The 144,179-nt window shown below is 42.8% G+C and overlaps 5 protein-coding genes and 1 pseudogene across 9 annotated transcripts; 2 read left to right on the top strand and 4 right to left on the bottom strand.

Annotated features, from left to right (window-relative positions):
* Window positions 1–4,056: 4,056 nt before the first annotated feature.
* On the bottom strand, window positions 4,057–8,472 carry LOC115150582 (neurogenic differentiation factor 4). Of its 3 annotated transcripts, none has more exons than XM_029694028.1 (3): window positions 8,272–8,472; window positions 6,951–7,073; window positions 4,057–5,971 (listed from the first exon to the last, which is right to left on the bottom strand). In XM_029694028.1, the coding sequence occupies exon 3, from the start codon at window positions 5,963–5,965 to the stop codon at window positions 4,934–4,936; it is 1,032 nt and encodes a 343-aa protein (XP_029549888.1). In that variant the 5' UTR covers window positions 5,966–5,971; window positions 6,951–7,073; window positions 8,272–8,472; the 3' UTR covers window positions 4,057–4,933. The 3 variants fall into 3 exon arrangements, with proteins under 3 accessions (XP_029549888.1, XP_029549887.1, XP_029549886.1); XM_029694027.1 differs by having other exon boundaries at window positions 6,951–7,090; XM_029694026.1 differs by lacking the exon at window positions 6,951–7,073.
* A 5,901-nt stretch (window positions 8,473–14,373) lies between these two features.
* LOC115150583 (poly(U)-specific endoribonuclease) lies at window positions 14,374–20,263 on the bottom strand. Its single transcript, XM_029694029.1, has 9 exons — window positions 20,159–20,263; window positions 19,494–19,616; window positions 18,777–18,905; window positions 18,215–18,389; window positions 16,164–16,369; window positions 15,641–15,754; window positions 15,413–15,519; window positions 15,139–15,281; window positions 14,374–14,940 (listed from the first exon to the last, which is right to left on the bottom strand). The coding sequence occupies exons 1-9, from the start codon at window positions 20,214–20,216 to the stop codon at window positions 14,826–14,828; spliced, it is 1,170 nt and encodes a 389-aa protein (XP_029549889.1). The 5' UTR covers window positions 20,217–20,263; the 3' UTR covers window positions 14,374–14,825.
* Window positions 20,264–26,172: 5,909 nt separating this feature from the next.
* On the top strand, window positions 26,173–28,201 carry LOC115149868 (elongation factor Ts, mitochondrial-like; annotated as a pseudogene).
* A 362-nt stretch (window positions 28,202–28,563) lies between these two features.
* LOC115150584 (myosin light polypeptide 6) lies at window positions 28,564–42,044 on the top strand. Of its 3 annotated transcripts, XM_029694031.1 has the most exons (7): window positions 28,564–28,668; window positions 28,928–28,955; window positions 30,382–30,525; window positions 38,827–39,000; window positions 39,670–39,747; window positions 41,578–41,626; window positions 41,732–42,044. In XM_029694031.1, exons 1-6 carry the CDS (start codon window positions 28,666–28,668, stop codon window positions 41,604–41,606), a joined length of 456 nt encoding a protein of 151 aa, XP_029549891.1. In that variant the 5' UTR covers window positions 28,564–28,665; the 3' UTR covers window positions 41,607–41,626; window positions 41,732–42,044. The 3 variants fall into 3 exon arrangements, with proteins under 3 accessions (XP_029549891.1, XP_029549890.1, XP_029549892.1); XM_029694030.1 differs by having other exon boundaries at window positions 41,578–42,044; XM_029694032.1 differs by lacking the exons at window positions 41,578–41,626; window positions 41,732–42,044 and adding an exon at window positions 40,098–40,786.
* An 854-nt stretch (window positions 42,045–42,898) lies between these two features.
* On the bottom strand, window positions 42,899–63,696 carry LOC115150585 (SWI/SNF complex subunit SMARCC2). Its single transcript, XM_029694033.1, has 25 exons — window positions 63,577–63,696; window positions 62,610–62,729; window positions 62,130–62,215; window positions 61,830–61,911; window positions 61,631–61,723; window positions 59,997–60,066; window positions 59,673–59,742; window positions 59,294–59,369; window positions 54,646–54,893; window positions 54,168–54,292; window positions 53,934–53,993; window positions 53,525–53,693; window positions 52,971–53,042; window positions 52,704–52,817; window positions 51,993–52,146; window positions 51,711–51,830; window positions 51,541–51,603; window positions 51,075–51,333; window positions 50,693–50,854; window positions 50,468–50,529; window positions 49,840–49,966; window positions 49,563–49,726; window positions 47,124–47,258; window positions 46,511–46,886; window positions 42,899–46,367 (listed from the first exon to the last, which is right to left on the bottom strand). Exons 1-25 carry the CDS (start codon window positions 63,685–63,687, stop codon window positions 46,309–46,311), a joined length of 3,177 nt encoding a protein of 1,058 aa, XP_029549893.1. The 5' UTR covers window positions 63,688–63,696; the 3' UTR covers window positions 42,899–46,308.
* Window positions 63,697–72,826: 9,130 nt separating this feature from the next.
* Window positions 72,827–93,064, bottom strand: LOC115150587 (complement C1q-like protein 4). Its single transcript, XM_029694034.1, has 2 exons — window positions 91,755–93,064; window positions 72,827–73,372 (listed from the first exon to the last, which is right to left on the bottom strand). The coding sequence occupies exons 1-2, from the start codon at window positions 92,289–92,291 to the stop codon at window positions 73,193–73,195; spliced, it is 717 nt and encodes a 238-aa protein (XP_029549894.1). The 5' UTR covers window positions 92,292–93,064; the 3' UTR covers window positions 72,827–73,192.
* Between the last annotated feature and the right edge of the window lie 51,115 nt (window positions 93,065–144,179).

Genomic DNA, 144,179 nt, shown 5'->3' on the forward strand with positions numbered 1-144,179 from the left:
AGAAAATAAATATAAAATCATTTATCTTTCGTCTCTCTGTGTTTCATAATTTTCCTTAAATTTGCAAGAAGCTGAATGTATCTCATCGAAGAAAGTATCAGACCGAGTAATACAGCGCCCCTCTGTCTCTCTATGTGTAGGCCATCTATCTGATGCTGTCTGGTCAAAAAGAGTGACATTGTTACCACACACAGCTAGCATTGAATGCAAGGGAAGCCAGCGAGCATTTGGCCTAACTTGAAAATAAAAAGTATAAAATAATAGCCAGTCAGTGTTGAGCATTTTAGCCAGGTAGCCTATAGGACAACAAAAAATAAAAGAGTGTACTGTATGACAGAGTCATAGACCATTTTGTCAATATCAAAGAGAGGAAGATGGCATTGGTGTTTCTCTACAAGTAGGGTGAGTCAACATGTTTTCTACTTGCACGAATGCATGCACACACACACACACACACACACACACACACACACACACACACACACACACACACACACACACACACACACACACACACAGAAATCAGAACCATGGACATTCACATCATATTGAGCTTAGATTGGAATAATCATTTTGGGTATATTTTAGTGGTTCGGTATTCTGCAGAGGTGATTTGATGATGTTGAAATGTTAAAGTTGAAATGGTGCTGTAATAGTGGCGGCAGCATCTGTTTTCTTTGACTTGCGGTAGCCTAACTCTCCGTGGTTCTAAATTAATTGTTATTTAGTAGTCCGGAAATGTTGGAAACATTAACTTGCTTGACCATTCTGTAGGTCATGTAACTGTTTATTACACACAATATGCTTTGTGAACTTCACCAGACAGATGTTGCTCTCCGGTTGTGTGATGAAACACAGGTGTGGTTGAATTTATTCTACCAGTGTACCTTCTTATTGTCTCAGCCTTCGACTTATATATCACGGTGGCAAGGCATATGTACTAACAGGTAATAGAGCAAACAACGCAAATATCACAACACATAGTTTGTAATATGGCTTTTTTTGGGGTGGAGGGCTTGGCTTCCCCAGTGATTTTACCCACGCACCGCTACTGTAAATATATAGACTTTATCCACTCTTTCCCTATGTTCCATTCTTTCTTTCTCTTTCTCTCACTTTCTCTTTCACTTTCTCTCTCTTCTCTTTGTCTCTCTTCTATCTCCCTTTTACTCATCTCTCTCTTTCTCATCCCCACAGTGCTCATGTTAACTTGACCTCTCTCTTGGGTCTTCTCATGTCTCTCCATTGCTCTCCTCTAGTAAAAGAGCCCCTCTGTCCCTCCTCTCCTTTTCCATTTTCTGTCACTGCTACAGCGGAGGAACCGTGGGGTGGAGGGGGTTACCAGGGTCAGAGTCAACAAGGCCCGCTGCCACAACCCATCGCTAAAACCTCTCACCCCACATACACATCATCCCTCCCCTCTCCTGCCTCATCCCTGTGTTGTGTTGTCCCCACCCCTTCCCTTCATCCGCTTGTCTTTCCAAATAGCCTTGATCATCATCAGCCTCTGCTACATCACCCGCCCAGTGTGTGTGTGTGTGTGTGTGTGTGTGTGTGTGTGTGTGTGTGTGTGTGTGTGTGTGTGTGTGTGTGTGTGTGTGTGTGTGTGTGTGTGCATGCCTATGTTTCTGTGTGTGTGTGTGTGTGTGTGTGTGTGTGTGTGTGTGTGTGCATGCCTATGTTTCTGTGTGTGTGTGTGTGCGCGTGTGTGTGTGTGTGTGTGTGTGTGTGTGTGTGTGTGTGTGTGTGTGTGTGTGTGTGCATGCCTATGTTTCTGTGTGTGTGTGTGTGTGTGTGTGTGTGTGTGTGTGTGTGTGTGTGTGTGTGCATGCCTATGTTTCTGTGTGTGTGTGTGTGTGTGTGTGTGTGTGTGTGTGTGTGTGTGTGCATGCCTATGTTTCTGTGTGTGTGTGTGTGCGCGTGTGTGTGTGTGTGTGTGTGTGTGTGTGTGTGTGTGTGTGTGTGTGTGTGTGCATGCCTATGTTTCTGTGTGTGTGTGTGTGCGCGTGTGTGTGTGTGTGTGTGTGTGTGTGTGTGTGTGTGTGTGTGTGTGTGGGGGGAGGGGGGGGGGGGGGGGGGGGGGGGGGGGGGGGGGAACTGAGCCCAGTTCAATTGTACAGGATTATTACAACAGCGACTCAGTGAGGAAAGCCTGCCTGCCCTATGAGGCCAGCCACCTTAATCACCAACCTTTATCCTACTACAATCCAGCCTCCACACATCCACTCTTTCATTAAGAGCCAGCCGATGGATTAGTGTAGCTAAAACAAAAGATGGAGAAAGAGATGAGAGATGAAGTTGAGGGAGGAGGGTAGGAAGAGAGGATAGGGGGAGAGAGTGTTGAACAGGTGAAAGAAAATAAAGGAGGGCAACTTGGCTTGTCTGTTGATATTTCTCTGTAAAGTAACCATTCATAACCTTCACTCTGCCCATCAGTGAGACAAACAATAAAGGTATAGTATAATATATTTTGTCTGCTCTGTATAAAATATTTGCTCACTAGAGGTCTGTGATCTCTATACACTGAGTGTGAGGGCAGATGGACTCCACTGTTAGTGATAGTGACATCATGTCTCTCAGGGAAGAGTGAGCAGGGACTCTCTCTCTCTTTGTTTTTCTCTCTCTCTCTCTCTACCTCTCACCCTCTCTCCATCTCTCCATCTCTCCTGGGGAGTAGCTACAGGTCACACACCCTGAGGCTGAATCAGAGCACATGTGCCTCTACATGACAGTCCTGTGATAAAGCCTGGACATTATCATGGAATTAGACATACTCAGCTACTGTAAGCTAAAATAGAGTGCAATTCACAGGCTGCTGAGGGGAGAACAGCTCATTATAATGGCCAGAACAGAGCAAATGGAATGGCATCAAACACCAGTATTTAATACCATTCCACGTATTCCATTCCAGTCATGGTGGGTGTGATTAACTGGGGTATGATGCTAAACCTTCCCTGGCTGTATTCAACTATATACTGTATGTCTGGACGTAGTAAGTGACTCTTGGACTAGGCATGACTATTTATTTCCATCTTCTCTAATACTGTTGTCAGGTTTTAGTTCCATTCATCAGCTTACGGTTTTGAATGTTGAATGCAGCTAGAAAAGATAACCAACAGTGGAACCTCGATAACCTCTATTGTCTTCTTGAGAAACACACAGCTTTTTAGAGGTTTCAATTTTTTAAATGTCAGTCAGATTCTGAATAATGTATGCCCAGCAACACACCCCCAATAAATACACACAAACCCTTGTCAAATGAGAACAACACTTGCTGCATCACCATCTTCCACCAGTCTATGTTTTGTGTGTGTGTGTGTAAAGTTATGTGTCATTCCAATAATTAATGAAGAGGAATGGTATTGTTTGGAGGCGGGGATATGAGGGGGTATAGCTCACCCTACCCTGCATTTGGCTCCCTAGCTGCCTTTCAGAGAAATGTCCCTGTCCTCTGTTTCTCCCAGCTGTCTTTCCCTCCAGAGCCAGCAACCTCAGCATAATGCAGGGTCAGTGGTCAAGAGAAAGAACAGGCTGCGTTTACAATGGACCCACGGTGGCCATTTCACAACCAAACTCCCTTTCCCATGTTTCATGACTCTCTATGCCTAGAGGTGTGTGTGTGTGTGTGTGTGTGTGTGTGTGTGTGTGTGTGTGTGTGTGTGTGTGTGTGTGTGTGTGTGTGTGTGTGTGTGTGTGTGTGTGTGTGTGTGTGTGTGTGTGTGTGTGTGTGTGTGTGTGTGTGTGTGTGTGTGTCAGGGGGTGGTAGCATAATCACAGTGGTCACTGAAGTACTCTCATTAGAAATATACTCCCTTCCTGTCATCTTCTCTGCTCCCTCTCACCTCTCTCATTGTGTCTCACAACCTCTTACATATCACTTCCACCCACTACCCACAAACACCCTAATTGCAGCAGTTGGTCCTTGACTGTCTTTCGACATAGCAAGACTGATTCATTAAAGCAAACCCACTTTTAGAATTTCAAACAGAAAAACTTAGTTTAAATGGTTTAATGGATAACGTTTTTGTTCAAAAATTCAATCCAAAAGTATTCATCTTGAGGAACATTTTTGCATTTTTTTTAATATTTGGCAATGGAGAAAGTGTCTGAACAGAATGATATCTCTAATAACAAGTTACATCTTGATCAGATTTTGTAATTGATATTTGTTCTTGTCATTACAACAGCAGACATTTGTCACTTCCTCATGGACTGTTTTCTCTCTGGTCCTCAGCTACGCTAGCAATATACATGAGAATATTGTTCCACGTGAAACAGGGAACAACTGACCACAAAAGAGAAATGGACACAGAAGAGAGAAAATAGATACACTATCAGAGTCAGTCAATGATGTAACAGGGACAGCACAAGTAGAGAAGGCCAAGACCAAACACATATATAAAGGATAAACACAAAGATACTAACAGTAGTTCATATAAATATTAAATTAGAGAATAAATAAATGCATTATTATTCATTCAAGTGAATGATGTGTTTCATGTTCCGAGTGCTGGTCAGAAGTGCTCAAGCTGAGGTCTTTCTTCAAGTCAGCCTTTCCACCTATAGGACCCACTCCTCTTGTGAACCCATTGGAAATGGTCAAGTAGTGAAGTGCCTTTTAGCTTAATTGGTGTTCAGAAACAACCACAGCAAACAAGCGGTTTAAAGTCAATCGTGAGCTGATTTTGACAGTGTTGAGCACTAACCTTTACAGTACACAAATGTAAACAACAATCCACGTTCTACTTTTTACTAAGTAACTGCCCAATTGTTCACAACGATGGGCCGGTTTCACAGTGTTTAGTACTAAGATGGGTCTCTCATATCAAAGTCAGATTTCTCCCAACATCTCAGTCATTGGTCAAGATGGAGCCAGTTGGGGAAGTGTGTTGTTGGGGAGAGTATCATCTGCCTCATCTGTCCTCTCCACCCCTTAATCCCCATAGACGGTGCCCATCTGTGGGGGTGCCATGTGAGGAGGGCGGTATGAATCATAGGGCATCTCCAGAGGCACCTGGTAGCGGGCGCTCTGGTACAAGACCTGTCCCTGGGGGCCTGTCAGGCCGATGGAGGAGGGGGGGTAGTGGTGAGGGGGGAGATAGTGGGGCGAGGACTCCTGCTTGAGCACTAGGTTACTGCCAATGCTGAGCGGGGGCGTGGGGGGGCCATCGTAGGGAGGGGTGCCTACCCCACTGTTACAGTCGTTAGGGGAGTGGCTCTCGTAAGCCCCTCCCTTCATCCCTCTCAGGTGGAGTAGGTGGGCGGAGTCCAGTGTGCCGTAAGGCGGGCTGGGCAGACCGGGGGAGGAGTAGCTGATTGGTCCAACGGCCATCCCCACCCCTCCCAGGATTGTGGGCCCTCCTCTCCCCCCATGCCTGTCTTCAGGTCTCTCCTCGATAGGCCCCCCAGGCCCCAGCTGCAGACAGCCAGCCAGCAGGTTGCTGGTAGGCTGGGAGAGGTCTTTGCACAGGGTCTCCATAAAGGCCCTGCTCTCCGTGGACTGGTCCCCCTCCAGGGCTTCAGACAGGGCACATATGTAGTTGCGGGCCAGCCGCAGGGTCTCGATCTTAGACAGTTTCTGGGTCTTAGAGTGGCAGGGCATGATGCTGCGCAGGTTTTCCAGAGCGTCATTCAGCCCATGCATCCTCGAGCGCTCCCGGGCGTTAGCCTTCACACGCCGCGCCTTGAAGCGCTCCTGCCGGGCCTTGGTCATCCTCTTCCTCTTGGGCCCTCTGCGTTTGGGAGCATTCCCGTCTCCATGGCCCTCCTCTTCCCCTTCCTCTTCATCCTCCTCCATGTCCTCACTGCCCAACTCCCTGCCCAGGTGGCCCATTCCACCCGGTCTGTAGCGGTGTGCTGTGATTGGCTCGTCTCCATCTGGGGAGCTCACGTCATCATCCATCCACTCCAGAGAACTGACTAGCTCCGCCCCCTCGCTGGGCCTCCCATACGACTTGGCCATCATGGTCTCCTGGAAACGAAAACACGCTAACATTAGCAATAGTTCTGACCTTAACATATACCATTTTTTATGAAGATTTTGAGGCCAAATGAGGCTCATCACAACTTTACCCTTTTACATGTTTTGTCTATCCTTTCCAAAACTGAGTGAATTGAGAGTAGGTTTTCTCTGACTGTGTAGACCGACTGATGCTGGGACATTGACCCTAGCTGGTTTTGAGGACCAGACCAGGACCAGTCTATTTATAGCAGTCTTATCCCACAGCCTAATGAGTTCTACTGACCTTGTGTGGCCTACTGTAGTAGTCTCAAGATGAGAGCTAGGTCATGACTGATCTACGTTAACCCAGAACTAAAATCTTGGGTCATTTGGTTTTATGTTTACTAGTCTGTCCATGAGATTAGGTCAGGACTATAGCCTCAGCCTGCTTACTCTACAATCTACTTAAGACCGTGATCAATTATCTAAGCTAAGGCTTTAATTACCAGTTTGTAACAGTACTTTGGGGGTTCTTTGAATATTTTAGGGATTTTTAGTTTGATGATTCTCCTGAATCAAGCTGCTGTCATATGTAATACTTCAGATATACTACATATTCTATCCATATACTGTCCATATTGACTATACATCCCATCCCATCACATAATGTATATATATATATATATATATATATATATATATACTCCGGACTCCCACATTGCTCATCCTAATATTTCTATATTTCTTAATTCCATTCTTTTACTTTTTTTTACTTTTACAATTGATGTGTATTGTTGTGTATTGTTAAATATTACTGCACTGTTGGAGCTAGGAACACAAGCATTTCGCTACACCTGCAATAACATCTGCTAAATATATGTATGGACCAATAAAATTTGATTTGATTTGATTAGCCTACAAGGATTAGTGATTAATTTTTCTATTATTTCTCAATTTTCTTTCTCTATGCATTGTTGCCTTAAGTAAGCATTTCACTGTTAGCCCACACCTGTTGTTACGAAGCAAGTGACGAATAAAACAATTCAGCACCATGGTCACGTGGACAGCTCCTATAGTGCTACTCTCTCCCGCGCAGGTCCTGCCGCTCGCGTGCTTCAGGTGTCAATCACCGCTAATGAAGGGATTATACTGCACATGAGGATCAACATGTTACTGAATGGCTATAAACCTGTAGGATACACAGTTGCAGTCTGCCTATGAGTGTTTAAACCATTAAAAACAAATGTACCCCGAATCAAACCCGTACCCTCCCCCCTAAAACGGTTTTAGAGGGTTTTAATCCGAGGGGAGACTTGATCTCGGGGGACTTCTAAACTCTGTAATTCCAGGCTTTTAGGTCGCGACGGGCGCCGGGGTGGACTCTCAATCTGGGCCATTGCGGGATTTGCTCCCTCCGTGGATGAAGCGGCAACATGGGATTAACTCAAGGTTAGACTACATTCCCGGATCAGTGACAGGGAACGCAGAATAATTCATGTACAGTACAACTCTGCGACAAATTGTACTCGGCTGATTGTGTTCTGTGTTTATGGTAATGATAGGCTATTCATTAGGATTCAGGATTCCTCGTTCATTAGCAGTTTTCATTGTAGGTTTGACCATATTTTGAACCTTCTGGAAAATGAATTCTATTATTGAACCTATTAGATGCTCCCTATAGGCCTATTTGAAACTATTTATTGGTTTTAAGAAATGTGTCCACAACTGTGTGTGTCATAGATTTTTATTCCAGACCATAATTTAGCTTGCTGAATGATAACCTGTAGCATAATTTCGTACAGTTATTAGCCATTTTTCCATCTGTGTCAGCAATGATTTGGACCGTCTTTATAGCAACAATCTTATGACCAAAATGATTCTGAAGCATGATGAGCTGGTGGGGTAACTGTCTTTGTATAAATAATTACGGATTTAAGTATAGGTTTACACCTGATAAAATGTTCCTGTTAAGATTATGCCGGGCACATTTTAAGAGCAGTAAGCCTAGTGTCTAATAATCATGTCACAGTTTTTGGAATGCTAAATTAGATAATCGATTATAACAATGTATTCATGTCTGTAGCCTATAATGTCTTAATACAGTTGCAGCTGTATGCCTCATTCCTGTTATTTAGCATAACCTAACCCAACATTTCGAAAAATGTCAAATCATAACCAATTACCCTACCAATGTATAAACGGACAACTTCACATAAACATTAGCAAAATAATTGAATATTCAATAGGCCTATGCTATTCAAATCACACGATTATCCTATGAGAGTAAAACATTGACATGAATTCAAATGAGAAAGATGAGGTTGGCCTACCTGCTGTTTGAAATAACGCTCCTAAGGACCTCCTGTGAGTTATTGTTGGCTGTTGAGCAGGCGTAGTCTATAGGTTACTACTGTCTCACCTTTCTACAGGGAGTAAAACCGTCTATCCATCAACTAGCCTAAAGCACTCAGTCTTTATTTACTTTCTCCCCTGCGTCTCCTACACAGTTGTTGTCAGTGTTCCATCCCAGAGTTTCGCATCTCTGCGGGTCACCGGGAGGGGGTCCGGGGTTTAAGGCTCCGACCATACACAGGCTCCTCCTCCAACTCTCTTATCCTCTCGCATTCAATTCATCTGCGCTCGACAGTGCGCGTGGGCGACCCGTGGTCGTTAAAAAGTTAACCAGCTTTGTGTGTGTGATACAAACACGTTTTGATTAGATTGATAGCCTGTAGGCCTAAACTCATAGCTGGTGACACATCTAAATTAGACTATTTTCATAGTTGCAATCGTTTTTAGTTTTGTATTGTTTGTATCATCAGTCTGTTTCGACAAATAAGCAGCGCAACTTCTGCATAGAGAGATGGAGCGGCACGCTCCGTATTATGAGTTTAATCGATTATTAGAGTTTGCGGTTGCGCATGAGCAGGTGTTCGCGCCATTCCCCAGTCCATTCATACATCCGGGTGTCCGGCGTGCGCTCATTGCACCCAATTACGCTCATTAAATAGGGCTCTAGAGACACCCCTCACGAGACGGGACATGCGCTGTGCCTTAGTGAAGACCCTGAAGTGAAGGACAGCGCAAACTAACCGAACAGGCTATCTCGCTACAAGTGGGCTATTGTGCACATTGCTTAACTTGGACTGAAATAGGTGCCTACTTGTTTTGGGTGCCAGTGTTGTGCCAAAAATCTCCCACCTGACAGAACCCCCTACCCCCCTTCGAATTTCCTTAATTTTGTGGCTAGAGTCAAATACTTTCTGTGACACACATCAGAGTGAAATACTTTCCATAGAACAAACTTCACGTCAGGATAGGCAACCGAAATTAATAATTAATGGATGTGTGTTATATTAAACATAGAGGACGGAGTAAAATGTCGGCAAGCAATAAACATTTCAGCTATGGCTGAATTATTGTCCTTACACTTTCTAAAATACTAGTCGAATAAGACATGGGAGAGATGAATAATTTTGGGAAAGAGATTTATTTATAGACTAATGCAAAATCAGTAGCGGATTTAGGTACCGGCGACATGGGCACGGGGCGCCCCCGGGTGCGGACTGGGGAGGCAGTGGCGGTTCTAGACCATTTCAACTGGGGGGGCCAAGCTGGGGCCAGTTGTACTGTTAGAGGGGCCAGTTACATTAGACGTTATTGTTGTCATATCGTTTTCTTCACTGCATTGCAGGCATTAGCAGGCAAAATACCATGTTCATAATCATTAGTGTTCCGCTTTGCCACTGTCTAATAACAGCTGTAAAAAAAGAAAGATAGCAAAAATTAGTTATGTAAAAATGATTTCATACTCCACATTTAGGTGGGCCACAAGGGGGTCCAAAATTGTTGTCACAGGGGCACTGCCCCCCCCCCCCCCAGAACCGCTAGTGGGGGGAGGGCGCTGAAGGGGGGTTTCGCCCAGGCGCCATACAAGCTAGAACCGCCACATACACTTGAAACAAATAGCCAAACCGAAAACTGCAGACCAAAATGCTTTCTGCTATTAGGATCTGTGAAATGTAGGGTAAACTGACAATGGAGAGAAGAGCAGAAATCTCAACTAGCAAGCAAGTCGCAGCAATGAAGAACACAAAGGGGGGGATTCTGGCAGGGGGGAGATTTTCGGCACAACACTGATACTGTTTATATTTAGGTGCAGGAGCTCCATAATACGTTTGAGCTAATATTCTATAAGAGGAACTATGTGTTGTGATAATTGCGTTGTTTGCTCTGTAACCTGTTAGTTCATATGCCTTGGCACCATGATACAGTATTTAGGCAGGCCTAAGGCCGAGACAATAAGAAGACAAAGTGGCAGAATAAATTCAACAAACTTCCTGAAGTCCACAAAGCATATTGCATGTAACAAACAGTTACATGACCTACAGCATTGTCAAACAAGTTAATTTTTCCAATATTTTTGGACTGCTAAACTATTGATTTAAAACAAAGGAGAGTTAACACAAGTCACAAAGAAAACATGCGCTGCCTCCACTTATCCAGCACCATTTCAACTTCAACATCATCTAATCACCTCTGCTTAGTCTAATAAAGTGGCAACTAAAATATACCAAAAACTATTTAGTCCAGTCATCAATAGCTAAATAAGTTGTGCCTGTCCATGGTACTGATTTCTGTGTGTATGTGTGTGTGCTTACAAGTAGAACAAAAACATGCTGACTCACACTAGTTGTAGAGAAACGCCAGCAAATCCATACTCCCCTTTCATGTTGCCTAAATGGTCTATGATACTGTCATACAGTAGTACATACTTTTAGTTTTTAGTATCCTAGGCTACCTGGCAAAAATGCTTGCTTGCTAGCCTGACTTCCTTACATGGGCAACGATGCGCCAGGCCAGCTAGACTGGTGTTTTGCGTGTACTATTTAATGAAGCTGCCAGTTGAGGACTTGTGAGGCGTCTCTTTCTCAAACTAGACACTCTAATGTACTTGTCCTCTAGCTCAGTTGTGCACCGGGGCCTCCCACTCCTCTTTCTATTCTGGTTAGAGCCAGTTTGCACTGTTCTGTGAAGGGAGTAGTACACAGCATTGTACGAGATCTTCAGTTTCTTGGCAATTTCTCGCATGGAATAGCCTTCATTTCTCAGAACAAGAAAAGACCAACAAGTTTCAGAAGAAAGTTCTTTGTTTCTGGCCATTTTGAGCCTGTAATTGAACCCACAAATGCTGATGCTCCAGAAACTCAACTTGTCTAAAGAAGGCCAGTTTTATTGCTTCTTTAATCAACACAACAGTTTTCATCTGTGCTAACAGAATTGCAAAAGGGTTTTCTAATGATCAATTAGCCTTTTAAAATGATACACTTGGATTAGCTAACACAACGTGCCATTGGAACACAGGAGTGATAATGGGCCTCTGTACACCTTTGTAGATATTCCATTAAAAATGAGCCATTTCCAGCTACAATAGTCATTTACAAAATTAACAATGTCTACACTTTATTTTTGATCAATTTGATGTTACTTTAATGGACAAAAAAAAAGTTTTTCTTTAAAAAACAAAGACATTTCTAAGTGACACCAAACTTTTGAACAGTAGTGTACATTCAGCCTCTTGAGAATTGAAGGACATTTATGAAACACAGAGAGACAGACGAAAGATAAATTATTTAGTATGTCTTTTTTTTCGTTTTTCTTCATCCATTTTTTTGGGAGGCCTGGCTTCCCTTGGCATCCATGAATACACGCTACTGTCTCTGTATAGACTTTACATTCAATAGATACAGCGTGTGATTGTGTGAGGGACAGATAGAAAGACATTGAGGAAAGTGCTACCATCCCATGAGAAAAAGAATCACATGTGCTCGTGTTGGAGAGGTGGGGAGTGAGGGGTTGCATGGGGGGACTGTCTGTGCACCCAATGGATGTGTCGCACACTCCCAAGCCGACCCCCCCAATCTCCCTCACGTCCCCCTGGGTCCCGCCTGTCCTACTCCACACCTGCAGCCCAGAATGGGAATAATTTAGCCAGGCCTTGCTCTTCCCCAGAGTGGGAATAACCTGGAAATATCCTATCTGAGGCCTCACACTTCCAAATAGCCTCACTTTGGCAGACACCTGAGAAAACGATGGGTAACACAGATTAAGAGAAAATAAAGACATCATTTATCTGGAGCAGAATAAAGCTGGAGCAAAATAAAGCAGGATAAATATCCCTATGTCACAAGTGGTAAAAATGTAGCTATGATTGCTGTCATGTCCCCTGGTCCCCTTAGTGTTGGTCATGCACTATGAACTTCTCTGACAGATGGCTCATACTTCCTTCCTCTCCCCCCTTTTCTCTCATTAACTATCTGATAGTGGCTCAGCACTTCTCATCTGACCTAACGTTGATCCCTAAGGACCCTCCCTACTCACCTTGTGTAGGTATGTTTGTATGTTTGCTTGAGAGAGCAGGGGCTTCAGCTGCAGAAAGCAGAACACAATCCCCACTTTCTAACACACAAACACACACAAACACACACACATACACCCCCCTAGGCACACGACCTCTTCCTGAATCCCCAGCAGTCCTGTTTACAATTACAGTGGGGAGAGGGGGCTGTGTCCATCTGTCAGACTGGGAGTCCTATGAGAGATCCCAATACCCCAGTGAGGCAGGAGGAGAGAGCACGTTTGTGAGTGTGTGCGTGTGCGTGTGTGTGTGTGCGTGTGTGCGTGCGCGTGTGTTTGTTGGTGGAGGGTTGGTTATTGGGGGTCATGATTGGTCTGGAAAGACTGCATGTGTAATTATAATTAGGCCTAAGTTTTAAATGCTTTTATTCACAATATCACGTATCAGAAATTATGCTATTACAATTATGCTATGTGTAAAATTGATTTTCTTTTACATTTTATTTGACAATAACATATCACAATCACCACTTGACATAATACTTGTGGCCCTCATTGTCCCATCACCTAAATTCTCTTCAAACACTTTTAATGTTCTGAATAGGAACGACAATAGGCTCATCATATTGTTAATTATAGAGCATTCAGAAAGACAAACAGACCTCCAGAGAATGAAAGTTACTCTGAGTTTCATGGTCCCTGATCAGCTTGGAAGTTCCACTAAGCAACACTTGAACCTCTCTCCAACCCAAGCCCTAAACAGTCTGGTGATCTGGACCATGTGTCCTTATACCAACCATCCCATTGATGAGGCCGCTCCACAGGGCCACAAAAATAGATACCCCCCAGCTACACCCCAAACCCCCTTAACCCTTCCCTTAACCCTCCCTTGGCCCCCTGCAGTGCATGCTCATTGGCCGACCGCCTTCAGGCGTCCCTTTTCCACGGGCCCATTGTCTGGCCCAGTAAGCTGCTTTGTTTCTGCGTGGGCAGCTGGACCATCCCGCTCAGCCATTAGCCACGACACGCTAAAGAGAGCGGGATAATATAATTACAAAACAAAAGTCAGGTGGCTAGTAGTTCTGCCAGGGGGAGCCCATTTGGGGGTCTATGTGTGGAGGGGTTGGCGGGTGGCCAGCTATAATTAGATTATGAAGTTTTGAGAGCGACAAAAGAAACAATTGAATATTTTTCTCTCTCTTGCCCCAGTGTGGTTTAATTTGATTCCATCTTGGGTTCAAAAAGAGAGGACATTTACTCTTCTAATTTTCAGTCACCGGCCCAGAAAATGTAATATGGTCTGACAAAACTGACCTGGAGAAATTCCTCACAGAGCATATCTCTCTTGTCAAATTGATGTGAGACTGAGACTGTTTGTGGAGGCCCAAATCAGATGAATTCCTGAAAGGTGGTGTTTTTAGCATGAAGTCACTGGCCTTGTGTTCTCGCTTGGCACGGACGCTAACATACCGGGGGACAATGGGATCTAAAGCAGATCCATCTCCTCTAATACTTTCTTTAAACAGGGGTGCAAGCGTGTGTCCCTGTCCTGCCGGCAGACCCAGAGTTTATCCCGTTAGTCACCCTGGATGAGTGAAAGGGTAAACTCGATCTCCCCATCCCAGCTGGAAGCAGCCTTACACACAGGCAGATCCACACACCCAGCTGGGGTGGGACAGCTGATAGGAAAAGGTTTAGCTAGTGGGTACTGTTTGAGTAGGTCAAGCAGAATAGGATCTGCTAAACCTGTTTTTGTTTCTATTCGTTTACATTTTTTTGTTGGTGAGGGGTGCAGGAGACCGCATTTGGTTTTTGTTTGGGTAAGACAGTAAGCGATTGTGTCATATACACACATGCTTTAGTGGTGGGCTGTCACCATTGTGCCGGCTCTAGGGGCGTGTAAATGCCCATTTTCAGCCCCGTTGGGCATAGTTTGAGCATGCCCTCAGAAGTGCATAGGATTCTCATACCCTACACATGTTTTCATTGCTTGACTAACTGCTTGGTGTTGGACTATTCTTGATCATCTTGGACACGTTCTGGCAAATGTGATTGTAAAACATTACAACCTGAACTTGTTTTTGGGTTCACCTGATTTATTAGAATCTTCATTCTTTGAGAATAAAATAATCCCAATTGTACAAATAATCATGAGCAGAAATGTCAAGAGTCCCAATATTGAATGGTATGTCACCTTCGCTTTATTACTACAAAATGTATGCACTCACTACTGTAAGCTGCTCTTGATAAGAGCGTCTGCTAAATTACCAAATTGTAAATTGTAAAATTACAACATCTATGTTTTGCACCTACATTTATAGTGAGACAATACATTCATACTATATTAATTTAAATTAGGATTAATTGTCCCATTGACCAAAATGTGACTCTTTGACAAATACAAGTTCTGATTGAAATGCTCCTGCGTGTCAGGACTAAAAGTGGACTTTGTTTAGTTTGATGAGGGATGTGATGACAGACTGTTGGTAGCTTGTTGAATGCTGAGTGGCCACTGTGTGCTTCAGTTCTAGGGCGTGGCAGGGAAGGCGGAGCCGATGTACTTCTTCCCATTCCCATAGGAGGATTTATCCCAGGTGTAGGTCTGGATCACCAGTGACTTCCCTCCAAGGCTCAGTTTACACCTGCACACAGAAAACCAGATGAAAACACAACATACAATGGCAACAAGCACACACTCACATAATGAGCGATCACATGACACACGTTCCAAAATGGATGGAAGTGCAGAACAGCAATGGCTATGTATTGTGTGTGCATCATCTTTGGTAGATCATGAAAAAGGAATGAACCACACACACACACATGAATGGAGTACTCACTGTTTTCCTGGACGGGTGATGTAGCAGAGACTGTACACGGCCAAGTCGAACTCAGGACTGCAGCCAATGATGGAAGAACCAACCTGCTTGAAGTAGCCATCCCACATAAACTGCATCCCCAGAACATCAGGGTGGGAAGTCCACTGAGAGAGAGAGAGAATGACAGAGAGAGAGAGAGGTCTCAGTCAAATCTCCATTTTTGGAGACTTTGTGTTATGATTATGTTATGATTACAGAGTTGTGTTGTGAATGTGATGGTTTGTTTGGTGCTTACAGGTCCATCGAAGCTGTGGCTGTAGTAGTCAATTAGACCCTGTTTCTCCAGCCGGTAGAACTGAAGCCAGTTGTGGAAGCCAGATATCTTCCCACCTTTAATCTCACCTAGAATAACACAGATACACTTTATAAACACACACACACATGTTTGCACACTAACAAAACTAGATACGCACCACACTTTTACACATACACAAGCACAGACATACACACACACATATCATACCTGCAAAAATGTGCTCAAAGCCGCTGGAGTCCATCTTGCCAGCGTAGCGGGAGTAGAGGCCGAACCACATCATCTTCAGGTCATGGAGGAACTCCTCCTCTGAGCTGTAGCGTCCTGGGGAAGAGAGAACAGCAAACTGACACATTACACATGGAGATAGATCCAAACAACATTCCTTACTCCAGGAGTATGGAGTGTATTGGGGATTTTCAAGTCCCTCAGTCGAGCACCTGATTCACTTTTTTGTTCAAGCTGAGCTGAAGCGCAGTTGGGTACACCTTCTTTACATGGAGATAGATGTTTGGACATCATCAGAGATAGTGAGCAATATTGAGATAGAAATATGAAGGGGTGGTATCATAGATATACTGTAACATGAACTGTAGGTGTAAGCTAGGAAGGTACTGTATGTGATAAGTATGGCATATTAATGATAGATGGGCTCTTAGAGACGTGATGATGATATAAAGACTGGCTTATGCTATCTCAGTAGGCCACAGAGTGGATGTCTATACTACCATACCCTTGGTGAAGAGGAAGGCGTAGAGCTCTCTGCCCAGCTCGGTGTTGGACATGGCCTCCCTGAGGAAGGTATCCTGCTCAGCCAGCTGCTGGGGGGTGAAGTCCTCTGTGGTGCCTGTGTTTCTCTCGTAGTTGTCCAGCAGGGCCATGAAGGCAGCATACGATGGCTTGGAGAACAGAGACGCCTCGTCCAGGTACTTGAACAAACTGGATGGAAGAAAACACAGCCAGGACACACATTACCAGTCAAAAGTTTGGACACACCTACTCATTCAAGGGTTTTTCTTTATTTTTACTAGTTTCTACATTGTAGAATAATAGTGAAGACATCAAAACTATGAAATAACACATATGGAATCATGTAGTAACCAAAAGAGTGTTACACAAATATATTTTATATTTGAGATTCTTCAAAGTAGCCACCCTTTGCCTTGATGACTGCATTGCACACTCTTGGCATTCTCTCAACCAGCTTCATGAGGAATGCTTTTCCAACAGTCTTGAAGGAGTTTCCACATATGCTGAGCACCTGTTGCCTGCTTTTCCTTAACTCTGCGATCCAACTCATCCCAAACCATCTCAATTGGGTTGATGTCGGGTGATTGCGGAGGCCAGGTCATCTGATGCAGCGCTCCATCACTCTCCTTCTTGATCAAATAGCCCTTACACAGCCTGGAGGTGTGTTGGATCATTGTCCTGTTGAAAAACAAATTAAAGTCCCACTAAGCGCAAACCAGATGGGAAAGCGTATCGCTGCAGAATACTGTGGTAGCCATGCTGGTTAAGTATACCTTGAATGCTAAATAAATCACAGACAATGTCACCAGCAAAGCACCCCCACACCATCACACCTCCTCCTCCATGCTTCATGGTGGGAACCACACATGCAGAGATCATCCATTCACCTACTCTGCGTCTCACAAAGATACGGCAGTTGGAACCAAAAATGTCAAATTTGGACTCATCAGACCAAAGGACAGATTTCCACCGGTCTAGTGCCCATTGTTCATGTTTCTTGCCCAAGCAAGTCTCTTCTTCTTATTGGTGTCCTTTAGTAGTGGTTTCTTTGCAGCAATTCAACCATGAAAGCCTGATTCAAGCAGTCTCCCCTGAACAGTTGATGTTGACATGTGTCTGTTACTTGAACTCTGTGAAGCATTTATTTGGGCTGCAATCTGAGGTGCAGTTAACTCTAATGAACGTATCCTCTGCAGTAGAGGAATCTCTGGGTCTTCCTTTCCTGTGGCGGTCATCATGAGAGCTAGTTTCATCATAGCGATTGATGGTTTTTGCGACTGTACTTCAAGAAACTTTCAAAGACTGACCTTCATGTCTTAAATTAATGATGGACTGTGATTTCTCTTTGCTTATTTGAGCTGTTCTTGCCCTAATATGGACTTGGTCTTTGACCAAATAGGGCTATCTTCTGTATACCACCCCTACCTTGTCACAACACAACTGACTGTCTCAAATGCATTAAGAAGGAAAGAAATTACACAAATTAACATTTAACATTTAACAAGGCACACCTGTTATTTGAAATACATTCCAGGTGACTGCCTCATGAAGCTGGTTGAGAGAATGCCAAGAGTGTGCAAAGCTGTCATCAAGGCAAAGGGTGGCTACTTTGAAGAATCTCAAATATAAAATATATTTGTTTAACACTTTTTTGGTTACTACATGATTCCATATGTGTTATTTCATAGTTTTGATGTCTTCACTGTTATTCTACAATGTAGAAAATAGTAAAAATAAAGAAAAACCCTTGAATGAGTAGGTGTGTCCAAACTTTTGACTGGTACTGTATATCTATACTGTAGGTCAGAGAGAGAGAAAGAGATAGAGCAGGGGGCAGAGAGTAGGGAGAGGTTGGACAGTGACAGGGAAAGAGGGATGAAGATATAAGGAGGGAGAAAGAGAGAGAAAAATAATATAAGAGAGAGACAGAAGAGAGGAATAATAGAACAAAGAGGTGGTTGGAAATGGAGAAGTAGAGAATGAAAGAGAAAAGAGAAACAAAATATAACAGTTTTTTTCAGGCAAGTATCTCACGGGCGTGGGGACAGGTCATTCTGGGAGCTGGTCTCGGAGTTGGGCACTCTGGCCTGGGAGTCAATGATCAGCTCTGACGCAGAGGGCTTGTTGGAGTCCAGAGCATACAGAGTCTCAGACATAGACTTGATCTCAGCATCAGTGATGTCACTGCCTCCATCTCCACCACCAGAGCCTAACAGACACATGAAAGGAACACTTTATTTTAGGTACTGCCACCATAGAACCTATAGAACCTATAGGTTACCACCCATAGAACAAACAGTATCAGAGACATGGGGAACAGTTTACATTAATAATCATTGTACTGCTGTAACATAGAGAAGTAGTGGCATCGCTTTAATAATATATAGGGCATTTAGTGCTGTTGTGGCTCATAAACTTGTTATTTTGTACACTACCGTTCAAAAGTTTGGGGTCACTTAGAAATGTCCTTGTTTTTAAAAGAAAAGCAAAAAAAAAAAAAAAAATGTTGTCAAACTTTTGAACGGTAGTGTACGTCAGGACAAATACCAAGGATATAATACTTTTGGTGTAACAGTTTGAGTAACAGTTAACTCACTTCCACAGAGGGAGGTGTAGTCGCTGCAGCAGTTGTTGTGGTCTCCACACTTGGTGTTGCAGTGGCACTTGTTCTGAGAGTTGTATTTCTCCCCACAGCGGCCCTGGCAGGACAATCCTGGAGCGGGTGCTAAGTGGAGAAGTCATTATTATTATGTTTTAGCTTAAATTGACATTTTAACATTAATGTGTAAGCTAGGACTTCGAACTGGAGTACTGTGTTTCACATAAGGAGCCGATTGAAGATTGTTGTGCTGTGCTTGATGAGCAACACTTTACATTGCACACCAATGACCTCTACTGGCCAAGCACACCAATGCATTCTCAAGCTGTAAAAAGACTGAGGGCACCCTGATTCAAACACTGGTGGTGAGCCATCTTGCCACCGTGGCCATCAGAAAGGCCAATGACTGACTACTGTCTAATATTGAGCTACATGTAGTATGTTGATTTTTACTTAGTTCACAAAGGTTGTGTAGTGAAGACTCTTTCACGTATGATGCAGGAGTATCTGAATGGTGCACTGTGATTGACCTCGACCACTATGTGAATTTCACCAGGTGTTGTGGTTAATTTTCCGAGATGGAAAGAAGGGCAGCTCAAACAGATAACAGATGAATAACTAACTGTGCCTAGGTGTAGTAGACCGTGGGATATGTTTCAGGGACATGGTTTTGTTTGCATGCCTCCAGATCAGAATGACACAGGCCCCTCTCACCATTACAGAGGGCTTCGTAGTCACTGCAGCAGTTGTCATACTGGGAGCACTTGGAGTTGCAGTGGCACTTGTTCTGAGAGTTGTACTTCTCGTCACAGCGGCCCTGGCAGGATGTGGATCCAGCTGGAGAAAAGGAACAAAAGTGAAAAGTTCACACCCTGCTTCTGTTGACATGTAAAGACTAAGCTATGCTTTGTTTTGGCTATTTTGGTAAAGTTCATACACATTTTAACTAGGCATTGAGCCAATTAAGAAATCAATAATTTCCTAATGGATGATAAACTATTCTAACTATCTGACTTTCAAGGTGGAGCGCTTAGAATGCGGTTGGACACTAATTTATTGATCATTCTATGACACATATCTTTCAGGACAGCTTTGAAGGAGTTAACTCATAAAAAATAAAAATAAACTTACAGAGATGGTTGCTACTGTAACTGACATTTGCAGAGGCTTTCATAGTCAGACCAACAGTCTCCATAGCACTCACAGGCTGTGTTACACTGACAGGTTTTGTTAGGGTCTGCCCTACTCACAATGATAATATTATATTCTAACAGGTATATTACATTTAATTTCAAGTGATACTAATGAAGTTAACAAATAATAATTATCTAGTAGATTATCCTTTGCCCCATAACACCCCGAGGAGGGCTCATACTTACTGCTGTACCCCAGAAAGAACAGGGTCACAAGCAGAACAACAAGCAGAATGATCTTCATTATGGCCCAGCAAAGATCCAACAACTAGGTGCACTGTCCCAAAGATGGATTTCCTTATATAGCAAGCTAGCCGAGCCAAACAGAAGTTCCAGCATCCATGACAGCTCCTCCCTGTAGTCAGTCTTCCAATCATGTTAAGTACAGTAATCTGGGGTTAGCATTGGCAGCTACTACATATTGAGGATAGCATTTGTACTAGTTAGACCCAGTTTGAACATACTGTTCATAAATGTGTTTCCAATGTGTCCTCTTTTGTAACCCATTTGTTACGAAATATTTTTGTAAAACATATGACTATGACCTATTCAGTGGTTGATGTGGAAGGACGCTAGTGATGCATCCATACACAAAGGTTTGACATGGTGCAAATATGCTGAGGTGACATGGGAATAGGAGAACGGAGTTGTTTATAACGTTCCTAAAAAAATATAGAGTGGACTTGTATTAACTTGTAGGAGGGACGAAGTTAATGAATACTACAGGCACAGAGAAATTCCACACACTCACACCTGTTGAACACGTCTAGTTTTTAAAATAGCATCTTATCAGATTCTGTTGTGTTATAGAAACACCTGCCATGTTTTTTGTCTGCGTTCATGCATATTGCATATTAATAAACTGCATAAATGGATTACTGTATCATGATATAAATGTCTGAACCATTTCAAATGTGGTACTATGCCCATTAGGCATAATAATGCATAGATACTGACATATTGTGTGGATCTCTCACTTTCTACATATTTCTGCAAACAATGCTCTACTCCTTTTCCTGGACCTTTCCACTCAAAGTCTGAAATGGGCCAGTTATATTCGGTCGTTAGCCATCTGGTGTAGTTCACTTCCCATGGTTTCTGCAGTACAGCCTGTAGCACATCCAGAACACCTGCTGCCATTGTGCAATGTCATAGTGGAAAACTGTTTCAGCATTCAGCTCCATAGGCACGTGCCTTACAACAGGGGTCAATGTAAGTGCCCTTGGAAATACTGTGCAATGTAATGGTTGATGTTGTGATGTTGGGGCCTGTCACTGTGTAGAAGGAGCCCCACTGTATGTAAACAACTTGCCCCTCATAGCAGTATAGGCCAATGTGTGAAACAGTATCTCTCAAAATAAAAAACCTACAGTACAAGTAAAAAAATATGTAATAAAGAAAATAATAGACCAGATTCGTACCATCAAACTGTATCCCAAAGAAGTGCTGCCCTGTGTGCTAAGTGTGATATGCATTCCAGTACATTAGATGGCGCTAAACAAACACTATAGCTACATTTCCCAGCTCAACGAAAAATTTGTTTTCTAACAGTAAGTTTGGCCATGCCATGTTATATTTCACTATATTGTATCACCCCAATATATTGGTATCACTCGGAGGGATACATCCGAGGTGAGGATTTACAGATTTACTCCCGTGTACACCTGGTTCACGGCTCGGGTCCGCCCATATATATAGACCTCATGGCCGCGACACACGTTCTCTTTCATTTTCTCGGCGGACGTCCGTATGGTTTGAGGTACAAACTTTCATGGCCAGCCCCTCCTCTTGAGTGCTCCACTCGCTGCGCAGTTGATCTATGTCTTCCGCCCGTAGTTTGTCGTACTTGTGTTTCGTTAGCGTTACACTACGACTCTGTGTGCATCCATTAGTATGGTGGCTCTTGCTGCCACAAACTGTATTTACCTTACACAACTTGCCGACTGGCTTGTTCTATGTGTGTGTTGTGAATTGCTTTAACATGCTGCTCCCCGCGACGTAGGCACGGGTTCTCTGCTAATTACCCTGCAGGGTTTTTTTCTTGTTCTTTCCCTTGCAGAGTGTAAGAGTATCGTGGTGGGCTTTCACTACGTTGAGACATTAACTTTGGAGTTCCTTAATGGAGTAACTCCATCATATGGTGCTGTTTTTACTGCTTGGATATTAAACCGGCTAGGTAATATTGCAGTTGGCGTAAAACAAATAAATCAAATCCATTACCCAGTTGCTGTTTTTTTGTCTGCCTGCTTTTCCCACACGGGTCTTCCTCGTTTTTGCAGAGGTACTGGGTAATTTATCCCTCACCGGGTTCCTATTCCTCCAAGCGGGTCACGGCATAAGCTCTCCCAGGGCGTTGGACCCCTGCTCCGTGGCCTTGTTGGCTTGAGTGGGTCGGCCAGGCTCAGGCTGGGGACGTGCTCCCTGCCTCAGGAGTAGTGTGCCAGTGAGCTGTTAGTCCCTGTACTGGTCCCAGTACCCCTCCCAGGAAATGTGGCCGGAGCCACCGCAGGCAGAGCCCATCTGCTGCCAGTCCTGGACGGGGGCAGGAGATGGCTCTGCTGGGACCACCTTGAATGGAGGATGCATGCCCTGCGTCAGGAGGTTGATAGCTTCGATGGCGACGACAGCTGTTCCCTGTTGACCAGTGATAGGCTGTTCCTGGGGGACGATGCTGGCACTGTTCACCACCGTGAGCTGGGCTACCAGGCTGACAGGCCATCAGAAGCTGGCAGCGGGGCTTCATCGTCCCCAGTGGCTCGAGAGGCTATGAGTTGCCTACTCACTCAGGTAGCCACTGCACTGGACATCAAACTGGTGGACAGTGATGACTCTCCATCTGTCCCCATCTCTGCTGAGTTCCGCGAGGCCTTGCAGGAGAGCTGGGGGGACGACAGCGGGGAGGTGCACAGCATGCTGTGGAGGAACAACCTGTCAACCGTCACCGCCATAGGGATGTGCCTGGGAGACCCAGGCGCTCTGGGCACCAGAGGAGAGGCAGGCCCCGGCAAGATCCCTGACACACCCTTTCCCCGCCGCTTCACCCGGTCTCAAAGGGCAAAGTGGGAGGAGGGTGTGGAGTCCCCCTGGGTGTTGTCCACAATACTCGAGGGGTACCGAATCCAATTCTGGTGCTGGCCCCTGTCCTTCAGGGGCCTGAAGAAAAGTGAATTGGAAGAAAACCCTGCGGCTGGAGATCTCCTCACTCCTGGACAAGGGTGCCATCCACAGGATCGAGACATGAGAACAGCTAGGTGGGTTCTACTACACTTATTTTGTGGTCCCAAAAAGAGACGGAGGGTTTCAACCGGTTCTGGACCTCCACAACCTCAATGGGTATTTGAAGGTACTGAGGTTCCACATGCTGTCCCAAGCCTGCATGTTGCAGGCCATGTCCAGGGACCAGTGGTTTGTGGTGCTGGACCTGAGGGATGCGTACTTCCATGTTCCTGTTCACCCAGCTCATTGGCAGTACCTCCAATTCACTTTCGAAGGGACGGCTTATGAATTCATGGTTCTTCCCTTTGGCCTCTCCTTGGCACCCCACACTTTCACAAAGTGCATGGACACTGTCCTGGCACCTCTCACGTCCCAAGGATTGTTAATCCTCAATTACCTGGACGATTGGCTGATTTGTGCCCCAACCAGGACCCAGGTCCTGTCAAACAGAGACATGTTCCTGACCCACATCGGCAGGCTGGGCATTACTGTAAACGACAAGAAGAGTCATTGGCATGGAACTGGACTCAGTCCTCACAAGAGCACGCCTGCCCACCAGAAGGGTTCAGACGATCTTATCTTGCCTCGACCACTTTCGTCAGGTGCGGGTGGTATCCGCCCTGACCTGCCAACGCCTGTTGGGCTTGCTGATGGTGGCCTCATTGCTGATTCCCCTGGGCCTGCACCATCTCTGGCCTCTTCAACAGTGGTTCAACTCCCACCGGCTGCACCCGAAGTACCACCGTCACCGCCAGGTGCGGGTGAACGCTCAGTGCCTCAGGGCATTGTTGAGGTGGCGCTGTCGCTCTTTTCTCTCAGGTGGGGTGGAGATGCTGGGGATGTGCCGAAGGGATCTGGTCAACACAGACACCTCCCAGATTGGCTGGGGGGTGTGACCAAGGGCAGGTCAGCCAGCAGCTGTTGGCTACCCCCTTGGAGCGGCAGGCACATCACTACACTAGAGCTCTGAGCTGTACTGCTGGCCCTGCGGTCTTTCCTTCCATATCTGAAGGGAAGACATGTCCTGGTGAGAACGGACAACACCACAGTCGTGGCTTACATCAACCATCAGGGTGGACTGAGGTCCCACCGCCTCCATCTTATGGCATGGGAGCTCCTTCTCTGTGCTCAGGGACGTCTAGTGTCTCTAAGCGCAGCGCACGCACCTGGCATCCTGAATGTGGCAGCGGATATGCTGTCGAGGGACGGCCCACCACCTTTGGACTAGAGCCTACATCCCCAGGTGGTGCAGCAGTTCGGGAGGGCGCAGGTGGACCTGTTTGCCTCCCTGGACAATGCACACTGCCCCCAGTGGTACTCCATGTCGGAGCCACCAGGGCCTCTGGGCTTGGATGCTCTGGCTCACGATTGCTGACGCAGGCCGGGGGAACTCTGTGGCATCCGAGACCGCACCGCCTCAGTCTATGGGCTTGGCCGCTGAACGGCACCAATGGTCCATGTTAGGACAACAGGAGAATGTAATGAACACCATGCAGAGCGCAAGGGCACCGGCTACAACCTCAGCCTACCAGTTGCACTGGCGGTTGTTCTGCTCTTGTTGCACTGGTATTGAGGTTGTGCCCGAGTCATGTGGGGTGCAGTATGTCCTCCAATACCTGCAGTCTCGCATGGATGAGGGCTTGACAGCCTCTACACTGAGAGGGTATTTGGCAGCTATATCTGCCTGCCATGTGGGGTGGTTGGACAGGCCAGTGGGGCGCCATCCCTTGGTCTCCAGGTTTATGAGGGGGTTCGTCGCCTGCGTCCAGCTAGGACCCACTCAATGGAGAGCTGGGATCTGGATGTGGTCTTGGCAGCTTTGGAAAAGCCGCCTTTCGAACCGATGGAGTATGCCTCCCTGAAACACCTCTCGATGAAGGTGGCTTTTTTGGTAGCGATTACTTCCATGAAGAGGATGGGTGAGCTCCATGCTCTTTCGGTAAGTTCTGAGTGCTACTGGATGGACCCTGGTGGGAGGAGTATATTTCTCCGTCCCAACCCTTCATTCCTCCCGAAGGTTCTGTCAGACAAGCATGTGAACATCCCTTTTATCCTGTCTGCTTATGAACCCCCGGCAGTGGCGGGGGAGTCTGGGCCTCCCTCCGGCATGCTGTGCCCTGTGTGTGCACTGGCTGCCTATGTGGAGCGGACACGGTCAGTGAGAACGACAGACCAGCTCTTTGTCTACTATGGTGAGTCCTGGGGGATGGGCTATCAAAGCAGAGGCTCTCACTGGATTGTGGACACGATTACGACAGCATACCACCTGGCTGGCAGGCCAGTGCTTGCGATCTGTGGTGGCACATTCAACACGAGGTGTGGCTGTGTCCTGGGCTCTAATGGAGTGCCCCTCGCTGATATCTGTGCTGCAGTCAGCTAGGCTTCCTCTTGCACCTTTACGAGGGACTATCGGGTAAATGTGGCACCTCCGTCTGCGGTTGGTTCAGCGGTCCTGGATGTCACCTCCCCTTCTGGGGACTGTGCCGGGACTCCCCTTCCACATTGACGGCCTTTGCGTGTCGGTCCCGCACTGGAACTTTGCCACTGGCAAGCCAGGTCCCTCTAGCACCGACTAAATCTGGTATGGGTATACCAATATATTAGAGTGGTCCAATATAGTGAAACATAACGAAGATTACGTTTGTAACCACGGTTATGTGAGCTATATGGATCACGCCAATCCTCTACGGCGCTAGAGGCTCCTCAAATGATGTAGAGAACGTGTGTCGCGGTCATGGGGTCTACAGTATATATAGGGGCGGACCCCAGCCGTGACACAGGTGTACACAGGAGTAAATCTGTAAATCCTCACCTCGGATGTATTCCTCCATCACGGATTGATACCAATATATTGGAGTGATCCATATAGCTCACATAACCGTGGTTACATATGTAACCTTCGTTGTAGTACCCAGCGTGGTTCAATAACATTCCGTCTTTCATAAAGAGAAATGTTGAGCTTTGATTTGTAAAAATCTCCAAGAATGGCATTAACTTGTGTTTTCAGATCTACCAGAACAGTTCTCAAAGGTAGGCGAGAACAGCGTTCCCTGGCATCCCGACCCCAGCATCCTATTGATGGTTTTGCTTTCTGAACACAACCCCCCCCCCCCAAGATCTGCACCATTCAGCATGTACAGTCTTTACACACAGGATGTCCATTTCATGCTGCAGAGAAAGCTCTCCTTATGAAACTACGCAAAAGCACTGTTCATTAACTGCAAGAAATCATTGGAAAATGTGATAATGACATCACACAGGTAAACATGTCTTCTGTCTGCACAGTCTCACCGGCTAAGCATGGCAGGGATGGATGTCCAAAATTTGTCCTGGAGAGGTGGTGAATGTGCAAGATTTTGTTCCAGTCCAACAGTAATGAAAAATGTTGTTAGTAGTATGTTATGATTTAGTGCTAGGCTGGAGCAAAAGCCTGCCCTGCAGGGCCTGCACATACTGCCTGCCTCCTGGACCAGGAATGGGCAACCCCTGACTTAAATGTAATGTATATTTAGGATAGTGTGTGTAATGCCCCCTTTTTCTCCAACAAAGGCAGAGAGATGGTTACATGAGGAGGCAGGCCTGAGAGGGAAGGCCTGAGGGGGAAGGCCTGAGGGAGAAGCCAACAAGCTGGAGGGGAGGAGGGCCAAGGAGAGGCTGATCAGTCTGTTTGTAGGAGACAAAGCTGCTGTCATGGTGGAGGTAAGCAGATCTCATTCACTCAATAAGATCCTATCACTCATCCTCCTCAATGCTGTCTGCATGCAATTTAAGTTGAATGTTATGAAGTTTGACAGTCATCTTACTTTGTTTAGTTTGATAAAGGCTTTTGTGTAAACTTAAATATAGTAGTAGTTCCACTGTGATCAGAAGTATCTGTATCTCAATGTCCTCCATGTCTGTGTGTGCTGTAGGTGAACTGTGAAACAGACTTTGTTGCCCGTAATGAGAAGTTCCAGCAGCTGGTGAAGGATGTGGTGTTTGCCACCATGGCTCACCACCGCAGTAAAAACCAGAGTCAGACTGGATACGTGAAGGTATGACACATCACCACACCACCCCCACTCAGTAGCCACATCACCCTAGTATGCCTGTTGGAATATGTAAAATTGCATTTATCTTTGTTTGTTCCAGTGTCTCCTGGCAGCAGAAGACCTCTCTAAACTGAACTTGGGTGAAGGTGCTTCTCTGGCTGATCAGCTAGCTCTTACCGTAAGTGAGTGACTAATAAAAGTAGCCCAAACATTTTCAAATATGATTTGAAATGTATCAAAGAGGGTTTACTTGATTTGAACTTTGAGAGCCTCTATCTCCAGCATTATTTCTTGATTGAAAGTGCTTGGAAATGGAAGACTGCTCTGTTAGTGAAGTTGTGGTTTCCTGTCATTTCCTGCCCCGTCCCCTGTCAGGTTGTCTGGGTAAGAACATGTCAGTGAGGCGGGCGGTGATGGTGGGCTGCACATCAGCTACTACATCCACAGTGGCGTGGCAGGCCGGTCTGACATGGCCATGGGCGATACGGCGCCTTCGTGGTGTTCCAGGGGGGGCAAGGACGGGGCGCAGGACACCCTGGGGAGGAAGCTGGGGCAGCCTGTTGTGGGAGAGGCCCCCATATGCCTGGGCAGCACGGATGAGCTGCCCTGTCGGGACACGGGGACACGCCTGTTGCCCCAATCCTTCCTCCCTGACCCCAGTAGGACAGTTGCCCAGTACCTGACACAGCAGGGAGCCCGAGTTCTGGACTTTGTTCGCTTTCAGTGTTGGCAGGCGGGCAGTGATGGGGCATACTGAAAGGGAGAGGAGAGCATCTCAGAGACCTTACATGTTTTGTTATCTGCCTTTTTTGTTGTTTCTGAATTATGTCACAGAGCCGACGCTCAGTCGGTGTCATGCAAATGTACTCAACCAATTTCAGTGTCTCATGTTTAAATGCTGTATGTGAAGCCTAATATACATTGAGTATACAAAACATTAGGAACACCTTATCCCCCCAGCAATAAATATATTTGAAGCTCATTACCATGTCTGCTGTATATTTATTATGATCTTATCTCACTAATTTCTCACAAGATCATGTCTCCAGCTACAGTTAGCATTTTCATACCACACGATGGCGCACATGCTCAGTAATACATATGGCTCATAACAATCGTCTACATGAAAGCTTCAATGGAGGCAAAACTATTATCATTTCTGTTTTTCCCCCAGCACAGCATACATACACCGATATTCATTTATTCGCTTTTAAAGAATGGTCAAGATTCCAATCAATTAATGTTAAGACAGTGTTTTGCGCTTATCTTCCTGAATGACGGTAAATAATTCGAAGAGCCAACGCCTGCGAGATGTGATTGGCCTGTGCAGTGCATTAATTAAGAAGGATGACGTCATGAGCCTAGTCTTTCTTGTCAACGTTCGCCCCTGTCGGTTCACATTCGCCTGACCTCCGACCGCAAACGGGACTCCAACCAAGCCCAGAAATGGTAAATGCCTTTACTCTGTTCTGTTTGAAAGATATTTGTATGCGACGTGAAATGTAGAATGTTAGCCTAGCCAAATGTCATTTTAAATTCGTGTAGACTAAGCGAGTAAACTGATCCAACGAGTACATTGCAGTGCTGGATTTTCAAAACATGGCTGGGCAATGTTTGCTGGCTAACGTTACCTGTTTTCTTCATCTTCGATAATCATATTAATGGATGTGTTTTCTCTATTTTCATATTTGCCGTACTTCTCAACCAGTCTGACTTCTCAGAAGACCAGATCATCGGTGAGTTTTGTGACAGTAAAGCTATTTGAAGGCTAGCCAGTTAGCTACCTAGCTAAACTGTTAGCTACTAGACTATCCCTTGCTTCACTGTCGTCATTCTTTGAATGTGGAATAGCTGTATTTCTTCTCTCCTGTCCTCATGTTTGTCTTGTTGTGAGAAGCAGTTTCCCTACTGACAAGTTGATTTTAAAACTGGAGCCTATGGTGAGTTTGATGGTCCAGGTTTTGTTTTGGCTAACCATCTTGGGAAACATTATTACGTTTTACATTTGTGTCAATTAGCACAGCAGACGCTCTTATGCAGAGTGACTAACGTGTGAGTGCATACGTTTTCGTACCATGCATGAATGGTGGAATTGTCATCAGACAAACAACCAGCAACAAATAGTGATACATTTACTAAAATATTGATTCACGGGTGTCTATTGGCTTAGTCAAACCCATATGTGTTTGATCCCCCACAGCGGGTTTGATTGAATGGTGTTTAAACAGATTAAGGTTTTGTGTTGAATGGATGACCAACTAATTTTGCACTGCGTTCTGATTTAAAAAATAATCATGCATGCAGAAATGGAAGGGCCATATTTCAATATGTCATGACATAGTTAGTCATTAGTGTTTAAAAGCCTAGATACTTGGATAAAACATTGGTCGTTTGAGTTAACATTTAACGTTTTTGTGTTTGTTGCCAACACCAATTTTGGTATTAATCTGTTCCGTTTGTTGTGATGTCGCCTAGTTCAGCTAGCTACGTGGGTGCCAGAACTGTTTAAAATGTCTATATATTATAGCGGAAGTCAAGCCACTATTGTAATTTGTTTTCAGTCCTACACCGGTGTTGACTCATAGACATTGTATAGATAGCAAAGGGAAATGACTCAACCACTTTAGTTCTACATGTTGAAGGCGTGGCCCAACTAAACCTCAGACATACTTTATTTCAAAGACTTCGCTAAGCATATAGTAATGATATGTACCGACATGGCGTTACTGTGCTCGCCTATCGCATGTGGCTTTTCCCTCGCTCAATGGGCTGTTTTGAGTTTTGTTCCACGGTCGATTTAATTTGCTCGTTTGTTTGGTTGAAAGATTACTCGGCCAGCGCTTGCTGTCAATGCCATATATGGGTAAATGAGTGGCTGCTGTGTGGTTTTAGACGGACGGTCTCGGAATGCGCCGCATACCAGCGATGGGAGGCAAGCACCATAACAATGGCCCGTGGAAGTTACCCAATGTCAGAAAGCGTTCCATTAGAGGCCACCGAACTTACTGTAGATAACACATTGAATAGCTTATGTAATAACTTTAAGAAATTACTCAGACATTTTGCCCATTCTTTTCAACCTGTTTCTACATTTATAGCTCCCCTCACTCTCTCTCTCTCAATCCAACTCTGCTTTTTAACACCCTTCTCCCTGTCTGTCAGAGTTCAAGGAGGCCTTCCTGCTGTTTGACAGGACAGGCGATGGGAAGATCAGTTACAGCCAGTGTGGTGATGTCATGCGGGCCCTTGGCCAGAACCCTGTCAACGCTGAGGTCCTCAAGGTCCTGGGCAACCCCAAGTCAGAAGGTCAGCCCTGCTTCTAGATGCTTACTGAACATTGACATTAGTATCCACTGTCTGGCTCAAACCTATAGAAGTACTACATGCTTCAGTTAACAAATTAATACGATTTTATTCAGGCATAGAGTAGTTTTGTGTTAGGTTTGATTTAGGCATATCTTTCAACGCTTAGGGTTGGTGTTTTTGGGCCTGTTTACGGTTTGCCGTAAACATCACCAAATCAGTTTTGAGTTATTTGTAAGGTGTCAACTAATGTGATTTAAGCATCCAAGGATAAACTGAAACGATGTTCTTCTGGGTATGACATAACTATCCTATGGAGTGAACTTTTTGTAATCTGCAATTGTCAAGTACCACAGAGGCACACAGGCATTGTCCTAACCTATCAAGAGGGTGTTACTAGTGAAACTCAGTTTCTGTTGTGCTTGTGCTGCCTGTCCCTTATCAGTCAAGGAACTGAGGCATTGAATGTATGCATACAAGTGTTGATATTAAACTGATTATAACAGTAGGCAGATTATGCAATAGTCAAACACCTTACTCTGCTTATCTTATTTGGCATAAGATCAAAATCAAAGCATACGCTGATTAAAACGCATGTTTTTTTAGCAATCTTTCAAATTATTAGGACATGTAAACACCTTAATCGGTGTTCCAGCTGACCGAGTGAGCCTCCCTCTTTAGCGCGAGTGAAATGTGTTCGTACACAACTGAATTTTATGTCTGAACTCGGAATCAAATATGCTCCCCCAAAAGAACATGTTCACTGTTGTAGAACATTTATTTTGATCGCCGGTTTTCTGAATATTTAGTGCCATCAGGTAGTCTGATTTCAGATGTGTCTATGTAAACAGGATTATTAGGGAAATTGTTCTTCTTGCACAGCATGTACACGTTTTAATTGAACTATTATATTAATCTGACTATCCACCACAATCACATTGTGTACATGTAACAGCACTCATCGTGGTGGTTCACTCTCCAAACAATCCCTGTTCTTACATGTGTTAAAACCTCTTAGGGATCCCTTCACCCCCATTCCAGCTCGAATCCCGTTAACGGGATTGCTTTGACAACATCCAGTGAAATTGCAGTGCGCCAAATTCAGAAACAGAAATACTCATAAGAATTCATGAAACATACAAGTGTTAAACTGTATTTTGACGTATAACTTGTTAATCCAGCCGCAGTGTCAGATTTCAAAAAGGCTTTACGGCGAAAGCAGACCATGCGATTATCTGAGAACAGCACCCCGCATACAAACACATGAAAGTCATATTTCAACCAGCCAGGTGCGACACAAAAGTCAGAAATAACGATATAATTCATGCCTTACCTTTGAAGATCTTCTGTTGGCACTCAAATGTCCCAGAAACATCACAAATGGTCCTTTTTGTTTGATAAATTCCTTCATTATATCACCAAATGTCAATTTATTTGGCGCGTTTGATTCAGAAATACACCGGTTTCAACTCGCCCAACATGCCTACAAAGTATCTAAGTTACCTGTAAACTTGGTTCAAACAACTTTCCTAATCCAAACTTAGGTACCCTAAAACGTAAATAATCAAAAAAAATTAAGACGAGATATACTGTGTTCAATACAGGACGAAAACAAAGTGAAGCGTGTTCCTGGTCGCGCGCAACAGAAGACTTGAGTCACTGAGTAACACGTGGAAAGAACAGGACTACTTCGTCATTTCTCAAAAGAAAAACATCAACCAATTTCTAAAGACTGACATCTAGTGGAAGCCATAGGAACTGCAACCATATTCCTATGAAAAAGGGCTTCCCATAGAAAACTAATGGAAAACAGATTGACCTCAAATAAAAATTCCCTGGATGGATTGTGCTCGGTTTCGCCTGCCAAATCAGTTCTGTTATACTCGGACATTATTCAGTTTTAGAAACGTCAGTGTCTTCTATCCAAATCTACTAATGATATGCATATCCTAGCTTCTGGGCCTGAGTAGCAGGCAGTTTACTTTGGGCACACTTTTCATCCGGATGTCAAAATACTGCCTTCTAGCCTTAAGTTCTAAACAGAACACATGCATCTCAGATATGCAGCTCATGTCAACAAGATCTGATAATGTAAAGCTGATAATCAACTTAAAGAGAAACACAAGCATTCCTCTTGGAGGAATTTGTAAATATTCATTTTTTTGCGAAATGTGTAAGAGCAGCACGTACTTTGAATTTGCAAGGCTACACATACTGGGCGTGAGTACAGTAGTTTATGTATTTAGGAATGTGTATCAAATCTCTTTTGGTTTACGTCTTCTAAGACATTGGGGGGAGGTGCTAAGCTGACGTATGGAATTGTGTTAAGATGGTCATACTATGGATCATTTTGCTATTTGATTTTTGAATTTCAGGACCCCTTTAGGTATCCCCAAAAACATATACAAAAAATACAGTACCAGTGAAGTGTTTGGACACCTACTCATACCAGGGTTTTTCTTTATTTTTACTACTTTCTACATTCTAGAATTATAGTAAATAAATCAACTATGAAATAACACGTATGGAATGATGTAGTAACAGTGTTAAACAAATCAAAATATATTTGACTCTTAAAATAGCCACCCTTTGCCTTGACTATAGCTTTGCATCTGCTTGGCATTCTCTCAACCAGCTTCATGAGGTAGTCACCTGGAATGCATTTCAATTAACAGGTCTGCCTTAATTTGTGGAATTTCTATCCTTAATGTGTTTGAGCCAATCAGTTGTGTTGTGACAAGGCAGGGGGGTATACAGAAGAGCCCTATTTGGTAAAAGACCAAGTCCATATTATGGAAAGAACAGCTCAATTAAGCAAAGAGAAATCACAGTCCGTTATTAATTTAAGACATGAACGGCAGTCAATCCAGAAAATATCAAGAACTTTTAAAGTTTCTTCAAGTGCAGTTGCAAAAGCCATCATGCGCTATGATGAAACTGGCTCTCATGAGGATCGCCACAGGAAAGGAAGACCCAGAGTCACCGCTGCTGCAGAGGATAAGTTCATTACAGTTACCAGCCTCACAAATTGCAGCCCAAATAAATGCTTCAGAGTCAAGTAACGGACTCATCTCAACATCAAATGTTCAGAGGAGACTGCGTGAATCAGGCCTTTGTGGTCGAATGGCTGCAAAGAAACCACTACTAAAGGAAACCAATAATAAGAAGACTTGCTTGGGCCAAGAAACACAAGCAGTGGACATTAGACCTGTGGAAATCTGTCCTTTGGTCTGATTCCAAATTTGAGATATTAATTGCAACCGCTGCGTTTTTGAGACGCAGAGTAGGTGAACGGATGATCTCGGCATGTGTGGTTCCCATCGAGAAGCGTGGGGGTGCTTTGCTGGGGAGGCTGTCTGATTTAGTTTGAATTCAAGGCACGCTTAACCAGCATGGCTACCACAGCATTCTGCAGCGATACGCCATCCCATCTGATTTGCACTAAGTCCCACTATAATTACTTTTTCAACAGGACAATGACCCAAAACACACCTCCAGGCTGTGTAAGGTCTATTTGACAAAGGAGGGTGATGGAGTGCTGCATCAGATGACCAGGCCTCCACAATCACCTGACTTCAACCCTATTGTGATGGTTTTGGATGAGTTGGACTGTGGCGTGAAGGAAAAGCAGCAAACAAGTGCTTAGCATAAGTGGGAACTCCTAGAGTGTTGAAGAAGCATTCCAGGCGACTACCTCAGCTGGTTGAGAGAATGCTAGGAGTGTGCAATGCTGTCATCAAGGCAAAGGGTGGCTACTTTGAAGAATCTTACATTTATTTTTTATTTGTTTAGTAACCAAAAAAGGTGCTATGTGACTCCATGCGTTTCATAGTTTTGATGTCTTCACTATTCTACAATGTAGAAAATAGTAAAAAATAAGGTGTTAGGTGTGTCCAAACGAGTGTATAATATTTTTCTTACATAACCCCTGAGTTGGCACATAACTACGTTAGTTTTTCTAAACCTGTACTGCTTTCCTTCAGTGGAATCCCGTGACACTAATGGGGGTCGTAGAGGAAAACTGTTTGAGTCTCTTTCCATAGTGGTCATAATAGTTTGTAGGCCAACCAGTCAGACGCTACAGATGTTAACGAAGATTGTTTTTCAGGATGTCTCATGGTCTGACTAACACCGCTCTAGCTCTGCCACCTTTCACTGCAGATGCAGGAGTGCGACATGAATTGACTTGTCCAAAGCAACAACCAAAAAACGGACAGATTTTTACTACTTTTGTCAATTAACTCTTGGGAGAAATGCATTTCATGCCATGTTTACTTTCAGTATGCAGGTCTAGTTTTAAATGGAGCAGATGCAGTTATTTTGTGTACACTGAACAAAAAATATTAAACATGTTGGTTTCATGAACTGAAATAAAATGTTCCAAATGCACAAAAAGCTTATTTCTCAAATGTTGTGCACACATTTGGTTACATCTGGTGAGTGTTTTTCCTTTGCCAAGATATGCCACACCTGTCAGCCAGTTGGATTATCAAGAAGTTGTTTAAACGCATGATCATTACACAGGTGTGCCTTGTGCTGGGGACAAAAGGCCACTCTAAAATGTGCAGTTTCACATTGAGTTAAGGATGTCTCAAGTTGAGTGCGATTAGCGTTCTGACTGCAGGATTGTCCACCAGAGAATTGAATGTTAATTTCTCTACCATAAGCCGCCTTCAACGTCTTTGACAGATTTTGGCAGTAAGTCAAACCGGCCTCTCAACCTCAGACCACATGTATGGTGTTGCATGGGTGTGCGGTTTGCTGATATCAACATTGTGAACAGTGCCCCATGGTAGGGTTATGGTATGGGCAATCATAAGCTACGGACAACGAATACAATTGCATCATATCGATGGCAATTTGAAGTCAGAGATACCGTGAAGAGATTCTGAGTACCATTGAGCCATTCATCCACCACAATCACATGTTTCAGCATAATGCTCGGCCCCATGTCACAAGGGTCTGTACACAATTCCTGGAAGCTGAACATTTCCCAGTTCTGTGGCCTGCATACTTGTTGAGCATGTTTGGGATGCTCTGGATCAATGTGTATGATATCCAGCATCTTCGCACAGAATTAGAGGAGTGAGACATTTCACAGGCCACAATCAACAGCCTGATCAACTCTATGCAACGGAGATGTTGCGTGAGGCAAATGGTCACACCAGCTACTGACTGGCTTTATGATCCACTCCCCTAAACTTTATTTTTTATTTAAGGTATCTGTGACCAACGATACATATCTGTATTCTCAGCCATGTGAAATCCATTGATTTAATGAATTAATTTCAATTGACTGATTTCCTTAGGAACTGTAACTCAGTAAATTATTTGAAGTCGTTGCATTTTATATTTTTGTTTAGTTTAAGTTGTTTAACCTGTTTGGGGTAGGGGGCAGTATTGAGAATTTTGGAAAAAATATGTTCCCATTTTTAACTGCCTCCTACACCAACTCAGAAGCTAGAATATGCATATTATTGTTCAGGTTTGGATAGAAAACACTCTGAATTTTCTAAAACTGTTTGAATGGTGTCTGTGAGTATAACAGAACTCCTATGGCAGGCAAAAACCTGACAAGGTTTCAAGCAGGAAGTACCCTGTCTGACAAGGAGTCGTGCGTCTTGCATCTTTTTATTGAAAAGTAAGGATCTTAGCTGTAACGTGACAATTCCCAGGGCTCCGATAGGCTCTCAGAGCCCGGGAAATAATTGAAGGTTTACGAGGGAGCCTCAGGCTGAAACACATTATCACCTTTTGTAAGTGGCTGCTCCGAGGACCTTTGAATGAGGCGCGTGCATGAGTCGCTTCTGAGGAGAAATTTTATTCGGCTGTTTAGGCTCAATGCATACTCCTGGTCGGAATATTATCACTAATCTACGAGTTGAATGGCATAAAAATTGGTTTTAAACAGCGGTTGACATGCTTCGAAGTACGGTAATGGAATATTTAGACATTTTTGACACGCCATGCGCGAGACCGGGAAGAAGCATTCTAGAACTCACGAACAAAACGTCGCTGTTTGGATATAACGATGGATTATTTGGGACCAAACCTACATTTGTTATTGAAGTAGAAGTCCTGGCAGTGTATTCTGATGAAGAACAAGAAAGGTAAGAACATTTTTCTTATAGGAAATGTGATTTTGGTGGAGGCTGACCTGGGTGGGTATCTAAATAGCTAGCCCTGTAATGCCGGGCTATGTACTTAGATTATTGCAAAATGTGCTTCATCCGAAAAGCTATTTTAAAATCGGACATATCGAGTGCATAGAGGAGTAATGTATCTATAATTCTTAAAATAATTGTTATGCTTTTTGTGAACGTTTATCGTGAGTAATTTAGCAAACTGTTAGTAAATTCAACGGAAGTTTGCCGGGGGTTATGCGTTTTCTGAACGTCACATGCTAATGCAAAAAGCTGTTTTTTTGATATAAATATGAACTTGATTGAACAGACATGCATGTATTGTATAACACAATGTCCTAGGTGTGTCATCTGATGAAGATCATCAAAGGTTAGTGCTGCATTTAGCTGTGGTTTGGGTTTATGTGACATGATATGCTAGCTTGAAAAATGGCTGTCTGATTTTTTTCTGGCTGGGCACTCTGCTGACATAATCTAATGTTTTGCTTTCGTTGTAAAGCCTTTTTGAAATCGGACAGTGGGGTTAGATTAACGAGATTCTTGTCTTTAAATAGCTGTAAAATAGTCATATGTTTGAGAAATTGAAGTAATAGTATTTCTAACGATTCAAAAATCGCGCCACTGGAATTTCAGTAGCTGTTACGTAGGTGGTCCCACATACCCCAGAGAGGTTAACCTCTCTCTGGGACGCTAGCGTCCCACCCGCGGTACACACTATCAACAGCCAGTGAAATAGCAGGGCGGCAAATTCAAAACTCATAATTCAAATTTCTCAAACATACAAGTATTATACACCATTTTAAAGATAAGATTCTCCTTAATCTAACCACAGTGTCCGATTTTCAAAAAGGCTTTACGGCGAAAGCATAACATTAGGTTGTTAGGACAGCACCGAGACAAAACACACAGCCATTTTCCAAGCAAGGAGAGGCATCACAAAAAATAGAAATACAGCTAAAATTAATCACTAACCTTTAATCATCATCAGATGACACTCCCAGGACTCAATGTTACAAAATACATGTATGTTTTGTTCGATGAAGTTCATATTTATATCCATAAACCCCATTTTTACATTGGCGCGTGATGTTCAGAAAATATATTCCCTCAAACTTCCAGTGAATGAGCACATCAATTTACAAATACTCATAAACATTGATATACAATAGTTATTGAAAGAATTATAGATACACTTCTCCTTAATGCAACCGCTGTGTCAGATTTTAAAATAGCTTTACGGCGAAAGCACATTTTTCAATATTCTGAGTACAGAGCTCAGCCATCAAAGCAAGCTATACAGTTACCCGCCAAGTTCTGGAGTCAACTAAACTCGGAATTAGTATTATAGATCTTCCCTTACCTTTGCTGATCTTTGTCGGAATGGACTCCCACCTCCACAAATGTTTTTTTTTTTTTTTCTTTTTTTCGAGAAACTCCATATTTATGGCCAAATACCTCAGTTTTGTTCGCATTCAGATCACTTATCCAAAGGCATAACGCGAGAGCGCAAAACCAGAGACTAAGTCAGTTCCATTACCGCTCGTAGAAACATGTCAAACAATGTTTACAATCATTCCTTAGTCTTTTTAACAAAACTTTGATAATATTCCAACCGGACAATAGCGTATTCATTAGAGGAAAAAGGAGCGGTGCACCAGCGTGCCGCCGCAGTAAACAACTCACTGGTCCCAGGCAGTCCACTGATTGACTGAGCTCCTATTCTCTGCCCAGTAACAGTAGACGCATGAAACAAGTTTCTAAAGGCTGACAGCCAATGGAAGCTTTAGGAAGTGCAAAATGACCCCATAGACACTGTAGTTTAAATAGGGATTAGATAGAAAAACTACAAGTCACTTCCTGGTTGGATTTTTTTTCAGGTTTTTGCCTGCCATATGAGTTCTGTTATACTCAGACATCATTCAAACAATTTTAGAAACTTCAGTGTTTTCTATCCAAATCTACTAATAATATGCATATCCTACCTTCTGAGCCTGAGAAGCAGGCAGTTTAATTTGGGCACGTATTCATCTGAATACTGCCCTCTGTCACCAATAAGTTAAGTTATTTTGGCTGTCTTCTAGCAAAGTAACAGCTAGTGAGTTTTTAGCAGAGTGAGACGTGTTTAAATTTTTTTTTTTAAACTGTTTTCGTCCTTCCCCAGAGATGAACCACAAGATGCTAGACTTTGAGCAGTTCCTGCCCATGCTCCAGGCCATCGCTAAGAACAAGGACCAGGGTTCCTTTGAGGATTTTGTGGAGGGTCTGCGTGTCTTCGACAAGGAGGGCAATGGCACAGTGATGGGCGCTGAGCTGCGCCATGTCCTCACAACACTTGGTAATACCTCACAACCCCCCGATGACTGTTTACATCTCTCCTCATGAAGAGTTCATTTTCATGCAACTGCAGTCACTGTTTATTTCTTGTAGTAGTGAATGGTTAATATTACAGTATATTAGCCAACAATTTCTTTCTTGTGCTTGAGAGCTCTACTTCAGCTTAACATTCCAGACAAACAGTACTGGAACCTGCCTTGTGAAAATGTCGGCGACATAACTCATTGACATTCAGCGCTTGACGGTTTTACCTGAATTTTAATTTGGACCAAGAGAAAAGCTTAAACTGCATGGTCCTGATAGTTTACCTCTTTTCCTTGTCAACCTCACCTGACTGGGGAACGAAGGTCCTTTTTGTCACTAAACTGATTACATTCCTGATATCACCTCTTAAGCTAGTTATTCAATGCCCTACCTTACCCATATTGATCCTCTTCATTTGCATCCGGAACATCTGTCTTGTGAGACGATTGAGCAACTCAAAAGACATGGCTTTGATGGTCTCACTTGTTAACTGTATCAGTATGCCTCTGGGAATGTCTGCTTGGTAGTGGGGTTTAGCTTTTTTAGAATTGCACCTGTCTAAGGTATAGGAAAGATGGGATTCCCTTCCTATACAGTGTCTTGTCTATCTGTTATGAGAATGTAAGTGTTTCTTTTTTTGTTGCAGGTGAGAAAATGACAGAAGAGGAGGTGGAGACTCTCTTAGCGGGACACGAAGACACCAACGGCTGCATCAATTACGAAGGTAAAGCAGCATGGGGAACTGGATGCATATGGGTGTAAAGGGAGAACACTGGACTTCTACTTGTACAGTAGAATATATCACAATGCTTTAGGGATGACCATTTCACAGTGTTGGAATAATGGAAGAATCATGTGCATAAATGTGAATTGTAACAAAATAAAATGGCAATTGTCTTGACTGGGATGTACTCATGTATCATGTAAACACAAATTCCTGTGATTTGTGGTTACTAATAAGGATTGTTTGATTGGGTGGAGGTTGTGCGCATTTGATTTCAGATGGGTGTGTGGTGTCCCTTGTTTTTTTTTTCTTCCCCCCCTTTCACTGACCTCCCTGTTCCTCTCCCACAGTCTTTGTCCGCCACATCATGTCTGGCTGAGCGGCGGGTATGAGCAGACCCCCTAAAGCCCCCCTCTGTCAGCACCTACCCCAGCAGTGGGCTCTGGGAGATGTGGTGAGGGGGGGGGCCCCTCTCCAACCATCACTGCACAGAATGCACCTACTCCTAGCTACTGATACCACAGATATATATATTTAAGCAAGTAGTTAACAAGCAGGTTACTCTTGTTTCTGGTTGCGTGTAGGGGTGTTCTTGCTCAAACACACTCATTTAAAAGATGGCTCCTATTGAAGAGGTGTATTGAAAGCTATGATACTGATGGCGTATGTAGCGTAGGACATCTCTCTGTGCCGTGACGGTGTTCTGAGGCTACTGGATTCCTGTGGTGGAGTCTGGTTTGAATTTATGGTTTGATCTGTTATTTTATTTAACTTTCTCTCCTGCAGAGCACTTCTCCCTCTCCTGCCCTTCCCCCCTCATCTGGCTATAGTCTGCATGTAGCCTCTCTGCACGTGGCTCCTGAGTGACCCCCCCCCCCCCCATGGACAATGATTCTCCATCCTGATGAGGGCAGGACACTGATGGGGGGGAGGGGTCTGTTAGACTAGAGGAGTGACTCCTCAAATTTGAATGCGTAGGGGTGTGTTTAAGGGTGTTTTGGATGAAGTGCCGTAAAATAAAGCCTAAGTGTTAAACTATTGTCCTCTTTACTATAGTCACTTCCTGCTAATGCAGAATTGCATTTCCTTGGCTGTTAACATCTCTTCCCTCCATCCCCTCTCCCCATGGAAGCTGCTGCTGGTACTGTAGGTGTGCTAGTTTTTCCCTTCCCTTTCTGCCAGATCCCTCGCTCCTCCTTTTTCCACTGTTAGAACAGCCCAAATAAAGAGGTGGTTGCTAATCCTAACACATTCCAGGTTCTGAGGCCTGGCTGAGCAAACCCTTGGCTGTTCTGGCTTGCTAGGAGATGGATCTTCTGAGTTTCCCCCTTTAATCCCTCGCTCCTGCCTCTAATGTTCTCCTCTTTAATGCAGATTCTCTCTTCTGACTGACGTGTGGAGTCTCTGGATCAGGCTGCAGCTCCAGCAGAGCTGTGCTCATGTTGGTGATGAAAACACCTAGAGAACCATGTGGGAGCAAGTCACTAAGTGGACTTACCTCTCTGATTCATTGAATTTGTCTTAATGTGGTGTCTGGGCTGTGACGTCCTCTGAGTGTTTGTCAAAATGTATATTTTGGATGGAATATACCCCCATAACTGATTTTAGGCTATACAAGCCAATAATCTCAAACCAAGTCACAGTAATGAGTCAGTATAAATTCCTATAGACAAAAAGGCCCTCTAAATCTATACTTGATAGGGAGCACAAGGCTATTGGAGAGCGTGGAGGCTGTAGCACTGCTGGCTGGAGGTGGAGTTGCTCTAGACTTTTCTTCTCACTGATAACCAAGCATGCTGCTGATTTTTATTTATTTTTTTTCTCCCTCAGAACTCGTCCGGATGGTGATGAGTGGTTGAAGATTTCAAGAACCCAACCGGTTAATTTTATTCCCAAATATTTTTTTCTATCATATGTAACGTCTGTCTCGCCCCATCCAAGTCTTGTTTGCCCTCATTTTTGTACATGTTTTTTTTCTTCCCAGAAGTGCCTTTTCTGTGTCGAGTTGAAGAGCCCCTTTTTTCATTTCACTTCAAAATATCATCAAGCCAGAGGTGCATGCTATCATGCCTGGCTCGTTGACAGAACCGGCAATAACGTTCCCATCTCCCACCCTGTCACTCAACCCCCGTGTCGGCCCTGTCGCCCAACAGCTGTTTTTATACAGAGATGCATGTTCATTGGCTGAGACCAGCTGTAATGTGGATTTTACCAGGCCAATTATGAAATGGTAGATTTGTCTCATGTATATGTTGTATCAAATGATATTTAATAAAAATCCTCAGTTTCTGAAAAAATGGTGTTTATCTTTTTAATAACACAATGGTGGTGTTATGAAGAACCATCCTTCATTTAGTTTAACAGATGTCAGTGGAATTCCATTACAGTAATATAAAAATGGATACTTCACTTACTAGACCATTCTAAACCATTCTGGTGTTTGGGATGGTCCAAATACCTAGACATTCTGGCTATTAGAATGCATGTGTTTTGAGTTGACACCATGGAATCTAGGAAGTGGTATTCAAATGGAGAATATCCATTTGATGATTTCAGTGAACTATGCTGGCTTTCTCTCAAATGTAAAGGTTATTTGAATATTATTCAACAGGGCTGTAATGTAAGGCCTACTTGGCATTGTCAGTGTGTTTTTTTGCAGTAGTCCTATGGTAAGATGGGTATGTTTTATTGCAGTGGCCCTCTAAGGTATTTGCAGTACTTACACTAGCCCTTTTTATGGTAATGCTGGTATGAGCACTAGCTGCCCTGAGGTGGCAGGCCTTGTATGGTAAGGTGATTGCTTGGTCTCAGTAGTCTGCAGAGTGTCTGTTAGTACTAGGTGATAGTTCAGTGGAAAATAAGAAACCATAATGTTCAAGACGCAGTTGTCCCATGCATAGGGTAGGGGGACCCTGTACGGAAGACGACACGCACAGCCTGCCCTCTTGTGGTGCCTGCAGTGCAGACGAAGCGTTGGATTATTTCTGTAGGCCTAATGTAAAACAAACCGGTGATGTCTTCCTTCACGTAAGGGTTGTGTTTAGAGCCATAGTCATACTGCCAAAAATTCTTAGTGAACTACAGTCTGACTGAAGACAATTGTCATAGCTTGAAGTTTGCCATGGTACAGTCAAGATGGCAACAATGAACAAACCGTACACGTCACATTTATTACATATTTTTTTTTTAAACATTTTTTGTAAGTAAAACCTTAGCATCTTTTTGTATACGAACTGCAGAGCAACTGCCACTAATTGGCTAATGATTTGACTGAGGAAAGGTTCATTTCTACTGTAATCAATGCAATGAAAAACAAACATGTTTCATATCACGAAATCCACACAATGTAACAATGGAGACCAAAGCAGTCCATCCATGGTCACGACTAGTGAAGTGTTAACACTGGCTATCTGGACAAGTTTCATCAGAGTATATATGACACTTTCAGAATGTGTGTGATGTGCTGGTGCGTGATTGTTCTCATACAGACATACCAAACTGAGCATCACAATTCCTCAGCCCTTATAACAAATCAAAACAATGGGGGGGGGCGATGGAACTCTAGGGGAAAACAGATCTTCATGGCATACAGCCACACTGACTGACAGGTCATTGTGACCTATTAGGACCACGCACATGACAATGAGGGAGGTTACAAAAATACAGCAATTAAATGCAAACAGTAATATCAAAGAGACAAGATGGAAAACCTGACAGTCAAAAAATATAAAAATAGATAGGATACATGAAGAAATTGTTACAAATATTAATGGACAGAATTCTCTCTAAACTGAACTGACTTTCGAGATCCCTTGACTTGCACAGTTCCTTTGTAACATTAAAGCCGCTTCCATTACATAGTAATCACTTCATGTGAGTTGGACCTGTCATTGGAAAAACACAAACTATAAAAATCTGGATTTCTCATTATAAAAATCTGGATTTCTCAAACATCCACAACTCTGGCTTCACCTCACTGACTTATATGGAGAAAATGGCAAACATGATAAAAAAGGATGTTGGTTTATGAATGAAGGAAGAGCTGTGACGGTGATGTCTTATATCTGGAGTTGCTAACTGGTTTCTTCTGGAGCCTACATCCAGTCATTACTGTAGAGTATAATCTTACAATGGTATGATTCACTGATACTGACCAGACATACTGGACATACTGACAGAAACCAAATATGACCCTCCATGAATACAAATCATATCTGTATAGTTACTGCTTGTCTTATGATTACGATCTGCTCTATGAAAGCCCAACTGTTAAGTGTTTCAGATATGAATGTTCAAAAACAAAATAGAGTTGAAGAGCCAATGAAGATGCTTTTATCTCAATATCAAATCATTTCTGGATAACAATAAAGTACCTGATTATTTTAGACCATTTTAATTGAAAACAAACAAAAATAGCTTCTTAGCTAAAAGCAATTTCTCAAGCAAAAATTTTGCTCGGACTGTCGGAGTGGTCTGAGTGAGAGGACTAATTGGAGGAGCCTAATGGGAGGGACATGTAACCTGAAAACTAGCTATTGTTGGCAGAGAGGAGGGCAAACTCTCTTTGTTATTGGTCTATTAACTTAAACCGCCTGGTGATGTTACCATGTAGTCCAAAACCCCACCCTTGCGAAACAAGCTGAACTTTTCAAACAGCTCTTACACTAAAGGGCATTATCATAATTATCACAATTTTACAGTATTATTCCAACCTCATAGTTTCGAAACATATATAAAACACAGGGAAAATAAAGTTTTTGACTGCACTGTCTCTTTAAAATGAGGACTTTTAGGACATTGTGACCTGGGGGTCCTCGGGGGCACTGTCACTCTGGGAGTATGTTGCCCTTCATCTAAAGCTCAGTCATATAGGGATTTTGTCCCTTCAAATTGGAGTGAATCATTTGTCAACATTGTAACAGAAAATCCAGTTAACAGTACATAGTCTTACTAACTGAAATGGCAGTAGGGCAAGATGAGACAGTTTTCAAGTGGAATACATATTATTACAAAGAGTAATACCATTCGTTTTCATTGCCCTCACACATACTTTTTAGTTTAGGATACATCTAACCAACAGGCCAACCCCAAGCTCTATAACGCCACATTCACTAACATAGGACAACAAGCAAACAATCCAATGTAATACAGTGACTTGTTCAATTGATGATCTCATATTTGGAAACTATGACATCATAGTAAAAGTTAGAAACAAGAAAACAGTTATGTGCTTCAGGTCAATTTAGGCCTAGATTCAATCAGATCAAGCGTCAACCGGCAATAGCCAACAACCACATAGCTGATGTTTGGCAGTGTTGGAGGTGGAACTGTCAAATCGGTGAGCAGCTGCTCTTGATCATTGTCAGGCAGCCATATCCGTCTCACATTAGAAGTTCAGAACGAGAAAATGTAGGCTATATAGAAATAATGACGCTCAAAATGAAAATCATTCAACTAAATAATGAGGATTTCTATCGAGTTGTAGATTACATCGCACATTCCAGTATTCAAACTTGTAAACAAGACTGCATGGTATTCTCGTAGGGCTCTATTCAATCTGTAAAGCTGAAGTGTTACAGATTCCAGGATAGAAATGTAATGGTATTTTCCGATTGAGCCGACATATGCAGCGTTTACCGTGAACACAGTCTCTGCTAATGCGGGAACACTGCCTTTAAATTTCAATCATGGTGTAAAGCTGATCTTCCGCGATGCGGATTGAATAGAGCCCTTAATGCTACTTCATGCAGCCAATGGCAATGTACGCTTTAGGTATAATGCTAGGAGCCGCTTGTGGTATTTGACAGCTCTAACGCAGTTCCACCTCTGACACAGCCACAACAACAGCTTTGCGGATGTTAACTAAAGCAGATCTGATTGAATAGAGCCCTTAGTTAATAATGATTTGTCTTCAGATATGGCCGCCAGAGAAACATATTTTCAAAGTGCAAATCTTTTTTTGAATCTTCTTTAAATTCTAAGTACCTACTAGGGTACCTTGGGAGAATAGGTAGGTAGGTACATCTGGGAACATCTGACCCTCAGTACACTATAGAAGAAAACAAAAGCACCACTCTTCAGAGGACTGCTAAGACAAGAGTCCTTTAGCTCTCTTCATATCCTCAGGTCAGGTGGCGTATTTACATGACAATACTCTCTTGGTTTAACCTTGGGTCTGATGTGAAGGGTGAAAGTAATTAAGCAGCTTATGTCTGTAAAAATGACGAGGGGACTGTTCGTTTGAAAACTCTTCATTGGCATTTTCTTTTTAGTTGGGAGTAATTTTGAGGGGGTTGTTTCCACCTAATATTAATTCCGGTAGGGAATGTTTTTGTTTTTCTTTCTCATGTCAATCATCCAGTCCAAATGTTAAACATGATCAAAGTTTGTTGTATCTCCTTCAGTTTGACTTCTTCATTTTCAGATGATACAGGCAAAATTCATAGGTACAAAGTGGTCAATGTCATTCAGTTTGCCAAGACCTTTTTCCTGTCTCTCTCTCTCTTCTTCCCTCTCTCTTTTCCCTCCTCTCCCTACCTCTCTCCCTTTCTTTCTCTCTTTTCACTGTGGAGTGGGAGCAGGGGTTGAGGAGTGGAGTGTATCCCCAGGGGCGCTGGACTCTGGGTTCAAAAAGAGGAGAAGAATTTGAGATGTGTAACACAAACATGCAAACATAGTGCAAAAACATTCAACATGATCCCCTTCATACAGTATTAGGTCATTACTGAAAGTTCACAGTTGGTCAATACAAAGTGTGACTCACCGTGGAGTGTTGGGGTGGTGTTGGTGCTGGAGAGGCATGGCGGGCGGGGAGGTGAGGTGTGAGGACCACTGGGTGGCGGCTGGGGCTCAGTGGGCTGGGCCTGGGCAGAGGATGGGCCAGTCATGGGGACGGAGGAGGCAGAGGGTGCTGGGCTGGGAGCTGGCTGTGGTGCAGGGATACTGGGGGCCGGCTGGGACTGGATGGCTGAGGGGCCCTGGGGTGGGGGGCCCGTGGGGTGTGGGCCTCCAGTCTGGCTATGCTGCTGGTGCTGGATCTGTTGGAAGTGCTGCTGACGCGCCCTCATCTCTGCATACTTCAACTGCTCCATGTGGAACGACTGACGGTCTGCCAGCAGCTGCTGCCTCTGGTACTCCAACTACACACACACACACACACACACACACACACACACACACACACACACACACACACACACACACACACACACACACACACACACACACACACACACACACACACACACACACACACACACACACACACACACACACACGTAAATGCGCAGTCCAACCAACAATGCAAACCAACTAACAAAACTATCAAGTCCACTTAAACTACATCCCCCATAATGCTTCGCTACTGCCTGACTCACAGCCTCCCTCTCTCGGTCCATGATAGTCTCCAGCTCTTCAAAGTGTCTCAGTTTGATCTCCAGCTTCTTCATCTGAGTCTCCACCAGCAGAGCCACCAGAGACTTGATCTTCCTCTCCTCCACCGCAGCCAGGTGCTATGGAGAGAGAAAGACAGAGAGGAGGGAGGGAGAGGGGGATGGAGAGGAAGAAAGAGAGAAGAAGTATGGGGGAGAGAGAGGGTAGAGAAAAATCATCTTTAGTATGTGAAAATAGCACAGACATATACTGAACAATCCATGGTTGATCATCAGAATGAGTAACTGAGATAGTAGAAGTTGCCCCTAATCACTGATACAGGGCCTGATATGTTTTACAGACTGGCTGCGGATCCGACTACATAACAGAACTGAAGTGCATTCGGAAAGTATTTAGACCCCTTGACTAAGTTACAGCCTTACTCTAAAATGTATTAAATCAACATTTTTCCTCATCAATCTACACACAATACCCCATAATGACAAAGCGAAAACAGTTTTTTGTATTTTCTTGCACATTGAAAAAAATATACTAAACAGAAAAACCTTATTTACATAAGTATTCAGACCCTTTGATATGAAACGAAATTGAGCTCAGGTGCATCCTGTTTCCATTGATCATACTTGAGAAGTTTCTACAACTTGATTGGAGTCCACCTGTGGAATATTCAATTGATTGGACATGATTTAGAAAGGCACACACCTGTCTATATAAGGTCCCACAGTTGACAGTGCATGTCAGAGAAAAAACCAAGCCACGAGGTCGAAGGAATTGTCCGTAGAGCTCCAAGACAGGATTGTGTTGTGGCACAGATCTGGGGAAGGGTACCAAAACATGTCTGCAGCATTGAAGGTCCCCAAGAACACAGTGGCCTCCATCATTCTTAAATGGAAGAAGTTTGGAACCACCAAGACTCTTCCTAGAGCTCGCTGCCCGACCAAACTGAGCAGTCGGGGGAGAAGGGCCTTGGTCAGGGAGGTGATCAAGAACCCTTTGTTCACTCTGACAGAGCTCCAGAGTTCCTCTGTGGAGATGGGAGAACCTTCCAGAAGGCCAACCATCTGCAGCACTCCACCAATCAGGCCTTTATGGTAGAGTGGCCAGACGGAAGCCACTCCTCAGTAAAAGGCACATGACAGCCTGCTTGGAGTTTGCCAAAAGGCACCTAAAGGACTGGGGTGAAGGTTCACCTTCCAACTGAACAACGACCATAAGCACACAGCCAAGACAACGCAGGAGTGGCTTCGGGATAAGTCTTAATGTCCTTGAGTGGCCCAGCCAGAGCCCGGACTTGAACCCAATTGAACATCTCTGGAGTGACTTGAAAATAGCTGTGCAGCAACGCTCCCCATCCAACCTGACAGAGCTTGAGAGGATCTGAAGAGAAATGTAACCTTTATTTAACTAGGCAGGTCAGTTAAGAACACATTTTTATTTACAATTACGGCCTACCCCGGCCAAACTCAGACAACGCTGGGCCAATTGTGCGCCGCCCTATGGGACTCCCAATCACCGTCGGATGTGACACAGCCTGGATCCGAACCATAAAGGTGTGCCAAGCTTGTAGCGTCATACCTAAGAAGCCTCGAGGCTGTAATCGCTGCCAAAGGTGTTTCAACAAAGTATTGAGTAAAGGGTCTGAATACTTATGTAAATGTGAATATTATATTTCCTTAAAAACCTGTTTTTGCTTTGTCATTATGGGGTACTGTGTGTATATTGATGAAAAATACAACAATTTAATACATTTTTGAATAAGGCTGTAACATAACAAAATGTGGAAAAAGTCAAGGGGTCTGAATACTTTCCGAATGCACTGTATAATGTTACTGGAAAACAAAAAATACCACCTAATTTCTAATGAGATTTTAGGATGATTGTACGAATGGTCACATTTTTCTCTCATGTGGCCTCAACAGCGTGTTAGGCAAAATATGTGCTTTGATTGAAACTAAACACAAGTAAGCTATGCAGTTTAACACTATCTGCAAAAAAAATTGCTCCACTGTATATAATTCAGAACAGGCTACTTGTAGGCTACATGGAAACAACACTGTATAACTCAATAAGATCTAAATGCATATCCCATGAAACTGATTGAGATCAAATGATTGGTATGCAGACGCTGCATGGACGTTTCAGAATCAGAATGTGATTCAGATCTTCAGCTCTGGGGAAAAGGGATCCAGGTGGGCGGGACGGGGTGGTTACCTCTGGATCCGCAGTCTCTGCCTATTTCTGAATCCCTGTGGGTTGGCTAAGAGAGCTGATTTTGAATCAGGTGCCTCCTAATGTAATCGTATGAACTATAGCAAAACTGATCATAGATCAGCACTCCTACTCTGAGAAGCTTGATACATACAGCATCTGATCCTAGATCTGTGGTTAGGGGCATCATGCTAAACAAGGGTCAGAAGTCAGACCTTGGCTTTGACGGCAGCAGCAGCCAGGGCGGAGGCAGCAGCGGTAGCCAGGTTCCCCTCTCCCACATCCCGCTCCACCTTCGCCTTCCTCTCTCCCTCGCTCTCTCCTTCTCTCTGGCCCTCCTCCAAGGCCTCCTTCCCTTCCTTCTCCTTCTCTCTCTCACCTAATGCAGAGTGGGAAACATAGAAGGCACACTTAATTTAGTGTCTGAGCAAGAGAGACAGAATCCACTATTTTACAGAGACATTCAAATTCAGTCACAGACATAAACATTACCCATCTCTGTCTCTGTCTTCTCAGCCTCTCGGTCTCTCTCTCCTTCTCCCTCTCTCCCTCTCTCCTCCTCCTTCTTCCCATTTTCTCCTTGCTTCTCATCCTCCTCCATGGCTCTATCTTTATTCTCCTGTTATCACCATGGGGATAAGGACAACACGGTCAGCTCTTTACTGATACTTGATTTTTTTTACCCCTTTTTCCTGGTATCCAATTGGTAGTTACAGTCTTGTCTCATTGCTGCAAGTCACGTACAGACTCGGGAGAGACGAAGGTTGAGAGTCGTGCGTCCTCCGAAACACAACCCAGCCAAGCTGCACTGCTTCTTGACACAATGCCCGCTTAACCCGGAAGCCAGCCGCACCAATGTGTTGGAGGAAACACTGTGCACCTGGCAACCGAGTCAGCGTGCATTGCGTCCGGCCCACCACAAGAGTCGCAAGTGCGCGATGGGACAAGAACATCCCTGCCGGCCAAACCCTCCCCTAACCCAGACGACCGTGCCACTCGGGAGGCCGCCTTACTGATACTTGAGCATCAATCATCACAACATAGACAATTCAGAACTGGTTTGCCAGAAGACTGGACCACGCAAACACAGGTACAGTAGAAGTCCAAACAGACACCATACCTTGGTCTCCCTCTTCTCCTCACTGGATTGGCTGTCACTCTTACTCTCCTCACTGCTCTCTTCTGGAGGCAGAGAAAAGACAGATGAGTTGTCAGCAAGCCTTACGTCTACCCCACCTGCAACTCGTTTTTCAATTCAGATCGATAAACTATTGACATACATACTTATGTGTAAATATGACCAAATACAACTATAGTTTTAGATAATAGTAGATGGAAGCTGTACCAGGTTTGTCTCCTTCCTCCAGGCTGGTGCCTGCGATGCCGCTGCCCTCCAGGCCGTAGAGGGGGTCCTGTCTGCCACTGGCCCGCGCTGCCTCCTCCACCCTCCTCACATGGGCCTCCACCAGTGCTGCTGGGACCTCCTCCTTCATACGGGAAAACTCCTCTGAGAGAGAGAGAGAGAGAGAGAGAAAGAGAGAAACCGCTGAATGCTACGCCCAATACACAATCCACCTCTAAAATGTCTCTCTTGAGAGAAAAACATCCAAAACCTCAAGACACCTCCTGGTAAATAACGGTTAATTAAACAATTATCTGACACAAATCCGGCCAGTCTTTACTCTGTGTGATCCGATCGACGGTTAGTTAGTGAGTTGACCTCTCACCCAGGGCAGACTTGGCGGCTGCGGAGGCCACGCGGGGGTCCACCACGGAGGCCAGGAAGGCCACGGTGCTCATAACGGGGTTGCCTGCCTGGCTGAAGGGGACGGGCTGGTAGGCCAGGGGGCCCAGGGACGAGGACGTGTCCTCCAGGTATGGGTCCTCAATGGGCAGACGCAGGAAGTGCAGGATACACTCGTCCTGGGTACGTGAGCCCACGTGCTCTGACACCTTGTTCCAGTCATCCTTGTACATCTCCAGACCCTGAAAGGGGAGGGATGATATGATTGATATTAATAATCATAATGTTATATTAAGCCTTAGATTTTGTTTTCAGACAAGTGCTTTGTGTGTTTTTGTTGTTGTTCCTCTCAACACTTTTTCAATTTTAAGTTTATTTGGATTCAAAGGGCATTTTGTAGAACCATTCTGTTGAATGGTAATAAAGTGGAGGAGACAGTTGTTAGTTACCTCTAGCAGCAGTAGTGTCTCCTGTTCGGTCCAGTCTCGCATGGCGCTGGCAGCAGTCTTACTCTGCAGACAGGAAGAAGTAATATCACTGAAACACATCACTACTCTTTAATAATTAGCTATACAGTGCATTATGATCCTCAACAGTCCTGCAGTGTTGTGAGCTATACCTTAGGAGGCCCAGTCTTCTTGCTGTACATGTCTGTCCTCAGGCCAAAGTTCTGCAGGTCGGCTGGCTGCTTCTCCTTCACCTTGTCTGGGAATGACAGAATCTGCTGGGCTGCCGGAGTCTGGAGGGGACAGAGAGAAGTGGAGTGAAGCTACAGTCAAATAGAGACATCTAGAACCTAAATATAGATACAATTTGTGTGTGTGTGTGTGTGTGTGTGTGTGTGTGTGTGTGTGTGTGTGTGTGTGTGTGTGTGTGTGTGTGTGTATATATATATATATACCTGGGATGCCTTGGGCTGCAGGGGCACCAGGCTGGAAGGGGTGTCAGCCAGGACGTGGAAGTGGGAGGTGGGCGGGGGGCCCATGGGGGTGGGCCGGCTCTCTGAGTCCACCTGGTAGTTGATCAGACCCCACTGCTCCAGGAATGCATGCACCCTGAGGAGAGGAGGAGGTAAATATTACTGCAGGAAGTAGAAGACAAGAATACACAACAATGACAGTGTGTACACAATGTACTACATAGTAGGGGTGTCAAATCTGGCCTAAATGTGGTTTGAGTAAAAAAATTAAACTCAGTATACTTTAAAATGTCTAAAACCAAATGGAAACTGTGTAGAAATGATAATGGACCTACATTCATACAGTATCTTGACCGTGTCCATCTCTCTAATCACCCAAATGAAAGCTAGACAGCCAGGCAGCTTTGAAAATTCCAAAAACGATGGCCAGAGGACTACATTTTGCAAATTTTAACGGCGAGGAAATGTAATCAATTTTCAGTGTGGCCCTCCGGACCTCGTTGAAGACCGAATGCGGCCCCCGGGGCAAAATTAGTTTGGCACCCTTGTTCTACAGTGTTAAACCAGCCTGATCTGAGCGCAGCGGTCTGGTTTCACGAAGCTAGTGTTATACTCTTCTTATAAGAATTACAAAACGGAGTAAACTGTAATGCGACTGTTGTAAATGTCCTGTGTGCACCGAGTCCTCCTAACCTCATGATGGCGCACACGTCTCCAGCCAGGTTCCTACGACAGGCGGTGGAGGTGAGGTACTCCTGCGGGTTCAGCCTGTAAGTGTCAATCATGAAGTTCCTGTAGGCTAGGTAACTGTGAGGAAAGATAGAGATTTTTGTCAGTGAATATACAGTTAAGTCACTCCAAACCTGAAAGCTGTGTAAAAGCTGTTGTTTTATGCATAACACAGAGGAGTGCATAAGCTAGGCATGTGTAATAATAATATGTTAGCATGGGTTTACTCACATCTCAGGGGTTTTGGATTTGTTCTTGCCATTGAAAAACTCTGGGAGGGCTCTGCGCTCAATAGCATGGACACTGGGAAAGAGAGAACGAGGTTAACATACAGTAGACTAGCTATACCATTTAAGAACATCTCTTTAGAACAGGGATGGGCAACTGGCAGCTCGCACCCTCGGATCAAACCCCCCAGTCAGTGAATAGTAGAATACACAAGGTTCAATTTCATCCTCAGCTTTCTTCTTGTTATGTCAGTCACTGATCGTTAACCATGTCAGCTAACATTTCTTAGATTGCTAAGTTAGCTGGCCACTAAACTATCTAAACTTGTTATGGTCGAATTACCGCCCGGGGGACCACTCAGATATTATATTATAAACTGCAAACATTTCTCTCCACCCTATGGCAAAATGTGTAGAACTGTAGGAAATGTACTTTAAAACAGCTCATTGTCCTCTCTACTCCATGGCCAAATGTGTAGAATTGCACGAAACAAACTCTAAAACTTAAGACTATAAGGCTGATGATCCGGGGGTGGGGTGGGTGGGGGTGTAGCCTACCTGTTGTAGTCAAACCATGCAGCGTAGCTGGGAATAATGATGTGGTGGGTCTGCTCAGTCACGTTGTCCTCATGGAGGTCCGACCCTTTCACCGGCTCTCCTTTCACACTCGGAGAGCCCTCCTCCTCCTCCTTTTCTGCAGTTTCCATGGATTCATCCTCTTGCTCATCTGTTCAAGAGATAAAAGGGGAGATAATGAACATACAGATCAGGGGACAGAAAGGATAGATTAAGCTACAATATAGGGACCTCACCCTGCAGACAGTGTATACACTGAGATGTAAAGTTATGATGTGATGTGTGTGTTGTGCATCAGGTTGGATACTGTGACAGCAAAACATTGAAATAATCTGTGCATATGGACCAATACAGAAAGTATTGTATTGATGAAGTAGTTCAGGGAACTCACCCAGGTCTGTCATGGTACCTCCTTTCACTGGTGTCAACTCAGAGTCTTTCTTAGTGTTGGCTACAGAGAGACACAAGACTTTAGTTCAACCCCTGACCTTCAGTCACAATGATGATACTGATGTTTCAACCAGCGTAAATATCAGGAGGATAAGCCAATGGGCTGAGTCAAAATTAGAGTTAGAATGTTCACTAACAAAATGTCATATGTACTGTACGTGTGTGTGTTGTGTACCTGTCTTAGGTAGGGTGACCTCCTCCACTGCAGGTACAGGTGATGGTTCATCCAGATCTTTAGTCAGATCCTCCGGCTCCTCCTCTCTCTGGCCTCGCTTAGACTTAGTGTTCGGGGTGGTGGGCCTGCACACACACACACACACACACACACACACACACACACAGACCCACACACACACACACACACACACAGACCCACACACACACACACACAGACCCACACACACACACACACAGACACACACACACACACACACACACACACACACACACACACACACACACACACACACACACACACACACACACACAAACACAAAGTCAGTCATACTGTATAGCATCTAAAGGCTAGAATTTCTTAGTCATAGTGTGTGTCAGCAATCTACAGATCTCCCAATGACACCTCTACAAAGGGCATCATCCTGGGCTGGCCTATACAGTAGTAAACAAAGGGTAGTAGGGTAGCACACACATACCCTTTCTTGGTGTTCTTCTTCTTGCTCTCCTGGGGTGGTGGAGTGGGCGAAGGGGAGGGGGAGCGCTTCCTCTTCTTGGCGCTGCCGGGCTTCTTGTCCCGGCGCTCGTCCCCCGGGGTGGTCACCTCGTCCGTCAGGGTCTTGGCTGAGATCCTCTTCCTCTTGGGGCCCCCCTCTCCCACCTCATAGTCCTCCTCATTCATCCACTCATTAAACTGGTCCAGGTCCAGGATCCACTTGGCATGGACCTGAAGAAACACCGTTTTTAATATGATGTCATAAACAGAGTGTGAATTACAGGGGAGCCAGGAGGGGCTCAGCTCCTCTGAATGAGACATTAGCTCTCCTAAATGCAACAAAAGTCCAACTTTGGGGGGTCTCTAAATAATGCTAATTTAATATTATACTATTTGTTTAATATGCTGTGGTAAATGTGTTTTACAGTGGAAAATATGACAATAAAAGCGTCCAAATACCACTACATCACTGGCTCCAGGGTAGGCCTATTAGAAGTTCATGGTAACAGGCCTACAATTTGTAGCCTAGAGTAGTAAACTGAGCGTGTGTATGAGGGTGACCCTTCCCGTTTTCCCCGGAACAGTTTCAGCCCCATTTCACGTGTCCTAACTTTTCAGCCTACAGAAAAGTTACATTTATCAGCAAGATACATCAATTGTAGGTCTTATCAATGGCTGAATGTCATTAGGCACACTGTTTGGTGTTTTGTAATGGCGTAAGTGTACATGCAATGCACTGTTTCGATTGTTTTGGAGTGGTTGAACATGCATAGGTAGCCTACTTTTTTAAGTGATTTGTTTGACAAACAGATGAAAACACCGTGACTGGTTGTGCTCATGCCACATTGAAAGGTAATTCATTTTTACCATTAAATGATATCTTTATTATTAGGCCCATAAAACAAATTCATATAGAGACCCCCCCCCCCCCCGAATATCATGGTGTCACTGCTGCTCGATCATCCTATTTTTATAAGTTCTCGGACAACCCAAAGATTCCTAGTTGCCCTTCCAGACTCCCTCCGCCTACCCAAGGACGTCAGAGTACACAAATCAGTTAACCACCTAACTGAGGAACTCAATTTAACCTTGCGCAATACCCTAGATGCAGTCGCAACCCTAAAAACAAAAAACATTTGTCATAAGAAACTAGCTCCCTGGTATACAGAAAATACCCGAGCTCTGAAGCAAGCTTCTAGAAAATTGGAACGGAATGGCGCTACACCAAACTGGAAGTCTTCCGACTAGCTTGGAAAGACAGTACCGTGCAGTATCGAAGAGCCATCACTGCTGCTCGATCATCCTATTTTTCTAACTTAATTGAGGAAAATAAGAACAATCCGAAATTTATTTTTGATACTGTCGCAAAGCTAACTAAAAAGCAGCATTCCCCAACAGAGGATGGCTTTCACTTCAGCAGTAATAAATTCATTAACTTCTTTGAGGAAAAGATCATGATCATTAGAAAGCAAATTACGGACTCCTCTTTAAATCTGCGTATTCCTCCAAAGCGCCGTTGTCCTGAGTCTGCACAACTCTGCCAGGACCTAGGATCAAGGGAGACACTAAAGTGTTTTAGTACTATATCTCTTGACACAATGATGAAAATAATCATGGCCTCTAAACCTTCAAGCTGCATACTGGACCCTATTCCAACTAAACTACTGAAAGAGCTGCTTCCTGTGCTTGGCCCTCCTATGTTGAACATAATAAACGGCTCTCTATCCACCGGATGTGTACCAAACTCACTAAAAGTGGCAGTAATAAAGCCTCTCTTGAAAAAGCCGAATCTTGACCCAGAAATTATAAAAAACTATCGGCCTATATCGAATCTTCCATTCTTCTCAAAAAAAAATGAAAAAACTGTTGCGCAGCAACTCACTGCCTTCCTGAAGACAAACAATGTATACGAAACGCTTCAGTCTGGTTTTAGACCCCATCATAGCACTGAGACTGCACTTGTGAAGGTGGTAAATTACCTTTTAATGGCGTCAGACCGAGGCTCTGCATCTGTCCTCGTGCTCCTAGATCTTAGTGCTGCTTTTGATACCATCGATCACCACATTCTTTTGGAGAGATTGGAAACCCAAATTGGTCTACACGGACAAGTTCTGGCCTGGCTTAGATCTTATCTGTCGGAAAGATATCAGTTTGTCTCTGTGAATGGTTTGTCCTCTGACAAATCAACTGTAAATTTCGGTGTTCCTCAAGGTTCCGTTTTAGGACCACTATTGTTTTCACTATATATTTTACCTCTTGGGGATGTCATTCGAAAACATAATGTTAAATTTCACACTGCTATGCGGATGACACACAGCTGTACATTTCAATGAAACATGGTGAAGCCCCAAAATTGCCCTCGCTAGAAGCCTGTGTTTCAGACATAAGGAAGTGGATGGCTGCAAACTTTCTACTTTTAAACTCTGACAAAACAGAGATGCTTGTTCTAGGTCCCAAGAAACAAAGAGATCTTCTGTTGAATCTGACAATTAATCTTGATGGTTGTACAGTTGTCTCAAATAAAACTGTGAAGGACCTCGGCGTTACTCTGGACCCTGATCTCTCTTTTGACGAACATATCAAGACTGTTTCAAGGACAGCTTTTTTCCATCTACGTAACATTGCAAAAATCAGAAACTTTCTGTCCAAAAATTATGCAGAAAAATTAATCCATTCTTTAGTTGCTTCTAGGTTGGACTACTGCAATGCTCTACTTTCCGGCTACCCGGATAAAGCACTAAATAAACTTCAGTTAGTGCTAAATACGGCTGCTAGAATCCTGACGAGAACCAAAAAATGTGATCATATTACTCCAGTGCTAGCCTCCCTACACTGGCTTCCTGTTAAGGCAAGGGCTGATTTCAAGGTTTTACTGCTAACCTACAAAGCATTTTATGGGCTTGCTCCTACCTATCTTTCTGATCTGGTCCTGCCGTACATACCTACACGTACGCTACGGTCACAAGACGCAGGCCTCCTAATTGTCCCTAGAATTTCTAAGCAAACAGCTGGAGGCAGGGCTTTCTCCTATAGAGCTCCATTTTTATGGAATGGTCTGCCTACCCATGTGAGAGACGCAGACTCGGTCTCAACCTTTAAGTCTTTACTGAAGACTCATCTCTTCAGTAGGTCGTATGATTGAGTGTAGTCTGGCCCAGGAGTGTGAAGGTGAACGGAAAGGCTCTGGAGTAACGAACCGCCCTTGCTGTCTCTGCCTGGCCGGTTTCCCTCTCTCCACTGAGATTCTCTGCCTCTAACCCTATTACAGGGGCTGAGTCACTGGCTTATTGGTATTCTTCCATGCCGTCCATAGGAGGGGTGCGTCGCTTGAGTGGGTTGAGTCACTGACGTGGTCTTCCTGTCTGGGTTGGCGCCCCCCCTTGGGTTGTGCCGTGGCGGAGATCTTTGTGGGCTATACTCGGCCTTGTCTCAGGATGGTAAGTTGGTGGTTGAAGATATCCCTCTAGTGGTGTGGGGGCTGTGCTTTGGCAAAGTGGGTGGGGTTATATCCTGCCTGTTTGGTCCTGTCCGGGGGTATCATCTGATGGAGCCACAGTGTCTCCTGACCCCTCCTGTCTCAGCCTCCAGTATTTATGCTGCAGTAGTTTATGTGTCGGGGACTAGGGTCAGTCTGTTATATCTGGAGTATTTCTCCTGTCTTATCCGGTGTCCTGTGTGAATTTAAGTATGCTCTCTCTAATTCTCTCTTTTTTCTCTTTCTTTCTTTCTCTCTCTCGGAGGCCATGCCTCAGTTCACCTGGCCATGCTGCTGCTCCAGTTTCAACTGTTCTGCCTGCGGCTATGGAACCCTGACCTGTTCACCGGATGTGCTACCTGTCCCAGACCTGCTGTTTTCAACTCTCTAGAGACAGCAGGAGCGGTAGAGATACTCTCAATGATCGGCTATGAAAAGCCAACTGACATTTACTCTTGAGGTCCTGACTTGTTGCACCCTCGACAACTACTGTGATTATTATTATTTGACCATGCTGGTCATTTATGAACATTTGAACATCTTGGCCATGTTCTGTTATAATCTCCACCCGGCACAGCCAGAAGAGGACTGGCCACCCCTCATAGCCTGGTTCTTCTCTAGGTTTCTTCCTAGATTTTGGCCTTTTTAGGGAGTTTTTCCTAGCCACCGTGCTTCTACACCTGCATTGCTTGCTGTTTGGGGTTTTAGGCTGGGTTTCTGTACAGCACTTTGAGATATTAGCTGAGGTAAGAAGGGCTATATAAATACATTTGATTTGATGAGAGAGAGAGCCGTGTACGGATACTGGTACTTGCATAATAAATAGTACGCTGATTACAGTATATATGCGAAAATAGTAAGTTTTATGGTATATGAGATTTCAAAAATGTTGTATGCTTTAAATGTAAGGATGTCATATTCATTTCTGCTCTTCATCTAATACGAATTAGCAGCATGCTATTGAGGAAGAGAGTCGTCTATTTCAGACCCAAGTGTGCTTGACAAGGGGACGAGGTGAGCTGTCCAAAAGGAATGAATGGCGGGTACTATCAGTATGTTCTAAATAGTAGGCTACATAGTATGGTTAGTACATAGTATGGTTAGTACACAGCCCTTACACACACAGAAAGAGAGGAAGAAAGCTATGTGTGCTGACCTTCCTGGGTTTCTCTGGGCTGGGCGGATCTTCCACAGCTGCCTCCACCTCACTGGCTGAGATCCAGGTGTCATAGCTGAGCAGCAGGGGACAGAGGTCAGATGGAGGTCAGAGACTAGTGTCAGTCTAGTGCACTACATGTCACAACATGGTGCTATAACACAGGCTGAAAAAACAGTGTGGAACTGTTTGCTTTTGTGATGGTGTATGAATAGGTAAAGGAGATGTGGGTATGGGTTAGAGAGCATGTTAGTGTACATTCACTGTGTGACTTTACTCGATAGTGTCAGTGTCGCCGGTGTTAAAGCATGCTGTGCTGCTAAAGGCTAAGGTTGAGTTGACTGTGTCAGGCTGAGGCCCCAGTATGGACAGTACCTACCTGTCAGGAGAGTATCCCCAGTGGAGCAGCACCTGCTTGTCTCTCTTCATCACCGGACGCACCCACTCCTCTGAACCAACCAGGGGATTGGTGAGAGAGAGAGAGAGAGGGAGGGGGTCAGATCCACAGAATTAAATAGAACACAATGGATCTGGAATATAATGTATCTATCAGTCCATTGTCAGCTACTAGACCAATTCCCTTTCCAGGCATAAATTCAAGCCACTACATTTTTGTCATTTAGCAGATGATTTTATACAGAGCAATTAAGGTTAAGTGCCTTGCAAAAGGGCACGTTTGATCCATAATGTTAGACTGACTCACCCTCCTCCAGACTGGCAGGGATGGGGACCACCACATGGGAGCTGCATGTCTTGTCTTCAGTCACTGAGCCCTGCTGGCAGCAAACAAACTCTGCTTAACCTGTTACATCTAGGGGGCAGTATTTTCACGGCTGGATAAAAAACGTACCCGATTTAATCTGATTATTAGTCCTGCCCAGAAACTGGAATATGCATATAATTATTAGCTTTGGAGAGAAAACACTCCAAAGTTTCTGAAACTGTTTGAATGGTGTCTGTGAGTATAACAGAACTCCTATGGCAGGCAAAAACCTGAGATGCTTCTGTTCAGGAAGTACCCTGTCTGAACATTTCTTGCCCTTCTTGATTCTCTCTATCGTTTACAAAGGATCTCTGCTCTTACGTGACACTTCTCACGTCAACAATGGAGTCTCACAGCCCGGGAAAAACAGGAATGATGTCATTCAAAGCCCTGGCTGAAGCACACGAGAGCAAAAGCTGAGTGGTCAGTCAATGGACTAAGCCTTAGGCGCGTGACACGCCCCGCCCCCGGCTTTCGGTTTTTTCCTCAGTTTACAGACAGGCAGATTCCCGGTCGGAATATTATCGCTTCTCTACGAGATAAATTGCATAAATATTGGTTTTAAACAGCGGTTGACATGCTTCGAAGTACGGTAATGGAATATTTCGAAATTTTTTGTCATATTTTGCGTCATGCTCGTGGCCGAGATTTAGCGTTGGGATAGTGTCTAGAACGCACGAACAAAACGTCGCTGTTTGGATATAACGATGGATTATTTGGGACCAAACCTACATTTGTTATTGAAGTAGAAGTCCTGGCAGTGTATTCTGATGAAGAACAAGCAAGGTAAGAACATTTTTCTTATAGGAAATGTGATTTTGGTGAAGGCTACACTGGGTGGGTGTCTAAATAGCTAGCCCTGTAACGCCGGGCTATGTACTTACATTATTGCAAAATGTGCTTCATCCGAAAAGCTATTTTAAAATCGGACATATCGAGTGCATAGAGGAGTTCTGTATCTATAATTCTTAAAATAATTGTTATGCTTTTTGTGAACGTTTATCGTGAGTAATTTAGTAAAATCACCGGAAGTGTTCGGTGGGAATGCTAGTTCTGAACGTCACATGCTAATGTAAAAAGCTGGTTTTTGATATAAATATGAACTTGATTGAACAGACATGCATGTATTGTATAACACAATGTCCTAGGTGTGTCATCTGATGAAGATCATCAAAGGTTAGTGCTGCATTTAGATATGGTTTGGGTTTATGTGACATGATATGCTAGCTTGAAAAATGGCTGTGTGATTATTCCTGGCTGGGTACTCTGCTGACATAATCTAATGTTTTGCTTTCGCTGTAAAGCCTTTTTGAAATCGGACAGTTTGGTTAGATAAAGGAGAGTCTTGTCTTTAAATAGCTGTAACATAGTCATATGTTTGAAAAGTGTAAGTTTTCGGATTTAGAGGAGTTTGAATTTCGCGCCCCGCCCATCATTGGATATTGGAGCAGACGTTCCGCTAGCGGAACGTGTAGATGTAAGAGGACTGTGTTTGTATGTTGTGTTGTATTGTATTGCACTGTATGTGTACTCCATATACAGTTTCATCATTAGGTCAGTGAAGACAAGCCTACCTGGTGCCTCTTGATTATGTCCTTCAGTTTCCCCAGCAGCTTGGCCTCAATGTCAGAGCTCAGGTAGATCACTGGTCGACTCAGACAGTTGTTCTAATCGACAGATGGCAAGAAAGAGAGAGAGAGGGTGAATAAGAAAGAGGGACACAGATCAATAAATAAATCAAATATTTTCCAAAGAAGAACATGGAAGACTGACCTGTACTAGGGATTTCTCAATAGTCATGAACATCTCCACATTGCGGTCCATCCGAGAAGGATTCTGAAAGTCAAACCTGCGCCTGCCATGAAGACAGACAGGAGTAAAAAATCTCACAGAACCTCGTCAAATATTTCAATAAAAATACATCATTGTCAAAATGAAAACGTCTCAAGGATCAATCTATTTTGTTGAATCTTAAACAGAACTTTTCAACTATACAACTGGGTTCAATTAATTTGAGGGGAATGTAAGTGTAGTGAGCCAAACAAAATCTGATGGCTTTAATGAAACTCTTACCAGCCCTGATCACTCTTGAACTTGTAGGCTGCTGCCAGAATGTGACAGAGAGCCCCACCAGACTTAAAGTCCAGGAAACTCTTCATCTGAACAGAAAGACAGAGGGTTAGATACAGTATTCTTAAATATATATATATATATATATATATATATATATATATATATATATATATATATATATATATATATATATATATTAACCTTTATTTAACTAGGCAAGTCAGTTAAGAACAAATTCTTATTTACAATGACGGCCTACCCCGGCCAAACCCTAACCCGGACGACGCTAGGCCAATTGTGCGCTGCCCTATGGGACTCCCAATCACAGGCGGTTGTGATACAGCCTGGAATCAAACCAGGGTCTGTACTGATGCTTCTAGCACTGAGATGCAGTGCCTTAGACCGCTGAACCACTCGCGAGCCCTAGAATAGTGTAATAGGGGAAGCACAATACCAAATTGTGTGTGTGTATGTTTGTACCGGCAGCCTGGTGAGAGGTGGGTTGCTGACATGTCGTCCGAACACCTCCTCCTGAAACTGCAGTAGCTGGACCACCAGGCTGGACAGAGACTTGTTGGTGGGGGGCTCCGCCTGGATGTACTGAGAGAGAGAGAGAGGATTTACATGGAAATGTCAGAGTAGATAGGCATTGTAACTTAAGTTTAGTTTGTGTGTGCATGTGCGATAGTGAGAAAGAATAGGATTTTTTTATATATATATATCCATCATAGAACTTTGACAGTCTGAACACTACAATTAACAAACACAGAATTCATTTGATGGTAAAAGAAACTACAGGTTTCTTTACGTGAATCTTTGCATTCTTTCTGTCTGGGCCAGGTTGAGAATGGTAGGGCTGAGCGCATGCTCTGAGACAATAGACAGGGCTTTTTGGCAACACTATAATGAGAAATTCTTCACACCATCTGGGAGGGGGTAAAAGGGGGCGGATCATTAAAACTCAAGGCGCATATATTGCCCTAAAAGAACATGGCGTGCAATGGGGTGAAAGATAAAACCGAAAGCGCCGGTAAAAAGACAGCTCAACATCTGGATTTGTGCACTTGCGCTGCCGGTGCGGTGGCCGGAGTATAGACATCTGCAATCAATGAAATTACCGTTAGATAGCTAGTTAGGTTTCCTCCCCTTGAACAAAAACCTGCAACACAGGCCATTCATTCCCCTCTAACTAAAAGGGGGTAGAAACATGGATTTATGTTCAGAATTTGCCACGCGTCATTTCCCCAAAACGTTTTCTCAGCATCCTTTTGTTTCCGTCTCGTGAATGTGTGGATTAAACCGCTGAACTATCCTGCAACCCATCTCATCTCACACCCTCCTTCTCCTTTCTCTTTGCTCACTCGTTTTGCTGTTAAGATTACCCTCCTTCATTTATGATAATATGAATGCGTGTATTTATTACTTTAGCAAAAAAAACAGGCAGTACCTTTTTATAATTCTTGCCCAACCAAACGCGGACATTGTCGAATTGCGAGACGGTATCAGACGTTTCGAAATATTTTACGTTCGGGCCGCCGTCTTTCTTCCGCACCGCCATCTTTGTCTGCTGAATGACAGCGACCTGGTGGTGGAAAGAAGATACCGCAGTCGGTGGGCCCATTACTGCCAATGTAGTTGCAGTAAATATACAATAGGTGGCGTCATTGCATAAAGATAATGCAATGCGTAATAATGTCTGTGCATCGTTTTAAACACGAACACCAGAGAGCGCACATTGAATGTAATGTAGGCCTGCCTTTCTAAATTATGTTTTGACATGGGATGAGAGAAATCATTACCACATTATAAATATGTATTTTCTACATAAAAACAAGCATTATCTATGCCTGGTATTTATTGCTATTTGATTAGGTTCGTTAGGTTTCAGACATTCTGCTCTCATTACCCAAATGTGCTTGCTCACTATTATAGCAGTCCTGTCTCCGAGTTGTATTTCGCCAGGGCTCACTTGAAAAAGAGATGTCCATCTTGTGGTCTCCATGTTTTTTTAAATTTTATTTAACCTTTATTTAACTAGGCAAGTCAGTTATGAACAAATTCTTATTTACAATGACGGCCTACCAGGGAACAGTGGGTTAACTGCCTTCTTCAGGGGCAGAACGACAGATTTTTACCCTGTCAGCTTCGGTTACTGGCCCAACGTTCTAACCATTAGGCTACCTGCAGCCCCCTGGTAAAAAACTAAATTCTGCACAAATAAGCAAAGGATTAAAAGAATGAAGGGATACTTGGGATTTTGGCAATGAGGCCCTTTATTCACTTCCCCAGAGTTAGATTAACTTGTGGATACCATTGTTATGTCTCTGTCAGTGTGAAGGAAGTTAGGCTGCATTCTAAACACTTAAAAGACACACCATCTCCCTTCAGCCCTCAAATTAAGTGGACACTTCTGATGACATATCATGACCTCTGACGAGTTGACAATTGCAGAGCAAGGGGCGAAGGAAGAATACATTAATTTTACATTTTCTTGCCTGGAAATTTGTCACTCGTTCATCCCACGGTTGTGTTTTCAGTCATCATGAAACCACTGGTAGCTGTTGTGTGTGCATTATATGCGCTACAGTCAATTATAATTGCATTTCATATGTTGGCTAGAAGACAAAGCCTCCGCAGACGTCGAATGTTAGCCATCCGACTATATCAGGTAAATCGAAAATTACAATCTATAAGTGTGATGTCAGGGAAAGTTGTATACGCAAGCTAACCAAACAAAAACATAATTACTTTTATGATACGTGTTTGAGCTGTCATGTGCGTTAGTAGCACAATTTGTAACTTATTTACATTATTTTTTACTTACATTGTATGTTGATTTCTCTATATTAATATTGGTTTTAAGTTTTGACTGACTTTTCTTAGCAGATGTACAATCATCGCAAATTAAATTATGCAGCGTTTCAGGCACCGGAGTGAACATAATTGTACACTCGCAAACTCGATCAAAAACGAGGGCTGAGGGGCTTGTGTTGCCAACTTCCCATGCTTGGCTAATCATTTGGACCGTCTACAAAGATGGCCGCGGGGATTCCCCCAAGTGCATAAGGTGAGGCTAAGTGGAGGAGGGTGTGACTTTTATGTGTTTGAAACGCAGCCTTAGAGTTAGTTTTGCGAGCCAATGCTAACTAGCATTAGTGCAATGACTGGAAGTCTAGGGTATCTGCTAGCATAGAATTCCAGTCCTTGCGCATGCTAGCAGATACCCATATAAACTTCCAGTCATTGCGCTACTGCTAGTTAGCAATTGCGCTAGTTATTAACTTCCTTCAAACTGCACGCAGAAATGGTATCCACAAGTTCCTCTGACTCTCGGGAAGTAAATAAAGGTCTCATTGCCAAAATCTAAGCTATTCCTTTAATAATATATCCCAGAAACATCCATTTCACATTGTTCCAAAGACAGAAACGCGGCTGTCTGGTGAATTCTTCTCTTTGACCTTTTGCTCCTATTCTCCATCTCCACCAGTCTCCGCATACCCCTCATTAGCACTAAGATAGATGTATATGTTTGTGTGTGAGTGTGTGTGTGTGTGCGGAATCATTACTTTTGTGTGTATGGGTTCATACAAATCAGTGTTTATGCATGGAAATGTGTGAGTAATTGAAAGTCTACATGTGCCTGTATGTCTTGAGTGTACGGGGTGTGCATGTGACCAGGCAGAATGTATGTATTTCTGTCTCTGTGTGTGTGTGTGTGTGTGTGTGTGTGTGTGTGTGTGTGTGTGTGTGTGTGTGTGTGTGTGTGTGTGTGTGTGTGTGTGTGTGTGTGTGTGTGTGTGTGTGTGTGTGTGTGTGTGTGTGTGTGTGTGTGTGTGTGGTGCTGGAGAGGAGAGTGAAGCCTATTGATTATTTTAATCCTCCTATTTGTGAGTCTGTGATCCTCTCGGCTCAGCCTTCCACAGGGGGATTGCTAATGGGCACGAACGCTTCCCTCCTATGCCCTCGCTCCCTGTCCAATTAACTTTACACTGGAATCTGCCAGGATAGAGTGTGAGGAGGAGGGGAGACTGCCGAGGTATCCCCCCTCCCTTCCACCACCACTATCCCTCCAGTCTCCCGTAGGAAACAAATTCAGCATCCAGAATACTATTACCTCTCACCTTTAATTAAATATCTGTCTGCTTGTTTTCACTCTGACAAGATGAGACCACAGACTGGTTCACTGAGGGTGGGAGCAGGACATGGGTCTATTCTGTAATTCTAGAGTATTGCTTGTGGTTTCAGGGATTAAGAGATGGGATACTGCCATTTTATATGAGGAAGGGATTTCTCTATCACCTAACTAACTGTGGTAATAGTGAGATAAAAAATGTAAGAAGTTACAAACTCAGAAAGTATTCATACCTCTTGACTTATTCCACATTTTGTTTCGTTACAGCCTGAATTCAAAATTTATTCAATACGTTTTTTTTCCACCCATCTATGCACAGTACCCCATAATGACAAAGTGAAAACATGTTTTTAGAAACATGTATATCTAATTTACATAAGTATTCACACCCCTGAGTCAATACTTTGTAGAATCACCTTTGGCAGCAATTACAGCTATGAGTCTTTCTGGGTAAGTCTCTAAGAGCTTTCCACACCTGGATTGTGCAACATTTGCCCATGATTCTTTAAAAAATTCTTCATGCTCTGTCAGTTGGTTGTTGATCATTGCTAGACAACCATTTTCAGGTCTTGCCATAGATTTTCAAGTAGATTTACGTCAGAACTGTAACTCAGCCCCTCAGCCACTCAGGAACATTTACTGTCTTCTTGGTAAGCAACTCCAGCGTAGATTTGGCCTTGTGTTTTAGATTATTGTCCTGCTGAAATGTGAATTAATCCTCCTGTGTCTTGTGGAAAGCAGACCGAACCAGGTTCTCCTGTAGGATTTTGCCTGTGCTTAGCTCCATTCCATTTTTTTTATCCTGAAAAACTCCCCAGTCTTAATGATTACAAGCATACCCATAATATGATGCAGCCACCACTATGCTTGAAAATATGGAGAGTGGGACTCAGTAATGTGTTTTAGAGTTTCCATAAACATGACACTATTTTCTCAGGACAAAAAGTTAATTACTTTGCCACATTTTTTGTAGTATTACTTTATTGCCTTGTTGCAAACAGGATGCATGTTTTCCAATGCCTCACAAAGAAGGGCACCTATTGGTAGATGGGTAAAAAATTAAGAAAAGCCGACATTGAATATCCCTTTGAGCATGGTGAAGTTATTAATTACACTTTGGATGGTGTATCAATACACCCAGTCACTACAAAGACACAGGCGTCCTTCCTAAGTCAGTTGCCGGAGAGAAAGGAAATTGCTCAGGGATTTCACCATGAAGCAAAGCCGTTACACAGTTTAATGGCTGTGATAGGAGAAAACTGAGGATAGATCAACAACATTGTAGTTACTCCACAATACTAACCTAATTGACAGAGTGAAAAGAAGGAAGCCTGTACAGAATAAAACTATTTAAAATTGTTTTACCCATCTACCAGTGGTGGAAAAAGTACTCAATTGTCATACTTGAGTAAAAGTAAAGATACCTTAATAGAAAATGACTCAAGTAAAGGTGAAAGTCACCTAGTAAAATACTACTTGTGTAAAAGTCTAAAACTATTTGGTTTTAAATATACTTAAGTATCAAAGTGTAAATGGAATTGCTAAAATGTACTTAAGTATCATAAGTAAAAGTATAAACCGTTTCAAATTCCTTATATTAAGCAAACCAGACGGCACAATGTTCTTTTCTCTTTTGGATAGCCAGGGGCACACTCCAACACTCAGACATAATTTACAAACAAAGCATTTCTGTTTAGTGAGTCCGCCAGATCAGAGGCAGTAGGGATGACCAGGGATGTTCTCTTGATTAGTGTGTGAAGTGGACAATTTTCCTGTCAAAATGTAACGAGTACTGTTGGGTGTCAGGGAAAATGTATGGAGTAAAAAGTACATTATTTTCTTAAGGACTGTAGTGAAGTAAAAGTAAAAGTTGGAAACAATAGAAATAGTAATGTACAGATACCCCAAAAAACTACTTAAGTTGTACTTTAATGTATTTTTAATTAAGTACTTTACACCACTGCCATCTAGGTCCCCTTCTTTGCGAGGCATTGGAAAACCTCCCTGGTCTTTGTGGTTGAATCTGCGTTTGAAATTTACTGCTCGACTGAGGGACCTTACAGAAATTGTATGTGTGGGGTACAGAGATGAGGTAGTCATTCAACAATCATGTTAATCACTATTATTGCACACAGAGTGAGTCCATGCAACTTATGTGACTTGTTATGCACATTTTTACTCCTGAACTTATTTAGGCTTGCCTTAACAAATGGGTTGAATACGTATTGACTGTAAACATTTCAGCTTTTCATTTTGAATTAATTAGATTTTATATATAATTTACATAATTCCACTTTGACATTATGGGCTATTGTGTGTAGGCCAGTGACACATTTTTTTTTTTTTATCCATTTTAAATTTGGGCTGTAACACAACAAAATATGGAAAAGGTCAAGAGGTGTAAATACTTTCAGAAGGCACCTAAGGTTTATCCATTAAATAGTTGGGAGCATATATAGAGTGAGCGACTTTCTTTACTTATTTTTAGACAGTTTACTCTTTGTTAGTCAGCACCTCTACCAAAAAATGGTAGACTGAATGTAATGAACATCAGTGCTTGACTTGGCCTGACATAGCTGCCAGTGCTCATTTTGGGTGCCGGTACTGAAAAATGTAGAAGCCAGTATTCAGTTCCTGTTAGCTCCTGATGTACATACATGAATGCAGTATTAGTCCTTAAGTCTGTAACATTTAATTTGTTTTCTCAACCCACCGCATATCAACAAAAGAGAATACATTACTGCAGTAATAAATTGATCAAGTTTCTTGGGATTGTAAATAATGACAGCTTTAGTGTAAGTCAGACAGTGACTCAGAGGCGTCTTCACATTGTTTTATTGTAGGTCTTATATATTACCTTAGGGTAGATTAAATTGTTGTTTATAATATTATGCATAAGATATACACACAAGGTACAATGACAACAATCAATTCATACTGTTCATAAACAAAGATCAGGTTTCCTTTTCAACAGTAAGTTATTTAACATTATTTAGTGCCAGGGAACACAGTAGAATGCAGCATGACACAGAGAGAAGTCATGTACAGACAAACAAATCAGTACATTATGTTGGTTTAAATAAGATGGTAGGTGGTTACTGTAATACTGTCAGTTAAGATATAGTACAGGAATAATGTTTTCATCTGACTGATGCAGTTTGATAATAACTGGTGTTCTGTCTCTAGATCAAGCCCAAAGCTCTGTTCTGTAGTTGGACCTGAGATGTGACACACACACCGGCCATACTGTGTTGCAACAGTAATGCACACACATGGAGTAGCAGTATCATCCCTGCTGCAGCTGCATTTATTCAGTGGTTTTCCTAATACAACATGTTACAATAGAGGCCTCCTCTGAAGTCCTGTAACATGTACAACTACTTACATTAGGTACATGTATGATGCTATGAACTACAGGAGAAGGACCTGCTCTTCATGGTATTGTCTAGGCAGGGCATTCACATTGATGTAAAGATATATATATATATATATTAATGGCCTGACAAGGTAATAATGCCCCCACTCTAAAATGTCCATGAAATCCATTGTTGATCGATAACACAAGTGACACAATATAGTCTCATTGCCACCGTGTCAAGGGTTTGCATAACATATTTGACAGACAGCATCAACCTGAACCTGCATATTTGAATTGCATTTACACAATTAGTGATGTATGGTACATTCAATAACACACAAAGATGTACATTTCCATTGAAGACACTCAGTCCATTTCTAGTTCTACGGTAGCAGCGTACATTTGAAAATGTGAAACTAGTTCTGTACAGAGTACAATATTAATCCTCAATGTCTGTATCCACACTGTAAACAAACAGGCTGCTTTACCTTAGAAGAAAAGAAGACTCATCATTATACAAATAACCAACTGGCCATGATCTAAAGCATCATCTCTCCATGAACTAAAGCATCATCTCTCCATGATCTAAAGCTCCATGATCTAAAGCTCCATCTCTCCATGATCTAAAGCATCATCTCTCCATGATCTAAAGCATCATCTCTCTCTGATCTAAAGCATCATCTCTCCATGAACTAAAGCATCATCTCTCCATGATCTAAAGCTCCATGATCTAAAGCTCCATCTCTCCATGATCTAAAGCTCCATCTCTCCATGAACTAAAGCATCATCTCTCCATGATCTAAAGCTCCATGATCTAAAGCTCCATCTCTCCATGATCTAAAGCTCCATCTCTCCATGAACTAAAGCATCATCTCTCCATGATCTAAAGCTCCATGATCTAAAGCATCATCTTTCCATGATCTAAAGCTCCATGATCTAAAGCATCATCTCTCCATGATCTAAAGCATCATCTCTCCATGATCTAAAGCTCCATGATCTAAAGCATCATCTCTCCATGATCTAAAGCTCCATGATCTAAAGCATCATCTCTCCATGATCTAAAGCATCATCTCTCCATGATCTAAAGCATCATCTCTCCATGATCTAAAGCATCATCTCTCCATGAACTAAAGCATCATCTCTCCATGATCTAAAGCTCCATCTCTCCATGATCTAAAGCTCCATCTCTCCATGAACTAAAGCATCATCTCTCCATGATCTAAAGCATCATCTCTCCATGATCTAAAGCTCCATGATCTAAAGCATCATCTCTCCATGATCTAAAGCTCCATCTCTCCATGATCTAAAGCTCCATCTCTCCATGATCTAAAGCTCCATCTCTCCATGAACTAAAGCATCATCTCTCCATGATCTAAAGCATCATCTCTCCATGATCTAAAGCTCCATGATCTAAAGCATCATCTCTCCATGATCTAAAGCTCCATCTCTCCATGAACTAAAGCATCATCTCTCCATGAACTAAAGCATCATCTCTCCATGAACTAAAGCATCATCTCTCCATGAACTAAAGCATCATCTCTCCATGAACTAAAGCATCATCTCTCCATGAACTAAAGCATAATCTCTCCATAATCTAAAGCATCATCTCTCCATGAACTAAAGCTCCATCTCTCCATGATCGAAAGCATCATCTCTCCATGAACTAAAGCTCCATCTCTCCACGAACTAAAGCATCATCTCTCCATGAACTAAAGCATAATCTCTCCATAATCTAAAGCATCATCTCTCCATGAACTAAAGCTCCATCTCTCCATGATCTAAAGCATCATCTCTCCATGATCTAAAGCTCCATGATCTAAAGCATCATCTCTCCATGATCTAAAGCTCCATGATCTAAAGCATCATCTCTCCATGATCTAAAGCTCCATCTCTCCATGAACTAAAGCATCATCTCTCCATGATCTAAAGCATCATCTCTCCATGATCTAAAGCTCCATGATCTAAAGCATCATCTCTCCATGATCTAAAGCTCCATCTCTCCATGATCTAAAGCTCCATCTCTCCATGAACTAAAGCATCATCTCTCCATGATCTAAAGCTCCATGATCTAAAGCATCATCTCTCCATGATCTAAAGCTCCATCTCTCCATGAACTAAAGCATCATCTCTCCATGAACTAAAGCATCATCTCTCCATGAACTAAAGCATCATCTCTCCACGAACTAAAGCATCATCTCTCCATGAACTAAAGCATAATCTCTCCATAATCTAAAGCATCATCTCTCCATGAACTAAAGCTCCATCTCTCCATGATCGAAAGCATCATCTCTCCATGAACTAAAGCATCATCTCTCCATGAACTAAAGCTTCATCTCTCCATGATCGAAAGCATCATCTCTTCATGAACTAAAGCATCATCTCTCCACGATCTAAAGCTCCATTTCTGATTATGTCTGGTTTCGACTCCCAGTTTAAATTGCTCTGTTATCAATTGAATGTAAAGTGAATATAGGAATAGGGTTTGAGGGTTTAAACAAAGGATGGACTCATTAGTGGAACATGATGATGCTCTGTCATCCACCATAAGGTCTGGAAAAATACTGTATCTGTCTACCATAAGCCTCATCATTGATATCCTGTGTGTGAGGGGACTACCATCACCCCTCCCCACCCCCCTTAGCTATAGGCAGGGGCCATGTAGGTAAAACTAACAACATGATACTTATCTTACACACACCACACTGGATGATGTTCGTGGTGTTGGGTGTATTATCAGCTCCGATCAATATATTCATGACTTTTCTCATTTGGTGTCTTCAGCCGTATTGGAAATCCATCTTGGAGCGAAGAAGGGAGGCGGGAAGCCCCGCAACCAACCTCGAAGTCTTCCATTTACAGTCTGCAATCTGAGACCATTTTACTAAATTCCACATTGGTGGCCGAAATGGTCAGCTCGTGTCAATGCAACCCTAGATAGGGGAAGTTCAATGAATCACTGTGTGTGAAAGAGTTGTATGCGAGTCATGTAGGTATGCATCCACATACATGATCATACACACAGATGTGTGCGCATCAGAAGTGAATATATATGTAACTTTAAGAATACACACGATATCAAGATGATCTTTAAACAAGTTTTTGTCTTGACATAATTCTTGTTTGTCACCCCATACTTACATGTTAGTTTCATTTACATATATGTGATTCATTGATATCACGAGAATGACAAAACACATGACAAACAAATGGGTGTGTGGGTCTGTGTATTAAATAAAAATGTCTATATACACAGTCTATATGCACATTAGATGCCTTGCAACTACACTTGGTTTGGAATGTTATGGTATGACCATTATCTAGACATTAAAAACACAGAGCCATTATACATGTCCTTTTCCCATTGCATCGGTTTCTCTAAATACTGTGTGTTTTAGCAATGGAGTGAGAGGGAGAGAGAGAGGGAAAAAAAGAGAGAGAAGAGAGAGTGGTTGAGAGAATCAGGTTGGATGAGGATCCTGAAAAAGTTGCTGTATTTGTTTGCCTGGGAGAATGTGTGTGTGTGTAGTTGTGTGTGTATGGTTGTGTGTCTGTGTGTGTAACATGTGGCTGCCTTCAGTCAGGGTAGATGAGGAAGCCAGAGAAGGTGCTGTATTTGTTGGTGTTTCCTCCGTGAACTTTGCCCCCGTCGAGCTGCACGCACACCTCGTCCCCCACATCCAGGTGCAGGATGACGCTGTTGGAAGCATAGTCATAGTTCAGATCAGCATCCTGGGCAATGGCACTGGCCCTCACCTGAGAGAGAGAGAGAGAGAGAAACAGATAGCGTGAAAGAAAGACGGGGGGGTTGAAGAAAGTGAATAACATGCTGACCACATAATCATTTGTTTTTACACATACATGTTATTCAATCATTTCAGCCAAACTGCTCGCACGTGTTAACGAATGTCTGCGTAGCCAGGCGCTAAAATAGAACTTGCTTTTCCCACCTCCTCGTTGGTTTTTAGGAGTATACAGTACACCCACGTGGATGATTGAAAGCTGAACCTTTCAGTTACTGGCCCAATGCTCTTAACCACTAGGATACCTACTGCCCCATAGCCTGAGGTTGAGCCTTCATCATGGTCATCTAAATGTTAATTCCCAGGATGAGGAGGAAGTCACATGGGGGAATTATGGCTCATCCCTGTCTTAATTTACAACTACCTTTCCAAGATGGCATCATCTCCCCCAACACACATATACTATAAATCATAAATATTCACTGGTAATAGCCCAGAAGAAGGTATATCGGTATATACTGTAGATATCACCAAATCCTCTTGGTAATATTTTCCTGTATTTTCCTCTTTCCTTTATTTTCACCTCTCTCTCTCTCAGCTTCCCTCACCAATCTCCCCTTTCTATTAATCAGTAATCTCTCTATTCCTCTCGCTCTCCTCCAATCTCCCTCTCCCTCTCTCCTTCTCTATTCTTTCTCTCTGAGACGTTTAATATGATTTCCTCCTTCACTCAGGGGTCTTGGTATAACATCATAGGTACAAAGGCCTTCCTGTCCAATGGGCATGTATCGCTCCAAATAGATGAGCTGTGCATTGACCTTTGACCCAGAACCTCCATTGAGAACACAAACTTGCACTCTATCGATTTACTGGGATGTTCAGCAACCTGTTGCAGTGGGACAATTCTAGAGATCGCCTCCTAGATGGTTTAGTTGGGGTCAGGGAAGACATGCTTCACCAGTGTCAATCTCTGAAATTGTTGCATTTAGACAGTGCTCACGGTATAACATTTTTTGTGCACAAATGGATTGTAATGAGTTGCACTACATCTTAAGTTGTGCCATTTATTAATTGTATGTTTGTAGGCCTAATAACTAAAGCTGCTTATAATGAATAGTACCATCACCAGATAAATAGCCAACTGCTCAAGCATGGGATCTATTTAATCCTGGAAAAATAAAATACACTAGTGCATTCATATTAATGATTGCAAATCTGATACCCTCACTCCATCCTTGTCTCTCTCCCAGGGTTTAGGCCTGGCTGAGGATATGTTCCATCATCTCAACCTGTCAGACGAGACTAAACTAACCATTTCTTCACAAACTTGTTGGCAATAATGAGTTTTCTTTTGCACATATACAATTAACTCATTAGTTTCCTATAGTCTAATAGCCAGGCTATCTGTTTCCATGTACAGCTTGTTGCTTGGGTCTTTTTTTCTTCTTCCCGAAGACTCAAATTAATCAATACATTCCTGTTGTTTTTAATTCAGCTCACATTACTCCATTAATTGTTCTGTCTCTCCCTCTCCATCTAACATCTCCTCCATCATCCTTCCTCCATCCCCTCACTATCTCTTCATTCTGGACCCATCAATCCATCTTTTTTTCCTTCTTTCCCCAGAATGAGATGCAGGTCACGCTCACAGTTTCTTCCCCCGCCATGGCAGTGTTGGCGTGTCCCTGTCCGCTCTAAATCGGATTGATTAACAGCGCGTTGCTGTGGCAGGTCTCCCTGGACCCCCTCCACCAGCCCCCAGATGCGTTAGGCCAGGCTACAGGGTTCGGTAATTGGTAGTGGAACAGCCATGCCAGCTCCCTCCCTAATAGCTCCCACTCCTCAATAACTCCATACAATCACAATAAATGGGACACACAATAGGCTTCTGCGGTCAGATGGGCTCAAGAAACAGTGGTGGGAGGTCAGAATACAAATTCATTATTTTTGTCTATAAAAGCTGCTGGACTAGTAGTTTTTATTTTCCTTAGTAGTCTACATAGTTTATGTATCTCAGGTGGACTGTAGATATATACTGAACAAAGATATAAATGTAAAGTGTTGGTCCCATGGTTTCATGAGCTAAAATGTGATTTGATTTGAAAAATAAAAGACCCCAGAATCTTTCCATACACACAAAAAGCTTATTTCTCTAAAATGTTGTGCACAAATTTGTTTACATCTCTGTTAGTGAGCATTTCTCCTTTGCCAAGATAATCCATCCACCTGACAGGTGTGACATATCAAGAAGCTGATTAAACAGCATGATCATTACATATGTGCACCTTGTGCTTGGGCATTGTGTTGTGTGACAAAACTGTACCTTTTAGAGTGGCCTCAAGTTTTGAGGGAGTGTGCAGTTGACTGCAGGAATATCCACCAAAGCTGATGCAAAGCTGTCATCAAGGCAAAGGGTGGCTACTTTAAAAATATATTTTGATTTGTTTAACACTTTTTGTTGGTTACTACATGATTCCATATGCGTTATTTCATAGTTTTGATGACTTCACTATTATTCTACAATGTAGAATAAAATACAAGTGTATAAAATACAAGTGTATAAAATATAGTGTACACTATCTGTAACAACCACCACAGAACATTCCCCAAAAGTTCTCATTTGGTTTCCAGGTAAAGTAATAAAACACATTTCCAAGTAATGTTTTTAGAACATACTGCCACAACAAAATATCTTGCAACATCAGGTGAATGTTTTATACAAACATTGTATAATCATTAGCACAACTGGACAGTTTTTGTGTTATGAAAACATTTGCAGCAACCTAACAAATGCTCTGGGAACTTTCACAGAACCAATATTCAAACTTTCAGAGATATTGGCCAGTTTTTATTTAACCTGTGACACTGCACACTCTTGAATTCAAGGGCAAATGCCATGACCGTTCTGTCTATTTGAATAGCCCACATGTTAAAGGGTCATAACAAGAGCTATGACAGTGCTGGTGTTTACCCCTCCTCCCTGCAATTACCCTTTAAACATGTCATTCAGTTAATTATATTTGCTAAGGAGGCCTGGTTATTTATGACTCTTCTGGCATGGGTCCATAGGGGACATTACTTCACTAAGGCTCAGACAGCAGAAAATATATGCAGTCGCTGACATTTAATGTGTCATGTTTATGATTAATGTATGGTTGCATTGTACTTCCTATATAACCTAGTGGCTCAACAGCAATTCTTCCCAACAATGAACCTTCATTGTATTACATTTTAAAACTATGTTAGTGAAACCAATATATGAAAATGAGTACACGTGTATATATAGAGTGTTATTTATGATATTACCCTCAACTCTAAAGTAATTGCATGGTCAAACAGCAAAGAGTAATTTGTGTAATTGAACAGAGCATAGGCTACCAATTACAGATGAAAGATGGTTCTGTTTTTGAGTCCACAAGCTCAAATCAAATGACTATGTAGTGGCAAAAAAGTCAATATGAATCATAATTTCAAAGATTTCATTACCAAACACTGTATTTTGTCAAGCCAGGGGGGCGACAGGAACAGGCAGAGCAGTCTGATAGAACCAGAGCAGTGAGTCTCATTTTGGTCTCTCAGTAACTATCAAAATGAAACCTTGTTTCCTTTAAGAGGGGAGGAAGGGGGGTGCAGTGGGAATGTGAAAGAGAGGAAGGCAAATCAGGATTATTGTCAACTGCAGTGGAGATTGATATCGACAAGGGAGTAAATTTCTGTCTGTCGGCCAAATGCCGTGCCGACTTCAGCTGCTGCTGCTGCTGGGGAGAGCGAGAGCCCGCGGGACGACAGGGAGGATAACACTGCCTCCACTTTTCATTAGGGGCACCATTAAATAGGAGAGAGAGGGAGGGAGAGAGAGAGAGAGATGTATGGCGAGAGGGAGCTAAAAACACAGAGGCGAGAGAGAGGTGGTGCAAGGGCGCAAAAGACACAGAAAGGAGAGCGGGAGGTGGAGATGGAGGCAGAGAGGCTGTGGAGAACAGGAGGCAGAGAAGTAGAGGCAAGTACAGGGGAAAGAGGTCAAGAGAAGAGAGAGACTATGAAAAAGAGAGGAAGTGAGAGAGATTTAGAATGAGAGAACATGGGAGAGAGCAGCTGTGTGGCACTTTAACAGTCTAAGCACAAGACGGGGGTGAGGGGAGCCAAAATGGAGGGGGCCTGGGGGGATGGGGAGAGAGGGAGCCTGTTGGATAACAAACTGATCAAGTGAACCTATTTCTGGAAGGCAGGAATGAGACTTGGGGGTCTGTGTAGTCTCTGTTATTTTGGTGTTTTGCAGTGGTGCCTTGCTCCTCTAGTAATAAAAGTGACAGGATTCATTCACCGTGATGTACAGACCTCTCAGAGCGGAGCGAGACGATTGAGAGGGGTCTCTTAAACTCACCTGTGGGACCACTATATATATGGGTAGAGAGGCAGGGGTCGAGGAGGGGGTATGGAGGACTGATGGAAATATCCAGTTTATACAATGCTGTGGTTCTCTCTCTCCTCTCTCTCTCCGTGCTGTGTTAAGGTGTGCTCTTACCATTAGGGGGGAGGTTGTGGAAGCCTTTAGCAGCCGTGTGGGTCTGACCCCTAATTGGCATGCTAAATGCTAATATATTGCCATGACACTCTGGACCTATGGTGTCAAGACGTTGATTAGAAAGTCTCTAATTGGCTCTGGGCTGGAATGTTCCAATGGTGGAGACAGTTTAATTGGATAAAAAGGGGTTTCAGCTACAGACGGCTCTACCTGCAGAGCATCAACTATGAAGCAGCCAAAGGTTGTGCAATGACATTACGTAATGTGCCACTTAGTCAGTGACTGGTCATTTGCTGGCCCCTATTTACAATTTGGAAAATATTAATATTGGAATTCTTGGGATATTTACCAATACAAGCACGCAGGAAGGCAGACACACAAGCATGCATGCCCTCAGACACACATATTTTCTTGGGCCTTGCTAACCAGCGTTTTCTCCTCCATATCATCTGATTACAATGCCACCTATGTGTGTGGTCAGGTCATGCAAACATCTCGTGACTGATTTACTTCAAATGTTCAGCCAATTCTAAGACATCGCACACTGCTGACATTTTCACAAAGTGATCGAGCTGTCATGGTGGGGAGAAATTCTTAATTGGCTACCTTTAGTTCCCTCATTATATAATACCATGAGTCATGGGTAATGCCATACTATTAGCCTTTACTGTCTATTCTTGCAAATGTTATATTTCTAATGTCATATACATTTCTATGATCTCAAAGGGCTAAATGTTCTTTATCCCCCCTTACACAAAAAATGGTCTTTATCAAACCAATTCTGACATTTGAACACTACTCAATGAGAAAACCCAACCTTTGGGATGAACTTTTGAAGGACTGTGCAAGGCAAAATGAGAAGGAAAACATAGATGAAACAAAAGAAGGAAAAAGAAAGAGAAGGGAGGCCTAAGTCTGCACTGTATTAATGCCTCAGTGATAATTAAAGAAATGAATGTAAATACAGTATAATGCTGTGTGTGTGAGAGAGATGGCAAAACTGCATTTGTGGTGTACCGACTTAATAATATTAATAAGGTGGGTGCATATATTTGTCCTATTTCACAAATGTACAAGTGTGTATTAATACGCATGTGTGAACTGGAAATGAGACATTATCAACGGCGACCCTGGAGCAATTACAATTAAGTGCCTTGCTCAAGGGCACATCGACAGATTTTTCACCTCATCAGCTTGGGCATTCAATTACTAGCGCAACGCTCTAAGTTAGGGATGGGCAACTGGCGGTCCCCTTTTGCAGGCCCACGGGGTCTCAACTTATTGTTAAGAGTTACAATAGTAGAGGTGCAATTTCGAGATGTGGTTGTGCATCAGCAGTTTCTCTTGTTATGTCAGTCACTGACAGTCAATCAATTCGCCCATGTCAGCTAACATGTTTTAGATTGGTAAGTTAGCTGGCTAGACGATCTAAAAGTGTAGAAATCATTGTGGAATTACTGACCAGGGTGCCCCCATTGACTTTTAGTGACTCTCACTCACTCCCCTTTGATTTTGTTAGTCACTCTCACTCAGATATCATATTAAAAACGGCAAACATCACCATCCACCCTATGGCAAAACGTGTAGAATTGCAGGAAATGAGCTGTAAAACTGCAAATTTTTCTCACTGACACATGGCAAAACGAATATAATTGCAATTGCCTGATATTAGTTATACAATTGCAAAATCTTCTCTCTGCCCCATGGCAAAGTGTGTACATTTGGAGGAAATTAACTCTAAACCTTACTTTCTCTCTGCTGTCAAGAGGGAGGCTGCTAAAATGTTTTGCTCAGAAGGTGACCCCCAACAAAATTTCACTTAGGACCCCCAAAAGGCTAGAGCCAGCTCTGAATGCATGTGTGGGTATGGATGTGGATACACAGACCCGCGAGCCGCTGTGGCCCATCGTGATGAGTTCAGATATTGTGTGGCCCCCGCCCCCATCAAAGTTGCCCATCCATGCTCTAACCACTAAGCTCCCTGCCACCCTGACTTATGAAACAGTACATGATGAAAAAAACCATCGTTTGGAAAATGTGCCCTACTATATAACGTAGTGATGTAATGCAAAGTTGTGTTTTTTGTGGTTATACAATAAATCTACAGGAAGAGTAATGAATATGCAATTAAATATAAGCTTTGCTGTTACAGTTTCAAAGTCACCTGTATGTCTTACAAAAGCTGGATGACAAGTAACGGAAAGGCCAAACAAATGTAGTCATTAATTCCTGTGTAGCAGACAGTATCTGGAAGGCTGTTCTAAACTAACACCTCCACTGAAACCCAGTGATTAGTAGCTACTAATCCTGACAGCGGACACATCAAGCCCACTAAATAAGATATAGCGCTTCACACAATGTGTCACACAGTTGCCCAGAAATTAGCTACTAGCTACTAGCATCCTTAATTAATGAGCTAATTGAGTTGATGTTGGACCGGATCCCTTCTGAAGTGAACATGACTGTGTTTTCGTATCAAAAACACTGATACGAAAACACAGTCATGTTCACTTCAGAAGGGATCCGGTCCAACAGAGCAGAGGACATATTATGTCCTATATTGACACTGCACTATCCAACTGAATGGAAAATACACTAACTCTCCAGTTGTATGTCCTCTGTGAGAAGAAGTGCAAAGAGTTGAGCCATGTGAGCAGGAATCAGGGCAGCGGTTCCAATGTTGTGTTGGGCTTAATTAGTGCTCGGTCTGTCCTCCAGGTCTCTTTTTCCAATAGGTCAAATCAAACTAAATGCCACAGTCCTATAATGGGGACATGGTGTCACAAGTTGCACAAAGCTTCTGAGCAGACATGTTGGGTCTAAATCGGTTAGCAGCAGCTCTGCACTGGACTCATCATAAACTATTAGTCATAGAAGAAATATGCGGCCAACATGAGGGATGGGCCTAGACACTCCCAAAATGACCAATCCATGCACCGGCTATAAATATTCATGATAATCCCACTCCCAGCTCATCATCGCAAAAGGGCAAAATCTATATTGGTTGTAAATTATAAATTCATAGGAAAGGTCACTTGCTTTAACAAAAATCGTTTGGTGGCTTAAGAAACATGGAGAGTAGAGATCTGACGGCTCAGTAGGGTATGCAGGCTTGTCAGTTGTGAGGATCAGACGTAATTTCCCTCCTAATCATAGATGTCTAAAAGGTACACTGGACAAGATGTCAAGGAACACGTGAAGGATTCATCATCCATTTAGCAATATCAGATATTCAGAGATCTACGACTGTCAATAAGGTCTTTGATTCATTTAACTTCTTCCACCTTTCTGTCCTTACACTGGCCTTGTTCTCTTTCACTCCATCTCCCCTCTTTCGTTCATTCTATCCATCTGTCTTCTTTATGTTGATCTGATCCTACCCTCTCATGTTGGCCATGCTGTAGCTGTGTCTCTCATCCCCCTATGTCCGCTTTCCTCTGTTTATCCATCCATCTCTCTCCTCTCTTGATCTCTCTGTCGCCCCACTTCTCTGCAGCCTGCTTCCCTTTACAGTCATCTCTCCCCCGGCTGTGTCTTAATCCCACCTCCCTTTGACGTGCCGCGGATAAACTGCATCTCTGTGTCAATATGACACAATTTAAAACACACACCTAGATCTGCCCTCTGAGTTATAATCAATGTAAATCACACTTACAGTACATAGTTATTCTCCCCCACGATGAAAATCGGGGAGGGAACTGTATCTGTCTCCGTCCGTTAGTACATTCGTACGTTAGTCACATGCGATATCTCAGACAGCACTGGCCCGATTTTGATGAAACTTGGGTGAATGATGCATCTTGCCATAGAGATACGGCATTTAACACATTACACTGATTGGCCAGATGGTGGCGCTATAACAAGAGATTGAAAATGCTAACTTTGAAAGGCCAAGACCCTCACCCCGATTGACCTAAAGTCATGAAATTCGGTACATAGGTCCCTCTCCTCACAAGGAACCAATATGCCTCAGGGACTCATTAGCTCCGCCATGATGGATTTTCCACCATTTAGAATTTTGTGAAAAACACTTAAAACGCAACTCTTCTGGCATGGTAAGACCGATCTGCACGAAACTTAACATGTGGCATCTATGGACAAAGTTCTCTCAAGTCAATATTTTCCATACTAGTACCCAAAACAACACAACCGCTATTGACCAATAAGCAATTACATGGGTGTGGTCTGGCACATAAATGCATATAAATAAAGGATATTCGTATTGTAACACACATGTTGCAAACACTGTCAAGACTCAACATATGCAAGAACATTCATATCGACCACACTGTGGCGCTATAACGGTCACGTGTTTATATCTCTTCATCTGTTTGACTCTTACTGCTTTCACATAGGATTTACTGTATTTTGGCCTTAAAATGTATTGGGCCATGTTTATATGACCCCCTTACAAACAGGCCCATTGTTACCACATTCTTGCCTGTATATACATTTTCTACCTCCCGTGAACATGTCGGCAACGAGTGGTAGCAGTAGTAATATACACCATCAAAAAGACATTCATTATTAATTTGTTTAGGCAGGTCCTAAGAAATATTATAAGACTAATAACATGTATTTTCAAAACAATAGAATGGTATATTTTGGGTTTAATTATGTTATGTCCAAATTAATGACATCAATAGTTCATTATTTTGTTCATTAATACCCCAATCACAGTTAACACACATATATTTTGTAGTAAGAATATAATGGAATACAACAGAATAAAACACAAATAATATTTTTCCCACACAACTTGTGTCACTGGAATGTGTGGAACCGCTGTCTTATAAAAAAGTGATATTTTGAAAAAGAGCCACAATTAATCTCTTTCCTACCCTCACTCCACTTTGTTAGGGTGCAGGCATAGGGTCTTACATTTACAATATCTTCATCATGATACCCATAGAAAATAATAGCAATCCTATTTTCAAAAGCGAGTCTTGTGTTCATATTTCATAACCTCTGCGGACTTTTGGAGTTGCCTATATGTGATCGAGCAAAATAATAGGCCAACACTTGGTTTCTGGTACATTATAGCATGCTAAATGTTTCTGATCAGTGATAGATGAGCTATACCACCTCCACTTACTGGCCCAGCCAGAAACCAATTCACCAAATAGCCTACAGACGGAAATTCAGTGAAACAAAATCACATTAATTGAGACAAGTCAGTGAAGTCACAGGCTTTTGGTCAGGAGTAGGGCTAGGATACTAAGCAACTGGGAGTGAAGAGCAAAATAATCCACTTGTTAAACTCCATAACATGCTGGCAAAATGTTCTAATAAATGAGCCAACTAGACAAGATGGCCATGAGCAGCCCTCACCTCAACTTAGCTAACATTTCCCCAGCCTAATTGTAGCCTAACCAATATCCAAACAGAGAATCTGACATCGATTGATTTATCAAGACGAGTCCCCACGCTTGTCTCAAAGCAGGGCAATAGTGCTGTTCCAATAAAAACGATGCTGAAATTATAATCTAATTGACGACAGGCGGGTAGCCTATTGCTTCAAATGTATTACAATAATTGGATAACTTTGGGAGTTTCAGTAAGAAACAATTTGATACATGCCTTCAATTGCATTAGCCTATTTTCTTCCAATATTTTTGTAATTCAGTGATATTTATTCACACAGTAATTCTTCTGTGGTTAAGAAAATAGTGGGCTATGCGAAGAGATGGGAGAAGTGACATGCCTCGCAAAGTTAGGGAGCTGGCAGGAGGATGGTTAACTGGCACTGCCTCGCAACCATCAAGAGTTTAAGAGCGTAGTGTGTGCCAATGCTGCCACAGCATTACGGCTATGTTTCATACTAAGCCGTCGACAGAAATGTACCAAAATGATTACTAGGTCATTAGGCGGAAATAAATGTTTTAGCTTTGATACCGGCAATACCTTTCAGATACAAGAAAAGGGCCGGAAAAAAGTTGGTGGTATGGTAAAGTTGGCAGAAATAGTCAAGAGTATCAGAGTGATGAAATTTGGCACACAGGCTCAGGGATATGAGTCTAGCTAACCTACACGATATCTCAGACACCACTGGCCCGATTTTTCCGAAACATCTTGCCAAAGAGATCCGTTATTTTGAAAAATTATACTGATTGGCCAGATGATGGCGCTATAACAAGAGATGGAAAATACTAACTTTGAAACATCACGCCCCTCACCCCGATATACCTAAAGTCATGAAGGTACATTGCATTCGGAAAGTATTCAGACCCCTTGACTTTTTCCACATTTTGTTACGTCACAGCCTTGTTCTAAAATAGTTTTTTTCCCTCATCAATCTACACCCAATACCCCACAATGGCAAAGCAAAAACAGGTTGTTGGAATATTTTTGCAAATGTTACTAAAATAAAAAACAGAAATTACATTTACATAAGTATTCAGACCCTTTACTCAGTACTTTGTTGAAGCCCTTTTGGCAGCGAATACAGCCTCGAGTCTTCTTGGTTATGACGCTACTGTATTTGGGGAGTTTCTCCCATTCTTCTCTGCAGATCCTCTCAAGCTCTGTCAGGTTGGATGGGGAGCGTCACTGCACAGCTATTTTCAGGAGATGTTCGATCGGGTTAAAGTCTGGGCTCCGACTGGGCACTCAAGGACATTCAGAGACTTGTCCCGAAGCCACTTCTGCGTTGTCTTTGCTGTGTCCTGTTGGGAGGTGAACCTTCACCCCAGTCTGAGGACCTGAGCGCCCTGGAGCAGGTTTTCATCAAGGATAACTCTGTACTTTGCTCCGTTCATCTTTCCTTTGATCCTGACTAGTCTCCCAGTCCCTGTTGCTGAAAAACATCCCCACAACATGATGCTGCCACCAACATGCTTCACCGTAGGGATGGTGCTAGATTTCCTCTAGATGTGACGCTTGGCATTCAGGCCATAGAGTTCAATCTTGGTTTCATCAGACCAGAGAAACTTGTTTCTCATCGTCTGAGTCCATTAGGTGCCTTTTGGCAAACTCCAAGTGGGCTGTCATGTGCCTTTTACTGAGGAGTAGCTTCCGGCTGGCCACTCTACCATAAAGGCCTGATTGGTGGAGTGCTGCAGAGATGGTTGTCAATCTGGAAGGTTCTTCCATCTCCAAAGAGGAACTCTGGAGCTCTGTCAGAGTGACCATCGGGTTCTTGGTCACCTCCCTGACCAAGACCCTTCTCCCCCGATTGCGCAGTTTGGCTGGGCGGCCAGCTCTAAGAAGAGCCTTGGTGGTTCCAAACTTCTTCCATTTAAGAATAAAATAAAATCAAATTGTATTTGTCACATGCATCGAATACAACAGGTGTAGAATGCTTACTTACTTATCCAACAATGCAGATTTAAGAAAAATACCTACAAAAAAAATAAGAAATTTAAGTAACAAATAATTAAAGAGCAGCAGTAAAGTAACAATAGAGAGGCTATATACCGGGGGTACTGGTACAGAGTCAATGTGTGGGGGCACCAGTTATGTCGAGGTAATTGAGGAAATATGTACATGTACAGTAGGAAGAGTTATTAAAGTGACTATGCATAGATAATAACAGAGAGTAGCAGCAGCGTAAGGGGTGGGGGGGGGGGGGGCAGTGCAAATAGTCTGGATAGCCATTTGATTAGATGTCCAGGAGTCTTATGGCTTGGGGGCAGAAGCTGTTTAGAAGTCTCTTGGACCTAGACTTGGTGCTCCAGTACCGCTTCCTGTGCGGTAGCAGAGAGAACAGTCTATAAATAGGGTGGATGGAGTCTTTGACAATTTTTAGGGCCTTCCTCTGACACCTGGATGGGTGGAAGCATGGCCCCAGTGATGTACTGGGCCGTACGCACTACCCTCTGTAGTACCTTTCGGTCAGAGGCCGACCAGTTGCCATAACAGGCAGTGAAGCAACACATCAGGATGCTCTCGATGGGGCAGCTAAAGAACCTTTTGAGGATCTGAGGGCCCATGCCAAATCTTTTCAGTCTCCTGAGGGGGAATAGGTTATCTCGTGCCCTTTTCACGATTGTCTTGGTGTCCTTGGACCATGTTAGTTTGTTGGTGATGTGGAAGCCAAGGAACTTGCTCTCAACCTACTCCACTACAGCCCCGTCAATGAGAATGGGGGCATGCTCGGTCCTCCTTTTCCTGTAGTTCACAATCATCTCCTTTGTCTTGATAACATTGAGGGAGAGGTTGCTGTCCTTGCACCACACAGTAATTTCTCTGACCTCCTCCCTATAGGCTGTTTCATCGTTGTCGGTGATCAGGCCTACCACTGTTGTGTCATCGGCAAACTTAATGATGGTGTTGGAGTCGTGCCTGGCTGTGCAGTCATGAGTGAATATGGAGTACAGGAGTGGACTGAGTAAGCACCCGAGGGGTCTGTGCTGAGGATCAGCTTGGGGAGGCCCGTCAGGAAGTCCAGGATCCAGTTGCAGAGGGAAATGTTTTGTCCCAGGGCCCTTAGCTTAGTGATGAGCTTTGAGGGCCCTATGGTATTGAACGCTGAGCTGTAGTCAATGAATAGCATTCTCACATAGGTGTTATTTTGTCCAGGTGGGAAAGGGCAGTGTGGAGTGCAATAGAGATGGCATCATCTGTGGATCTGTTGGGGCGGTCTGCAAATTGTAATGGGTCTAGAGTTTCTGGGATAATGGTGTTGATGTGAGCCTTGACCAGCCTTTCAAAGCACTTCATGGCTACAGACGTGAGGGCTACGGGTCAGTAGTCTTCGCTTCTTTGGGCACAAGGACTATGGCGGTCTGCTTGAAACATGTTGGTATTACAGACTCATACCCTGATGAAGACAGCTTGGCTGTCGAAACGTTGGATATTACATTTTTGCATCTGAGCTCCTAGTGTGTGCGGCTCTCCCTTATTTTCAAGTTTTCTACTCCGCTAGCCAGCACCTCGCCGTAATAGTGTGCATTTATTTTCTTCTAGGGTATTACAGACTCAGACAGGGAGAGGTTGAAAATGTCAGTGAAGACACTTGACAGATGGTCAGCGTATGCTCGGAGAACTCGTCCTGGTAATGTCTGTGAATGTTGACATGTTTAAAGGTCTTGCTCACATTGGCTGCAGAGAGCGTGATCACACAGTCGTCACAGCTGGTGCTCTCATGCATGTTTAAGTGTTACTTGCCTCGAAGCAAGCATAGAAGTTATTTAGCTCGTCTGGTAGGCTCTTGTCACTGGGCAGCTCTCGGCTGTGCTTCCCTTTGTAGTCTGTAAGAGTTTGTAGTACGATTGTGTAGTCTGTAAGAGTTTGTAGTACGATTCGATCTTAGTCCTGTATTGACACTTTGCCTGTTTGTTTGCCGGAGGGCATAACGTGATTTCTTATAACCTTCCGGGTTAGAGTTCTACTCCTTGAAAGCGGCAGCTCTACCCTTTAGCTCAGTGTGGATGTTGCCTGTAATCCATGGCTTCTGGTTGGGGTATGTACGTACAGTCACTGTGGTGACGACGTCATCGACGCACTTATTGATGAAGCCAGTAACTGATGTGATGTACTCCTCAATGCCATCAGAAGAATCTTGGAACATATTCCAGTCTGTGCTAGCAAAACAGTCCTGTAGCTTAGCATCTGCTTAATCTGACCAGTTTTTATTGACCAAGTCACTGGAGCTTCCTGCTTTCATTTTTGCTTGTAAGCAGGAATCAGGAGGATAAAATTCCCCAGATCTGTTCCTCAACAAAATCCTGTTTTGGTGATCTACGGAAAATTCCTTAGACCTCATGGCTTGGTTTTTGTTCTGACATCCACAGTGGACTGTGGGATCTTATACAGACAGGTGTGTACCTTTCCAAATCATGCCCAATCAGGTGGACTCGAACCAAGTTGTATAAACATCTCAAGGATGATCAATGGAAACAGGATGCACCTGAGCTCAATTTTGAGTCTCATAGCAAAGGGTCTGAATACTTATGTAAATAAGGTATTTCTGTTTGCAAAAAATGTCTATAAACCTGTTTTCGCTTTGTCATTATGGGGTATTGTGTGTAGATTGATGAGGAAGCATTTTTTAAATCAATTTTAGAATAAGGCTGTAACGTAACAAAATGTGTAAAAAGTCAAGGGGTTTGAATACTTTACAAATGCACTGTACATAGGGTCCCTCTCCTCATAAGGAACAAATATGCCTCAGGGACCCATTAGGTCAACCATAATGGATTTTCGTGGGGGACGACATGTTTGCTGTTGCCTTGTTTAAAACTAGAGTTATTGACTGGATACTCAGATGGACAGGTACAACAACTCAAATGGGACATGGGAGGGGGAGCTACAACAGACAAATCACATTTTTCGATTTCTGACACAATCCAAACAGTATGCCTACACACGGCAAATACCAAACATTGACATTGATATTGGTACTCCTTGCTGTAACTTTGACGTTGATCTGTTGGTCTCTAGTGTTGGCTATGCAATGTTCTCCCAGGGTTGTGTTTTTGTAATTGATCCCATCAGTTAGCTCCCCTATAAGAGCTCTTGTCTATTCATTGCAAAGTGGGACCACGAAGTGGAGTGGGCCTGTGAAAGGGGGATGGGCACTGAATTGGGTTAAATAATTTAGTTGATGGAAAAGATAATTAATGGGCAAGCCAATAGACAAGCCAGAAGCGATGGGGGGGTGGGGTGGAGTGGAGTGGAGAGGATCTAATCTAAAGGCCATGAATTATTTAACGCCGGTACAGGACAGGAATGACAATTTCAGTGACAGCACGCAACAAACAAGGTCTACCAATTATCCCTGGCATTTTCCTGTCCGTCTTCTTTACTGTGCACTTTATTCACACCCTGTCAAATCAATGAGCGGGGAGGCAGAGCGGAATCTACCTCTTAATAGACCTGGTCAAATAAAAAGCCTGTGTTTTGGGTGTATTGGGAAAGCTGGGCGAAGTGCCAGGATGGTACAGGATCCAAGGATAAAAATGAATGGTAACTTAGGGTGCGTTCATGGGCCTTCAGATCCATTCCACCACCAATTGGGTAGGTAACATTTATATAATGGAGATGGTAACATGTACTCTGCCTATATTTACAGGGAGATGGTTAGATGATTGAGATACAGTATTACATTAAGGCCAACACTTGAAATTTGACCAGACCACGATGCAAAACCCCTAACATCCTTCCTTTATGGCTATAGTGCATAAGAGCTTGACTGGACTTGAGTTCTTTGGTTGGGGGTATACATTCAACCCAGTAAAAATTGTCTGATGAAGATAGTGTAAGTGTAACTAACCTTAGTTGTAATTGTTTGTACTAATTTATTAAAGGTAAGAAATACTAAACTCAGCATTTCCCCTGAAGACAGTTTTATAGAGATTTTATGATGGATTGGTTCAAGTTGTTGATGCCTACCAATCTGTCCTGAATAAGCAGTAGCTATCAGGGTCAGGGTCGACTTAGCAACACACCGCTGCCTGACTACACAGCTTGTAAATTATGTGTAAAGAAATCAACCACCAGTGTTTCATCAAACACAATGCAAAGTGAGTCGTATTCTATTCCTCTATGGTAATCCCTCTGTGTAGCTCTTCTGTTCCACACCACACACGTCAAAATGAAACCTCAATAGAGTCAGGGTTTAATTCCTCAAGCTTGTCATCTCCAGATGGCTATTATTTATTACAATTTTTTTGCTTGTTTATTTATTGATGTTAAAGCCGGAGATCCTCAGAGGACAGTAGCCAGCTGTTGCGTTTTGGCGTCACTCCACAGAAATATGGAGGATCGTTATCCTCTTGATCGCATAGCTGTCACTGCCTTCTCTCTCTCCTGCTGCCCAAATCAGGAGGTGGAACCTAGCAAAGTGTTACACTTTTTGTCTTCTATTCCATTCCAGTTTGGTGTGTGCAGTTTGCCGTTCAGGCACTTTAGGCCTTCATTTTCTCTGTGTCCTCCAGGAGCAATTCACTATATCTTTAGGGAACTTTTTTAAAAGCCTTTTGATGATATCCCGAGAAAATGGATTGTTGAATTATTAAGTGAGGGCTTACTTGTTCTTATACAAATGTTGGATGAGTTATTTTATTCTCATTCTACTTTGTCTGCAAAATAATCTATTTTACCTCAACTTCCCTTGTTTTAAATGTTTATGTTTAATCTAGATTGCTTTGCTAATTCATCCTTCAAACATGTGCCATTGTTATTTATGGCCATCCCACAATCTTACCAATAATAAAATACCAAATGGAAACATTCAACCCATGTCATTCGGCCTAGCTAAAAGTTAAATGGTTAGTGTTGAAGGTTTAGAACGTGAGGGCATAACATACTTCCTAGTTGATTGGAATATGTAAGCGTTACACTGTTCTACTTATCTGATCTTTCATGTTTAAACAATAATACTCTGAGTATACTTGTGTAAAATGTAGGTCCTTTGGTTAAGCTTCCTACCAGACAAAAATTGTCTCAAGGTACTTGGATATTCAATTAGGCAAACTGGCTTCTAAATCTCTTAACAAACCTTGCAAATTAACTTTGACTCAAAAGATAATGGGCAAATATATACCAAATTTCTCAGCCTTTTCCTTCAATAATATAATAATATGACACTTTATCTGAAGCGACTTACAGTCATGCGAGCCTAAATTTTACGTATGGGTGGCCCCAACGGGAATCGAACCCAGGACCTAAGCGCCATGCTTTACTGACTGAGCATGAAGACACATATGCATACAACTCCAAAATACCTATTATAATCAGAGCTTGGAACCGGTTCTGGGAACAGAACCGAAAACCTAAAAATTATTAAATTGTTCAAGGAACGGAAACAGAACCGGTAATGAAAGTGAACTTTAGGTGCCTGATAACTCACTCTGAATTCCACTCTATCGATCTCTACATACATTCAGTATGAATCTGCCATCCTAGAAGTTGTTTGTGTGACTTCAAAATGAGGGGCGTTGTACAAAGCAAATTAATCAGCGATTGGATCGTCTCTAAGAAATTGAACCAATCAGAGTATCAAAGTTGATAACGTCATCATGTAGGCCGGCCCAACCCATTGGTTTCTGGGACCAATCAGAATGGTCAGAATGTGTTAGCATTCTAGATATCGTAGGGGAGGGAGGCAAATGCAGACTCATCGTGGAGAAGAAACGTCAGTTTGGCCAGAGTGATGTGGCTGGGTAGCCTGGAAAGATCTGTAGTCTTCCAGAACAGAACCGTTATTTTCAAATCTTTAGAACTGGTTAATAATGTTATTATTCCTGTTACATTCCTAATGTCTGGTATATAATTATGTGAAGTTATCATGCCAATTATAACCTAAACACATTCCAGTTCACGTCATGTCATGATGTTCAGCGCTTCAAGCCAAGCCCCCTCCATGTTTACTCCTAACTCTCGCCCTCTCCCCACTGGTGAAAGTTCATTTGCATCTCGTGCCTGCACTTATCTGACCAATCAAACATGTAAACAACTAACTTACGCATTCCATAGCAAGCTTCTCTGTTTGTGCTAACTGGTGAAGTAAATTAAGGAGCTATTTTTGTAAAAAAAATATGTTCATTTGATAGGTTTAAAAAAGTATGAAAAGGAACTATATGAACAGTTGCTTTTTTGGTTTCGAACCAGTTCAGAACCTTCTTTTCTGGTCGGAACACTGGAACGGAATGAAAGAAATAGGGGTTCTGTTCGGAACGAAACCATTGTAAAATAATTTTGGTTCCAAACCCCGATTATAACCCTTTCTCTTTTTCAGAGAGGCTTCTGACAAGAAGAAACACATATTATGGGATAATGGAAGTAGAAGTGATACAAGAAGGTATAGGTGTATCAGGGGTTCTTAGACTAAATCAGCTGAACTGTTGACTTTTAGTGTAGGATTAATTGTGTGCTCATCTGTCTAGCTCATCACACACACAACAACACACACTCCTCTCTGTCTCACCTGTCCATTCTTTTTTAGGTCGGCCCACATGCTGGTCCCATCTCCGCCCCTCATCAGGACATGGTAGGTGAAGAAGTAGATGCCAGGTAGGGGGCAGGTGAACTTGCCAGTACTGGGTTCATAGTAGTTCCCCACATTGGTCACTACGTCGTCAAACCTCAACACCTCACTCCCTTCATGCTGTTTGCGGAGGCCAGCGTAGAAGGCGATCTTGGGGCTGTAGAAGGAGGGGACATAGCCCCCTGGGCCAGGGCCAGGGGGACCAGGGGGGCCTGGCTTGCCTGGTTCTCCTGTGGGACCTCTGGGGCCTGGGGGGCCAGGGCTCCCACGAAACCCAGACTTGCCCCTTCTCCCTGTGAAGTCTGGGGGTTGGGGGGAGACAGCGGTCAGCTCATGGCTGCCCTGTGGGGGGGTGAAAGAGTCGCACACCATCTTGCAGCTGCCGAGCATCTCATAATGGGTGCTCCCGCCTCCAGACGCCCCCCCTTTGGTGGTGTGAACCAATAAGGGGATGGCGACCAGCAGCACCAGCACCATGGCCACGCCCACTCCTGCCCCGATGACACGTTTCCTGCGGCTGAGCCGGGAGGCGGCCAGCGTGAGGAAGTCCTCCTCCCCCTTGGCCGGAATGGTGGTGCCAGCCAGAATGAACTCTGGGAAAACCAGGACTAGGGGGAAAGATGGTGAGAGAGGGGCTAAGGGGGGAAAGGCGATGGGACAGAGAGGTTCTACACTGGGAGTAGGGGGTGAAGTAGTTAATTTTACCTAAGGGAAATAAGATGTAAATGAGGGAGAGTGAAAAGGTAGGAGGGTTGTGAGGAAAGACTATAAATATTGTAGATTTCAACGTAAAAACAGGAATGAGATGCTATAGGACACTTAAGGAAGAGCAAAGCTCAATGTCGCAAAGTCAGGAGTCGTTGAAGTCAAATGTCAGGAAGAGAATGCAAAACATGTTTTCATTCCGTTCATTTTTAAAATGTTTTTCTAGGTTTATCCTCTACTTTGTCAACACCTTTTTCTCCACATTTATTTTTTAAGGTAAAACGTTTCATCCGCAAAACAATATTTATTCACTTTCTTCATCCTTCTTTTCAGTAAAGATCTCACTGATATCAAATGTAGTATGTTATTTTCTTTCAGAGGGCTAGAGGTGAAACCAGCCAGTTGAGTGTGGAAACCTTCTCAGTGCTCAGTGTTACAGACATGGGTTGAAACTGACTAAGTCACACATCCAGTTCTTTGGAAGGATAAATGCAAGGTTTTTCCCTGGGATGGAGTGTAGATTGTTTTAGAGGGTTCTCTAAAAATATAAATATTTTTCAGCCAGAATGGCAGCAGGATCTCCTGGTGGAATGTCCTTATATTTCTCAGTTGGAGAGCTGTCAGGTGGGGTCTGCTCCAGTATTCCCAAAGGAGTCCATCTTACCCACGGCATTCAGTGAAGGGCACTCACTTGTCTGGTCCAAGGATGAGTGGAGAGGAATGAAAGAGCGCTTAAATCTCTTGTATTTGTTCCTATTCCTCCTTCCTTATGCTTCTCTTTTTCTATGTATTTTTCATTGCTTAATCCTGAGTCTGTTTTCCTCTTGGGTAGACTAATAAATTCCCCTCTCAGATATGGTTGTTTGAAGGTGATTTTTTTCAAAAGTCAGTATTTATCGAAACAGTATTGAGAAAATGTTCTGTTCCTCATAAAAACTTGCTTCTCTGTTTTTTTTGTGGTGAGTTTAAGTCGTAGCAGAGAATATCTAAGGTTCCACTGCTCGCCTGTAAATCAGACATCTTGTGCCAGGAGCATTCTATTGGGGGAAGGAAATATATTTTCAGATTGATATACATTTAGGCCTACTAAATGAATAGAGTATATTATTCACTATATTAATTAATTGCATTGATTACTATAGCTCAACCATATGCATAAGATACAATGAAGTGTAGATAATATCTAACCATTAACACAAATCTAAACACTTACACAATTACTGCAAAGCAGAGTTTAAATGTTGATATCCAATACAAATTGTTTAAATTCATCATTTTATGTGAAAATGAAAGATGTGTACGACTACTGTAGAGTAACTTGATTCAAAACTAGTAGACTTAAATGGTTACATTTGTGCAATACATGGATACATGTGAGACTATTTAATCTTTGGAATAATAACAAAACTAATTGTAATAATACAATTATGAATAACAGCCAGGCCTAAAAAATAATTTGAAACCAAAAATGTGCTTTGCATAGTAGTCTATGCAAAGCATATGGGATATTCAATTAATTATCAGTAACTTTATAACTTTATTCAAGCATTTTTAATTACACACATTCCGATATTTAATGTGAACATACATGTTTCTTATGTTGGCCTAGTGAAAATATAAATATCTCCGAGAGATAGAGGCTATTTCAAACAAATCTTCAAAAAAATATTTGTTTATATCGCTCACCTTTTGCTCCTCGCTGCACAATAGAAGTGTCGATGATCTGAGATACGCTGTGGGAAGATGAACCGATCAGTTTCGCGCAGGCAGACTTTCAACGTGGTCGAGAAAACAGTGAAGACAGCGCATCCTCACCGTCGTCGCCGTGAGTTGTCAAGCTCTGGAATAGTCCGACGAACTCGAAAACTAACAGCAAATTCACTTTTGTTTTTCTCTTAATACAATGAATCCTCGTTATGCCGACTATTATTTTTCCAGTCAGTGGGTAACAGGTCACTCACTCGTTGGCCATCAACACCCAATGCAGACAGACGGAACAAAATAGTGACTTAGGCTACCACTTACCTAATTAACTTTTCACTTCCTTTCTATGCTCCAAGATATTCTAAAGATAATTATTGTAGATTTTCATATTTTTATCCACTGATACGCGTCTTTACTAAAATGCAACAGTTTTCTCACTTGTTAGATTTTCCCCTCTTGACAGTCGCGCGCTCTGCTCCCCCGCCCTCTCGCACAATGTTCCCTCTTTCCGCTCTTACACATCGTCCCATTCTGTATGACCTTAGTAGCCTTTCTGTGTCATTATGATCTTATAAGTGCGTTATAACTTATCTTAGCTCTAGAATAAACAAAAATGTTAGCATACACAGTAGTTCGTGTATATATTATTTCCGGCTCGTCACACATGGGGCAAAAGCCACGAGGCACGAGCAGCAATCAGCTACAGGTGAGTAGCCAAATGGCCTGAATAGAACTCTCACGTACTAGTGACATGACTGTTTAGGCAACCATTATGTCCCTATCGCCTCTTGTCATCACCGCACTAGAGACATTTAGATTTTGTCTTACTTCACATGGAGAAAAGAAAAGTGTGTGTAGTGTGAATACAAATGATTATATTATGATTATGATAACTTCACAGGATTGTAATGACTAAAACATCCCTTTATCAAGGTCTTATTTCACCCAACCTCTTATGGTGTTTTTTCTACAAGGTGTTTTTTTTCTGCCTAGTGCATTTTCAAAACCATTTCTTGTTAAAGATATGAGCAGATACATAGCAGAATCTTTGTTAGCTCAAACTCTAGGCGGCATCCTGCCTTCTCCCTACAGTTTTCAGCCATTAGCTTCACCCACGACTGTCTCATGTGAACTACAATCCCAACACTGTGTTTTAACTTTTACAAATGTCAATAATAATCACTTTCAATAAGGCTTTCGAAACATTTGGCCCTGATCTTTCATCAGTGAGAAAGAATCCTTCAAATAAAAAAGATAACACTTACTGTAGCAGTTTTGCACAGATCCATACAGCTATGAGTGGCTCCATCCGACGATACTACACTTCCGCTACACTTCCGAGTTACGCTTACACACAGGTGTTCGGAGCATGCTAGATGGCTAATTAGCACAGATGGTGGCCGCTTATCTGCCGTCTGTTTTCCGTAAACAAGCACTGTAACATGGAGATATGGCCATGTGGGAACACTAACCGTAACCCTATCAAAGTGTGTATCAAGTTAACCTTTTGTTTAAAAAAATATATTTCTTGCTGATATGAAAGATAAGGTTATTATGCTTCCAAAACCATACCGCAAGCGATGCATGTTAATGTTCAGACCAAGCATCTGAGATCTTAACAAAAGGTTCCCCTACAGAAGACGCCTTCATCCAATTACTCTTATGTGTAATGTAATGGAACTGAGAGTCATGTTCAAGGGCTATATCTTTGTATTACATTTGAAGTTTTCTTGGTGGTGGGTGGGTAGGTGAAAAGAGAGTGATGTGGATAGGAGATGTACTGATGTGAGACTGAGACACGGTGTGAAGAATGACAAACTGTGTGTGTATGTGTGTGAGAGAGAGACGGAGAGGGTGAAAGGAGGAGAGTGGTGTTCTCAGGGCTGTTGTCAGTGCTTCTGTGTTTCTCCAGCTTTCAGATCTCATTAGTGGTGAAAGACACATTGCTACTGACAACCTCCCGTTTTTCTTTTGCTCTCTCGCACTCTTTCATTCGTTCCTTCTCTCTTTGTTTCTCAACATATTCTATACCTTTAGCCCCTTCAGATGTCTCTGTTAATGTCAACAGGCCAGTGACGTGCAGTGAGGTCGGTGGCTGGGTAGGCACTGGCTATTATCCAAGCCAGATTTATTCACAAATAAACCTTGATGAAGCCCAAGTTCATCCATACAACAGATGGCTCCAAAGACCTGAGTGGCTATTAAAAGAAATTGACCAAAAATGTTCACCAAATGTAAATACCAATGTAGCCAAGATACACACGCTTAATATCCACACACATAATAATAATAATAATAATAATAATATTATGTGAAATATTATTACACACACATACACTGAGTATACCAAACCTTAGGAACACCTTCCTAATAAATTTGTTGGGGCATGTACTCTACAAGGTTTCGAATGCATTCCACAGGGATTCTGGCCCATGTTGACTCCAATGCTTCCCACAGTTGTGTCAAATTGGCTGGATGTCCTTTCGGGTGGTGGACCATTCTTGATATACACAGGAAACTGTTGAGAGTGAAAAACCCAACAGCGCTGCAGTTCTTGACACAAACCATTGCACCTGTCACCTACTACCATACCCCGTTCAAAGGCACTTACATGTTTTGTCTTGCCCATTCACCCTCTGAATGGCACACATACACAATCCATGTCTCAATTGTCTCAAGGCTTAGAAATCCTTCTTTAACCTGTCTCCTCCCCTTCATCTACACTGATTTAAAGTGGATTTATTTTAACAAGTGACATCAATAAGGGATCATAGCTTTCACCTGGATTCACTTGGTCAGTCTATGTCATGTCTCAGGGTTAGGAGAGCAAGTGTTCTTAATGTTTGGAATACTCAGTGTATATATTAAATAAGATTCTAACAAAATGTCGATATCAACAATCGAAATGAGAGAAAAATGCCGTTAAAAATTTCAGAAAAGTGTCTCATCAAAACACAATTCTAGCTTGATAAATGAAGTGCTTCTACACCTGCATTGCTTGCTGTTTGGGGTTTTAGGCTGGGTTTCTGTACAGCACTTTGTGACATCAGCTGATGTAAGAAGGGCTTTATAAATACATTTGATTGATTGATCAAAGGGATGTTGTCTATTCTCATGTTCATTCAACAGTAGCCTAATCCCCAAATTGCAAAGGAAAATGTATTAGGCCTACCTTAACTTGTAAATTAAGTCTATTCGTCTGTCCTTCATGCTGAATATCTTGGTGACAGTGTTGCAGAAGTCACAACAGAACCCCATGTCCATTATTTTATTATGCATGAACACAGAAGAACCACGGTCGTGTGGGAGACGCATCCCCAAGGCCTCCTTCGGTTCCATTTTCACACTGACACAAAAAGACAAACACACACAAATAGTAGCTGGTAGCACAGGTAGTCTGCTCCATCCATTAGGGCATCCAGCCAGTTGGAGAGAAGAATCCTTCGGCTCTAGTGCGCCCCCATGCAGCCACACACACTGAATCGTTGTAGTTAGTCACATCCATCTTGTAGAAGCCAAGAAAATTTCCAAGATGTGTAAAAGACTGGGTAAAAAGTATTAATTGGTAATGACATTTCTGACAAGTGGACAGTCCAAGGGGGTTTTCATTTAGCCGATTCTGTTGCAAAACTGAACGTTTTTTGGACTAAAACAAGAGTTTCTATTAGACACATTTAGGTAAGTCCCGGCCCAATTCGTCCCCTTTGCTTCCATTTAAGAAACGTTTTGCAACAGAATTGACAGAATGAATACACCCTAGTACTCACAGTTAGCCTGCCGACAGCTAGCAATGAGGGAGATGGTGGTTGCCTGCTCCTGTATGCTGCCTCACGTAGAGCTCCTGTATGCTGCCTCATGTAGAGCTCCTGTGTGCCGCCTCTGTCTGGTCTTATAACTTTCATTATAGTTGACGCTCCACTCTTCAAACCCTTCAAACGGCGCATTCCATTATTCCAACTTGGAAAATGTTTAAGATGCAGTATAATGTCCATTTGTGAGGTTGTTTTTGCTAGTTAGCTCAAATCAAATGTTATTTGTCACATGCGCCAAATACAACAGGTGTAGACCTGAGTGATTTGCTTACTTACAAGCCCTTAACCAACAATGCAGTTTTAAGAAAATACAAAAAAAGTAAAATATAAAAATAACAAATAATTGAAGAGCAGCAGTGAAATAACAACACCGTGGCTATACACAGGGGGTACCGGTACAGACTCAATGTGCGGGGGCACCGGTGTTGAGGTAATTGAGGTAATATGTACATGTAGGTAGAGTTATTAAAGTGACTATGCATAAATAATAAAAGAGAGTAGCAGCAGCATAGAAAGGGGGGGCAATGCAAATAGTCTGGGTAGCCATTTGATTAGATGTTCAGGAGTCTTATGGTTTGGGAGTAGAAGCTGTTTAGAAGCCTCTTGGACCTAGACTTGGCTACGTGCGGGTGCAGAGAGAACAGCCTATGACTAGGCTGGAGTTTTTGACAATTTTTAGGGCCTTCCTCTGACACAGCCTGGTATAGAGGTCCTGAATGGCAGGAAGCTTGGCCCCGGTGATGTACTGGGCCGTACCCAGTACCCTCTGTAGTGCCTTGCGGTCGGAGGCAGAGCAGTTGCCATACCGGGCAGGGATGCAACCCGTCAGGATGCTCTCGATGGTGCAGCTGTAAAACCTTTTGAGGATCTGAGGACCCATGCCAAATCTTTTCAGTCTCCTGAGGGGGAATAGGTTTTGTCGTGCCATCTTCATGACTGTCTTAGTGTGCTTGGACCCTGTTAGTTTGTTGGTGATGTGGACGCCAAGGAACTTGAAGCTCTCGACCTGCTCCACTACAGCCCTGTCAATAAGAATGGGGGCATGCTCTGTCCTCCTTTTCTTGTAGTTCACAATCATCTCCTTTGTCTTGATCACGTTGAGGGAGAGGTTGTTGACCTTGCATCACATGCTGAGGTCTCTGACCTCCTCCCTATAGGCTGTCCCATCGTTGTCAGTGATCAGGCCTACCACTGTTCTGTCATTGGCAAACTTAATGATGGTGTTGGAGTCGTGCCTGGCCGTGCAGTCATGAGTGAACAGGGAGTACGGGGGAGGGGGGGAATCAGCGTGGCAGATGTGTTGTTACCTACCCTTACCACCTGGGGAGGCCCGTCAGGAAGTCCAGGATCCAGTTGCAGAGGGAGGTGTTTAGTCCCAGGGTCCTTAGCTTAGTGATGAGCTTTGTGGGCACTATGGTGTTGAACGCTGAGCTGTAGTCAATGAATAGCATTCTCACATAGGTGTTCCTTTTGTCCAGGTGGGAAAGGGCAGTAGAGATGGCATCATCTGTGGATCTGTTGGGGCGGTATGCAAATTGGAGTGGGTCTAGGGTTTCTGGGATAATGGTGTTGATGTGAGCCATGACCAGCCTTGCAAAGCATTTCATGGCTGCAGACGTGAGTGCTACATGTCGGTAGTCATTTAGGCAGGTTACCTTAGTGTTCTTGGGCACAGGGACTATGGTGGTCTGCTTGAAACATGTTGGTATTACAGACTCAGACAGGGAGAGGTTGAAAATGTCAGTGAATACACTTGCCAGTTGGTCAGCGCATGCTCAGAGTACACGTCCTGGTAATCCGTCTGGCCCTGTGGCCTTGTGAATGTTGAGCTGTTTAAAAGTCTTGCTCACATTGGCTGCGGAAAGCGTGATCACACAGTCGTCCGGAACAGCTGATGCTCTCATGCATGTTTCAGTGTTACTTGCCTCGAAGCGAGTATAGAAGTTATTTAGCTCATCTGGTAGACTCGTGTTACTGGGCAGCTCTTGGGTGTGCTTCCCTTTGTAGTCTGTAATAGTTTGCAAGCCCCGCCACATCCAACGAGCGTTGGAGCCGGTGTAGTACGATTCAATCTTAGTCCTGTATTGATGCTTTGCCAGTTTGATGGTTCGTCGAAAGACATACTGGGATTTCTTGTAAGCTTCCGGGTTAGAGTTCCGATCCTTGAAAGCGGCAGCCCTACCCTTTAGCTCAGTGCGAATGTTGCCTCATCCATCGCTTCTGGTTGGGGTATGTACGTACAGTCACTGTGGGGACGACGTCATCGATGCAATTATTGATGAAGCCAGTGACTGATGTGGTGTACTCCTCAATGCCATCGGAAGAATCCCGGAACATATTCCAGTCTGTGCTATCAAAACAGTCTGTACCTGAGCATCTGCTTCATCTGACCACTTTTTTATAGACCGAGTCACTTGTGCTTCCTGCTTTAATTTTTGCTTGTTAGCAGGAATCAGGAGCATAGAATTATGGTCAGATTTGCCAAATGCAGTGCGAGTGAGACCTTTGTACACGCCTTTGTGTGTGGAGTAAAGGTGGTCTTGAGTTTTTTTATCTCTGGTTGCACATCTAACGTGCTGATAGATATTAGGTAAAACTGATTTAAGTTTCCCTGCATGAAAGTCCCCGGCCACTAGGAGCGCCGTCTCTGGATAAGCGTTTTCCTGTTTGCTTATGGCGGTATATAGCTCATTGAGTGTGGGTTTTAGTGCCAGCATCGGTCTGTGGTGGTTTTGTAGACAGCTACGAAAAATACAGATGAAAACTCTCTAGATAGATAGTGTTGTCTACAGCTTATCATGAGATACTCTACCTCAGGCGAGCAAAACCTCGAGAATTCCCTAGATATCATACACCAGCTGTTGTTTACAAATATACATAGGTCGTTGCCCCGTGTCTTACCAGAGGCAGCTGTTCTATCCTGCCGATACAGTGTATAACCCGCCAGCTGTATGTTCTTAATGTCATCGTTCAGCCACGACTCGGTGAAACATAAGATATTACAGTTTTTAATGTCCCGTTGGTAGGATATACGTACTTTTAGTTCGTCCCATTTATTTTCCAACGATTGAACATTGGCTAACAGTAACAGATGGCAAAGGCAGATTAGCCATTCGTTGCCTGGTCCTCACAAGGTACCCCGATCTCTTTCCGTGAAATCTCAGTTTCTTTCTCCTGCGAATGTCATGGATGAGGGCCTGTTCGGGTGTTTGGAGTATATCCTTCCCGTCCGACTCATTAAAGAAAAATTATTTGTCCAATTCGAGATGAGTAATCACTGTTATGATGTCCAGAAGCTCTTTTCGGTCATAAGAGATGGTAGCAGCAACATTATGTACAAAACAAGTTACAAACAATACGAAAAATCTAACAAATAGCACGGTTGGTTAAGAGCCAATAAAACGGCAGCCATCCTCTCCGTCGCCATCATTACATCAGCTAGCTTCCTTCAGTTCAAGGGATTCAAACGCCAAATTGGACACGCCCAAATGTGCAGAGCTTACCCCAGTTTAATACCCATACAACATGTTCAGGCAATATGCATGCGCAAAATATGAAATCGGCACAATGCAACAAATGAAGCTACTTCAAGCTAGGCAAAGCATCTGACCCTGTCCATTAACAGTGACTGGAGTCAGGAATGGCCGTGCGCATCAACAATTTGAATGGATGGAACAAAAGGCATGAATGCCCTGGCGCCTTTCCCAAGGTTTTGATGCAGTTTAGGCACATTTTTAGATTTTGAGCATAAAAATCACCCGTTTCAAAAAAAGAAAAAAAACATTATAAAAGAAAAACCAATGACAATTTTTATATACAGTAATTGTATTTTTTTTATTTGGCTTTTCATAAAATAATTTTGATGGGGGATTATCACAGGGTAAATACTGCCTAGCCTGCCTACCATGACTGCACATCATTGCAACAGGACAATCTTCTTTATTCTGTGTCATCTTGACAGTTTTTCGTTGTGCCATATCACCCTGCTCCACACTCTGACTGTTTCGGGACATTTTCATTTTCAAAAAGCCTCTAATGTAGAGAACATATTTTTGTAAAAATAAATAAAGTCCATTAAACCATGTTTGCCAATGAAATTGATTGAAAATAATTATGTCTGAGTAAATTTGTTTGTGGAGAAAATCTAACGAGACTGGCCTCAGGCCTTTCGTTCGCACACGATCCAAACTAGCATCTGGGCTGTTTTGTTTGGAATGTACTGTCAGTTCTACACTTTAGTTATTCATCGGCCAACTTTAGTGAGGGAGAAAGTGAAACACATATTGAATATGGATCAATAGATCACTCCCCAGGATGCATACTGTCAGCTGCCTGAGCCGCTGGGCGCCAGACAAGCCTCTGGTCACATTAGCATACGCAGGAAGACAAAAACTAGAGCATGACCGATATGGGTTTTTTGGGTCCGATTACGATTTGTTGGTGGGACAAAACATACAGATTCCACTATATCTGCCGATATTCCAGTTTTCAGCTGGGAAATGTAAACATTTTCTATACTGAATTCTCATAAATTGCTATCCAAAAGAGCAATTGTCCAAGAAATATGCTTCAAATGTTGATTTCATACATTGTGACAATAATGACACATGAAAATGGTCGCAGGTGTTCAGATAAGCAATGAGAAACCTTTTTTCATCCTATTTATTAAATATCGGTTATTGGTGGAATTATAAACTGGTTATCAATATATCTGTAAAAGACCAATACCAGCCGATAATATCGGGGAAACGATATATTGGTCATGCTCTAGACAAATAACAAGAGAGCTGAGAGTAAACCAGAGAAAACTATGCTAGATCCATCTGCATTATAAAATAGATAATATATCATAGATAAGAGGACATGTATGAGTGTAACTTCATAAAGGGAGTGACACGTTAGTCTCCATAGGTTTAAGGACAGATTTACAAAGTGTTTCAGTATTATAAGTCTGGCCCTTTGTGTGTGTGCGCATGCGTGTGCACTCTTGTGGGGTGTGTGCACATGCAGAGCATGTGCTGTGCCTTCTGAAAGTATTCAGACTCCTTGACTTTTGTCACATTTTGTTACGTTACAGCCTTATTCTAAAATTGATTAAATAAAACAATTTCCTCAGCAATCTACACACAATACGCCATAATGGCAAAGTGAAAACAGGTTTTTAGAAATTTTTGCTAATTTATTAAAATAAAAAAACGGATACCTTATTTACATAAGTATTCCGACCCTTTTCTATGAGACTCGAAATTGAGCTCAGGTGCATCCTGTTTCCATTGATCATCCTTGAAATGTTTCTACAACTTGATTGGAGTCCACTTGTGGTAAATTCAATTAATTGGACATGATTTAGAAAGGCACACACCTGTCTATGTAAGGTCCCACAGTTGACAGTGCATGTCAGAGCAAAAACCAAGCCATGAGGTCAAAGGAATTGTCCTTAGAACTCCGAGACAGGATTGTGTCGAGGCACAGATCTGGGGAAGTGTACCAAAAAATGTCTGCAGCATTGAAGGTCTCCAAGAACACCATTGCCTCCATTATTCTTAAATGAAGAAGTTTGGAACAACCTAGACTCTTTCTAAAGCTGGCTACCCGGCCAAACTGAGCAATCGGTGGAGAAGGGCCTTGGTCAGGGAGGTGACCAAGAACCCGATGGTCACTCTGACAGATCTCCAGAGTTCCTTTGTGGCGATGGTAGAACCTTCCAGAAGGACAACCATCTCTGCAGCACTACACCAATTAGGGCTATGAAAGCCCGCTTGGAGTTTGCCAAAAGGCACCTAAAGATTATCAGACCATGAGAAACATGATTCTCTGGACTGATGAAACCAAGATTAAACTCTTTGACCTGAATGCCAAGCGTCACATCTGGAGGAAACCTGACACCATCCCTACTGGTGAAGTATGGAAGCATTATGCTTTGGGGATGTTTTTCAGCGTCAAGGACTGGGAGATTAGTCAGGATCGAGGTAAAGATGAACGGAGCAAAGTACAGAGAGATCCTCGATCAAAACCTGCTCCAGAGCGCTCAGGACCTCAGACTGGGGTGAGGGTTGATCTTCCAACAGGACAACGACCCTAAGCACACAGCCAAGACAACGCAGGAGTGGCTTCAGGACAAGTCTCTGAATGTCCTTGAGTGGCCCAGTCAGAGCCTGTACTTGAGTCCGATCGAACATCTCTGGAGAGACCTGAAAAAAGCTGTGCAGCAATATTCCCCATCCAACTTGACAGAGCTTGAGAGCATCTGCAGAGAAGAATGGGAGAAACTCCCAAAATACAGGTGTGCCAAGCTTGTAGTATCATACCCAAGAAGAATTGAGGCTGTAATCGCTGCCAAATGCTTTAACAAAGTCTTGAGTAAAGCATCTGAATACTTATGTTAATATGATATTTATTTTTAAAATAGCAAAAATGCTTTGTTATTATTGGGTATTGTGTGTAGATTAATGAGGGGGGAAAAAACGATTTCATCAATTTTAGAATAAGGCTGTAACCTAACAAAATGTGTAAAAATCAAGGGGTCTGAATACTTTCCAAAGGCACTGTATGTAGCTGCTGACCTGACTGACAGCTCCAGTTTTAAATTGATCGATGCCAGGAGGCCGAAGACAATTGACAGAGAATTCGCTTTTTTGAGAGCTTTATAAAATATGAACTGAACTGATGAATAAAGAAGTCTGTGATTTATATATTTATCTTGTAATATGTGTCTCTTACATGCACCACTAACTGTTAGTATGGTTAAAATGTTTAAATATGCTAAATAAATCTTGTTTTGATGATTATTGAAGTCATTCACCATTCAGGGAGAACTGTCCATTCCAACAGCAGATAAAACTAAACGTTTGAATATCATACTATTTCTAGATGGGGATATCGACAATCAAATCGCAATTCTCTGAGTCTTCTTTATGTCATTATTAAATAATAAACTGCTCTAAGGTGTACACACCTGACAACACATGGATACTCATAATACCTTTCTCAATATTCACCTAAAAGCTGGACCAAAGAGAGTCTTACCGATTTAAGGGAATACAGGTTGTGCAGAAAGTCAGTGGACCCTACAGTGTGGTCATGAATAGCTGGAATAGGGGGACACTGGTGCTTGTCCTGTAATATGACCGTTAGATTCCACCACTTATCCTCTGGCCTTCACGTGTCTGACTGGTGATGACTGATAGGATGGCCTTCCCGCCAGGTGAATGGATGGAGCACCAGAGGGCTGCTGGGTCAAGTCTCAGGTGGGACATTCTTTTGTACAATTGACTAACATCCTTAACTGCCTGAGTAGGCTGTACTGTATCTCCTAACACTGAGACTGTCATTTTAGAATTGCTCGATATAAAAGAGATTATGTTAAGCAAGTTATTGGTACAAAATTGATGTTCAGTAACTTTCCAAAATTGTCATTAGGATGAATAGGAAGAGAGAGAGACCCCTGAGGTGTGTGGAGTTGTCTTCGACCTCCTCTTAAAAACAAATAATCAACAAACCAATCAGGTCTCGAACAGGAAGCCAACATGTTATCTGGGAGTTACCACTGTGTGTGTTGCAGAGATGGCACCCAGGCGAAATGATTATCTTTGGAAAGGGCCTGACCTGAACCAAAAGCTTGAGAGACAGAAAGGGATTGAGAGGGAGGGAGATTGAAATACAGTGCAGGCATGTTGTCTATAGCAAGGCTTTGACATATTTTTTAGACTGACCAAGCGTTTCTATATATGTGTGTGTGTGTGTGTGTGTGTGTGTGTGTGTGTGTGTGTGTGTGTGTGTGTGTGTGTGTGTGTGTGTGTGTGTGTGTGTGTGTGTGTGTGTGTGTGTGTGTGTGTGTGTGTGTGTGTGTGTGTACAGTTGAAGTCGGAAGTTTACATACACTTAGGTTGGAGTCATTAAAACTCGTTTTTCAACCACTCCACAAATTTCTTGTTATTAAACTATAGTTTTGGCAAGTCGGTTAGAACATCTACTTTGTGCATGACACAGGTAATATTTCCAACAATTGTTTACAGACAGATTATTTCACTTATAATTCACTGTATCACAATTCCAGTGGGTCAGAAGTTTACATACACTAAGTTGACTGTGCCTTTAAACAGCTTGGAACATTCCAGAAAATCATGTCATGGCTTTAGAAGCTTCTGATAGGCTAATTGACATAATTTGAGTCAATTGGAGGTGTACCTGTGGATGTATTTCAAGGCCTACCTTCAAACTCAGTGCCTCTTTGCTTGACATCATGGGAAAATCAAAAGAAATCAGCCAAGACCTCAGAAAATAATTGTAGACCTCCACAAGTCTGGTTCATCCTTGGGAGCAATTTCCAAATGCCTGAAGGTACCACGTTCATCTGTACAAACAATAGTACGCAAGTATAAACACCATGGGACCACGCAGCCATCATACCGCTCAGGAAGGAGACGCGTACTTTGGTGCGAAAAGTGCAAATCAATCCCAGAACAATAGCAAAGGACTTTATGAAGATGCTGGAGGAAACAGGTACAAAAGTATCTATATCCACAGTAAAACGAGTCCTATATCGACATAACCTGAAAGGCCGCTCAGCAAGGAAGAAGCCACTGCTCCAAAACCACCATAAAAAAGCCACACTACGGTTTGCAACTGCACATGGGGACAAAGATAATACTTTTTGGAGAAATGTCCTCTGCTCTGATGAAACAAAAATATAACTGTTTGGCCATAATGACCATCGTTATGTTTGGAGGAAAAAAGGGGAGGCTTGCAAGCCGAAGAACACCATCCCAACCATGAAGCACAGGGGTGGCAGCATCATGTTGTGGGGGTGCTTTGCTGCAGGAGGAACTGGTGCACTTCACAAAATAGATGGCATCATGAGGAAGCAAAATTATGTGGATATATTGAAGCAATATCTCAAGACATCAGTCAGGAAGTTAAAGCTTGGTCGCAAATGGGTCTTCCAAATGGACAATGACCCCACGCATACTTTCAAAGTTGTGGCAAAATGGCTTAAGGACAGCAAAGGCAAGGTATTGGAGTGGCCATCACAAAGCGCTGACCTCAATCCTATAGCAGATTTGTGGGCAGAACTGAAAAAGTGTGTGTGAGCAAGGAGGCCTACAAACCTGACTCAGTTACAGCAGCACCTGTCAGGAGGAATGGACCAAAATTCACCCAACTTATTGTAGGAAGCTTGTGGAAGACTACCCGAAATGTTTGACCCAAGTTAAACAATTTAAAGGCAATGCTACCAAATACTAATTGAGTGTATGTAAACTTCAGACCAACTATTAATATTCTGACATTTCTGAAAATAAAGTGGTGATCCAAACTGACCTAAGACAGGGAATTTTTACTAGGATTAAATGTCAGGAATTGTGAAAAACTTGAGTTGAAATGTATTTGGCTAAGGTGCATGTAAACTTTCGACTTCAACTGTATGTATCTGCGTGTGCCTGCGAGCTCTTGCGCACACACACATACACACACACATGTAGGCCTATGTGTGTGTGCATGCACCTCTGCCTGTGTGTATATCTGATTATGGTCCCTGATTGCAAGTGGCAGTGTGCAGATTGAGTTACACAGCCTCTCTAATTCTCTCTATTAATGAGCAACGCTCTACACTGCTTCCCCGGACACCATCTATTAATCACAATTTGTCATCCGCCTCATGCTCCCCACTCCCTCCATCCCCCTCTCACCCCCTCCCGCCTTCTCTCTCACTCTCTCCATCCCCTTGCTCTTCACGTCTTGCCTCCTCTCTCCAACCAAATATGTCTACTTTACTTCTCTCCTTCAGTCTTAGTCTCTGTGTTCATTCATCCCATTCTATCCTACACCAACTCTCCTCTTCTTCCAGTTCATCCACTCCTTCCTTCTCTCCCTTCATATTTCTCTCCTCTTACACCCTTCTCTCTTTCCCTCTCTGGCTGCCCATTCCTTGCTCTTCCCTCCTCCTCAGCTGAGGAATATGGTCAAGCATACTGAGAGGGTTTCTCACTGAATTCTCAGGTTCTAATTCTGCCGACACGCTCAAGTAAACCGTTTCACACCAGCAAACAGTGATTTATTGGCCCAATTTATGTCTGTATCGATACTCTGTAATTACATATTTTTTTGTCATGGAGGTGTAGTTGTTTGGCAAAATGAAGATATTGAACAGTATGGAAGGCAAGACTAGTATTGAATGTGTTGCTCCGATCTTTTATGTTGTTGATGATGAGTGTTCTGTGTCATGAATGGAAAATCATGATAAGCAGTGTGTAATGTAAGTGTCAGGTAGAGTATTTAGATTTACAGTGGGGCAGAGCTCTGGATAAATCAGAGTACAGCCAGAGAGCAATTTATTATTACTAACGGTGTGTGTTTGTCTGTGTGAGGAAGTGTGTCTCTATGTTAGTGGAGGCTCCTCAGAGGAGGAAGGGGAGGACCATCCTCCTCAGTGAATTTCATTTATTCTATTTTATTGTGAAACATTAATGTGATCCTTTTTAGATAAAACTAAAACTATACAAAACAATTGATTAAACACACTGCAAGGAAGGTCTACAGTAGCCTCAACAGCACTGTTTAGGGTAGCACCATGGTGGACAGCTAGCTTCCGTCCTCCTCTGGGCACATTGACTTCAATACAAAACCTAGGAGGCTCGTGGTTCTAACCCCCTTCCATAGACTTACACAGTAATTATGACACCTATCGGAGCTCTTGCAGCATGAACTGACATGTTGTCCACCCAATGAAATGATCGGAGAATGAATCTATCTAGCTAGCACTGCAGTGCATGGAATGTGGTGAGTAGTTGACTCAGAGAGAGAGAAAGACAATAGTTGAACAGTTTTGAACATATTTTCTCATTTTTGAAGAAATTAGAGAAATATTTTGTGATCAGTGGTGTATTCATTCCGCTGACTCTGTTGAAAAACGTTTCTTAAGCGGAAGCAAACGGAACGAAACGGGAATAAACATACCGCTTGAAGCTGTTGGACTAGATCAGCTAGATGCAGGCAAGAGTGTGCACCTACTTGTTAATCTTTCATTCATAGGCTAAGTTGTAGCAACCTCATAATGGGTATAGGGAAAATTCAAGTGTCATGTAGTATCCTAAACCTATCGATGTTGCATTGAACTGGGTGAATGGAATATGAATGACAGTCATCCAATATGCTGTAATAGAAATAAGGCCATACTCATCAAAAATATGAATCCTCCATCTTAAACAGCACCGGCCGCCACTGGTTGGTTGGTGTGTGTGTGTGTGTGTGTGGGGGGGGGACAACCGGTGGAGCCTTGTAATTTGCTGGTATAAGTCGGAGTAGTTACAGCCCAAGCCATGCATGCCTGTAACGAAGACGCTGGGAGTCAAACAGAGTGGATACAGGAACAAGAGTAGCGTCAACACAGAAACAATACTGCCTGATGGGTGATAACAAAGGAGTGCTAGATAAAGGGTGAGTAATCAGGGACGTGATGAAGTCCAGTTGTGCCTAATGATGAGGCGCAGGTGTGCGTAATGAAGGTTGCTAAGTGTGTGTAATGAAGGTTGCCAGGTGTGTGTAATGATGGGTTGCTAGGACCGGTGGTTAGTAGACCGGTGACATTGAGCGCCTCAGAGGGGGAGCGGGAGTAGACGTGACAATGCCCCAAACATTGCTCATCCATTCAAAAAAATAAGATGTTTGCAAGATACAGTATGCAGCTTTCAACACATGCGTGAGAGGACTTGTGAAATGCTATATTATTATATTGACAGTGTGTGTATGAGGGTGTGTTTGTGTATATGAAAGAGTGAAAGACAGAGGGAGAGAGTGCCCTGTACAGTTCATTAACCACTGATCAAAAGTATCTGCTGAATCCCTCCAGAACAATTTGTATCAGACATGTCCAACTTCCACCCCTCCCCCACCTCCCATAGTGAAGTATTAATTAAAGCTCTTGTCTAGCCACAGCCCCCCCCCCCGCCGCCGCCGCCGCACTCATGCCCCCACCATATCCATATTATCAATGTCTGAAATATGGACAGACGAGGGGACAATTAGAGAGGCATATGAAGAGAAAAAGACAGTGGAAGAGGGAGAGGGAAACAGATTGGAATGGATAAAGAAACAGAGAGAAAGCTGAAACTCTTAATGCAATTGCTTTATTCTAATTGCCATATTTATTATATTTGAGGCAGTATCTTGCTAGTGGAAATAATTATCATTCTTTTGTGTATTGTACTGCTTTGGCAACATTGGATCATCCCTTTCTTGCCAATAAAGCCTATTCAAATGATTATGTGAAAGCAGGAGGATAATTGAAAAGAAAGGGAAAAGGGTCAGTTTTTATTGCCAATAGACTTTATTCATGTGGCGGACATGATAGTTCTTACTCCAGGCCAAGAAGGAAGAAGTGGAAGCGCTCCATTGAAGTCTATGGAACAGCTCAAACATTCTCCAAGTTCTACCTTTAAACTAGCTAATAACTAATCAACCAACCAACAATGGAAATAATCAGATTACATAAATTAACGACTGCAAACCACAACATACGGCTGATTTTAATCATCAATAGCATTATTGATTATTAGATTAGCATAAATACAACCTGCACAAATGTATAACGGCGTTCAAATGAATGAGATCTCTGGCACAGTTTCACAGTGCTTTGTTTTACCACGATTCAGGATGCTCCTCTTCTCTGGTTCATCAACAAAATAAAAACAAGAAAAAATGTGCTGGGACTAACAGTGGCGCTGTTTCCACCTACAAATTTCAGCTTTAAAGGCTGACGTCAGTGACGTGTATATTACGTCAATACTTAACTTGGGTCCCACCCCACTCAGACTCCAAAAGAAACATACCACTTCAGCCCACACAGAGGTATAGGGATGTGTGTAAAACAGCACTGGTGTTTGGGAGGTAAAACAAAAAAACTCTAAGATTTTCATGTGCAAATGTCAGTCATGAGCAATCAGAGATCTACCCTCCCGGAGGAGGCAGGGGGACAGACACACACACACACACACACACACACACACACACACACACACATGTAAGGCCCAAAGGGAGAAGTGTGTGTGCTGAATAATTGAATAGAGACGCTCCTCTCGCTGCTCAGAGGTCACAACCTTTCTAAAACGATGACAGGAGATGCATCCCCTGACCCCCTTCCAGTCTCTCCCAATACGTCTTATTCACTGGACTAATGCCATCCACTCGGGGAGTAGCCTGAACTGGAAACCCTCTCTTAATTCACATTATGTATGCACCATAAATACCATCATTAGGCACATGCATCAGCTTTACATACTGTACAGGTTGATATAGGTGTTGTTGCCTAGAGAGAGGAATATGAATAAAATAATTTAGAAAAAGTTCAAAGATAAGAATCTTAAGTTGGACATAACAGAGAGAAGAAAACAGAGAAGAAACACCAACCCGTGACGAAGGACAGAAAGACAGCAGGGGAGGAAGAGGGAGCGAGGGATCATCTACCAGGGATGACAAGGGCAACAGAGAGAGGGAGGAGAAAGGGAGAGTGAAGCAAGACATCCGTGACCCTCTTCTTTAGCTCTTAAACCATGCTGTCCATGCCAACACATCACTGCCAGACAACACCACCTCCTATCCCACTACAGATGACAAGAACATGACAGCCTGTCTCATGTAGTGGACAGTACTCACCAACACACACACGTACATACACTACCGTTCAAAAGTTTAGGGTCACTTAGAAATCTTTTGTCCATTAAAATAACATCAAATTGGTCAGAAATACAGTGTAGACATTGTTAATGTTGTAAATGACTATTGTAGCTGGAAACGGCTGATTTCGTTTTTAATGGAATCTCCACATATGCGTACAGAGGCCCATTATCAGCAACCATCACTCCTGTGTTCCAATGGCACGTTGTGTTAGCTAATCCAAGTTGATCATTTTAGAAGGCTAAATGAAAATTAGAAAACCCTTTTGCAATTATGTTAGCACAGCTGAAAACTGTTGTTCTTATTAAAGAAGCAATAAAACTGGCCTTTAGACTAGTTGAGTATCTGGAGTATCAGCATTTGTGGGTTCGATTACAGGCTCAAAATGGCCAGAAACAAAGAACTTTCTTCTGGAACTCATCAGTCTATTCTTGTTCTGAGAAATGAAGGCTATTCCAATCATTGTTCTTCAAGGATATTGCTGCACCTAAATCAACCATTTATCGGATCATCAAGAACTTCAAGGAGAGCGGTTCAATTGTTGTGAAGAAGGCTTCAGAGCGCCCAAGAAAGTCCAGCAAGCCAGGACCATCTCCTAAAGTTGATTCAGCTGCGGGATCGGGGCACCACCAGTACAGAGCTTGCTCAGGAATGGCAGTAGGCAGGTGTGAGTGCATCTGCCCGCACAGTGAGGCGAAGACTTTTGGAGGATGGCCTGTTATCAAGAAGGGCAGCAAAGAAGCCACATCTCTCCAGGAAAAACATCAGGGACAGACTGATATTCTGCAAAAGGCACAGGGATTGGACTGCTGAGGATTGGGGTAAAGTCATTTTCTCTGATGAATCCCCTTTCTCATTGTTTGGGGCATCCGGAAAAAAGCTTGTCCGGAGAAGACAAGGTTAGCGCTACCATCAGTCCTGTGTCATGCCAACAATAAAGCATCCTGAGACCATTCATGTGTGGGGTTGCTTCTCAGCCAAGGGAGTGGGCTCACTCACAATTTTACCTAAGAACGCAGCCATGAATAAAGAATGGTACCAACACATCCTCCGAGAGCAACTTCTCCCAACCATCCTGGAACAGTTTGGTGACGAACAATGCCTTTTCCAGCATGATGGAGCACCTTGCCGTAAGGCAAAAGTGGTAACTAAGTGGCTCGGGGAACAAAACATAAATATTTCGGGTCCATGGCCAGGAACCTCCCCAGACCTTAATTCCATTGAGAACTTGTGGTCAATCCTCAAGAGGCAGGTGGACAAACAAAAACCCACAAATTCTGACAAACCCCAAACATTGATTATGCAAGAATGGGCTGCCATCAGTCAGGATGCAGCACAGAAGTTAATTGACAGCATGCCAGGGCGGATTGCAGAGGTCTTGAAAAAGAAGGGTCAACACTGCAAATATTGACTCTTTGCATTAACTTCATGTAATTGTCAATAAAAGCCTTTGACACTTATGGAATGCTTGTAATTATACTTCAGTATTCCATAGTAACATCTGACAAAAATATCTAAAGACACTGAGGCAGCAGACTTTGTGAAAATTAATATTTGTGTCACATGGCCAGTGTTATTTTATTATTCTGACCATTCTGAATCACTGACATAATGTCAGCTGGTCCTTTTGTGACAGGGCTGAAATGCAGTGGAAATGTTTTTTGGGGATTCAGTTCATTTGCATGGCAAAGAGGGACTTTGCAATTAATTGCAACTCATATATATATAGGGGTCCAAGGTTTTCTGTTTTTCTTAGCTGTTTTTTATTTTATTTTATATTTTATTATTCTGACCATTCAGCACACTGGCCATGTGATTGGACTAACATTAATTTCTAATTACTATGACTATGCCTAATTCACATACTCTATGGTCCTAATTGGGATTACGCAAACATTTTCTCTGACATCATTGCAACACTTCTCGACCTCAACTCTCATCATTTGACATTGGGCAGAGAATTAAATTGTGTATTACATCCAAGTCTAGACAGATCCAGACCGAAGCCCAACAATGTAATTTCAAAATCAGGCGCAGTAATCAATTCATTTCTAGAATCATATAATTTGTCTGATCCATGGAGGAGGGGCAATCCCACTGCAAAACAGTACTCCTTTTTTTCTCCAGTCCACCACTCATACTCTAGGATTGACTTTTTCCTGCTGGACAATAGAATTCTTCCCCTTGTAACTAATAGCCAATATCACAGCATCGTTATCTCAGACCACAGCCCTGTCCAGCTAAATATCCGCTTTCCGGACAGTACTGCGTCACAACGTGCGTGGGGACTTGACCCACTACTACTTGACTTGCCTTTAAAAAATACATATCAACTCACATTGATGTCTTTTTACAGATCAACTACACCCCTGACATGTCTCATTCTGCTGTGTGGGAGTCGTTAAAAGCATATCTAAGGGGCCAAATTATTTCATACAAAGGGTATGACAACAAACAGCGCACTAAACGCTTATTGGAGCCATCTCAACTCATTTTAGATGTGGACAACAGATGTGCCTCTTTACCGACTCCTGAACTCTACAAAGAGAGACTGCTACACCAATCGGAATTTGACAAGCTTTCCACTAAACAAATGGAGCAGCTTCTGTTTAAGTCGAGGCAGACATTTTATGAACATTGACAGAAAGCTGGCAAGTTGTTATCTCACCAGCTTCGACAATCCACTGCTAGCAGCACCATACCTGAAATCTGTGGTGCAGCTGATATAACTACCAATCCCAAAGAAATCAACAATCAAATTAAGCAATTTGTCTCTGCTCTTTACTAGTCAGAGGCTCTTCCTGACACATCTCGTATGCATGCATTTCTAGACAATCTGGACACCCACTGTCTCAATTCTGATGAACAAACTAACATGGATGCCTCAATAAGTGATGAGGAAGCTACTTGGGCAATCCAGTCCATGCAGAGCGGTAAAACTCCTGGGCCTGACGGCCTCCAAACTATCCCCTATCCTCAGCTCAATGTACTATGAAATCATTACCCAGGCGACTATTTCGGTTTTACTTAAAAAGGACAAGAATCCCCTAGACTGTGGCTCATACCGCTCTACAAGCCTCTTGTGCTGCGATTATAAAATTGTTATTAAGGTCCTCTCACGTCATTTAGAGACAGTGATAGCTGATATAATTAACTCTGACAAAGCTGAATTTTTCTCAGGTAGGCAGTCTTTCTATAATATGCACCGGCTATTTAAGGTTCTCTATTCTGCCCACTCAACTCAACAGCCAGAGGTCATCATCTCTCTTGATGCTGAGAAGGCTTTTGACCGAGTTGAGTGGGAATATCTATTTACTGTACTAGAGAGATTTGGGTTTGGCCCGTCATTCCTTTCCTGGATTAAGATTTTGTACTCGTCCCCAGTGGCTTCTCTTCACACCAACAATGTTATAGCTACTTCCCTCTTCACAGGGGTCCAGGCAGGGTTGTTGTTTATCCCCTTTCCTATTTGATATGGCTATTGTGCCACTTGCTATTGGCCTGCGGGCGGAGGAGAGGATTAAGGGAATACTAAGGGGCGACAACTCACACGCTGTTCTTATATGCAGACAATCTTCTTTTATACATCTCTAACCCTGTGGAGTCTATACCCTATCTCTTGGACATGCTACAAGGTTTTGGGACATTCTCTGGTTAAAAGTTAAACCTAACAAAAAGTGTGCTCCTCCCCAATAATCAGTTAGCAGAAGGTATTGGTTATGCTAATTTCCTGTTGAAGGTGGAGCATCAGGTCTTTACATATTTGGGGATAAAGGCCACACGTTCATTTAAGGCTCTGTTTAAACATTCCTTCAAAACACTCCTAGTGCACAAAGCAGGATTTCATAAGGTGGTCGTCTCTTCCCATTTCATTAGCAGGTTGCATTAATTCTGTTAAGATGACTGTACTACCTAGGTTTTTGATTTTATTCCAAATTATTCAAATGTTTCTGTTTAAACAACTGGACAACTGGGTTTCCAGACGTGGCGCTTGGCGTTCAGGCCAAATAGTTCAATCTTGGTTTCACCCAAAAATCGAATCAAATCAAACTTTATTTGTCACATGCGCCAAATACAACAAGTGTAGATCTTACCGTGAAATGCTCACTTACAAGCCCTTAACCAACAGTGCAATTCAGGAAAAGTTGATAAAATATTTACCAAATAAACTAAAGCAAAAAATAATAAAAAGTACCACAATAAAATAACAATAATGAGAACATATACAGGGGGTACCGGTACTGAGTCAGTGTGTGGGGGTACAGGTTAGAGGTAATTTGTACATGTAGGTAGGGGTGAAGTGACTATGCATCGATAATAAACAGCGAGTAGCAGCAGTGTAAAAACAAAGGGGGGGGGGGGGGGGTCGATGTAAATAGTCCGGTGGCCATTTGATTAATTGTTCAGCAGTCTTATGGTTTGGAGGTAGAAGCTGTTAAGGAGCCTTTTGGTCCTAGACTTGGCGCTCCGGTACCGCTTGCCGTGTGGTAGCAGAGAAAACAGTCTATGACTTGGGTGACTGGAGGCTCTGACAATTTTATGGACAATTTTATGGGCTTTCCTCTGACAGAGCCTAGTATATAGGTCCTGGATGGCAGGAAGCCCCAGTGATGTATTGGGCCGTACGCACTACCCTCCTTAGCTTAATGATGAGCTTCGTGGGCACTATGTTGTTGAACGCTGAGCTGTAGTCAATGAACAGCATTCTCACAGGTGGGAAAGGGCAGTGTGGAGTACAATTGAGATTGCGTCATCTGTGTATCTGTTGGGACAGTAGACGAATTGGAGTGGGTCTAGGGTATCTGGGAGGATGCTGTTGATGTGAGCCATGACCAGCCTTTCAAAGCACTTCATGGTTACCAACGTGAGTGCTACGGGGCAGTAATCATTTAGGCAGGTTACCTTCGCTTCCTTGGGCACAGGGACTATGGTGGTCTGCTTGAAACATGTTGGTATTACAGACTCGGTCAGGGAGAGGTTGAAAATGTCAGTGAAGACACTTGCCAGTTGGTCCGTGCACGCTTTGAGTACACATTCTGGTAATCCTTCTGGCTCTGTGGCTTTGTGAATGTTGACCTGTTTAAAGGTCTTGCTCACCATTGGCTACCGAGAGCGTTATCACACAGTCATCCAGAACAGCTGGTGCTCTCATGCATGCTTCAGTGTTGCTTGCCTCAAAGGCATTTAGCTCATCTGATATTCTCATGTCACTGGGCAGCTTGTGTCTGGGTTTCCCTTTGTAGTCTGTAATAGTTTTCAAGCCCTGCCACATCCAACGAGTGTCAGAGCCAGTGTAGTAGAATTCAATCTCAAACCTGTATTGATGCTTTATCTGAGGGCATAGTGGGATTTCTTATAAGCATCTGGATTAGTGTCCCGCTCCTTTAAAGCAGCAGCTCTAGCCTTTAGCTCAATGCAGATGTTGCCTGTAATCCATGGCTTCTTTTTTTACATTTACATGATTTTTTGGTCATTTAGCAGACACTCTTATCCAGAGCAACTTACAGTAGTGAATGCATACATTTCATACATTTTCCCCCCCCCATACTGGTCCGCCATGGGAATTGAACCCACAACCCTGGTGTTGCAAACACCATGCTCTACCAACTGAGCCACACGGGACATATAATCTAGTGGACAGTTCTTCATACATTTACATTTCAGTCATTTAGCAGACACTCTTATCCAGAGCGACTTACAGTAGTGAATGCATACATTTCATTTCATGCATATTTTATTTTATATATTTTTTTGTACTGGCCCCCCGTGGGAATCAAACCCACAACCCTGGCGTTGCACACACCATGCTGGCATTGCAAATACCATGCTCTACCAACTGAGCCACAGGGAAGGCTTCTGGTTGGGATATGTACGTACTGTCAATGTGGGGACAACGTCATTCTGCACTTATTGATGAAGCCGATGACTGAGGTGGTATACTCCTCAATGCCATTGGATGAATCCTGGAACATATTCCAGTCTGTGCTAGCAAAACTGTCCTGTAGCATAGCATCTGCATCATCTGACCACTTCTGTATTAAGCGAGTCACTGGTACTGACTGCTTTAGTTTTTGCTTGTAAGCAGGAATCAGGAGGATATAATTGTGGTCAGATTTGCCAAATGGAGGGCGGGGGAGAGCTTTCTATGCATCTCTGTGTGTGGAGTAAAGGTGGTCTAGAGTTTTTTTCCCCTCTGGTTGCACATGTGACATGCTGGTAAAAATTCTGGATGAACGTTTTCTTGTATGCTTATGGCCTAAAGAGTTGGTTGAGTGCGGTCTTAGTGCCAGCATCGGTCTGTGGTGGTAAATAGAAGGCTACAAATAATATAGATGATGACGCTGTTCTGATGTCCAGAAATTATTTTCAGTCATAAGAGACGTTAGCAGCAACATTAGGTACAAAATAAGTAAATAAAACTAGCAAAATAGCGCAGTGGGTTAGGAGCATGTAAAACGTCAGCCATCCTCTTCGGCGCCATCTTACTGAAGAGAATCTTGTTTCTCATGATCTGAGATTCCTTTAGGTGCCTTTTGGCAAACTCCAAGCTGGCTGTCATTTGCCTTTACTGAGGAGTGGCTTCCATCTGGCCACTCTACTATAAAGCCCTGATTGGTGGAGTGCTACAGAGATGGTTCTCCTTCCACAGAGGAACTCTGGAGCTCTGTCAGAGTGACCATCAGGCTCTTGGTCACCTCCCTGACCAAGGCCCTTCTCCCCCGATTGCTCAGTTTGGCTGGACGGCCAGCTCTAGGAAGAGTCTTGGTGGTTCCAAACTTCTTCCATTTAAGAATGATGGAGGCCACGGTGTTCTTGGGGACCTTCAATGCTGCAGACAATTTTTGGTACCCTTCCCCAGATCTGTGCTTCGACACAGACCTGTCTCTGAGCTCTACGGACAATTCCTTCAACCTCATGGCCAGGATTTTGCTCTAACATGCCCTGTCAACTGTGGGGTCTTATATAGACAGGTGTGTGCCTTTCCAAATCATGTTCAATCAATTGAATTTACCATAGGTGGACTTCAATGAAGTTGTAGAAACATCTTAAGGATGATCAATGGAAACAGGATGCACCTGAGGACAATTTCGTGTCTCATAGCAAAGGGTCTGAATACTTATGTAAATACATTTTTTTAAATGTATTTTTATTATTTGCCAACATTTCTAAAAACCTGTTTTCACTTTGTCATTATGGGGTATTGTGTGTAGATTGATGAGAACCCCAAAAATATTAAATAAATGTTATATTAAGGCTGTAACGTAACAAAATATAGAAAAAGTCAAGGGGTCTGAATACTTTCCAAATGCACTGTAATTCCAGTTGATATTGTGAGGGTTGTTTTGTTTGCGCAATGCTCTGTCTGTGTGTCCGTATATTGTCTATAAAAGTGGATCCTCGTGATTGTATTTTCCTGACTTTTTAGACCACATAGGCCTAATAAAATACTTGAAATGGTAGGCTAACCGCGTCTCTCTCTGTGTGTGTGTGTGTGTGTGTGTGTGTGTGTGTGTGTAGCGACTTAAAGGATAGCCAAGTTAAGGCCTCAACATCTTGCTGATTTTATCTGAACTAACATTTATCTGAATTTCTGTCTGTCCATTTTGAAAGTGCTGAACGAATTGGCCTACCTCGTTGCAGCTCTTTTGCTTGCACTTGCTTATACTTAGAGCTAATTGTTTACGATATAAGAACAAACATTATTATTAATTTACTTAACATAAATGGAACAATGTTTGTGTATGGTTCAAAGTCAAAACTTATGATGGTGTTTGTTATTATTGAAATAGAATGCAGTTCCTATCAATTTGCACAAATCCACAAAGAGTCTGTAGAAACCATATATTTTTTAAGCAAGTCAGCCATATCAGCTATGGTTTTTAGAAAAGGCAGTAAATGAGGCTGAATGAACTGTTTCACTGCCAGACGAGGCTCCGCTGATAGCCAGGTGTAGCAGTGGTAAGGATTCACTCCATTGTGCTGACAAGAAAGCTCTGCTGAACAGCTTTATGTAGGCCCTAACAGCTTGTGGGCAATGTTTGTCTCCGTTAATAACCAATTAATGTATTGTTGTGTTGTGTAGTGGCTTTGCTGGCATGCATCTAAAAAAAATGGTTGAGTTTGCCCCACCAAGGTTGACATGGTAAAATCAGCACTGCAATCTCCCATGTTAGTTCTCTCTGGAGCTGTATGCCTTCTGAAAAAGAATACTCCTACAGTATATATCTTTAGGAAGTCCTTTTATTAAAATAGATGTTATCTCCTTGAGACCCCCTCACCCTGTGATTCCCATCTGAAAAGCCCTATAATGACTTGTCGACACAAACAAGCATGTAACACACACACACTGTGCCCAAAAACACTCTGTGGGCCACTCTAGATAAACATCCATATTATCTTCTCTATTTCCTGGCCCATCCATTGTCCTCTATTAGGCTAAATTGTGCAATATCAGTGTGTGAGAAACCATGCATCTCAGTATCTGTCTGTCTCTCACACTGATCTATCCATTCTGGCTATGTAACCTGTTGTCTGTCTTTCTGTCTGTTTGTCTGCATCAGACAACAGGCTTTGGTAAACAAGAAGCGGTCAGCACAATTATTATACACATTTTACTCTCACCTATTTTTATTCCTCTCCCACACTATCTCCCGCATCGCCCTGTCGTTTCCTTTCCTCTGTCTTTCTCCTTCTCCCCCCCTCTCTTTCTCTCTCCTACTGTGTCCACATAGCAAGTACTGAGGTGGCCTCGTTTCTTTTTATCTTGCAGCTAACAAGCTCTTATGTAGCCTCTGCTGGGGAGGAATGACATGTTAGACCTATCCATTTCCAGGTGTGTGTGTGTGTGTGTGTGTGTGTGTGTGTGTGTGTGTGTGTGTGTGTGTGTGTGTGTGTGTGTGTGTGTGTGTGTGTTAAACTACACTGAGACATCACCAAATGTACATAAGCACAGAAAGATCAAGGTCAATAGAATAAATGGCATCATTACAACAACATACATTGTGGAAGCCTAAGAGAATACTGTTGCCTTATAGCAAACAACAAGAGACACAAAATAATCATTAAAAACAGATATCATGAAGAAATACCAAAAACAGTTATTTCAGTTATATTAAAACCAGGAAAATCTGGAGAGTCCCCTTGCGTGACAATAAAATAAAGCTTATAAGCAATTGTCGTGTCTTTGGCATCATTAAATTGAAGACTGTTATTTTATCAAATCAATTCTCTGTAATTATTATTACGTGATTAAACTAATCATGTAAATGTAATTAACTAGGAAGTCGGGGAACCAAGGAAAATCTTCACATTACAAAGCTATAATTTTCCTAATATAACTCTTCAGATATTTTAATATCTGATCAATTAGTCTTCTAATTAATGAATTATTCTTTACCTCACGTTAGTCTCATTCCAAACGTCGTAAGTTGTTGGTTATCTGCACGAACCCAGCCTTTACTATGAATCATCAATAAACCAATTGTCTTAATTATTTATTTACTAACTAACTAAATAATCACAGAAATGCACAAACAATCAAACAGTAGAAATGGTTACAAGGAAATGATAGGGCAGGTTCCCTAGTGGGCTAAGCCGATATGACGGCTTGGTGGACAAAGGGAAGTGGGTGTGGACTGAGAAGGGCGGGAAAGACAAAAAGGAGTCACTACACAGTTGATAATTATATTAATTGAAATGCTAATCCTTTGTGAACGCTCACTCATTCGGGAATAATTGCAATCAATATATTTTTACGCTCAGTGTGTCGTCGTGATCACTTTTGGAATCGTCCGTCTTTCTGGTGGAAAGTTCATTCGAGTGTCTCTCTCTCTCTGTCTCTGTTCCTGAAGTATTTTGTGGTTAGAATAGATACTTCAGAGTAGCATTCAGAAATGTTCTTATCGAATATATGTTTCGGCGGTTGTCGGTCTTTGCATCCCAGGTTGACAATTTCTAGCTGCAGACTAGTAATTAGTATCTAAGATGTGCTCTTATTCTGTCGGGATCGATAGTCTCAGAGTTTAACAATTTCCCGCCGTGTAGCCAATGCTCCACGTGGTATGGTTAGGAATTCAACAACCATTACAACCTTAGCTTATACTGAGGCTTTTGTGGTCTGAACTCAACCTGATCCCCCTCGGTGTCCATCAAGGTATGTTGGTCTGAAGAGGATTTCTTCAGGATGGGGTTTTATTCGTAACAGTAGAAAAGGGCTGTTCCATGACGCCAGATCATGTCTGTACTTACGGGGGCGGGCAAATGACTTATTTAAACTTGAAAGGGTTTAACCTGTTGGGGATAGGGGGCAGTATTTGCACGGCCGGATAAAAAAACATACCCGATTTAATCTGGTTACTACTCCTGCCCAGTAACTAGAAAATGCATATCATTGTTTGATTTGGATAGAAAACACCCTAAAGTTTCTAAAACTCTTTGAATGGTGTCTGTGAGTATAACAGAACTCATATGGCAGGCCAAAACCTGAGAAGATTCCAAACAGGAAGCGCCCTCTCTGACCATTTCTTGGCCTTCTTTGTCATCTCTATCCAAAACAAAGGATCTCTGCTGTAACGTCACATTTTCTAAGGCTCCCATAGGCTCTCAGAAGGCGCCAGAACGTTGAATCATGACTCTGCAGTTACTGGCTGAACAACAGTAGCGCATTTGGTAAGTGGTCGATCTGAGAACAATGAGACGGGTGCGCGCATGCACGTGAAGAGTCCATTTTACTTTCTCAGTCTTTGAACGAAAACAACGACTCCCAGTCGGAATATTATCACTATTTTACGAGAAAAATCGCATAAAAATTGATTTTAAACAGCGTTTGACATGCTTCGAAGTACGGTAATGGAATATTTTGAATGTTTTTGTCACGAAACGCACCGGGAGCGTCACCCTTCGTTACCCTTCGGATAGTGTCTTGAACGCACGAACAAAACGCCGCTATTTGGATATAACTATGGATTATTTGGAACCAAACCAACATTTGTTGTTTAAGTAGAAGTCCTGGGAGTGCATTCTGACGAAGAACAGCAAAGGTAATCCAATTTTTCTTATAGTAAATCTGAGTTTGGTGAGTACCAAACTTGGTGGGTGTCAAAATAGCTAGCCTGTGATGGCCGGGCTATCTACTGAGAATATTGCAAAATGTGCTTTCACCGAAAAGCTATTTTAAAATCGGACACCGCGATTGCATAAAGGAGTTCTGTATCTATAATTCTTAAAATAATTGTTGTTTTTTGTGAACGTTTATCGTGAGTAATTTAGTAAATTCACCGGAAGTGTTCGGTGGGAATGCTAGTCACATGCTAGTCACATGCTAATGTAAAAAGCTGTTTTTTGATATAAATACACTGCTCAAAAAAATAAAGGGAACACTTAAACAACACAATGTAACTCCAAGTCAATCACACTTCTGTGAAATCAAACTGTCCACTTAGGAAGCAACACTGATTGACAATACATTTCACATGGAATAGACAACAGGTGGAAATTATAGGCAATTAGCAAGACACCCCCCAAAAAGGAGTGGTTCTGCAGGTGGGGACCACAGACCACTTCTCAGTTCCTATGCTTCCTGGCTGATGTTTTGGTCACTTTTGAATGCTGGCGGTGCTTTCACTCTAGTGGTAGCATGAGACGTAGTCTACAACCCACACAAGTGGCTCAGGTAGTGCAGCTCATCCAGGATGGCACATCAATGCGAGCTGTGGCAAGAAGGTTTGCTGTGTCTGTCAGCGTAGTGTCCAGAGCATGGAGGCGCTACCAGGAGACAGGCCAGTACATCAGGAGACGTGGAGGAGGCCGTAGGAGGGCAACAACCCAGTAGCAGGACCGCTACCTCTGCCCTTGTGCAAGGAGGAGCAGGAGAAGCACTGCCAGAGCCCTGCAAAATGACCTCCAGCTGGCCACAAATGTGCATGTGTCTGCTCAAACGGTCAGAAACAGACTCCATGAGGGTGGTATGAGGGCCCGACGTCCACAGGTGGGGGTTGTGCTTACAGCCCAACACTGTGCAGGACGTTTGGCATTTGCCAGAGAACACCAAGATTGGCAAATTCGCCACTGGCGCCCTGTGCTCTTCACAGATGAAAGCTGGTTCACACTGAGCACGTGACAGACGTGACAGAGTCTGGAGACGCCGTGGAGAACGTTCTGCTGCCTGCAACATCCTCCAGCATGACCGGTTTGGCGGTGGGTCAGTCATGGTGTGGGGTGGCATTTCTTTGGGGGGCCGCACAGCCCTCCATGTGCTCGCCAGAGGTAGCCTGACTGCCATTAGGTACCGAGATGAGATCCTCAGACCCCTTGTGAGACCATATGCTGGTGCGGTTGGCCCTGGGTTCCTCCTAATGCAAGACAATGCTAGACCTCATGTGGCTGGAGTGTGTCAGCAGTTCCTGCAAGAGGAAGGCATTGATGCTATGGACTGGCCCACCCGTTCCCCAGACCTGAATCCAATTGAGCACATCTGGGATATCATGTCTCGCTCCATCCACCAACGCCACGTTGCACCACAGACTGTCCAGGAGTTGGCGGATGCTTTAGTCCAGGTCTGGGAAGAGATCCCTCAGGAGACCATCCGCCACCTCATCAGGAGCATGCCCAGGCGTTGTAGGGAGGTCATACAGGCATGTGGAGGCCACACACACTACTGAGCCTCATTTTGACTTGTTTTAAGGACATTACATCAAAGTTGGATCAGCCTGTGGTGTGGTTTTCCACTTTAATTTTGAGTGTGACTCCAAATCAAGACCTCCATGGGTTGATAAATTGGATTTCCATTGATTATTTTTGTGTGATTTTGTTGTCAGCACATTCTGAGCAGTATATGAACTTGATTGAACAAAACATGCATGTATTGTATAACATAATGTCCTAGGAGTGTCATCTGATGAAGATCATCAAAGGTTAGTGCTGCATTTAGCTGTGGTTTTGTTTTTTGTGACAAAAACTGCCTGAAAACGGCGTTTGAACTCCTTATAATGGTCCAACGCCGCATCTCCTTCTCCACACACTGCGCTGGCCCAATCCAGGGCTCTCCCGGTGAGGCACGAGGCGAGGGCGAAACTCTTCTCACGGTCAGTAGGAACTGGGTGGACCGTGGCCAGATAAAGTTCTAATTGGAGCAGGAAACCCTGGCAGTTGGCAGCACTTCCGTCGTAACCCTGAGGTATGGCTAGACTGATGCCACCGGGTTCAGGTTGACACGGGGCTCTTCGGATAGACCCCGGTTGGGCTGGTGGAGGCGCTAGATGAATTCCCTGTCTCTCCCAGCGGTCCATATTCTGGACAACGCGATCCATGGCGGCGCATAGATGGTGTAGCTTCTCCGCATTCTCCTGGGTGCGCTCCTCCACCTCTCTGTCCGGGGTATCTTCTCCTGCTGACTTCAATATTTGGGTCGGTGATTCTGTCATAATCGTGTATGTAGGTGGCAGGGAAGTCAGGCACAGGAGAAACCAAATTGGTTAAACTGGAGTATTTAATAACAAAAAACAAACTCCAAAACCAAAGTACAAAATCACATGGGTAGAAATAACCCATCGCACACCGCTACAAAATACACACGTACATAACATCACAAACAATAACATTTCTTTTTACCTTTATTTAACTAGGCAAGTCAGTTGAGAACAAATTCTTATTTTCAATGACGGCCTATGAACAGTGGGTTAACTGTCTGTTCAGGGGCAGAAGGACAGAGTTGTACCTTGTCAGCTCAGGGATTTGAACTTACAACCTTTCGGTTACTAGTCCAACGCTCTAACCCTCTGTAACCCCACTAGGCTACCCTGCCGCCCCGGTTATTGGTGACATAGAGGGTGACATGAGGGGAAACAGAGGGTTAACCTGTTTGGTATAGGGGGCAGTATTGAGAATTTTGGAAAAAATATGTTCCCATTTTTAACTGCCTCCTACACCAACTCAGAAGCTAGAATATGCATATTATTGTTCAGGTTTGGATAGAAAACACTCTGAATTTTCTAAAACTGTTTGAATGGTGTCTGTGAGTATAACAGAACTCCTATGGCAGGCAAAAACCTGACAAGGTTTCAAGCAGGAAGTACCCTGTCTGACAAGGAGTCGTGCGTCTTACCTCTTTTTATTGAAAAGTAAGGATCTTAGCTGTAACGTGACAATTCCCAGGGCTCCAATAGGCTCTCAGAGCCCGCGAAATAACTGAAGGTTTACGAGGGAACCTCAGGTTGAAACATATTATCGCCTTTTGTAAGTGGATGCTCGGAGGACCTTTCAATGATGCGCGTGCATGAGTCGCTTCTGAGGAGAAATTTTATTCGGCTGTTTAGGCTCAATGCATACTCCCGGTCGGAATATTATCACTTCTCTACGACATAAATGGCATAAAAATTGGTTTTAAACAGCGGTTGACATGCTTCGAAGTACGGTAATGGAATATTTAGACATTTTTGACACGCCAATGCGCCATGCGCGACACCGCGAAGAAGCATTCTAGAACTCACGAACAAAACGTCGCTGTTTGGATATAACGATGGATTATTTGGGACCAAACCAACATTTGTTATTGAAGTAGAAGTCCTGGCAGTGTATTCTGATGAAGAACAAGCAAGGTAAGAACATCTTTCTTATAGGAAATGTGATTTTGGTGGATGCTGACCTGGGTGGGTATCTAAATAGCTAGCCCTGTAATGCCGGGCTATGTACTTAGATTATTGCAAAATGTGCTTCATCCGAAAAGCTATTTTAAAATCGGACATATCGAGTGCATAGAGGGGTAATGTATCTATAATTCTTAAAATAATTGTTATGCTTTTTGTGAACGTTTATCGTGAGTAATTTAGCAAACTGTTAGTAAATTCACCGGAAGTTTGCGGTGGTTATGCTTTTTCTGAACGTCACATGCTAATGTAAAAAGCTGGTTTTTGATATAAATATGAACTTGATTGAACAGACATGCATGTATTGTATAACACAATGTCCTAGGTGTGTCATCTGATGAAGATTATAAAAGGTTAGTGCTGCATTTAGCTGTGGTTTGGGTTTATGTGACATGATATGCTAGCTTGAAAAATGGGTGTCTGATTTTTTCTGGCTGGGTACTCTGCTAACATAATCTAATGTTTTGCTTTTGTTGTAAAGCCTTTTTGAAATCGGACAGTGGGGTTAGATTAACGAGATTCTTGTCTTTAAATAGCTGTGAAATAGTCATATGTTTGAGAAATTGAAGTTATAGCATTTCTAACGATTCAAAAATCGCGCCACTGGATTTCAGTGGCTGTTACGTAGGTGGGACGAGTTCGTCCCACATGTACTAGAGAGGTTAAATACACAACATTGCATAATTCCATATGTGTTATTTCATAGTTTTGATGTCTTCACTATTATTCTACAATGTAGAAAATAGTAAAAAAAAAATAAAGAAAAACCATTGAATGAGTATGTCTGTCCAAACTTTTGACTGATACTGTGTGTGTATATGTGTATATATGTTTTCCTTTATTATTTACCCCTAACCCTACTATCCTCTCCTATTTGGAGTAAACTAAAGAACAACAACATTTAGGCTTCTAATTACAGCTTATACTTACGATACACATTTTACAGACACAGTACATTTTATAATAGTTATCTTGTTATTTTTAGTCCCACTCTTCAGCTCCCCTTAACCCCTCCCATCTCTGAACACCATCCAGTTTTCATTTTGCCATTATTTTTCAACTCTGCTGTGATGTTTCACAAAAGTTCTGAACCTTTCTATTATCATAGTTTATACAGATTGTAAATTAAAAATAAACATTTTTGTGAATCCACCGATATGACATTTTTGTCAGATATCCAACATTTTCCTTGCCAAAAGAAACTAACACTGAAAACCGATATTAAACATTTTAGCAACCTTTTAAGCATTCTAGTACAGTTAAATAGTTAACACACCCACATAGACGCAGCGGTCTAAGGCACTGCATCTCAGTGCAAGAGGCGTCACTACAGTCCCTTGTTTGAATCCAGGCTGTATCACATATCACATCGGTATCACTACTGATTCTGAAAAACACCAAAAGAAAATGCCCTGGGTCCCTGCTCATCTGCATGAACGTGCATTAGGCATGCTGTAAGGAGGCATGAGGACTGCAGACGTGGCCTAGGCAATAAATTGCAATGTCCGCACTGTGAGACGCCTAAGACAGCGCTACAGGGAGACAGGACGGACAGCTGATCGTCCTCGCAATGTCAGACCACGTGTGTAACAACACCTGCACTGGATCGGTACATCCGAACATCACACCTGCGGGACAGGTAAAGGATGGCAACAACATCTGCCTCAGTTACACCAGGAATGCACAATACACCAGGAACGCACAATCCCTCCATCAGTGCTCAGACTGTCCGCAATAGACTGAGAGAGGCTGGACTGAGGGCTTGTAGGCCTGTTGTAAGGCAGGTCCTCACCAGACATCACCGGCAACAACGTTGCCTATGGGCACAAACCCACCGTCGCTGGACCAGACAGGATTGGCAAAAAGTGCTCTTCACTGACGAGTCGCGGTTTTGTCTCAACAGGGGTGATGGTCGGATTCGCGTTTATCGTTGAAGGAATGAGCGTTACACCGAGGCCTGTACTCTGGAGCGGGATCGATTTGAAGGTGGAGGGTCCGTCATGGTCTGGGGCGGTATGTCACAGCATCATTGGACTGAGCTTGTTGTCATTGCAGGTAATCTCAACGCTGTGCGTTACAGGGAAGACATCCTCCTCCCTCATGTGGTACCCTTCCTGCAGGTTCATCTTGACATGACCCTCCAGCATGACAATGCCACCAGCCATACTGCTCGTTCAGTGTGTGATTTCCTGCAAGGCAGGAATGACAGTGTTCTGTCATGGCAAGCGAAGAGCCCGGATCTCAATCCCATTGAGCATGTCTGGGACCTGTTGGATCGGAGGGTGAGGGCTAGGGCCATTCCCCCCAGAAATGTCCGGGAACTTGCAGGTGCCTTGGTGGAAGTGTAGGGTAACGTCTCACAGCAAGAACTGGCAAATCTGGTGCCGTCCATGAGGAGGAGATGCACTGCAGTACTTAATGCAACTGGTGGCCACACCAGATACTGACTGTTACTTTTGATTTTGTCCCCCCCCCTTTGTTCAGGGACACATTATTCCATTTCTGTTAGTTACATGTCTGTGGAACTTGTTCAGTTTATGTCTCAGTTGTTGAATCTTATGTTCATACAAATATTTACACATGTTAAGTTTGCTGAAAATAAACGCAGTTGACAGTGTGAGGACGTTTATTTTTTTGCTGAGTTTATATAGCTAGGTGTCATCATCTAAAATAACCCTAATTTATAAGACAGTTCATATTTGATTAATGGTGGTCGGACCCATCTGTGAAGTTATCCACAATAAGGATTAACCACAATAGTGGACTTTGCGGTTAGCCTTCAAAATAAAAGTATGGCATTACTCTACTATTTGTTTTCATTTGCATCACTGTCAATGACACTTTCATTTTGAAGGCAAACCGCAAAATCCACTATTGTGCCTAATCCTTATTGTGGCTAGCTTTACAACACATAACCCGGTCCGGTCGAGCCTCACTAGCCAGATGAAGCTAGCTGGCTGCTTATAACGTTAGCTTTGTGCAACAGGGTAAAGTAGCTGGCTAGCTATTTATTTTCATGAACTGAAGTTCAATTTCAATAGGCGAACAACAAGTGGCAACCTAGCTAATACTTACAAGGATTCCTAAATCATTGCTAAGAATAATGAAAATGACTGCAGCTTTTACACTGGTCATTGCTTTCAGGCTGGTTGTATTGGTGCTAGCTAGGTACCAAGCTAAAGCTAGCTACCCCAGAATTTGTGGTCGAACAAATTATGCTTTATTACCAACACGGTATTGTAAACACAACATTCGTGACCGGTGTTTGCTTGTTTGCTGACTTTTTTGTACAGCTTTGACAGTGTTACTGTATCTTTTTTGATACGCAAAGACCCAAATGGTATTCCATAGTATGTATGTTGTGAAGCTAATAGCAGTGACACCATTACTGTGTAACTCAGGTAGGGCAACATCGGAAAAATAGCACAATTGGTAGTGTTAACAGGTGCTCGACCAGTCGGCGAAAGCCAACATCACCCATGACAGAACAGTTGATTGTCAAGGGCAATGAATTCCATTATCTTGGCTTTAATGGATTTCGCCTTTGAGTTGTCTTGCTGAAATGTTGTTAATCGTTCAAATGACTGCTTGATCCATACAGCAGACCACAACATTGTGGGCTAGTTTGTGGGCTAGTTTAGGAATGTTTTGTTGCATGTATAGCGCAAAATTTTACGTGGCGTCATTACGTCATGTACCTTCGTTATATAGGTATGCACGTCAGCTTTGACATCGGTTTTTCACATCTGCCGTTAAACTAGTTACGTTCATCGATATATCGTGCATCCCTAGCTAAGAGTATTATTACACCATTGATCGATTGACTATGACTTCAAATTACCCAGCAGTGTTATTTGCAGGGTTAGCTCCAGGTAAATGTTGCAATTCTTCAGCCATTCCTGAACCTGCTACCAACAACAAGCTACATGTGGACAGTACCAAAACAAATGATCTAATGAGTCTCTATGCAGCAAAATCTGCATAACTGGGATGGTAGTATCCCCTATATATATATATATATATATATAACATTCAATTGGTTGCGAGAATTTTGTAAAATGATTTTATATCCAGTCGGATAAACACTACAAACAGCCTACCCAACCTCTCGGAGGCATGTGCATGGTCCTAAAGCGCACAGTTGTCTCGTTTTGTATCACATTCCAATGATACAACTGTGGGGGACAAAAATAAAATTTCGATGGCCATAATAAATAGATATGCTGATATGAACAACCTTGTTTTAGTCATCTTGACAGTTTAATACTTTCTGAGAAGTAGCCATTATTTACTATTTTACACCTAGGGTTACTATACATAACTTTAACACATTGTATAAGAGATTCTCCAAAATTGAAATATTCCAGGCATTTATAATGCCTTCGGAAATTATTCAGACCCCTTGACTTTTTCCACATTTTGTTACGAAACAGCCTTATTCTAAAATGGATAAAAAATAAAACATTCTCAGCAATCTACACACAATACCCATAACACAGTGGCCTCCATCATTCTTAAATGGAAGAAGTTTGGAACCACCTAAACTCTTCCCAGAGCTGGCTGCCGGCCAAACTTAGCAATCAAAGGAGAAGAGCTTTGGTCAGGGAGGTGACCAAGAACCCGATGGTCACTCTGGCAGAGCTCTAGAGTTCCTCTGTAGAAATGGGAGAACCTTCTAGAAGGACAACCATCTCTGCAGCACTACCAATCAGGCCTTTAGTCTCCAGACAGAAGCCACTCCTTAGTAAAAGGCACCTGACAGCCCACTTGGAGTTTGCCAAAAGGCACCTAAAAACTCTCTGACCATGAGCGTCACGTCTGGAGGAGACTTGGCACCAACCCTAGGGTGAAGCATGGTGGTGGCAGCATCATGCTGTGGGGATGTTTTTCAGCGGCAGGGACTGGGAGACTAGTCAGGATCGAGGCAAAGATGAAAGGAGCAAAGTACAGAGAGATCCTTGATGAAAACCTGCTCCAGAGCACTCAGGACCTCAAACTGGGGCGAAGGTTCACCTTCCAACAGGACAACGACCCTAAGCTCACAGCCAAGACAACACAACACAGGAGTGCCTTCGGGACAAGTCTCTGAATGTCCTTGAGTGGCCCAGCCAGAGCCCGGATTTGAATACAACCTGACAGAGCTTGAGAGGATCTGCAGAGAAGAATGGGAGAAACTCCCCAAATACAGGTGTGCCAAGCTTGTCGCGTCATACCCTTGAAGACTCGATGCTGTAATTGCTGCCAAAGGTGCTTGAATAAAATACTGAGTAAAGGGTCTGAATGCTTATGTAAATATGACATTTCCGTGTGCTAATTTTAATACAAAAAAATACTGTTTTTACTTTGTCATTATGGGGTATTGTGTGTAGATTGATGAGGGGGGAAAAAACTATTTAATAAATTTTAGAATAAGGCTGTAACGTAACAAAATGTGGAAAAAATCAAGGGGTCTGAATACTTTCCGATGGCACTGTATATATAAATTCCAGTTGTACTTAATCAAAAGCCTTTTCAAAGTCAGCTATGAATACCAGGCCTGATTTTTCCTAGTGTTCTATTGTTTCCAGTGCTTGTTTTATATTATCTCCAATGTATTTATTGTCCATGTAAAAAACTTGATTAGGATGAATAATATCCGACAACACCTTTTTAATTCTATGTGCTCTGCATTTTTCTATAATTTTTTCATCACAACACTGAATTGTAAAGGGCCTCCAATTTTTTAAGTGGACTGGATCTTTATATTTACCACTTGGGTCCTGTTTCAGTAATAATGAAATCAGACCTTCTTGTTCAGTATCTGATAATTACCATTTTCATAGGAGTGGTTAAAACATGCTAATAACGGTCCTCTGAGTACGTCAACAAAACGTTTGGTATACCTCAACTGCTATGCCATCCAGCCCTGGAGTTTTTCCGGACTTAAAGGCTTTAATTGCCTCAAGGTTCCTCTGTAATTTGGCCTTCACATAAGTCTTTCTGTGCAGCTGTTAATTTTACGTTATAAATAGAAAAAAAATCCTTACAATTAACTTCGGTTAGTGGAGATGGAGGAGACTGAAATGAAAATATGCTTAAAGTACTTTGCTTCCTCTTTCACAATATTGTTTGGTGAATCATGGGTGACTTCGTCACTTGTAACAAGTTTCAGTACATTCTTTTCGGTAGCATTTCTATGTTTCTATTTTTCCACATATTCTTTCCAGTTCACTTTATTTTTATAATATATTATTATATCTTTCTTGAATAATTTGCTAAATGTTTTCCCCCCTTTGTTAATATGAACTCTTTTTACCTAAATAGCTTTTTTAAAGATGAGTATTGAATTGCTTGGCCTCTAAAGGAACATTGAAAAGGGTCACATACAATAAAGGGATCTGCTGTAGCCATATTATGTCGAAAAAAGTCAGTTATAAATTCTTCTGTCCTGTTTAAAAACAAGTTGTCATCCAATAGGCTTTGAGCCATTGAATTGCGACTCCACTTTTTCTCTGTACTGTACTGATGATTTTCCTTAAGGCAATCAAATAGGCAAATCGTCAGTACAGAGACAAAGTGGAATCGCAATTCAACGGCTCAAACACGAGACGTATGTGGAAGGGTCTACAGACAATCATAGATTAGAAAGGGGAAACCAGCCCAGTCACGCACACCAACGTCTTGCTCCAGGACAAGCTAAACACCTTCTTTGCCCACTTAAGGATAACACAGTGTCACCGACGTGGTATGCTCCCAAGGACTGTGGGCTCTCATTCTCCATGGCCGATGTGAATAAGACATTTAAACGTGTTAACCCTCGCAAGGCTGCCGGCCCAGACGGCATCCCTAGCCGCGTCCTCAGAGCATGCGCAGATCAGCTAGCTGGAGTGTTTACGGACATATTCAATCTCTCCCTATCCCAGTCTGCTGTCCCCACTTTCTTCAAGATGTCTACCATTGTTCCTGTACCCAAGAAAGCGAAGGTAACTGAACTAAATGACTGTCGCCCCGTAGCACTCACTTCTGTCATCATGAAATGCGTTGAGAGGCTAGTTAAGGATCATATCACCTGACACTAGGGTTGCAAAGGGTCAGAAACCTTCCGGTAAATTTTTCAGTAAATTTTCCATGGGAAGTTAAGCCTGGGAATTTTCGGAATTTTGCATAAATTCATCTAAAAAGTTAGCTTATAATAGTGAACCTTTTTTGTTGGATACACATAAGGCAATTCTAGGTCTTGTGGCATATTTTGTTTAAACTATCCCCAATTCAATGGAATTGCAACCTTCTGCATGCACAGTGCATTCTTCCATCACATGTGCAGTGCACTCTTCCATCACATGTACAGCTGATTCTCAAAATCTTGCACACTAATGAGATTCTATTGAGCCCACACTACTACACTGTCTGAGCCAAGGACTACATGCTTTCTGGTAAGTTTAGATTACAATACTGTGTGGGGTGAATATATTTTATATGACATACATGATTTTGTTAACTAGTAAATAGTAACCTACAGCAAAGTGTGTTTAAATCATTTCTAACTTGTTAACAATTTCTGCTAGTTAGTTTTTGCTACCATGTGGGTTTTAGCTTGCTTGAGCCTGCTAACTTAGTGTTAATTCACCTGTTTCCATACATATTCATTTAAAAACATTTCTTACTAAGGAGTTGTTTAATCTAACTGCTTAACTATTTATCTGTAAATGGAATTGTATTTGTTGTTTTTAAAAAAAAAAAATTTCTTCAAATCTTTACAGGAAAATGCCACAGGCACTATCTGATGTGTGGAGATTATTTCACTGCAGCTAATGTAGAAAGAAAAGCTGTGTACATTTGCAAATACTGTGCCAAATCATATGTGAATAATGCAACAATGATGCAGAATCATCTGGCCAAGTGCATAAAGTTCCCTCAGCGCTCACAACAAGCAACCTCTGACAAAAGTCCTACTTCTATTCGAGGTGAAAATGATGAATCAGACACCTTATCGATAGCAACAGCTCATGGTCCTCCTGGAATCATATGTTTTTTTGACTCAATGGAGGAACGTAGTCAGAGAAATGCTGATGAATGTCTTGCTCGAGCTGTGTATGCAAATGGTTCACCGCTGATGCTCACAGGCAATGTGTATTGGTAGAGATTTCTGAATGTTTTTCGCCCAGCATACACTCCTCCAACCAGACATGCTTTATCTACTAATTTGTTGGATGCAGAGTTCAACAGAGTTCAAGTGAAGGTCAAGCAAATCATAGAGAAAGCAGACTGTATTGAAATCATCTCTGATGGGTGGTCGAATGTTCGTGGGCAAGGAATAATTAGCTACATCATCTCCACCCCTCAACCAGTATTCTACAAGAGCACAGACACAAGGGACAACAGACACACCAGTCTCTACATTACAGATGAGCTGAAGGCAGTCATCAATGACCTTGGACCACAGGGGGGCAGCATCATGTTGTGGGGGTGCTTTGCTGCAGGAGGGACTGGTGCACTTCACAAAATAGATGGCATCATGAGGAAAGGAAAATTATGTGGATATATTGAAGCAACATCTCAAGACATCAGTCAGGAAGTTAAAGGTTGGTCGCAAATGGGTCTTCCAAATGGACAATGACCCCAAGCATACTTCCCCAAGTATACTTGGCAAAATGGCTTAAGGACAACAAAGTCAAGGTATTGGAGTGGCCATCACAAAGCGCTGACCTCAATCCTATAGAAAATGCGTGGGCAGAACTGAAAAAGTGTGTGCGAGCAAGGAGGCCTATGAACCTGACTCAGTTACACCAGCTCTGTCAGGAGGAATGGGCCAAAATTCACCCAACTTATTGTGGGAAGGTTGTGGAAGGCTACCCGAAACGTTTGACCCAAGTTAAACAATTTAAAGGCAATGCTACCAAATACTATGTCACGTCCTGACCATAGTAAGATGTCATTTTCTATGGTAGAGTAGGTCAGGGTGTGACGGGGTGTTTTTCTATGTTTTGTATTTCTATGTTCATGTTCTAGTTTTGTATTTCGATGTTGGTTTTGTTTGGGATGATCTCCAATTAGAGGCAGCTAGTCCTCGTTGTGACGTCCGTTATTTGTTGTTTTGCTTTAGTGTTCTGAGTTTAAATAAATATTTATCATGAGCACTCAACACGCTGCACCTTGGTCTACTCCTTACGACGATCGACACATACTAATTGAGTATATGTAAACTTCTGACCCACTGGGAATGTGATGAAAGAAATAAAATATTAAATAAATCATTCTCTCAACTATTATTCTGACATTTCACATTTTTAAAATAAAGTGGTGATCCTAACTAACCTAAGACAGGGAATTCTTACTTGGAATAAATGTCAGGAATTGTGAAAAACTGAGTTTAAATGTATTTTGCTGAGGTGTATGTACACTTCCGACTTCAACTGTATGTTCTTAATTCCATTCCTTTACTTAGATTTGTGTGTATTGGGTATAAGTTGTGAAATTGTTATATATTACTTGTTAGATATTACTGCACTGTCGGAGCTAGAAACACAAGAATTTCGCTACACCTGCAATAACATCTGCTCAACACGTGTATGTGACCAATACATTTTGATTTGAACATTTCATCTCCTCCCCTTCTTCTAACCTCCTCCCCTTTCTCCTCTTCCTGGTAGGCTATGTCATCTTAAAAGGCACTATTTTCTCCTGTGGGTTGAAGCTCAGTGTATCTAAGAAGGGTTTGAATGAAAACTATGAAGACGAGACACAGGATTTAAAAGATATATTGAATGCGCTTAGCAGATGACTTATCATTCCCTGCATTCACAGGCATGACAGTAAATCTCCAACAACACATTGCTTTCTCTCTCTCTCCTTTCTTTCTTTTTTTCCATCTATCTTTCCTGTGACATCCTTTCTCCATTCCTCCTAGTCTGCTAGTGTAACTCTTTTTGCAGAATAATGAGTTTGGTGTCATCGTAACTTTATTTTAGGATACCGCCGATGTCATCAACTGTTTTGACGTATTTACCTCTCTCTGTCTTCTCACACACTAACTCACACTCACTTACACACTACAGTATTTTTCTATCCTGATATACTGATCTGTGCATGTATACTTGTATCTTTTTGCATATTCATTTGATCTAATCTCCATGTCAGATCTTTCTGAAGCTGCATTCCCCTTTTAACATGTCAAACACACCCATACAACATATAGCAGCATTTCCCCTCAACTCTGTGTTCACCATTATGTCACTAACTGTGCTAACAACTGTGAGGGAATATCCCATTTCGAGTGTAAAAAGAGTGAATAAATAATGCACACCTGGTCTGGCTATCCATATCCATGTCTATATGAGGCTGTTTTAAATACCTGACTGGCTTTAGACTTGGAGGCTATGAATCATTCATTGACTTTGATTAAAGTTTGCTTATAATTAACCCTCATGAAGGTCACCGACTGCCTCACCCCATCACACCCTCATGTCTCTCCTCTTGTCCAAGTAATTATATTTTGATACACTCAATGATACACTGTGTGTGTGTGTGTGTGTGTGTGTACATGATTGTGTGTGTTCAGTCAAACTGGATGTGTGTGTTCAGTCAAACACCTATGGAAAATATTCGGTTACATGTAACATGTATATTTTCATTCTAGTTCTCTAATCTCTTCAGAATTCTCTTCATATGTATGTAACTATACTGTACAATTGTATCTATTTGACATGTGTGTGTGCGTGTGTGTAATTGGCGTGACGAGACAAGATGTTGAGGGCTCACTAGTGCATGGCGTTGGAGCGCTGAACGCTCCACGGACGGCCCGGAGAGAGGAGGAACTAAGGAGAGACAGAAGGAGGGAGAGAAGATGAGAGAGGAGGATAAGGAAAAATTATGTTTAAACAAACAAAAAACAATAGGAAAGATCTAGAGCAAAGATGTGTATCGAGTGATGTGTGTTGTCCATATTGATTTGGTGTCTGGGTTTGGGAGAGCATGGGGTCAGATTGGTACAGGGATCCCAGGGTGGGATTGATTTTGTGTGTGTGTGTGTGTGTGTAGAAGTGACTAGAAGTCCCCGCAAGAATAGTAAACCAACCAAAACTTTGACTAACTGGGGAAATTTTGTTTGACCCCACATGGTCAAATGCTATTTCTAGGTTTTTTTTAGGGTTAAGGTTTGAATTAGGGTTAGGAGCTAGGGTTAGGGTTAGGAGCTAGAGTTTGGGTTAAGGTTTAGGGTAAGAGTACGGATTAGGGGTTAGGAAAAATTGGATTTTGAATGGGACTGAAAGGTTAACTGTACACGACTGTGTGTGTACAGTATACAGTGTTTTGACTGTGAATGGTTAAAATTATCATATGTGCAGACTGAGCTTGTGTATGTAATATACACTGAGTGTACAAAACATTAAGGACACCTTCCTAACATTGAAGGTGGATTCACCTGGTCAATCTATGTCATGGAAAGAGCAGGTGTCCTTAATGTTTTGTCCACTCAGTGTATATGCATGCCTGTGCGCACGTGTTTATTTTTGCGCTATTATGTGCATGCACGTGTGTGTACTTTGTTGTGAGAGCCTTTAAAATGGGCCTGGGCCTCTAGTGGGTTTGTCTCATTCATTAGCCAGATAATATTCTCACAGTGAGCCCATGCTCTCATTGATTTTTGCCCTTTAACTGCTCTGCCCCCACTCAATTTATACACACTTTATATGGCCTAATTGAACTGAATCAGAGAGAGCGAGAGAGAGAGTACAGGAAATAGGCATTGGGGAAATAGGCAATAACATTTTGTTTTAGCTGAAGATACAGTGGAGAAATGGATATGTAGTAAAAAAATGGAGATGGAGAGAGGAGAAGGAAGCGTGAAAGGAGGAGGGAGAGAGTAAAGAATAACAATAGTGTAAACAAAAGGAGCATCCATTACTAAATACAAATCCTAACATCAAAACATGGTAGTAAAAAATAGGTTTACGAAATATGGTAAGTGGATGCTAGAAAGGGAGAAAAAGATAAATAATCATAAAGGAGAAGAAGTGTAGCGAGAAGTGTAAAAGAGGAGAAAGAGGGAGAAGAGGAGAGAATCTCTGAGGCCTTCCCTGGTGTCTTGTCAAGTGAAATGCTTTTTATTCCATGTGCCCCTGCCAGAAAGAGCAAGACACCAATCCTCTGCGGTGATGGACACACACACACACACATGTATACACACGCACACACCCACATCCTAGCATGAAAACCTGATCCTCAGACCTAGGCCCTGACTTGACCTGTATTCCTCTGACACCACCTACTGTAACACAGGTATTTAACACTTAGCTATTACCTTAAACCCATTCTTCTCTCTCACTCCATTTCTCTCTCTTTTCTCTCCCATCCTCCCCTCCACTCACTCTTCTCCTCTAACCTTCAAAGTTCAGTGGAGAAAGAGGAAGCAGAGGCGAGAGGAGGATAAGGAGGTAGGCAGGGTACTACAGGGTCACAGTGGTGATTTGAGGTCAGGGGTATGAGTTGGGCTGACAGGGGCCAGGGCTTGTTGAGGGAGGGAGGGAGGGAGGGAGGGCAGGGGAGAAGTTTGTGGGAGTGACAGGCAGTGACGCTGGGTACACAGCGTAACCTTTAGACTGGAGCCACAGGAGCATGATGGCTAGACTCCAAGGTAACAGAGAGGTAGAAGGAAAGAGGGCGGGAGAGAGAGAGATGGAGAGAAAGAGAGAGGGGGGATGTTAGTGTGGGGGTATGCCTCCACATGCTTGTGTCACCTCTCTGTTTGTGTCCCTAGTGTGTTAACTAGCCAGAAAGCACAATGTGGAGAGGAGGAGGGATATACACTGAGTGTAAAAAACATTAGGAACATATTGAGTTGCTCCCCCACCCCCGTTTTGCACTGAGAACAGCCTCAATTCGTTGGGGCATGGACTCTACAAGTTGTCAAAAGTGTTCCACAGGGATGCTGGCCCATGTTGACTCTAATGCTTCCCACAGTTATGTCAAGTTGGCTGGATGTCCTTTGGGTGGTGGACCATTCTTGATACAAACGGGAAACTGTTTAGCGTTAAAAAAACAGCGGAGTTGCAATTCTTGACACATTCAAACCGGTGCGCCTGGCACCTACTACCATAGCCCGTTCAAAGGCACTTCAATATTTTGTCTTGCCCATTCACCCTCTGAATGTCACACATACATAATCTGTCTCAAATGGCTCAAGGCTTCAAAATACTTCTTTAACCTGGCTCCTCCCCTTCATCTGCACTGATTTGAAGTGGATTTAACAAGTGACATCAATAAGGGATCATACTGTAGCTTTCAACTGGTCAGTCTATGTCATGGAAAGAGCAGGTATTCTTAATGTTTTGTATACTCAGTGTATATATATATATATATAATGGTGTGTATGGACAGTATACTGTGTATATAGGATGAGCCATGACTAGAACAGTATATACATATAAAGAGGGTAAAATGTTTTGTACACTGCGTGTAGACTGTTCGTGCTGTCACTCTCTGTCTCAATGAAAGCATTTATCTACAGAGCTGACGTTTGTGTACATTTATTGCGCGTGTGTGTGTGTGTGTGTAATCAGTCCATCAGTGTAATATATGGCTGTAGTATCAGTGTCTGTGTGTCTTTTAACATCTCCATGGCTTAATTAATTAGGCAGAGTCTTAATAATTCCACTTGTCCAGCGACGCTGCTTGTAATTACAGTCTCTGTAGGAAAAAACATGTGTCTGACATATCACACACACGTATAATTACTTTTAGCAACTATTTCCTAATTAGGATTTCCAGCCTGTCAATCAAAGTTGTGTGAATAATTCATAGTTATTGGAGAGAAGCTGGACTGGGAGGAGGGTGTGTCCAGCTCAAGTCCCTGGTGTGAGTTTTTAAGCTTACAGAAGTCACAGAGGTCTCTCTGTCAATACTGTCAGCCTAACATCTCCTGTCCATTCTCATTGACAAAGCAAACACACTCACACACAGAGACGTATGCATGCACACAGACACGCATGCATACAGATACCACACACACAAATGCCTGCTCACACATGGGTGGTTTGGCCATTTGCCAATTCTGGGAAATACCAGAAGGGCCACATCATCTTTTATTGGGGAGCACTGGTGGAAATTGACCAAAAAATATTTGTAAAATATTTTTGTTATTTAAATGTAACCTTTTCTTTAACTAGGCAAGTCAGTTAAGAACAAATTATTTTTGACAATGACGGCTCACCCCAGCCAAACCCTAACCCGGACGACGCTGAGCCAATTGTGCGCCGCCCTATGGGACTCCTAATCACAGCTGGTTGTGATACAGCTGGAATCAAACCAAGGTCTGTAGTGACGCCTCTAGCACTGAGATGCAGTGCCTTAGACTTCTGCGCCACTCGGGAGCCCATGATTATATACAGTGCATTCGAAAAGTATTCAGACCCCTTGACTTTTTCCACATTTTGTTACGTTTCCCTGTCAATCTACACACAATACCCCATAATGACGAAGCACATTTTTTACATTTATTTTGGCACATTTAATAAAAATAAGAAACAGAAATTCATTATTTACATAAGTATATAGACCCTTTGCTATGAGACTTGAAATTGAACTCGGGTCTATCCTATTTCCATTGATCATCCTTGAGATGTTTCAACAACTTGATTGGAGTCCACCTGTGGTAAATTATATTGATTGGGCATGATTTGGAAAGGCACACACCTGTCTATATAAGGTCCCACAGTTGACGGTGCATGTCAGAGCAAAAACCAAGCCATGAGGTCGAAGGAATTGTCCGTAGAGCTCCAAGACAGGATTGTGTCGAGGCACAGATCTGGGGAAGGGTACCAAAACATTTATGCAGCATTGAAGGTCCCCAAGAACACAGTGGACTCCATCATTCTTAAATGGAAGAAGTTTGGAACCACTAAGACTCTTCCTAGAGCTGGCTGCCCGGCCAAACTGAGCAATCGGGGGAGAAAGGCCTTGGTCAGGGAGGTGACCAATAACCCAATGGTCACTCTGACAGAGCTCCAGTGTTCCTCTGTGGAGATGGGAAAACCTTCCAGAAGGACAACCAGCTCTGCAGCACTCCACCAATCAGGCCTTCATGGTAGTGGCCAGACGGAACCCACTCAGTTTTTTATGACTTTTGCGCAATTTCTCTTGTCATATTAATCCATATTGATCATGTGGCTGACCAGTGGGCAACGACCGACCAAAATGGGCCAGATATTAAAAAAATGTATTTGCTGAGCTGAGATGGCCAAATGTACAAGTCAAAACTGTATCATCAAGAGAGTGAGACCCACTCTGACTCTCTGTCAGTCACTCAGTCAGAACAGAAACACGGAAAGGTGGTGCTGGAAAAGGCCAACGCTGATAAATGTGTGAAAGTAACCGACTTTGCTAAAAGTTCTGGTTCTGCTGGTCTGAGTGCTGTGTCTGTGAGAATTGAGGACAGTGGTGCTATCAAGGTATGAAGAAAACAGAGACACACTTCCACACACTGATGAGACCTTGTCTAGACTTGACAGTTCAGCTTTATTCTGATTAAAGAGTACTGGTCATGGAATTCCGAACACGTCATGCGTCTACACCTACATTTAAATGTGTCCATTGTGTCTGGATTCCCTTTTCCCACGCTATATTCAAATGCCAGTATTTATTCTACAAATGGTGGAATAGACTAAATATGATAGCACAACATCTGATGGCAGTAGCTAACTACTGTAGCTAACTAGCCAGCTAGCCTCTGAAGTTAGCCGGCAAGCTAGCAAGCAACACGAAAAAAGGATCGCAAACAGGTTGGCATAACTCTAGCCAAACAACATTTTTTCCCTAAATATTAGCTAGCTGGCTAGCATTTATGAGGCCAGCACGTTCCTCACACGCTAGGAACGTTATAATGAGATTTTTTTCTGGAGACTTGTTGGAGGAGTGCTGATGACATCACCGACTGTTTGCACTTTCGGTAGCCTGAACACATCCAGACTGAGAAATCCACACGCAGTGCATCCCTGACCACCTCCTGAGGGGATCAGACAGATCTGATCACAATCAGACCACAAAGCAACTTTTGTGCGTCTTGACCCATCATTTCAATGCAATCATTTTATTCTGACCGACGGAAGTCGCATGTAAGTGTCAAGTGTAGACACAACACAGATCCTGTAGCCTTCTGTTGACAGGTAGGCCTAATATTTTGGCTGTATATTGTATGAAATATATTTCAATATTAGGCTAATTAGGGAAGGGGGATTTTCAGGGGGAACATTTAGATACTACGCTACTTGTATAGCCTAACAAGTCGTTAGATTGGCTTTTATAACACATAGGTAAGGTAATGGCCATCTACTAGATGTGTATACAGTGTTTTTTTAATTAAACACAAGTCATCATGTATTACAATAAAAGGTCAATCCGGGGACTGCCTGTGTATTTTAATAGTTTTATCAATCTCTATTTGCTTCTGAATCTGTCTCCTCAGTCCAGTGAATGGGTTTATGAGCTGTAGTAATGAGTGACTCTGGTGTCAGATTACATGACATAGCCACAGCCACTGGAGGCTGGAAAGTCCTGCCTGTCTCCCGTGTATTTCATCCCTGAAAGGCCGTCACAAAAGATATGCTTATGCACGCGGCAATGTCAAACGAAGCACCGCACTGTAAATCTATCTGCATCCACATATGCTGGTCCCGGCCTCATTCTACGACAAACAGTCATTATATTGAATTCAATAGAAGAAAACAGGAAGAGACAGGGAAAGAGAGACTGCCCGTTCCTTAATATTAAAGTGGAACTGACAGTGTTTTAACTACTTTGCAGATATGAAACAATCATAATATCATTAAAAAAATATAGAATTCCCAGTTTATGCTTCAAAACCAACTTTATAAAAGGTTTTAAAAATAGGTTATGTTTGACTCAAAATTATATGACGTACAGTAAGGCATTGTTTGCAGAATAGATGGATGCAGTCAATGCATGATTAATATAATTAATCAATACATTTCTTGGCAGTCCAAAAAATACTGCTAAATCACAGCTGGACTGGTACATTGTTTGCTGCCTCCACCAATTTGGGATGCACTTTCATTTTCAATGGCTCAATATTTTGGACAAAAACTGACAAATGTAACTAAGGCTGGAATATCAATAAAACTAGCAAACTAGCAAGTTCAGTCATAATGTGGCTAATAGGCTAGCGCATCTATTTATGTAGCTATTTACTTAGCAAGCTGAAAACATGGAGCCTAACGTTAGCTAGCTAGCTGCTGGGAGGATGTCTTGTCATTGGAGGAGTGGGTGAGTGACCGACCGACTTTTTCCCCTCATATAGTTTTTCAGTGGCTAAAGCTAGAGATGCAGGTGTCATTTGGTTAGCTAGCAAGAAATGTGAATCGCTTTGCTAGCTAGCTAGCTATGCTGAACATGAACGACTGTTATCCAGTTAGCATGCCTCTTGCGTTAGTAAATTAACTTTGGCTATCTACTCCGCTATGAATTTACGAACACACAACACCCACTAAATATGACCGGTGTCTATAAACATTGGCAAAAAAAAGTAATACATTTTTTGCAAGCAGCACAGTAACGCTCTAGATAACATGTAAACAGCCTAAGCAGCTATGCTATAGCGAGTAAAATTGTCAGAGTGAGATGTTCTCTCATTTGTTTCTGGAAGTAGGTAGCAAGCATAACTTAAGCCAGTTAGTTGGGTGCTTGACTGCCATGGTGAGGAACGCTTGGCTCAACCCTACTCCTTGGCCAGAGCGTTCAGTGACAATAGTGCAGTGTGCGCTCTGAACGCTCAGAGAGCGAAACACTTTGAATTTACGACAATCTGACAACGCTCTGAATTTATGAATGACCTAGAGCTTTTT

This window comes from Salmo trutta, chromosome 16 (assembly GCF_901001165.1).
Source record: "Salmo trutta chromosome 16, fSalTru1.1, whole genome shotgun sequence".
Classification (NCBI taxonomy): Eukaryota; Metazoa; Chordata; class Actinopteri; order Salmoniformes; family Salmonidae; genus Salmo; species Salmo trutta.

Bases quoted from the DNA above. Each gene is read 5' to 3' on its own strand.
- LOC115150584 (XM_029694030.1), top strand. The intron at 30,526-38,826 runs GTCAGCCCTGCT...GTCCTTCCCCAG, and splicing joins GGGCAACCCCAAGTCAGAAG to AGATGAACCACAAGATGCTA. The intron at 39,001-39,669 runs GTAATACCTCAC...TTTTTGTTGCAG, and splicing joins CCATGTCCTCACAACACTTG to GTGAGAAAATGACAGAAGAG.
- LOC115150583 (XM_029694029.1), bottom strand. From the start codon at position 20,216: ATGAAGATCATTCTGCTTGTTGTTCTGCTTGTGACCCTGTTCTTTCTG. The intron at 19,617-20,158 runs GTAAGTATGAGC...CCTTTTCTCCAG, and splicing joins GTTCTTTCTGGGGTACAGCA to CTGGATCCACATCCTGCCAG. The intron at 18,906-19,493 runs GTGAGAGGGGCC...TTCTCCACTTAG, and splicing joins CTACGAAGCCCTCTGTAATG to CACCCGCTCCAGGATTGTCC.
- LOC115150585 (XM_029694033.1), bottom strand. From the start codon at position 63,687: ATGGCGGTGCGGAAGAAAGACGGCGGCCCGAACGTAAAATATTTCGAA. The intron at 54,293-54,645 runs GTATGTGTGTGC...GTGTGTGTGCAG, and splicing joins AAGAAGAACACCAAGAAAGG to GCCCACCACCCCGAACACTA. The intron at 51,604-51,710 runs GTATAGCTCACA...TCCTGTCTGCAG, and splicing joins AGAAGACTGGGCCTCCTAAG to AGTAAGACTGCTGCCAGCGC.
- LOC115150587 (XM_029694034.1), bottom strand. From the start codon at position 92,291: ATGGTGCTGGTGCTGCTGGTCGCCATCCCCTTATTGGTTCACACCACC. The intron at 73,373-91,754 runs GTGAGACAGAGA...TCTCTCTCTCAG, and splicing joins ACCTAAAAAAGAATGGACAG to GTGAGGGCCAGTGCCATTGC.
- LOC115150582 (XM_029694026.1), bottom strand. From the start codon at position 5,965: ATGATGGCCAAGTCGTATGGGAGGCCCAGCGAGGGGGCGGAGCTAGTC.